Source organism: Podarcis liolepis, assembly GCF_965112155.1.
Source record: "Podarcis liolepis genome assembly, chromosome: 3".
NCBI classification, from domain to species: domain Eukaryota; kingdom Metazoa; phylum Chordata; class Lepidosauria; order Squamata; family Lacertidae; genus Podarcis; species Podarcis liolepis.
Genome location: NC_139557.1, coordinates 102,128,550 through 102,272,728, shown reverse-complemented (window position 1 = coordinate 102,272,728; position 144,179 = coordinate 102,128,550). Strand labels below are relative to the sequence as shown.

Genomic DNA, 144,179 nt, shown 5'->3' with positions numbered 1-144,179 from the left:
TTTTCTGATGAAAATCGGGGTGTCCTATTCTATAACAACAAAAATTTTATTATTTATAATCCACCCATCTGACTGGGTTGTCCCAGCCACTCTGGGCAGCTTCCAACATATATAAAAACATAATAAAACATTAAAAAGCTTCCCTATACATAGCTGCCTTAAGATGTCTTCTAAAGGTTGCATAGTTACTTAATTCCTTGGCTTGAGGGTGTGCGTCACATAACTCCTTATCTTCCAACTTTTCTCTGATGAAAATAGGGGTGTCCTAAGGAAAAGCAGGACATTCCAGGATCAAATCAGAAACCAGGAAGGCTTCTGTAAATCATAGAATCATAGAATCATAGAGTTGGAAGAGACCACAAGGGCCATCGAGTCCAACCCCCTGCCAAGCAGGAAACACCATCAGAGCACTCCTGACATATGATTGTCAAGCCTCTGCTTAAAGACCTCCAAAGTAGGAGACTCCACCACACTCCTTGGCAGCAAATTCCACTGTCGAACAGCCCTTACTGTCAGGAAGTTCTTCCTAATGTTTAGGTGGAATCTTCTTTCTTGTAGTTTGGATCCATTGCTCCGTGTCCGCTTCTCTGGAGCAGCAGAAAACAACCTTTCTCCCTCCTCTATGTGACATCCTTTTATATATTTGAACATGGCTATCATATCACCCCTTAACCTCCTCTTCTCCAGGCTAAACATGCCCAGCTCCCTTAGCCGTTCCTCATTAGGCATTGTTTCCAGGCCTTTGACCATTTTGGTTGCCCTCCTCCGGACACGTTCCAGTTTGTCAGTGTCCTTCTTGAATTGTGGTGCCCAGAACTGGACACAGTACTCCAGGTGAGGTCTGACCAGAGCAGAATACAGTGGCACTATTACTTCCCTTGATCTAGATGCTATACTCCTATTGATGCAGCCCAGAATTGCATTGGCTTTTTTAGCTGCCGCATCACACTGTTGGCTCATGTCAAGTTTGTGGTCAACCAAGACTCCTAGATCCGGGACTGTCCCTGGAAAATAGGAACACTTGGAAGGGTCTGCATCCTTTGGATAAGAGAGCACTGGAAACTTTGGACGTCTTTGCAATATTTGCTTTATGTGTGCAGAAAGAGTACCTCCCCCCAGCAAATAAATATCAGTTCCTGAGACTCGCAAGTGGGAGCAGGACCAATGCGCACATGTCCTGCTTTCAGGCTTCCCATAGGCTAGGGTTACCATATTTCAAAAAGTAAAAATCTAGCGGGGCTTTTACATTTTTATTTAGACTCTGCATTCCAAGGCAATTCACCTCTGGCCAATTTGCAGCTCCCTTATCCACTTGCACTAGATTACTATTTTCATAAGCTGCCCTACATTAAAAAAAAAAGTTCAGAAACAAAAGTCATAGGGGAAATTGTGTTAAAAACATGCAACCAACAAGAGTTAAAAGCTGCAAAAATAAGGAATGTTTGTATGGAGGTAATAAACGAAATAAAAACAACAACGGGTTATAGATTACCATTAGATCTCTAATTGCTTTTATTTGGTTTTGTAAGGGACTCAGTTTTGTGTATAGATATGGAAATGCTACTGCATCTCCGGATCTCCGCAAAACTGGAATAAAATAAAAGTTGCAACCACTGAGGAATGTGTTGTGAAACTCATTGTGTTATATACATGGTCAAATTAACCAACGTAATAAGAGTCAGAGAGGGCAGGAGGTAGGGGAGTTTGTTTAAAGAAAAGAAAAAGGAATGGAAGATGTTGAAGAATCAAAAACTTAAAAAAAGAGTGGGAACTATAGAGAGTCTGGTGGATCAGAATAAATATTTGGAAACATAATTTCCTGAAAGCTTCTCTTCATGCCAGAAATATTTTTCAAGCACACATTTGAGTCCCGCTCTAGTTTTCTCTTGTGTGGGTAGCTGACGGCATTGGTTCAGCCCAGGCTATTGTTTTAAATCTGCTTTTGACTTAGCCGAGCTGTCAGGGAGCCAGTCACTGTTTGCACGATGGAAAGTGTCAAAAGATTTTCCCTTGCTTCTAATTGACCACTAAGCTCTCAGAAAGTCGCAATTTATAGATTCGCTTATTCTTTCTGCTGCAAACTGAAAGGCATTTCAAATGAAAAGTCAGATATAAACTTACTAAGTTCTTTTTTTGGGGGGGGGGATCTCAGAGGCCCAAACTAAACACATGCAACAGTGCCACAATGGGCTAAGTTTTAAGACTAAAGCCATTTCAGGAAAAGGAGAACTGAGTACAGAGAAGTGGCAGTGTTTTTACTTGTGTTACATTGGAAGGAAATTGCAGTCTCTCCCAAAGCTTTGCTGACAGTCATCCCCGCCTGCTTTATAGGGTAACTTTGGGCAATGAAGCAGATATGGCCTACAGGCCATTTTAAATGAGTATGTCATAGCAGCAACTATGTCAAAGGCCGTTTCTGTGCCACCATTTTGTCTGTGCAATGTGACCCATGTGAAAACTGCTGTGGTATGGGGCTGCTTGCAATTTGTCCCTGTACAACCAAACCAGGATCAGATAGGCCCTCTTTGATGGATTTCTTCTTCTTTGGCGATCACTCGTAGCCGAGTAAGGTTGTCTTCCATAAACACAATTTTAACAGTGAGTCCGTAATGACTGTGGAGGCCAATTCCAGATCCACACATCCTTCCACAGTGGGGACATAGGTTTCCGGAAGGGAGTTGATCACGGCGAGGGTTTGCCAAGCGTCCCTTCCTCTTAGCAAGTTTCTCCCTTGCGTCCTGAGTTCGAGTGTCTTCAAAGCCCCTGACACCTTTGGTGAAGGCTGTTCTCCAGTTGGAGTGCTTGCAGGCCAGTGTTTCTCAGTTGTCGGTGTTTATACTACATTTTTAAAGATTTGCCTTGAGAAAGTCTCTGAACCTCTTTTGTTGACCACCAGCATTATGCTTTCCATTTTTAAGTTCGGAATAGAGTAGTTGCTTTGGAAGACAATCATGAGGCATCCAAACAACATGACCAGTCCATCGAAGTTGATGCTGAAGAATCATTGCTTCAGCACTGGTGATCTTTGCTTCTTGGATTTTATAAGAACATAAGAACAGTTGGATCCGACGAATGGCCCATCTTAGTCCAGCACCCAGTTCTTCTGGCGGCCAACCTGATACCTGTGGGAAACCAGTGAGCAGAACATGAGCACAAGACCACTCTCCCCTCCATTTTCTCAAAAACCATTCACTGATGGGTTTAGGACCTAGCCTTTTGTACCATGCCACAACAGCACAGACATTCGAGAAGCCTGTAAAGAAATCCAGCATACCCCCTGACTTGGTGCCAAAATTAGCTTGTCTGCCGGGTTTGGATGAGCAAAGAAATTGACCTTTTTACAGATGGTGGAGCAGAAGCCATGTAGGAAGTCAGATGTGCTGACACGGTTGAGATGGCAGAGATGCCTGAAGTGTCTACGGTGTGAGCTGAAAATATGCCGCATGAGAGAGCCCCTGTCTGTAGACCTCCTGGAGAAGCCAGTTGCCCAGCTGACTACAGGATGAGTCTGTTCTTGCAGTGACAGCTGCAGGAAACTGTGATGCGGTACTTGACCACTGCTGACTTGGGTGTCATGTTCCCCCTCCCCAGGGTGCCACGTGCAAAGGCAAAATGGATCTTTCCTTGCAGAGTCCTACCTCCTGGCAGTTTAAATTTGCGCAAGTGACGAAATGGCTGTTGCAAAACATGCTTTGGGAATCTGAATGAATTTCAAACTGAGGATCAGCTCTGCTTCCAGTTTTCATTCAACCCAGGTGAGGAAACAGAAGTCCTAAACCAGTGTCTTGCTGCAGCAATCAGCAGGATATTCCGGGCTCCTCTTTTAATGTCTTTTCAGCACTAAGCAAATACCTTTTGATTTCCCGAAGCCTTCTAAATAACATTTTAGATTGTAATGTTTTTCCCCTTCCTTGCTCTCTATTGTCTTTGATACGTTTTCAGTTGTTTTTGGTGTTTTAATGCTGTGTTTTATTGTGCTGTGCTCTATTTTTAATTTGCTTTCTCCCCCTCCCCAAGTCTATAAATAATGTAAAAAAAGAAACAAACAAAAACAGTGCTTTGTGTGTAAAAAGGTCCCATGCTCAATCCTTGGTATCTCCAGGTGGAAAGATGTATTTTTAATTGCCCGTATAATCCTGATGGAATAGAAGAGTCTTCAGCTGGCGTTTAAAAGATGAAACAGAAGGCACCTGCTGAATCTCTAGTGGCAGGGTGTTCCACAGGACTGGGCCAAAGACACTAGAGGCTCGGTTCCTTGTTGATGAGCCTTTCCTACTTGGGGAATGACCAGTGATGCTCCAGCAAATGGTCTCAGTATTCAAGATGCGATATAAAAGTTCAGGTACCCTGAGGTACCCTGAGCCTAAGATGTTCAGGGATTTGTAAATTAATATAATCAACTAGAACCTGGCTCAGGCAGCCAGTGCAGGTGTTTTAACAATGATGTCAGATGTTGTCAGTCAAACAACCCCGTCAGCAGGGCTACTGGATGGGGATGATATGAACTGCCATCCAAAAACATCTAGAGGGCACTACATTGGCTAGCTCTGCTATCAGGAATAATCTTAAAATAAAGAGGAATCTCAGAGGTCCATAAATATAGATTGTAGAAACTTACTCTGAGAGGAAGTGTCAATTCACACTATTTCCGAAGGACATAAATACAAAGACCTGGCAAGATGTGAATTCTAGAATAGAACAGAAGAAACACACACCCATAATACAAATATGACTACCAGCACTGAAAAAACTAAAAAGCAGAAATATAGTAAAGGGTCAAATCCACAACTTGGTGGAAAAAAAATATCCTGAACTGCATTGCTTATGGTTAAATTCACACTTCTGGGAAGGTAGGGAAGGAATAACTGAGATGCTATTGAATTATACTTTGAAAAACCTCGGCTACTCTTATGCCAGAATCCTACACGTAGATATTTTCCCCAAAAAACTTTAAAGACGAAAACTAAATCAGAAATTATAGGGCCAATATAAGTATTGGCAATTCCCAGAAATAATAAATCTAAAAATCTGCAATCCATAGGGCTGCACTGTCAGTGGTGAGAGATTTATTAGCAAGTAGCTTTATGACATTTTTCAGATGAGTCACACATTCTTAGTGATATATTTCAAGAGTAACAGCAACCAGCTTCCTGAAATGTCTGTGGGTTCCATACCATTTCATTCATAGCAAAATAATGCAAGTTAGGTACCTAAAACAATTTTTTTTAAATAAGCATTCTATAGTTATTATGTAACTATATCCACCAGGCCTTTGGTCAGGGCGCAGCCTGACCCCCTCCTCTGGCAATCTGCACAAAATTTTGCTTGATGGTTGCCATTAATTTGATTTTAATTTGATTTAATTAATTTTAGAATTAATGTTTTAGAATGTTGGACTATTTTGACTGTTGTTAGCCGCCCTGAGCCCAGCTTCGTCTGGGGAGGGCGGAATATAAATAAAATTTATTATTATTATTATTATTATTATTATTATTATTATTATTATTATAACTTCATCTGGAGCCTGTTACATATATCGGTGAAAGCAAACATGGGGAATATATTGCTCAACAAGTGTGTTCCCCCACCATGCCATTCATTACATTTTTCTGCCTGAGGCAAAGGACAAGATGGTGGCCTCTCTCCCAGGTACGGAAGCTGACTGCACTGTCAGTTAAGTCTTACTTCAACACTGGCCTTGGAATAGCATCCTCCGGTGCACCTGATGACAATCCAGTTTAGAGGGTGCATGACAGGCCTGTGCCATGCACAACTTTGATCTCCAACAGAGGCCTAAGGGCTCAGGAGGCACAGCTGCCGTTGCTGCTTCCCCAGCATCTGTTACCTGAGGCACTCTGCCTAATAGCAGGGCCGGCTAAGATGCTGTCAAACCTGCTTTACAGGTTATATCCATATTTTCGGGCCCCACCATACATTTGAAGCACTGTTATATCACTTTAAACAGTTGTGGCTTATCTCAAATAATCCTCGGCACTGTAATAATAATAATAATAATAATAATAATAATAATAATAATCCTTTACTATTTGTACTCTACCCATCTGACTGGGTTACCCCAGCCACTCTTGGCGACTTCAAACATATATAGTTTGTAATGAGTTCTAAGAGTTGTTGAAAGACCCTGTTCTCTTCACAGCTCTACAATTCCCAGACTTCCCTGGGAAGAGGCATTGATTGTTAAACCACTCTGAGAATTGTAACTCAGTTGGAGTTCAAATAATATTAGCTAATGCATAAAATATTATGTAAAGAAGCTTACAAATGTTACATTTGGTCACTATGTAATTCGCCTAATATATATATTTTTTGCAAAGCAGTTTCCTATACCATAGCACATTCCCGTATGTTAGCTACATGAATATTTGCATTTTAATGCATTTACCGCAGTATATGCACTTTTGTACACATTACGTGGCTTCAGACCTGCATTGCAAAAGTGTGAATTTCAAAGAATGGATGGGTTATGGTTTGCGTATTATCTAGGTAGGTTCGCCTTTAGATGCAAAAGGGATTGACTTTCTCCCTCCTCTGTAATGGGACTGACCTCATTCAAAACGCCTGTACCCAAACTGGGGCAGGGACCAGTCTCTTTCTTTAGCTTAGATTCCACTGCAAAGCATCCTGTGCTTCATTGGCGCTGTGTAAATAATAATCACCAGCAAATAAATATTGGGCCCATGAGCCTTGACGGCTTGCCTTGACACGTCTCACTGTTTCAAACATGCTGGAATTTGGTTCTGATAAGCTGTGGGGCGGGGAGAGAGGGAAATTTATTTGAGACAGAGGAAGCTTCTTCTTTTTTCATTTTTAAATGATGGACGTCCTTGAACGTAATAGGATAAAAAAAGAGATGGGGGTGGGGGGAGAAAGAGAAAACAAGAGGGAGAGGGATGTTGTTTCTGGACGCTTCATACCATAATAGCTGACAGCTGAGCCGGCAAGGTGGCTCCTAAACTGTAGCAGACAAGTCAGACAGTTTTAACAGGATCCCTGAGGAGCTCCTGAAGAAAGGAAAAGGTGAATTTTTAAATGTTGTCCCCCCCACCTCCCCCCCCACTGGTTTTCTGCCAGAGAAGTTATGTAGTTCTTGGCTCAGGGCCAGCAGAACCGAGGAAGGCAGAAGAGAGAGGGAGGAGAGAGAGCGCATGCATATTACAAAGGTCACGCCAAAGGCAACATTTACATTTATACCTTTGTACCATTTCTTGGACTTCTCGGTGAGTAAATCCCACCGTCTGAAACAAATTAAATAGGGGTTGTTGTTTTTTGGTCCTCCCTCTCTTCCCAAATAGGGAGGCTTGTTCACAACTGCCAAGATGTGTGCATGTGCATGTATGTATATGTTTATAAGGGCTGATGTACACATTATATGTACTTCAATGACCCTTCCTTCTGATAGGGTTTCCTATTCCTAAAGAAAATGACAAACTTGTAGCTGGAATGAGGATCTCTCTTGCTTAGCTATGATGGTATGGAGTTCCTAGGTTCAGGGCCCACCTAGTTTCAGGAGATGGACTCAGGCGGTGGAAGCCCAAGAGATGGTGTCCTTGCGTGCGCCTCACCCAGTCACCTCTGCCCCTGCTGGAGAAATGGCACTGGAATCAAGATCTCACCAAAATCTCACGAGATATTGTGCGCTCCATGATATCTTGCCTGAATCCCCCACTGCTTTGTTGCTAAGGGAAGCTTCGTTGGGGGTGGAGGCAGGGCAGAATGGCACCTTCTGGTTTCACCTCAGGTGCCAAATGGGATGTGCCTCCATTCAATTTCTGGCATCTCCTTTTGTCTCTATTTCTCCCACCCTCCTCTTTTCCTCTCTCTTTTCCCTTTTCCTTTCTGCCTTCCCTTCTCTCTCTCTCTCTCTTTCTCTCTCTCTCTCCATCTTCTCTTTCTTCCACACTCTTTCCCCCCGTCCAGTGGTTTGCCAGAGGCAGGACAGATCACTTGTACCAGAGGCCTCAAGTGAACTGCTGATGTTCAAAGCCCCTCCTCTCCTCCTTCTTGTGCTTCTTTATCTTTAATCCAGACTTGGCTCAGAGAGTCCTTCAAACAGAGGATTGTCCTCTGGAAGCCCTTCAGCCAGAGGATTGTCCTCTGTAAAATAGGGCACATGGCCATCCTAGTTCCCACCCCTGCTGGATTGGGGAATGTTTCTCTTCACATTCAAATAACTAAGCTGAGACACATATTTCTCCTTGGTTCCTTATGCAGAGTTGCCAGCGCAAGTTAGGAAAAAAACAAAAACCCTTCTCTCATAAGAAAACAATGGAGGAGTTGGGCGAAAGACAACCATTTCACCACACTTTAAATCACTCTGGTGGTGTGTCGAAAAATGTGGGAGAAATTTCAGGGACTTATTTGCATTCCGTGGTTTCTAAAACTGGCCTGTCAGAGCTGTGCTCCAACCCCCCACCGTTGGTTTATCAAGATGGAAAATGAAGCTTTAGGGGTCAATTAGCATGGAGCTAGCAAGAAGACATTTTCAGATACAGAACTATCCCCCGGCATCCCTTCATGTTCAGGCCTGTCCCTGGTAATTTAGGCTTCATTCACCGGACAGGTGATTGAAGATTCCTATGATGTTTCAAGCCCTCCTTTCAAGCAAGTGGGAGATCAGCCTGGTTAACACACCCCACAACATTCCTCATGTGAAAATTGGGACATATCTAACTCCCGGACATCTGACTCACCTCGACCCCCCATTTTTGTGTCCCACCCCTACGTATTTCCTGTCATAAGCAGGGAGAGTGCGTTCGCCCTTACACCAACAGGACCAAGCACACATGAACTCCACTGTCCTGAGAAAACCTGTTAATCCCCATTTTATTTTATTCTTTGGTAGATGTACAGTGGTGCCTCGCAAGGCGAAAAGAATCCGTTCTGTGATTCTCTTCGTCTAGCGTTTTTTTTCGTCTTGCGAAGCAAGCCCATTGAAGGATTAGCGGATTAGCGCTATTAGCGGCTTTTAGAGGCTTTTAGCGGCTTATCTGCTGATCGGATCAGCTGATAAGCGGCTTAGCGCTATTAGCGGCTTTTAGCGGCTTATCTGCTGATCGGATCAGCTGATAAGCGGCTTAGCGCTATTAGCGGCTTTTAGCTGCTTTTAGTGGCTTATCTGCTGATCGGATCAGCTGATAAGCGGCTTAGCGGCTTAGAAAAAGGGGGGGAGGGAAAAAAACCAGCAGGAACTCGCAAGACATTGTCGTCTTGCGAAGCAAGCCCATAGGAGATTCGTTTTGCGAAGCACCTCCAAAACGGAAAACTCTTTCGTCTAGCGAGTTTTCTGTCTTGCGAGGCATTCGTCTTGCGGAGCACCACTGTACAAAAAGAAGAACATGCACCAATAAATAAATTTGAGAAAGGGGCAAGATTAGATGCAGATGCACAAAGATCATTATTATTTAAACCAAGACTCCCTGTGCTCTGCTCCCTCTTTCTTCCTGCGGCCCTGCCTGCTCCTCAGACCTGAAACATCGCGTGGGGCTGGGCCATGGCAGCGGCAGCCTCTCTTTCCCCTCACCAGCTCTCCAGCAACCACTATGAGCTGCCCAAGGAGGAAGCCGGCAGCAGTGGCCATGGAGAGGCCATAGAAAGGCAATGGGATGCTCCCTCGCCACCATTGGAAAAGTGACTGTCCTCCTCCCTAAGCTCGGAAATAAGGGCATTCCGGGATCAAATCAGAAGCCAGGGTGGCTTTTGTAATTCTGGGACCGTCCCTGGAAAATTGGGACATTTGGAGAGTATGACTCAATCAACAGCCGAGGGGGATTTTGTCTTTCTTCCCTGCCTGGGGAGAACTGTGCTACAACCATTGGTCACTTGTGCTCTTGAGCCCCAGTCTAGGGCAGCTGCGAAGTGATGTCACCCATAGGCAGGCACAAGCCATTTCATTAGGGTTTTTCTTTTTATTTAAGGCAAACCTTCCTGGACAAGGCTATTGATGGCTGGACGCGGGTGGCGCTGTGGGTTAAACCACAGAGCCTAGGACTTGCTGATCAGAAGGTTGCGGTTCGAATCCCCGTGACGGGGTGAGCTCCCATTGCTCGGTCCCTGCTCCTGCCAACCTAGCAGTTCAAAAGCATGTCAAAGTGCAAGTAGATAAATAGGTACCACTCCGGTGGGAAGGTAAACGGCGTTTCCATGCGCTGCTCTGGTTCGCCAGAAGCGGCTCAGTCATGCTGGCCACATGACCCGGAAGCTGTACGCTGGCTCCCTCAGCCAATAAAGTGAGATGAGCGCCGCAACCCCAGAGTTGGTCACGACTGGCCCTAATGGTCAGGGGTCCCTTTACCTTTAACCATTATAGGCCATGTTATTCCTCCACTGCTGGAGGCAGCATGCTTCTGAAAACCAGTTGCTGGAAACTGCAGGATGGAAAAGAGCACTTGGATCCTCCTATCTGGTTGGCCCCCTGATCCAGCAAAAGGCTCCTTTTATGTTCCTGGTTAGTTGGATTGTTAGTTAGACTTAGGAAACGTAGCTAGGATTAAGTGACCTTATTTTTTTAATAGCTACTTACGAGAACCAATTAAGTGGACTTTTGAAGTATATAGGGATGGTCAGCAGAGAACACACAGCAGATCACATTCATCTCCATGTGCGCCCACTAATCTCATCAGACTAGTCCTCAGGAGATCAGTAGGAAGCATGGCCAGCAGACCCATAAGGCGAACTGAACTGTGTGTTTATTGGACACGTTACATATTTCCAAAGTCAGGTTTTTTTAAAATAAAGAACCAGCTCATTAAAGCACAAATGAACTCTTCCCAGTTGGGTTTCATTTCATCCTGGATGCTGTTTACATTTTCGTTTTATCTTATGATATTTGAACAGTGTGTTCAATCAAAGTCTGCTCTTGAACTAGGTTGAAAAACCTCTAGCCTGCCTGCCAAATTTCCTTCATTTTCTCAGAATGGGTGTTTATTCCAGCGAATAATCTTCCTATCCCCATTTTTTTTCAGTCCTGGAAAAAAATATTAGCTGTTCATCAGAACTTTTAGAAAAGTAAGCTCCTTGTTTTGTTTTACAAAAGCAACTAAAACCACTCCATATGTACCATAAATATTTATTTGGTGAACTGTCTCATTAACTTTGTGTTTCCAGTAAGGGAAGTACCCCCCATAGCCATTTGAAGCCAGAAAAAAAATTGCTCAAGTTAACAATTTTGCAGTTGCTTTGCAAAGAGACCTACATACTTTTATCAGTTCAGGGCTCACTTTCCATAGACTGTTATTTTGAGATGTCCTTAAAGCAAAGCTAGAATTTTATGAGGGAAAGGATATAGCTCATTGGCAGGGCAGCTGCTTTGCTTGCAGAACGCCCCAGTTTCAATCCCCAGCATCTCCTGTTAAAAAGGATCTGGTGATAGGAAAATGGTCTGCCTGAGACTCTGGAAAGCTCCCCAGGTCAGTATACACAATATCCAATATAAACAATATCTAGCAGGGGGAACATGCTGTTTGGGGAGGCTCTTGAGGGGCTGGTAGGCCACAGGTTGAGGGGTGAGGCCTCAACACCCCAAGAAGGAACAGTCAGATTGTATTCAGTAGGGAAATAGAGCGCAATGTCACATCCTGTCACTAATAAACAATGTGAACTGAGCATTCCCATACCCTCCAGCATTTCTCTGATGAAAATAGGATTGTCCTATTCAATAATAATAATAATAATAATAATAATAATAATAATAATACAATGGAACCTCAGTTTTCAAGCATCTCAGAAGCCAAACATTTCAGAATCCAAACCCCAAAAACCCGGAAATAATTGCTTCCGTTTTTGAACACGCCTCGGAATGAAGCCTTATTTACCTAGGGATCCATTAGCCACGCCATCCCCTGGACCTCGGAGGGAACAAAAGTACCAGGAAAGCAAAATCTTCTTTGGAGAAAAAGAGTTTATTGAAAATCTGTGCACAGAGACAAGGTCTGTACTCAGAGACAACCAGCTGGATAGTTCCTGAAAATACACTGGCTGTAAAGCAAGACACTTCAGCAGACTTTCTTATACTTTTCTGAACACTCTTTCCCCCTCCCACATCTTCCCCAATCGGCTAGCAAATATTGCTTGCTAAACACATTTTTATTGCTTGCTAAACATTCCTGTCTTTCTGCTTAGCCAAGCACTCCCTCCCCTCTCCTTCATACACGTGTCTTCTTTTGCTAGCTAAGCATTCCCTTCGTATCTTTTCTTATTCTTGCATTAGTTAAAGCAGAAGCAAAGCAGGAAACAGCTTGCTAGTGGTTTTTTAGTTAACAGCAGTTTCTGGCTAGCCAGGAAACGACCTCCTGACCTGTAGCTAACATCAGCAGTTTCAGATAGCTGGTTAGGCAGGAAACGGCCTCCTGACCTGTCTGATTTAGACTTTGCAAGCAACTGCATTTTTGGGCTGTTTAACCATCCTAGCAGAGTGCAGGAATTTACTATGTGTAGATAATATTAATGATTAACCGTTCCCCTCTCCCTTCACTCCCTCCTCTTCTTCTGAACAACCTAATACTTAGGTTCGTTCTGGGGTATGGGTCTATAATCTCTCATTACAGCAATCACGCGAGGTCCCATCATGCGAGACATCATCTTTCCCATCATATTCTGCAAGCATTGCATTAAGCAGGGGATACAGAAGCAGAAAAGCAATAGAAGCATTATTGGGCCTATTCTTCCCACAAATACGATACCGTTCATGCCAACAGAAATACGAGAGCATCCATATGACAAGGGCGGTACATATCACTCCTACCCACCAAACCCAATATCTCCATGGTTCCTCCCACCAATATTCAGGGGGTGTGCTCATTGTTGAAGAGCCGACTGATATTTGTGCCCGACTACTTGTTGAGCCTCAAGGATGAGAGCCCACCGGTGAGCTGATGCTCCCACTATGTGGGTCAATTTTTCTACTAACCCTGTTGGGTGGATTGAACTCTCGTGCTGCCTCCCTAGTGACCAGAGCATATGGAAGCTGAAATCCTGGGGTGGCAATTCTTACTGGCACTTGTTTAGCAATTCCAATGCACACCTGGCTAAGGCTCCCACCCCTGCAATACTTGCATTAAGATAGGTTCCGTCCCATCTATCACCTGGATTAAGAGTAGGACCTGGTCTATCAAATGAGGTTGGTACAGTGCTCTACTTCCCAGATAACAGTTGACTACCCTCCCACAACAGCAAGAGCGGTCCAGAACTTGATAGATTTCGATCGTCTCTGCAACTTTCCGTATGAGCACTATCCACGCGTGCTGGACAGTGGTGTGGGAGAGGAGCCACAACGGGGCAGTGGGGTGTCTCAATACGGCAATCTCATCAAACCCCAGTTTCCAATAGCCAAAGAGCACGCCATCTCTTACCACCGGCAAGACGAACCAGTCGTAGCAGAGGCCAGCAGGCCAATAGGGTTGGTATGGTTCGGTAGGGTCAGGGCAATAAGACATAGAGCAAGTCAATAAAGAAAATAAGAGAGAAAAGAGAAAGTCTTTGTAACTGTCCTTGTGATGATTAGTCGCAGGATCTCGTTGCCCGTGGCCTAACGCTTTTTCCCTGGTAGCGTCAGACACAAGGTGATGATCAACTTCAGAGGGTCAGCAGGATTTCTCTTGCAAGTCCAGACACCCTTCTTCAGATGCGTGTGATGTACCCAGGGGATCACCTCGACTACTTTCTCTGCAGTTGGGGATGAGGGGGTCGCCAGACGCTGTCACCCAGAGGAACTGGTGAACCGGCTCAGCGAGACTGCCGCGGGACTGCAGGTGTACGCTCGAGGGAATACCTGGAAAGGAAGCAAATACACACAACAAACACAGGGATTGCACTTGTTCTTGGGTGATGTGATCTCCCATCTGCCCCAAACTGGCGGGGATGCCTCGGACGAAAGGGGTTGGCCTGCCATATAGAAGTTCAAAGGGTGATAGTTCTCAGTTTCTTGGTTGGCGCACAGGGCACATTTTGGGATATAGCAGCAGTTAGTTATAGCAGCAGTTAGTTGAGGTAGAATATTCTCCCAAGGTGTGCTTTAGCAGCTGGGCCTCCCAAATGGGTGGACTCGTGGTGCTGGCCAGATGTTGGGGCACAAAAACACGGCTGTCTGGTCCTTCCTGGAGCGTTGCTCCTTCTTGGCTGGTCCACTGCTGTTCATCAAGGGTGTAACGTGGTTCCACATCGTCTGGAGTGAGTTCTGGTACCAATATCAAAAGTCCTGGTGGTGCCTCTAAATTGGCTGGAGAACAAATGTCTACGTTGGGGGCGCTGCCTGCGGGCGCCCCTCCCATTCAATTATTCAGCCGTGCGTAGAGATATCAGCAAGGCGGTCGTCACTGGAGGGGATCTTCAGGATGCTGAGACACAGTCCAATCTGAAGCAGCTTTCTTCCTTGAATGTGGTGGACCCAAGGTGTGACGCCAGCGACCTTCACAGCTGTGGGTGTGGAGAGCAGATGGGCCCTTCCAGCACGGTTGCAGTGGTGCCTGGGACCAGTCTTATCCACACCTCGTCACCTGGCTCAAACTGGTCACGCAAGGAGTTCGGGCCTGGGTTGAGAGAGAAAATCTCGAGAGAGACACTGTACATAATTGTTCAATTCCACATCTTGAGCAGGGATAGGTGAAAGCATGCATACATAAGGAATCGGTCTCCCAAACATCACTTCAAAGGGGTGACAAGTGAATACGTTTCAATGGGAGGCTACAAACTCTAAGCAAAGCCAAGGGCAACATGGACACCCAATTAGACCCTGTTTCTTGGGTCAATGGTTTTTCAAAGTCCTGTTCATCCTTTCCTCTTTTCCAGAACTTTGGGGCCTATATGCGGTACCCACCATCTTCCTTCTTCACTGGCAACAGTGGGGTGTTTCACTGTGATTGGCATTGTTTCAAGATTCCATGTTGAAGCAATCGCTTCAAATGCACCCACACTCCTTCAGCTGCCTGTCGTGGGATGGGGTATTGGTTTTTATCTTCCGCCCATAGTCCAGGGTCAACATCATGAAGCAGGCTAACAGGGAGGATTCCCTCCTCTTCTTTTACCATCATCAAGCACCAATGGTCTCTCAGGGGCATTTCTAAAGAAAACTCTCCTGCTGGTCCAGTTGTCATCATTACTTCCCCCATTGGTTGGAAGGAAATCTGGGCTTGTAATTTTGTTAACAAGTCTTGGCCCAATAAAGGAATGGGACACTCTGGTATATACAAAAATTTGTGCTGGACTACTTGGCCACCTAGGCAGCAGGTGACAGACTGCAAAAACGGGGCCTTTTGCGGTTTACCTGTGGCTCCAATTATATTAACATTGTTACAGGCACAGGTAAGACTGAGTGGGCAGCTCCCTTGTTCACCTTCTCCTACCTGTAATAAGGTAGCTGGGTTAAGGGCTGTGGTAACCTGAAACTTCAGGCGTGAATGTAATAACAGCATCTGGCACTTCCTCATTTTCGCTTGTGATAGGAAATAGGTGCCTTTCGTGTCAAGTAAGGCTGGGACTGCGTGTGGAGTCACACAGGTGGTGTCCTGTCCAAACGTGAATTTATCTGCCTTTGTGAGTAGGGTGGCCACTGCCACAATCGCTCTCATACAGGGGGGGGGGCAATCTCTGTTCTGTTGGGGTTAGCTTCTCTGACAAGTATGCGACGGGTTGCTGCCAATTTTTCAGTTTCTGGCATAAGACTCCCTTGGCTACCCCCCTGGTCTTCATCTGTGAACAGGGTAAAAGGCTTCTTGGGGTTTGGATGCCAAGCACTGGGGCTTGTTGTAATGCCACTTTGAGATCCTGAAAAGCCTGCTGCTGTTCCCTGCCCCATATAAAAGGATCCTTCTCTATTCCCCTAGTTGACTCATGCAGGGGCCAAGCAATGCTTCTGTAATTAGTAGTGAGTCCAGGAGATATTGTACATCATCATAAGTGGGATTATAGGTTTTAAAAATCCCTCCAAACAATTTTATGATCTTTGCTGGGTTCTCCTCAAAGGAAGGATTTTGATTTCTCCAATTACAAACATCTGCACTTGAAAAGGGTATATGCTGGACCGTGTAGGTCTATGGTGCCTTCGCTTGTCCAGCTGGGACAGGGGCTGGTGGATCATAAACCCTCCGAAGGGGCATTTCTCCAGCTGCCTGATCCTTCCTGGTTTTCTCATACTGTCTGTGAGACATAACTCTCTTCGCCGCCTGTCCCCACTTACGTTGCCATCTCTTCCTCTTTTCAGGGGTGCAGCATTCTGCTGCCTCAACTAACAAGGGGCTCACATCCAACTTCTCCCTCAAATGGCTTTGCAAACTCCTTTAGTCTCTCTTTCTGTTTTTCTGTCCACATTTTCTTTCCTTGATTCATATCATCTAGTGTCTTCCTAAACTCTTCATCATCTTCCTCTTCTTCTGTCTCACTATCCTCCTTCGCAGGTCCTCCTCCCCCTACACCAGCACCTCCCTGTGCTTCTTGATCTTGGCCTGGGGGGGGGGGTTGGAGGGGCTGTTGGTGGAGTGTAAGGTGGTGGCTTAATCACTCCCCTCTCCTCATCTTCTGGGACTTCTAACACCAGAGGCTTCACTGTACAAATCCTGTTCTGTGTGTTGCTGTCACAGCAAGACTTTAGCCATGGTAGATTCTTTTCTACATTGGTCTTCCATGTAGAGATATAGGGGATCTGGTCTGGGTGGACATTTAATATATTTTGCCACAGGGGGTTGATTAATTGCAAATCAAAGCCACGCAGTTCCCTGGGTTGGCAAGTCCACCTCACATAAAGTTCTGAGTCTCTGTTTTTCCAATTTGAATCATCACTCTTCGTGGCTGTTTTCCAGTTATTTAAAGAGCATTCCAGAGGAATACATTGGCTTGCTCCAGACCCTATTTTTCAGATACTCCCCTCCTAACCGGGTTTCAAAATTCTCTCACACTCCACATGCTACAGATTGTCAGAAAATGCACAGCCCTACAATCGCTCGGCCAAGGGGACACTAAGCCTTGGCCCTCATTCAACAATTCATCCACTGGAGTATCTGACACACAACATGCCAACAAAACACTCAATTCCCTCTGCCCCATTCCCTTTCCCAAACCTTACCAATTCCTTTCCTGGTGGCATTCTTACTGCCGGGCACTCTACTGCCAACTACCAGGTGAGGCTGATCAGGCCTCTGGCCCTTTCCCTCGGGCCCCTAGCCCTTTCCTTCGGGCTTACCTTTTTCCGCTGCGGACCTGTCCCCTCGGCGCCGTCCTGTCCTCTTGTTCTCCCTCAACTAGATGTCTCCACTCCAGAACAGTGTGGCTGGCTCCCCCCACGAAACAGCCGGGGTGCGCACGGGAGCCTGCAAACGCTGCTGAGCTGTTCACCTTGGTTGAGCCTGGCCCTCCGGTCCGTATTGGGGAGGGGGCTTATCCCGGACGAGCCCCCAGAGAGATGAAGCCTTATTTACCTAGGGATCCATTAGCCACGCCATCCCCTGGACCTCGGAGGGAACAAAAGTACCAGGAAAGCAAAATCTTCTTTGGAGAAAAAGAGTTTATTGAAAATCTGTGCACAGAGACAAGGTCTGTACTCAGAGACAACCAGCTGGATAGTTCCTGAAAATACACTGGCTGTAAAGCAAGACACTTCAGCAGACTTTCTTATACTTTTCTGAACACTCTTTCCCCCTCCCACATCTTCCCCAATCGGCTAGCAAATATTGCTTGCTAAACACATTTTTATTGCTTGCTAAACATTCCTGTCTTTCTGCTTAGCCAAGCACTCCCTCCCCTCTCCTTCATACACGTGTCTTCTTTTGCTAGCTAAGCATTCCCTTCGTATCTTTTCTTATTCTTGCATTAGTTAAAGCAGAAGCAAAGCAGGAAACAGCTTGCTAGTGGTTTTTTAGTTAACAGCAGTTTCTGGCTAGCCAGGAAACGACCTCCTGACCTGTAGCTAACATCAGCAGTTTCAGATAGCTGGTTAGGCAGGAAACGGCCTCCTGACCTGTCTGATTTAGACTTTGCAAGCAACTGCATTTTTGGGCTGTTTAACCATCCTAGCAGAGTGCAGGAATTTACTATGTGTAGATAATATTAATGATTAACCGTTCCCCTCTCCCTTCAGGAAGTCAAACGGCTTCCGAGGCGTGTTTTTCCATTTCCCTCATTGAAACTGCTGACAGCCCTTTGCGCCTCAGTTGTCGAATGTTTTGGAAGTCGAATGGTCTTCTGGAATGGATTACGTTTGACAACCAAGGTTCCACTGTTGTAGTAGTAGTAGTAGTAATAATAATAATAATAATAATAATAATAATAATAATAATAATATTTAAACCCACCCATCTGACTGGGTTGACTCAGACACTCTGGGTGGCTTCCAATATATAGAAAAACTTAACAAAACATTTAACGTGAAAAACTTCCCCATGCAGGGCTGCCTTCAGGTGTCTTCTAAAGGTTGTATAGTTACTTATCTCCTAGGCTCAGGGGTCACATAGCTCAATGCCCTCCAATATTTCTCCGATGAAAATACAGTGGTACCTCAGATTACAGACACTTAAGGTTACAGATGCTTCAGGTTACAGACTCCGCTAATCCAGAAATAGTACCTTGGGTTAAGAACTTTGCTTCAGGATGAGAACAGAAAGCGTGCGGCAGTGGCGTGGTGGCAGCAGGAGGCCCCATTAGCTAAAGTGGTGCTTCAGGTTAAGAACAGTTTCAGGTTAAGAATGGACCTCCAGAACGAATTAAGTTCTTAACCTGAGGTACCACTGTAGGGACCTCTTAAGGAAAAGCAGGACATTCCAGAATCAAATCAGAAACCGTGATGACTTCTGTAAACCTGGTACTGTCCCTGGAAAATAGGGACACTTGGAGGATCTGTATTCCAGTGGTGATGGTGTGAAGGAAGAGAGTGGCTGGGGTCTTTTGATACACTCATGGAAGTTTGGCTATGTTGCCTCATCAGGAAAATGGCAGCTACGCTATAGGCATCCAGGCTTGAGATTTTCTCCGTCTTGCTATGGTGCCACTTCAACAATGACAAAAGGCTGCTTTTATGCACATATTTCTTGAGGAGGAGGGAAAAAACAGTTTAAATATAAAAACCTATTAACATTCATAAATTGTTCGGGAGGGTGGGGGGTGGGGTGAAGGCTAATCCTATCCAAGAGGATTTGTATCCCCCTGGGTGGGTACATAACTTTGACTCACTGGATTCATTAATTCATACTCATGCAAGCGATCCAGGAATTCTTAACAATAGCTCAGGACTCCAGATGACATATTTGGAGTAGAAATGTGTATTTATTTACAACCAAGCTGCAATCCAGCCCTATCCTAAAGAGCTTGATTTGCCATCAATTACTGAGGCAGTTCCAAAGGCTGCTAATTTGAGTAGCTAAGTAAACAGAACTTGACACGCATTGTGCTGCTGTCTGAATTACTTCAACCTCTTGCTTATACACAAATGGATCACTGGAACTTGAGGAGCTGTACTGGGGGCAATCTTGATTTCATTGACTTGGGGCTTGTACACACAAATCAAACACACACACACACACACACACACACACACACACACACACGCTTTCCTGGTAATAAGATATTTTCCAGATCCCATCCCTTGTTTTCTAGTCTTTCAGTTCCCTACATTAGTGGAAACGTTATATTTTTCCAATCCTTTTCTCCCTATGTAGGAGGGGAAGGACTCTGTCTTAGCTGGAGGTCTGGAGATGAAGCAGGAGAGCAGGGTGTGTCACAATGGTAGGACCAGTGTTTGTTAGCTCTAGGGCTAGATCCCACTGAACCTCTTGGGCTTGCTGATCAGAAGGTCGGTGGTTCAAATCCCCGCAACGGGGTGAGCTCCCATTGCTCTGTCCCAGCTCCTGCCAACCTAGCAGTTCGAAAGCATGCCAGTGCAAGTAGATAAATAGGTACCGCTGCGATGGGAAGGTGAACGGCATTTCTGTGCGCTCTGGTTTCTGTCAAGGTGTCCCGTTGTGCCAGAAGCAGTTTAGTCAGGCTGGCCACATGACCTGGAAAGCTGTCTGTGGACAAAGGCCGGCTCCCTTGGCCTGAAAGCGAGATGAGTGCCGCGACCCCATAGTCGCCTTTGACTGCACTTAACCATCCAGGGGTCCTTTACCTTTTATCTTCAGTAAGCCCCTTTTCTGAGTGGGTTCCCCTCCTCTTTGCCACTGTTGCCACGGGCCTAATCCCCACTATGTGGCAAAATGTAACGACCATTCCCTGTTTTCCCTAATCCACCATCCAGTACATGGTAAGTTTTCTTTAGACTGAGTCTTTGAATGTTAACTTATATGAACCGGAGGCCTTCCTCTTGGGTATTGTCGGCCAAAAGGTGTTAAAGGAGGATAGAACGTTTTTTATGTATGCTACCACAGCAGCAAGAATCCTGATTGCCAAATATTGGAAGATTCAAGATTTGCCCACGCTGGAAGAGTGGCAAACGCAACTGATTGACTACATGGAGTTGGCCGAAATGACTGCCAGAATCCGAGACCTGGGAGAAGAAGCAATGGAGGAGGACTGGAAAAAATTTAAGAACTATTTGCAAAAATTTTATAAGTTATATGAACTATAAAATGACGCATAATTTGAAATGCTAGCCCCAGCAATGAGAGTGCAACATCTATGAAATTGGAAAACATTATTGAAAGAACCAAAGTTTAAATGTTAAAAATGATAATATGCTTTGCTTTCAGAGTAAATGGACAATAAGGGATTTAAACTTAAACTGCAATTGAAAGTACAAAAGAAACACATCAAACAAGGTTATAATTTGCTGATAAATTTATTGTTAAGAATGCATTGTGCGGGAGATGCGGGGAAGTTCGATAGAAAGTTGAAATAAGCTGTTGAAAGGTCATGATTCTTCTTATCTTCTTTTTGTTTTTTCTTTTCTTTTTTTTTCTTTCGTCTGTCTATGTCTGAAAAAATGCAATAAAAACTATTTTAAAAAAAATGAATGTTAACTTATATGTCTCACTGATCCTCATATTCATGTATTGATACCATTTCTTACTTGCCCTTCAGCACGAGGGGCCCCTATAGACATCCCTTTTCATTGCATGATTATTCATGATGACTTGCACTCATGATGCTATCAGGGTGGTCACACACAATCCTGCTTTCACTACTGTACATGCCTGCGAAAGTTTTGGAGTTGGTCACATTGCTTCATTTTTAAGCAGCACATATCCCATTAATGCTGAAATCCTGCAACTCTTTCTACCACAAATGTCTTGGTTCATTTTCATCTCGCTTACATTGTACTATAGCCTCTCTATAGACAGCAACAATGCATTAGGGAAGCACTGCAGAACAAACAAAAACGGAATTAACCCACCACTCTGTTTGAGATATTGCACCCCGCAAAATGTCAGGGGGTCCAATAATGATTCTCTCATGTCACATCTAGTTTGGCCCTCAATTCTACCGTTTTAGCAAAATAAACTGTACATTCTCTCTCAAGGATATGTTGCAGTATATGCCCAAAATAAAATAATAATAAAAAAAGCCAGTCTAGAAGGTCCTAGGGTGGATTGCAACGACACAATATATAATTATAAAAACAAATAAAATAATTACAATGATAAGATACAAAAAACTGTGCCAAATGGAACAGTACAAATTCAGCAAAAAAGCTGAAAAGAGGGTGTTGTGGCTGACCAATCGTATTCACCCACAACACAGGGTATCGGTTTCCAGGTCTCACTGCAATACGTGCCCTCTTTAAGGGAGGACCCTATATATAGTAATGTCTGACTTCACACCTGAAGATTTATATGTTCAACCTTTCTGCATTCCAGCCAGGTCAGACATTTATTATAACTCTGTTTACAAGCAAGTATCTAATCAGACAGTCCTTGCTGGCAATAAAATAAAATAAAAAATACAGTGTAGATACAGAGTTTGTTATTTTGCTAAAACTGTAGAATTGAGGGCCAAACTAGATGTGAAATGGGAGATTCATTATTGGACCCCCGGACATTTTTTGGGTGAAATATCTCAAATATCTAAAGGGCTGTCACCTGGCAGATGGAGCAAGCTTGTTTTCTCCTGTTCTGGAGGGCAGGGCTCAAACCACCGGCTTCAAGCTACAAGAAAGAGGATTCTGACTAAACATCAGGAAGAACTTTCTGAGGGGAAGAGCCATTTGACAGTGGAATGGGCTCTCTTCAAAGGTTGTGGACCCTCCTTCCTTGGAGGTTTTTAAGCAGAGGATGGGTGGCCATCTGTTGTTGTTGTTTGGAAGGGATTTGAGATTATCTAAATGGTAGATATTTGAGTTTAGTTTTTTAAAAAAAAAATGGGGATAATTCACTACAACTTTGGCAGAAAGAATATTTCAGTTCTTATGCAAACCAGTTTTGGGAAGCTGGTCACACAAGAGTGTGCATCAATAGGAGTATAGCATCAATAGGAGTATAGCATCTAGATCAAGGGAAGTAATAGTGCCACTGTATTCTGCTCTGGTCAGACCTCACCTGGAGTACTGTGTCCAGTTCTGGGCACCACAGTTCAAGAAGGACACTGACAAACTGGAACGTGTCCAGAGGAGGGCAACCAAAATGGTCAAAGGCCTGGAAACGATGCCTTATGAGGAACGGCTAAGGGAGCTGGGCATGTTTAGCCTGGAGAAGAGGAGGTTAAGGGGTGATATGATAGCCATGTTCAAATATATAAAAGGATGTCACATAGAGGAGGGAGAAAGGTTGTTTTCTGCTGCTCCAGAGAAGCTGACACGGAGCAATGGATCCAAACTACAAGAAAGAAGATTCCACCTAAACATTAGGAAGAACTTCCTGACAGTAAGAGCTGTTCAACAGTGGAATTTGCTGCCAAGGAGTGTGGTGGAGTCTCCTACTTTGGAGGTCTTTAAGCAGAGGCTTGACAACCATATGTCAGGAGTGCTCTGATGGTGTTTCCTGCTTGGCAGGGGGTTAGACTCGATGGCCCTTGTGGTCTCTTCCAATTCTATGATTCTATGATTCTATGAGTGTGCTCCCTAGGTTCTCTCTCTCTCTCTCTCTCTCTCTCTCTCTCTCTCATGGTCCCCCCCCCACCATTTTGTCTTAGAATTATTTACCTTGATAAATTGGTTTCTGATAAATTGGTTAGGAAATTTGAAGGCTTGTTTTATGATGCTCCAAACGAACACACATACACACGGAAGAGTGCCTGCCTTTACTTCTGTTATCTCGGCAGTTAATCCAGCTGTCAGGACATTTTCCAAGTTATGAAAATGTTGCAAGCTGCAAGCCTTCAAGTACAGCTTGGAAGCACGGCGTGTACCTCCAGTTTTACGATTGTGGGGATATTTTGGGGAGGATCTTTCCTCCCACACTTGCCAGCTGAGGCTGGAGGCTCCTTTCCCCTTTGGAGCAGAGGAGCCTGCCTCTTTGAGATCCGCTGGATGCTTGCCTAAGAAACAACGGCAGCGATACGGTTGCAGGACTTGGATTTAGGAATCTCGTCCGCCCTTGGCCTCCTGCCTCTCCACTGTGCTATTGTGCATGTCTTGACGGAGGGCCACTTTGTGGTGAGAATGTGAAGAATGTGCAAATATGTAGCCTCCAATACAACCAAGCAGCAAAATTAAGCCAAGAGCATGAGATGCTGCCTTGAAAACTGAACGAGACTCATCTTGTCCCTCTTAAGTCCAGTACTATCTACTCCAGGCTCCCCCAACCTAGTACAGTGGTACCTCGGGTTAAGAACTTAATTCATTCCGGAGGTCCGTTCTTAACCTGAAATGGTTCTTAACCTGAAGCACCACTTTAGCTAATGGGGCCTCCCGCTGCTGCTGCGCTGCCAGAGCACGATTTCTGGAGAATGAAAGGGTATGGATTGGTGGTGGTGGAAGAGACCCTCCTCCTGTGTGACTGACTTTAGCAAAAACAGCAGGTGTCTTATGCAGATGAGCTCCTCCCAAGAGAGCTTGGTGCTGCCGTTTCACCCTTTGAAGCCTGTATAGCTGTTTTTGGACCAGCTCACATAGCTGAACCTCATAACATTGGGTTACAATTTATTTCCCAGAATTCCATTTTGCTCTCAGATCGCAGCTGGAATGTCCCCAGTTACCAATCAGATTTTGACAACCTACTTTGAAGTACATATACGAAGTTCCCTTAAATCATGTCAGGCTTTTTACCTATGTATCTTTTCCAGCTGCAACATCTCTCAAGCAAGGATGCTTTCTCCAGTCAGATCTGCTACTTCAGCAATGAGAAAGCAGTGTGCCCTCCAGTTATTACTGGACTGCAATGCCCATCATCCCTGACTTGTTACCATGCTGGTTCAGGCTGATGGGAATTAGAGTACTTTTTTTAAAGAGGAAAGAAATGATCTAGATTTGCTTGCTTTCCTTTCCACTCCTCATTCCTCCCCCCTTTTTATTCTTGCTTATTTGATTGTGGACCTTTTAGAAACATGGTAAGCGTCATGCCCTTAGCTCAGTAGGTAGAGCATGAGATTCTTGAGAGGGTTGTGGGTTCGAGCCCCAGATTGGGCAAAAGATTCCTGCATTGCAGGGGGTTGGACTAGATGACCCTCGTGGTCCCTTCCAACTCTATGATTAATATTAACAATACACTGTTATTGCAATAAAAATGCACTAGTCAAAACTTTTACCACTGCTTTTTAAGCCGGCTGAAGTCTTCAAAGGCAGCCCCACATAGGACACATTGTAGTAGTCCAATTTAACAGCAAATAAATGCATGTGTGACCTGTAAGTTCATTGTATGTTGCATGAATAAGTTGTCCAGAACCTAATTGGGGACAGGGTGGGAGAGAGGGAAAAAGAAAGAAAGAGAGAGATAGATGAGAGAGAGAGAGAGAGAGAGAGAGAGAGAGTGATTGTTTCTTTCTAAAACTTAGGATAGCTCAAAATTTCTTACTTAGAGTGTTTCGAAATAGTTAATCTTTTTCCTCCATTTCCTCAAACTTTCTTTTTCCTTTTTTACAACTGCTTCTTGTCACCTTTGAATGGTTGGCGACACCCCATAATTTACCTCCAGGAATGCAGACATGAAGGAAGATGATGGGATGAAATATGGTGTCAAGTTTGTATCTGCTCACATTTCACACACTAAAGAGACAAGCCCCTTTGGCTAGTTGCCATGGAGAATTCTCTTTTGGAAGTAAATAACTCAGAGCACAGAGAGAGAGAGAAAGAGAGAGAGAACCCCCAAACAAACTCAGATTCATGCTGCCCCAGCTGCAGAATATCATTAGCTCTCAAAGGATATAGTATGCCATGTTGCGTGAAAAGAATTTTATTATGGGGTATGACCACCTCTGGAAAATTAGCTGAGCAAAACTTTTATGTTCAACTTTGAACATTGTTTCCTGTGTGCAATTTGAGGAATGTGCATTTAAATATTATTTGAGTCTTGATTAGCAGCAGCAGAAGAAGAGTTTGGATTTGATATCCCGCCTTTCACTCCCATTAAGGAGTCTCAAAGCGGCTCACATTCTCCTTTCCCTTCCTCCCCCACAACAAACACTCTGTGAGGTGAGTGGGGCTGAGAGACTTCAAAGAAGTGTGACTAGCCCAAGGTCACCCAGCAACTGCATGTGGAGGAGCGGGGACGCGAACCCGGTTCCCCAGATTACGAGACTACCACTCTTAACCACTACACCACACTAGCAGAGGTGATGGGACCACTAGGGGTGGCCAGCAGCACTCCAGATAAGTAGCTGATTCACCAAAACTCCCATCATGGATCCTTGTAGTTACTTGGCTGCCAGTTGGTTTCTGGGCCGAATATAAGGTGCTCACACCTCCAAACCATCCTAAATATCTTCACAGAAGCTTGCAAAGAAAGGGGACAGAGACATTTCTCTCTCTCTTCCATGACAGTAGAACTTGGGGTCATCCAATGAAGCTGTAAAAGTAAAAGCGATGGTTTTCCCAGTAGTGATGTATGGAAGTGAAAGCTGGACCATAAAGAAGGCTGATCGCCAAATAATTGATGCTTTTGAATTATGGTGCTGGAGGAGACTTTTGAGAGTCCCATGGACTGCAAGAAGATCAAAACTCTCCATTCTTAAGGAAATCAGCCCTGAGTACTCCCTGGAAGGACAGATCGTGAAGCTGAGGCTCCAATACTTTGGCCACCTCATGAGAAGAGAAGACTCCCTGGAAAAGACCCTGAAATATACTCAGAGTCGCAAAGTGATTTCATGCTCTTTATTCAGCTCATAGTGGTGAGGAGGAATGAATGAAAGTCCCCTCAAAGTATCTGCTTTATATACATTATTTACACAATGGGCTGCACATGATTGGCTAATTCCGGAATTCTACTGTAAGCCAATCAGGTTGTGGATTCACTTCTATCTGGAGCAGGATTGGGTGGTTCCTGCCAACCAAACATACTGCTGCATTGTTCTAGGACCAATCAGACTGCTGCATTCTGAATCCTATTGTTCTAGGACCAATCAGACTGCTGCATTTTGGATCCTATTCAACTCAGTACATAAGAGACCCTGATGTTGGGAAAGATGGAGGGCACAAGGAGAAGGGGACGACAGAGGATGAGATGGTTGGATAGTGTTCTCGAAGCTATGAATATGAGTTTGACCCAGCTGCGGGAGGCAGTGTAAGACAGAAGTGCCTGGTGTGCTCTGGTCCATGGGGTCACGAAGAGTCAGACACGACTAAACAACAACAACAACAACGAAGCTGAATGTTTGAAGATTCAAGAGTGACAAAGGGAAGTGCTTCACACAATGCTCCCACAAGAAGTAGTGAGGGCTACCAACTTGGACAATCTGAAAAGGGATTTAGGCAAATCCATGGACAATAAGACTTTTAATGACTAGACAATGGTGGACTCCAGTTCCCATCAGACCCAGCTATTTTGTCAAGGATGACTGACATTGTAGTCAACACCACTCAGGTTCCTCATACCTGATGTTGAGCAGTGTAAGTCTCCCTTGCTGTCAGGGTCTATTATTTTGTTTTCTCACACAGAGAACACTTAAGCTCAAACAGAATGAAATAAAATGAGATTTAATGGGATATTGCTGGGTTGAGGTATGCATTAACCCCCCCTCCCTGTTATGAACACTTGCTTATAATGTTGTCACCAGTCAGGCCTACTCAAGAAGTCAAAACTTGTACAAATAAACAAGTGCCTTTTTATTTTTTACAAATGCATCTGTCCCAAATCTGACTCAGTGGCACATGCAGGCTTCCAATTCATTTCTCCCCCTTATAGTTCTTTATGGCTGACTGAACTTCAGATTTTTCATATATAGACCACAGATTTCAGCATGATTAAAAGGGGCATTAAATCAAAACACTGAGCCCAGCATTTCTGAGTCCTGAAGTTATTCTGTATGCGCAATTAAACATTATAGCCAAGTGAGAGCCTTGTCTTAATTTTCCTATTTTATTAGGCAACATCGTGTGTTTTCGATGCCCAATTTAGATCCGCTCGAAAACACCACAGAACTTCCTTTCTTAGATTCAAACTTTGGTATGCTGTCCCCCTCTTTTTCTTCCAGAAGTTTTGATTAGAACCATATGGTCTATGGATGTGTGTGAGAGAGGGGAGGGATTCAGATTTTGAGGATCACAGCACTCTTTGCTTTGCAGCAAATGTGGCAATATGCTTTGCATTAGTGCTCTTGACAGGGTGGGTTTCTGAACCGTAGAAGTACTTCTTATGGAATATCTGGGTGTGCTTGCATTAAGTGCTGTGTCAGTCTCATAAAAATGAGCATTGAAAACTGGAGAGATGCCTGTATTTTGGAACGGTTCCATTTTTGAACACCCAAATTCTCTCTTCAGCTTTCATAAACGCAATGTTGCCAAAAGTCTGCATAGTTATAGCTCCAGTTCTCTGTAGTAAAGGTTGGCTCCGTCTCGTAGGAAGCGCTCCAGCAGTAATGGCGCTCATGCACTCTGGCACATGGACTGAGGTCATCAATTCAGGAGGAGCCAGAGGGATGAGTTTTCCAAGAGATTCTTTCATGAGGCAGATTGACGGCACTCCCCCCCCAACCTTTATTCTGCCTTTGCTAGATAACTAGCACAAAGAACATTGAGAAAACACTTCTGGCAGCAACAAGGGTTTGTTCCATGTCAAACACAGCAGCCCTCCCTGAAACATAAGAATGTGAAATGAAACAGTGGAAGTGTATTCCCCACTACAGAAGTTCACTAGGGCCTAAACCAGGGTTTCCTAAAGTTGGGTCTCCCACTGTTTTTGGTCTACAACTCCCATCATCCCTAGCTAGCAGGACCAGTCATCAGGGATGATGGGAACTGGCGTCCCAAAACAGCTGGAGATCCAAGTTTGGGAAACCCTGGCCTAAAATAATTTATTATTGCTTCTACTTACCGAGGACTCCTAAACTTGCATGGGTGGGAGGGCAGGAAAGCACTGCCTCACATAATCCATCGTATGACATAGCACACACCATTTGAATGGCAATGCCCATTAACCTTGTGGGGGCAGCCCCCTCAAATATTTTATTGGGGGGATGAAGGGACCTCGGATCCTAGGAGTTGGCTCCTATGCATGGGGCTGGGGGTTTGGGAGGAAGAAGGTGCAGCCATTCCATAAGTAATCCATGTGGGAAGCATGTTTGCAACCTGCAGCGCTCGCAACCCGCAGCGCTACATCTGCGCACGCGCATGACGTGATTCAGCAGTTTTGCACATGCGCAAAGCGTGATTTAGCGATTCTGCACATGTGGAGCGCAAGCGCCGAAACCCGGAAGTGACCCATTCCAGTACTTCCGGGTTCAGCGCGGTCCGTAATCAGAAAATGCGCAACCCACAACGTTCGCAACCTGAGGTATGACTGTATAGGGCACTTCCATCCACATCAGCAAATTTTGACTCCTCTGCAAATTTTTCCAATCCTGCTGTCCATGGCAAGATTTCCATATGTAATCTCTTGAGTTTGCTCTTTTTCAGACTCCTGCCCTGTTTCTTTTCCCTTTGTGTTGTGCCTCTTAGACTGTGAGGCTTAGGATAGGTATTCGTCTTCTCACTGATATCTGAAAGCCACTCTCAGAGCCATTTTTGGCAGAAGAACAAGGGTAAAAATGGTACTGGTGGTAATAAAGGTAACAAGTTGCAAATAGGGATGGGTGACTCTGTCAATTTCAATTACTCTCTGTTTCAGTGTTTTCCACATTTGTATATCAATGTCTGATTTTCCTTTTTAAAAATTCCTTGCGGAAATTCATCCTAGCGAATTTCACCCAATATGCACATTTAGGTATAAAATTTCACATAATGCTTATTTGCCCCCCCAAGAATTTACCCCCTAATATTTATATTTTACCCAATATATTATTATTAACACTTTAATAAACATTTTTATACACATGAGAACCGCACTACAAAATTCGAACCAGTGAGAATGCTGAGTTATTACTGCATTTCCCCTCATGTATAGTTTAGGGAAGTGAGAATTAGGTTAGGTTCGCCTTTAGATTTAAGCTCAATTGAATTTCTTCTGCATCCCTAGCCGTGACTCAATAGGACACACCACATGGTTAGTGAGTTGCATTGGGTGCACTGCATCACGTATTGCACAGGCCTGTTTATGATCGGCCTGTACAATCTCCTTGCTAGCAAGATCTGCTAAAAAGCCCAGAAACAGATGTGACAAACTCCTACCTGCTTCCCCCCTGCAAAATTGCTCCTCTGCTCTGCTCCATCCTGCCTTTAGGCAATTTATCATCTTACTCTGACTTAATAAAAATTCTTCTTGCCTTTCCAGAAACTTTTCACCATTTTGCAATAGTTTTAGGAGGCCTTCCTCTCTCCCCCCCCCAACCCGGTGAAGTTCTGTAGCCTTCGAAGCCGCCCTCTGTCTCTGCCTTCCCCTCTCTTCCATACTTTCTAATCCAATTTAGTCAGCTAGTTAGTCCAAATCCCTCAGAGGCCTACAGTTTGTTCATTCTCCCACAGTGCTGAAGTTTCCCTCCAGCCCAGCTGGCCGGAGTTTTTAGAAATAACAATATCTCGGGGGAAGGAGCTAAAGATTGAATGGGGCCTTTTGTCCAGATCTCTATGAAGCCAGATTAATTATGCATTGCAGAACACAGATTTAAAGCACTGAATTAGATCCCCGTTGCAATGAAAAGGGAGAGAGGGAGAGAGAGAACATGCCTGAAACTGAAAGCAGATTTACAATGACCAAGTAGCTGGAGAATTTCTCACAATGGCAACCGAACGCTAAGTTGCACGAAGCACTCAGGAGCAGTTATACTTTGCTTTTACAAAGATGATTCTTTGACATCTCCCACACCCCATCATTCCTATGGGTGGCTTCTTGTATTGTTTGCTGGTTTATTTATTTGAGGCCCTTCCAGCCCACTCTTCATTTAAATTTGATCCCAGAGCAGGGTACAATATAATATACGCAATCCATAAAACGTAATAAGACCACATTGTATATAAAACAAGCATAACTTTAAAACAACAACAGATCAGCAGGTCCAGCAATAACAATTTAGCCCAAGGCCCAAGTGGACAAATTTGGCTTTCACTGGCACCGAAAACTCATCAGGGCCAAGTGGTAGTTTCGTTTCATTTCATTTAAATTCACTTTTTAATTTGTATACCGCCTATTTACATTGCTATACACAAGGCAGTTTAGAAGCTGAAGAAACAACAAAATGGAGGTCACAAAGATCACACCCCCAATAACAAACCAAACAACAATCTGATCCAATACAAAAAGGCCACAATAAAAACATAATTTTAAAATAAACAACTTATAACAAATGAATCAACATTTAATAATCCGTTAGAATGTAATAGTAAACAGCAAAATTAAATATCAGCAAATAATAATTAAACAGTTTACACTTAACAATTACAATACAGAATTACCAAACTGTAATCAATAAACATTGATTAAAAATGGGACGCGGGTGTGGCTGTGGGTTAAACCACAGAGCCTAGGACTTGCAGTTCGAAAGCATTTCAAAGTTCAAGGAGATAAATAGGTATCGCTCCGGCGGGAAGGTAAACGGCATTTCCGTGCACTGCTCTGGTTCGCCAGAAGCGGCTTAGTCATGCTGGCCACATGACCCGGAAGCTGTACGCCGGCTCCCTCGGCCAATAAAGCGAGATGAGCGCCGCAACCCCAGAGTCGACCACAACTGGACCTAATGGTCAGGGGTCCCTTTACCTTTACCTTTAATCAATAAAAATAATGGCAAGTCACAATGCATAAAATACCATGAAACATACAAAATCATGCAAAAGGATGAAATTGAGAAACAAGGACACACAACTTAATCTAATCTATCTATCTATCTATCTATCTATCTATCTATCTATCTATCATCTATCTATCTATCCATCTCTCTCTCTCTCTCTCTCTCCCCCCCCCCCCCCAGCTGCTTCTGCTGTTCTCTAAGTCATGGTCTGGGAAAGGCTTCTAGGGCTGGAAGGCAGGGCAAGGCAGGTGGAAAAAGCCACTGCCTGATGGCCCACACAAAGTCTTTCTCCCTTCACAATTCTGGTAGTTCATAGTTTTTTTTCAGGTGACTAAGACAGAAATCACTATACATGTTTTCCTGGGGGTTATGTTCCACAGAACTCAACGGCTCTTACTTCTGAGTAGTAAGATTCCATGGAAGTACTTGAATGAATTAGGCTGTACAGATTTTCTTTGGCCAATTCTTAGAATGATGAATTTATTTTTTAATGATTCAGAGGTGCAATTAACAATTAGATCAACACCACTAGTGATGGCAGAATCAAGTCCAATGCTTGCTTTTCCTCTGCCCTACCCCTTTGGGTAATTTCCTGTGCAAAAGTATTTTACAGATGAAAACTGGTACACTCTCATCAATTTGTAATAGTCGTAGTCTCATGTCAAGAGCTTCTAAAGTCCTGAAGAATGGCAAGCCACACTAACAAAATGGGAAACAATAAGGGCAGTGATTGACCAGGGACAGGTATCTTTCAAGGATAATGAGCTTGTAACGCTATACAATTGAAAAGTTCTATATACTAATACTGATTAAATGGAATGTTGAGAGACTGAAACCCAGCCATTCCTTTCATGTGTTAATTAAACTTTTTTGGGGGGTGGGGGGGTGGGGGTGGAATGGCACAGGTGAGAGCTTTGGCCCCTTCCATCACCATTTCAGTTGCCTTCAAGCTCATGGAATGTAACTAGAACCCAGGGCCACTCAATGAAGCTGGGTGTCGAAAGATTCAAAGTTAGTACTACTTTGCCCGGCATCGAGTTATATTCTGCAATTTGTTCCTGTAAGAGGTAGCGATGGCCACCCAACAGCTATGAAAGAGGGTTTGACAAGTTTATGAAGGATAAAGGCCGTCAGTTGCTTACTAGCCATGATGGCTTTGTTCCATTGTCTCCACATACCAAATACTGGGAATCACAAGTAGGAGTGACAGTTGCACTCAGGTCCTACTTTTGGGATGGACTGTCAGCTGTGATGTGAAACGTGATGGACCGTTGGCCAGATTCAGCAGGGGTCTTCTTAATTTGCTTGCTCCTATCCAGCTCATGCTCTTGCTGCATCTAGGGTTTGGGTCAATTTTTTGCCATTCTGTTGGAAGGGAGGTCAGCACAAATTGTTTCCAGCTGCATCGTCCTGTACCAGAGGACCAAGAAATCAGCACATTACAGGGAATCGCAGGTGGGCCGAGTGCTGTTGAGCTCATGTCCAGCTTCCAGGCTTCCCATAGGCATTTGGTAAGCCACTGTGGAGGCAAGATCACAGAATCATAGAATAGTAGAGTTGGAAGGGACCCCGGCGGTCATCTACTCCAGCCCCCTGCAATGCAGGAATCTTTTGCCCAGCGTGAGACCCTGAGATTAAGTCTCATGTTCTACTGACTGAGCTATCCCAGCTTCATGCCGTTGGTCTGATCCAGCAGGCTCATCTGATGTTCCTATATATCAGCAAAGCATGTTCTGTACCACCGTATTGTGACTCCACAGCATTAGAGCTACAATGGTCTGGGAGAATTGTTTTTCTTTTCTAAATATAGCTCACACTAGTTTTGCCACAAGCAATAAGAAACAGTACACTTTCCCCCCTAGTAAGCATAGTTTGAATGAGGCAGACATTATGAATGAGTCATTCTGACTGCAATCATTAATTCTTTTGGAAGAAGAAAACACATGCATTCACATAAAGCTCGAAGCAGTAAATAGTTCCCTTTGCTGATACTATGATATCCAGTGACCTCGAGCCATAAAAATTTCCCAGAGATTGCAGTCAATATGTATCCAGCTGTTCTCCTTGCATATTTCATTCATAATGCTTGTGCATGTAGGAACAGGCTGATGCACACCAGGCACTTTTATTGTCCAATGGAACATGGTAGTTACAATATCCATCTTTCTAATCCAGGGGTAGCCGATGTGGGGTACCACAGGCGGCCTAGCCAATCCTTAGGGACAACGGGAGTTGTAGTCCAACAGCAAATGTACGGGACCACCTTGGCTATCCTTGAGTTAATCTATCTTATCCATATATCTGTATTGTTTTTAGAAACATCAAAGGAATTATATAATACCTCATTTTCTGGGTGGGAAACTTCAGGTCCAGGGGCCAAATGTTGCCCTCCACAGTCTCTCTGTCTCCGCCCAGGCTACATCTCCTGTTCAGCCACACCTCCTATACAAAGGTACAATTCACATCCATTTCATAAAGGTTAATTTCTTTTGCCTGTGGCCTCATCCACCATGCAGCTCCCGGAAGCTCGTCCGGAAGTGAAAGTGGCCCTCAGTCTGAAAAAGTCCCCCACTCCAGCAGTACATTATGGACTTGAATTTTCTCTGAATAATGTAAATGGTTGTTCTACCACTGGTTTGTTATTATTGAGGGGCAAACTTATTTATTTATGTTTACCTCACCACCCCATCTTAAAGTTATTCCGGCAGAGCAGGTCTACAACTGCCGGGCGCACCATCACCTTGGGGTCTTCTGCAAAGCAGAGTTGAAATGATGTCCACACATGTTGGGAAATATTGCAAAATGCCCACCTTCCCTGATAAATCGAACTCTCTATGAGGCTGCACCTGTGCTGGGATTGTATTTAGATGTACATTTGCTACCCTGGGCTCCTTTGGGGAGGAGGCAGGGTATAAATTTAATAAATAATAATAATACTTTTTTGTGTTTCCTACACTTTTGGGGTTTGTTTGTGTGTGTGTAGCTCACACCATTCCAGTCAAGAAAAGGGTAGCTGTAGAATTAGAAGCCAAATGGTCCATTCACTTGTAATTAAATAGTAGTATAAATGTGGGGAAGAGATGGAAAAGAAAACAAAGAAAAAATAAAACAATAGGCAGGTGAGTACTGCAAACAATGCTCAACTGGGGTAGGGGTTGTTTCAAAGAAACTAAGGGGAAGTGTAACCCACTGCTGAATATCACATTAACATGGCCACACATGCTCTTTAGGAAAGTTGAGGCAGGGCATGTTCCACCATTATGGGCCATGAGCTGCTTACCTCAGAACAGTTAGGATGATGCTCATGGTCTCCATTCTGCAAGACCCTGAACCCTTAAGAACAAGGCTGTAAACTTCAGTTCCCTGAGTGCCAACCCATTTGAGAGAAACAATGAGGTGGCCAAGAAGAGGCAATTTCCCCTCCAGCCAGCATCAAGATCAAATTTCAGGAAGACATCTCGTGATGTCACAACCTGGACGACAGAACTTGGAGATGATGGGGACTTTGTTTTATCAACTTTATGACCTGCCTGTAAATTATATAATTTATGTAAAATCCTTATTGATGTTTAGGAGCTTTATCCTATTTGCTTTTGAATAAGTCCTTTGCTGTGGGTCCCTTTGGAAACCCTTGAATAAAGATTTGAAAATAAAACAAAATAAAAGAACATTAAGAATCACCCAAGATAGAAACTCTCAGAGGAAGAGACACCTGGGTATGATCTTGGCCACCTTTCTCCTCAGAGGTCTTTTCAGGAGAAATCTTTCCCCTCCGGGAACGAAAGTTGCGATTGCAACCTGGAGACCTGGCCGAGGGGAGAACGAGGCCCTGCTCTTTCATGCCGAGAGTTTAGGCAGCTGAAAGGGGCTGATAAAGACTTTTCATTATCTGAAACAATTACTTCGGCAGGCACAGCATGAGACTCCACGAAATGTTTTTGAACTTGGATTCCTGATAGGAGTGCATTACATAACACACTCTTTGTGAGCACCGGCAACCAGGAACGTAGGCCAGGAGCAGGGTGCTCAGCTGCTTTCTTTCTCCTCGCTTTTAAATCCGAGCCAAGCATTAAACAGACCGGCCTATCTTTTCCTTGCCCTCCCCGCTGCACCAACAGGAGCCTGGTTTTCATCACAGATTAATAAACTGAACTGTCTGTCATTTTACTCCACTTCCCACAGCCCTCCTTTCCTTGCAATTCCACCCCCTTCTCTTTTTGGTGTGTCCATGTGTTTGTAGCTCGCTTCATCCCAACAGAGGGACTGGCAGCGATGGAATTAAAAGCAAAGCACCCCCATTAAATAAGAATGGCATTTCTGAGTTTATCGGTGTGGGTGTGTTTGCGTTTCGATTGTGTGTGTGTGGCTATGTAAACAACATCCATTTAAAACACATTAAATCATGTGGCTTCCCACAAAGCATCATGGGTACTGTAGTTTACCCGCACATAGCTACAGTTTCCAGCACTCTTAACAGAACCACAAGTCCCAGGATTATTTGGGGGAAGTCATATGCTTTAAATGCATGGTGTCTATGTAGCCTGGTGTGTATCTGTTATATACAGACATATAATACCTGTTTGCAGGCAACTCCCAATTTATGTGGGGGGTTACGTTTCAAGGCACCATGCGCACCAGTGAAATCGCATCGATTCGAAACACCATTGGAAAATAATAATAATAATAATAATAATAATAATAATAATAATAATAATAATAATTTATTATGTATACCCCACCCATCTGGCTGGGTTTCCCCAGCCACTCTGGCCTGGAAACCCTCCAAACCTCTGGAAACTTGAAAAACTCTTAAAAAACCACCAGCGCTTAACAGACAAATGGTGGCAAACTCCATCACAATTGCTTCCCCTCCAAAACAAACAAACAAACAAAAAAACCCCTTTCTCAGACTCCAACTCTCCACATGCCTCAACAGTCAGTGCAAGGGCTCCTGGGATTGTGGGATTGCTAGGTACTGTTTTCTTGTCCTTTCTGGGGTCTTCTAGGGCTGTTTTTGCAATTTCAAAAGTCACTTCTGGATTCGGTGCAATGTGTTGTGTGGTCCCGTGTCAGTTGGAGGCTATCAGTGGCTACTAGCCACAATGGCTATGTGCTGCCTCCAGCGTTGGAGGCAGTATGCGCCTGAAAACCAGAGGAATTGCAAGTGGGCAGAGTTCAGTTAGACTCATTGCAGGCTTCCCACAGGCGTCTGGTGGGCCACTGTGAGATCAGCATGGTGGGCCATTGGCCTCTTCTTATGTTATTAATAAGAGGAGCTGACTCCTTCCCACCTTACCCATTGCCTCAGACACTTTTTCTCCCAGCCTGTCTCAGAGTTACTGGAAATGCAACTCCCATTTTGAAGCTGTTTGGAATTTTCTTGGGGGACAAGAATTGCAAGCGAGATAGCGCACGTAGGTATCTGCAACTACAGTGGTACCTCGGGTTACATACACTTCCGCTAACCCAGAAATATTTCCTCGGGATAAGAACTTTGCTTCAGGATGAGAACAGAAATCGTGCAGCGGCTAAAGTGGTACCTCAGGTTAAGAACAGTTTCAGGTTAAGAACGGACCTCCAGAACGAATTAAGTTCTTAACCCAAGGTACCACTGTACGTAGAACAAACTTTATCCCAAAGGAATGCAGCGATATGGACACAAAAAAGAGCTGTGCCTCCACACACTGTTTGAAGGAGGCCACAATGAAAGTTTAGGCGTCTTCCTTTTGAGACCTTATGTTTTCATGGCAAACATTCATCTGTTTTGCTTCCCCAAGGTGCCTGCTTTCCCTGCCTCCTGGATCACCATGGTACCTTATCTCTGAGGCAACTTTAGAAATGTGGCATTTGAATGGCTGCATTTTTGGATTTGTTGGTGTGGGGTGGGAGGGGAAGGGATGTAAAATCTTTGTCCCCCTCTTTCTTCCTTGTTTATTTTTTGTTCCTTGGGTGGGTGGTGGGGAAAGAAGTAACCAGGAACTTGTGCTGTACTGAGAGGTTTTGCAGAGAAAAGTCTTCATCTGACTTGGGAAAACACAACGCTCTGTTTTCAGTCAGATGCCTGCTAGGAGAGTGTTTCAGGGATGTCGGCCACCCGCCAAGGAGGCCTGATTTCCCCCTCCACCCACTCCTCTGAGCTTCATTCTTGGCTCTGCACGTTGACGATTCCAGCTGTCATGCTGGGTCATGGTTAGCTGTCAGGCAAGATAGTACATGTGATAACCAGGGCCTGGCCTACAGAGAGCCCTGGAGAAAAAACACACCCAGGGTCTTAAAGTGGAACAGAAACGAGACAGCATCATAAATAGCATGTAGGCCTCAGTCCTAACTGTTTTGCTCTGAAGGTGGGTGACATTACCTTATAACCCCCAAAACTATTATAGTGTTTGGTTCCATGGGCCATATATTGTGAAGATGATCAAACACAGGGACACAAGGAGGAGTTTCAACTGAGCCATCGCTCTTCTCATTCTAGAAACAGAACATTGAACATAATGACTATGTGTTGAAAGCTGGTGCAGCACCTGAGTCCAGAAAGTCTTGGTAGGGATGGACAAATCTGTCAATCCCATTTTCTTGCTATTTCTCATTTTTCCAATCTTAAATTTGGTTCTCTGCATTTCCATGTCACTTTTCTTTTCTTTGCAACCCCCCCCCCCAAAAAAAAAACCCTTACAGAAATTTGCCAGCATTTTAGTGCGTATTTCTCCTGATAGTAAACATTTTTGTAGGCAACTTTGCCTAATATGCATAATTTACCAGCAACCGCACTGCATCAACTTGCCCATAAAAGCAAGCCTAGAATGAGAGACTAGGGTGATGCCAGCAGATTCTAGCAACCCTCTTTGTTGTGAGATTTGGGGTGAGGTGTGTGTGATCTGTGAGATTTTTGGAGAGCCAGCTGGATAGGTGGAGTCAGGTCTGGTAAAAGATATTTTGCTGCCTGAGGTGAAAGACAAGATGGTGACCTCCCCTTAGGCACATACTCTTGGGATTCACAGAATGCTGTGTAAGTCTGTCTGCAGGCTTGAGTTTGCTAGTTGATGCAACAGGCTGATGCAATACTTTCTATGGAGGTGCTGGGTCAGAATGACTCAGCAGTAATGTGCTGACAGCTGATTGGCTGTCATCGGTTTAAAAGGGAAACCTGTCCAGCAGTAATGCTGGTGGTGTAGAGGAGTGTGGTCAGAGAGAAAGAGTCTTCCTATTTGCCTCAAGGTGCAGCCAGGTACTCTGTCTGACTGTATGAACTGCTTCTGCGGATATTAGTATATAGAGCTCACAATAAATAATACTGCACTGAAGAACCTGGGACTCAGAGCATTTCTGCTAAAGCGGCGTGAGGAATTCGCGACACATGCAAAAGCTCATTGGACCAGTAGTTGAGTCTTACTCCAACGCTGGTGAAAGGACAGTAACCTCTGCAATTGAGGGCAGCAGGCTAGCTTCGATGTTACAGGGCAGGCCACGTGGCACTCATAGCTCTGTTTACTCCCCACACCTCAACATCTGCCGCTTGAGGCTGCTGCCTCACTCTGACTTTTTTAAAAGTACTTTTTAATTTTAAAGGGATACTTTAAATGCCCTCCCCCAAAGTCAGCTTTTTTCTTCTACATGCTTTTAACTACTCTGCCTGGGGCTTCCATTAAAGGCCTTGCAGTAGTTAATGCAACGTTTCCCTCATTTTCATGTAAGGATGTGAGAGCCCCTGCACCCAAGATATATGTATGAAAATGATAGCAACTGGTACTTAAAAAAACAAAAGAAAACCCCAAGAAGCCAGAGCACAACTGAATCAAATCAAGAATGTTTCCAACACCATGTATCTGACCTCTTGACAAGATCAGAAGAATGGAAAGTCAGCAACTATATAAATGGTTTCAGTGTGATCTGGAAAAGTGTAACTGATTCAATAACACATGGGATTCCATAGTTAGTAAAGGTCCCCTCCGCCCTCCCCAGTGATTCATAATATTGGAAGAGTTGTGGGTGAACGCCACAAGGCTCCATTTGGAATCAGCTCAGTGTGTGTGTGTGTGTGTGTGTGTGTGTGTGTGTGTGTGTGTGAAAATCCTTAAAGAGCTCCTCTGTTTTCAGAGTCTTTGCCCTCAAAGGGTAATAGGTAAAGGACCCCTTTCAGCCCGAGGGAGCCGGCGTTTGTCCACAGACAGATTTCCAGGTCATGTGGCCAGCATGACTAAGCTGCTTCTGGTGCAACGGGACACTGTGATGGAAACCAGAGCACATGGAAACGCCATTGTGTGACCCTTATCATGGTGCTATGGATGCGGAGGGGCGGGCAACACCCTACAAATTAATAAATGGTAGGATTTATATTATTTGGAATATTGAAGAGAAGATTGCAGGCCAGGGGAAAAATACAGCCAAAGCTTCCTTTCCAAGCCAAGGCCTCACCTGGGATGGAGGCATTAACAAGACCAAAGGTGTTGATGGTCCACCTGAGAGGAATTATTGGGCATGAGCAGACAGAAGGTTGCCAGGATAACTGGGTGGGAGGTGTCAGGAAAGGAGTGTCTTTAGCAAGGGAGAGAACAAAGACTGAGATACATCTTGGGCAGACTGGCTGGGAGAGATGCCGTGGTTTCTAGCGCTGCACTGGTGTGGGGAAAAAACCCTTCTTGAGATGACCCTGTTTTAAGATCTGGACTCCCTCCATGCAGACTCACAGTGTAAATATGTGTGGGTGAGTGCCTGGAATCCCCTGGAATCTTGCTACCGCTTCGCAAAGTGTGGAGATGGTGGCACCCGACTTTTGTAACACTGTTGTTTCCTGGGAGGCAAAAAGACTATCAATGGCTACTAGCCAGGATGGCTGTGCTCTGTTGGAGGCTTGCAGATTCCAGCTGCTGGAAGCAGCAGGAGGAGAGAGTGCTCTTGCGCTTGGATTCTGCTTGAGGATTTCCCATGGGCATCTGGCTGACCACTGTGAGAACAGGATGTGAGAACCAAAACCCACTTATTTATCGCAAAGTGCCCAGAGTGGTTGAGCTTTTTTGGGGGAGCTGCCGACCAAAGTTTTGGAGGGTTTTTTGGGGGAGGGGGGGTCGCAAAAGTTGCTTTTGGTGGTAATGCCCCAAAGCTGCTGAGCTTTTTTGGGGGGAGAGAAAACAGAAATAAATGACAAATAATACCTTCGCTGGAACTAACACGCAGCACTGACATGATCGTCTGCCAAAGCGCCAAAAAAATCAACACAGAAAGGGTTAAAAAACAAACGCTGTCACACCCAATCAGAAACAGCCACTAACACAGCAAATTGAAAAACAGTCTTGGGTACTGGGGGGAAAAAAAGGTTCTGGGTTTTAATAGCAGATGCAAGCTGTAGCATGAGGGGGAGTGGGAGAACAAATGGAAAAAAAACAAGAAGAGCTGATGGCGTGCGTGCCAGCAGTGACGGCTCTGTGTGCCAAGTTGGGCACGTGTACCATAGGTTCGCCACCATTGCCCTATCCCATCTGATTTTCAGTTCCCCCAGCCTCTTAAATGTCTGGGTATTCCATGAGTTCTCATTGGGCTGCTTTGCAAGGGGATTCCCTCCCCTTAGGGTTCCCTCTCGCCACAAAATATATTTTTATATATACTTTTGCAGACCTTGGGGTTAACCCTGAGTCTGCTGAGTGGGGGGAGTGATTGCCCTGGGTGCAAAATTGTTAGGGGCACAAAACTGCTGTGTGCTTCTGTCACTGTCTCTTTTGAAAATGGTCTCTCTATGCCAGGGGTCAGCAAACTTTTTCAGCAGGCGGCCGGTCCACTGTCCCTCAGACCTTGTGGGGGGCCGGACTACATTTTGAAAAAAATAATAATGAATGAATTCCTATGCCCCACAAATAACCCAGAGATGTATTTTAAGCTGATTCCCGGACTGTCCACGGACTGGATTTAGAAGGCAATTGGGCCAGATCCGGCCCCTGGGCCTTAGTTTGCCTACCCATGCTCTATGCGGACCAGGAAGCGACTTCTCTAGACAATGGAATGGCTCTTCTTATCTCTGCGGCTGCGATCTCCTGGTTTGATGTGAATGCCGTTAGGCAGCTGAATGCGCATGCGTACTCTGTCCATTTCCCTCCCTCCAACCCCCTCCCTCTGTACAGCGCTGGTCACTGGCAACCCACGCTACACCACTGCTCCTGAGTCTTCCTCTTATGTGTGGGAAATGCCATTTTAGCAACGTAAGTGTGGCAGTCGGAGAATTGAGCTGGAGTGACAGAACGATGGCAGAGAGAACTTAGGCCAAAGCACGAAAGCCTTCCTAGATCATAAACAACGCCTTGAATTTTGTCTGGAAGGCCTGCTAAGATGCCGGAGGGCTGGACGCAGAACGGCATGAGTATGGTATAGCAATTACTCAAGTGATGCAAACATGCTTAGGCCTGATTTACACTGGAGTTGACCCAGGAGAGAGTCATGGCACACGGAGATGAATAGAAAAGCAAACTGAACAGCTCTCGTGAATAAGAGCCAAGAACTGAGTTAATGGTTGGCACAGATTAGGTGAAGAGAATGGAAGGTGGATCTAAGCCATCTTGCTGTCTACCCCATGGACAGTGACGTTCCCAGAAGGGCTATCCACTTTGGCTTTCCCCCTTCTGTCATGACTATATTCTTGGCATCTTCTCCCCATTACAATATGCGCCATTATAATATACCGAGGCGGGAGGCATAGGTGACACAGATAAATGCGCACTCATGTCGCACCTCATATTCAACGAGCAGACATTCTGAAAAAAAAAGTTTGTAATTTTGCCAGGCGAGCACAAAGTGTCCCAGCAAAGTGTCAGTTTGAGCCGCGTTGGGTTTCACTTATTATGTATGAGAGGGATTAGCTAAATTCGGAAGACAAGGAAAAAGAAAGCTTGATGTAAATTATAAATAATTATTACGGGTCTTTTTTTTTAAAGAGTTGGGAGGGACCTCTAAGGTCAGCTGGTCCAACATTCTGCTATGAATTGGATCCGTGTTTTTGTGTGTCATTGTCGACCTCCCTGAAACTTCCAGTTTTCAAAACAATACATTGGTACCTCTGGTTGCGAATGGGATCCATTTCAGAGGCCCGTTCACAACATGAAAAGAGCGCAACTTGCGGCGGTGCATCTGCGTACTCATGAGTTGCAATTCGTCGCTTCTGCGCATGCGTGTACCGTCATTTTGCATGCGCAAGCAGCGAAACCCGGAAGTAACCCTTTCTGGTATTTCCGGGTCATCGTGGGACATAACATGAAAGAATGTAACATGAAGCAGACGTAGCATGAAGTATGACTGTAATGCCAATTAACAGTTGCTGAACCCATAGGAGGGTGGGTGCTGTTGTGCTTGGGAGCGGCTTGTGGTTTTCCCATGGTTGGCCACTGTGGGAACAGAATGTTTGTGCTAGTCCCGGGGGGAAGGTTACCGTTGTCGTAGTCAAAGTCCAGTCCTGAGTCACTAGCCTGGAAACAGTTCACAAGGAGCAAGGCGAGGTCCGAGGCAGGAAGCCGGGCGGGGACAGGAACACTGGAAGGTCAGAAGCAGGAAGCCGGGCGGGGAACAGGAACACTGGAAGGTCAGGTCTGGGTCCGGGTAGGAGCAGGTACTCAACGACGACGTTGCTTCCGCAACCTGGGACCGGGCTGACTGGCCTTTATCTTCTCTGAGGCCAGGGGCGGTCCCGGCCCCCAGGAGACCCGCCTCTCCTGGCCTTAAGGCAAGCACTCCTCCTGGGAGAAACCAGTTCCCTTCGCCTCTCTGCCCTGAGTCTCTGCAGTTCAGGAGAGGCTGAAGGGTTACTGGGCCCAGGGGGAGACTCACCTGTAGGCACTGAGTCCTCAACCACCTCTGGAGCCAGAATGGATTCACCTGGTGCCTGCTCCTGAGGATCCAGCACAGGTGTAGGCGCCTCAGAATCAAGGCCCTGCCCCAGTTCAGCCGGCCCTGGAGGCGGGGACTCCCGTGCAGGCTGGGATTCCTCCGGTTCATCCTCTGAATCGGATTCCCAGACCATCACAATGTTGGACTAGATGGGCCATTGGCCTGTTTCAGTAGGCTACTATGCATGATGCAGACTTAGGACACAATCTTTTATCAATTTATCTCTTTGTAAAGGTAAAGGGACCCCTGACCATTAGGTCCAGTCACAGACGACTCTGGGGTTGCGGCGCTCATCTCGCTTTACTGGCCGAGGGAGCTGGTGTACAGCTTCCGGGTCACGTGGCCAGCATGACTAAGCCACTTCTGGCGAACCAGAGCAGTGCACGTTTACCTTCCCACCAGAGTGGTACCTATTTATCTACTGGCACTGCATGCTTTCAAACTGCTAAATTGGCAGGAGCAGGGACCGAGCAACGGGAGCTCACCCCGTCGCAGGGATTCAAACCGCTGACCTTCCGATCGGCAAGCCCTAGGCTCTGTGGTTTAACCCACAGCGCTACCCGTGTCCCCTAAAGTCCCACTAAAATCAGTGGGGTTTCCTTACAAATAGAGCAGGGGTCGCTAATGTGGTACCAGCAGCATCTAAAGCTTTTGAGTTCCCACACTCACTGACCTCTTGGTGAGGAAGATTATATTTTTCTTCAGCTCTAAGTGGTAGTGTTGTTTTTTAAAGAGAGAAGAAAGCTGGAACAAGGACACGCTTTCTCACTTCCTCTTTCTGTGTTACGTGCTGTTCAAGGATCCGATTAATTCTACTGGACCTGCTTACACAGGTTCTCTGGAAACATGCTATGTAAGTGTGTGTAGCTTCTCTCTTTCTCTTACTGAGTGCATTTGCAAGTTTGGGGGGTGCGTGTGATCCTGTGGAGGTGGGGAGAATTGATCTGTGGGGGTGGCACCCACAACAGTCACTCATAAAATGAAGCTGGAAATAGAGTAAATTAGGACTGCACAGTGATCTGAGATTTTGGAACTGAGGTGTTAACCTTAAACACCTTGGAACAAGTCTACTCTTGGGGGCTGAGACTGGCAGAGGGAGCCCTCTTGTAGCAGTTTCTCCACCCTCAGAGGCTTGGGAGTGTGTGGCCTTGGGAGAGGGCATTCTCTGTGGTGGCTCCTAAATGGTGGAGCTCTATTCCCTTAGAGAATGTCGAAGATGCAGCTTTTGCTCTGGCTTTTGACGCTTGAGGTATATGTTTCTAGGACTCGCCTTATTTCTGGGACTGTAAGTTGTTTCAGATTGTTTTAAATATTGTGTTTTAATCCTGTAACCCACCCTTAGACTTACAATACAATACAGTGGTGCCTCGCAAGACGAAAAGAATTCATTCCGCGAGTCTTTTCGTCTTGCGATGTTTTTCGTCTTGCGGAGCACGGTCCGTCGCAACTGCGCCTCTTCAAGCGGCTTTTAAAAAAAAGCGCAAGACGTTTTCGAAGCAAGCCCATAGGGAAATTCGTCTAGCGAAGCAACGCGAAAACGGAAAACCCTTTTGTCTAGTGAGTTTTTCGTCTTGCAAGGCATTCGTCTTGCGAGGCACCACTGTACAGTGGTACCTCGGGTTAAGTACTTAATTCATTCCAGAGGTCTGTTCTTAACCTGAAACTGTTCTTAACCTGAAGCACCACTTTAGCTAATGGGGCCTCCTGCTGCTACCGCGCCGCCGGAGCACGATTTCTGTTCTCATCCTGAAAGTTCTTAACCTGAAGCACTATTTCTGGGTTAGCAGAGTCTGTAACCTGAAGCGTATGTAACCTGAGGTACCACTGTACAATACAATACAATACAATTCAAATTGTATCATATTTAGTGTTTTGTAGGTGAACACCAACCCCTTGAATTGCGCTTGAAAATACACTGGCAGCCAATTTATTTGTTTCAGAATAAGAGTAACAAGGGAGAGCTGCAAGAATATGTTGCAGTATATCATTACCCCCTAACTGGAATGTTACTGTTCAGGGTTTCAGCCAGCCAGCTTTCCATGCCTTCATCTTGTATACTATTAGCTGTCACAGGCTGCAGCAAGTGCAATTTCTTTTTTTTTTAAAGAAATAATTTTTATTGATTTTCTTTTCTCATAACAAATATCCAATATCATTACTAAACATTCATTTTTCAATTTCCCCCCTCCCTGTTGCCTTGCTTCATCTTCCCTCCCTGTTGACTTCCCTCATCAATTCCCCTCATTTCTGGTTTATTACATCAAATGATACATTCTGCTGTCTGTATATAATACTATGCTATCACATTGTTATACTTCTTATTTTCTGTAAGTAAAATTGTAAATGTTTATTTAACCAGTTCACTCTTCTCTCCTCCCACCCAGGCTGGGTTTTCCAACTGGCAATCAACTCCCCCTAATTTCTGAAGACAATTCATACACAGTCCTCAATCTTCACGTACGAGTACAGGGGTTTTCCTCCCTTGGGGTTCCTCCCCCCTTTTTTTGGTACTTCCACATAGCCTGAGATTTGCCCAGGCATGCTGATACCCCCCTCTTGTTTCTCTGTGGTCCATTTGTACCTCCAGTTACTACTGGAGGACTTCCCTATCTTCTCTGAGGACTTCTTTGAGTTCACTATCAGAAGGCGTGATAATGGCTCTGCTGACTTTCACATGTCACCAGTTAGGCAGCAGCATTTGGTACCAATGTGATGTTTCCAAGCTGCCTTCAAGGGCAGCCCCATGTGCAGTGCTTTACAATACTGTAACCTTGACTACACTTGTACCATGGGAAACGAGAACTTCACAACCTTGTCTCTGGGCTGTCGGAATGCTGTCATGCGCACAGCCTCAAGCACATATAGCAAGCTGAAATGAGCATCTGATTCACCCCCATCTTGGCAGGCCATGCGTATGTATCAGAACTTGAGGGAGTCACAAAAAAAGCTATTAAAATCGAAAGAGAGGAAAATCATGTCATCCACTGCCTTATGTTTGTTTGTGGAGGAAGAGTCCTAAAGAGCGCCTCTCTCCTCTCTCCTCCACTCCCAAACCTCTTATCTTCTCCGGTTTTATATATATTGTCCCGTCTAGACAGCAGAAAGTGACTAGCATACCTATATGTCAAGAATGTAGCGGTAAATCTTTCAGATAAATATAGCCGAGCAGTTAAAAGTAAAAATAAATGTCTAAAGCTCTCAACTTATTAGCAGCATCTGTCTCAGGCTTGATGTGCACTTCTCAGAAATATTCTAATACCTACTAGATCTATATTTAAGCAACCTTGTTGCTGCTCTGGTGATCACATGTCATAAACTATCTCTATATTGTTGATTTTGTTGCTAAGCCCCACTGTGAGTTCTGGTTTCCAGTGTTTCAGGTTACACATTTAAAAACAGGCCTTCCAACTGTTTCACACCCCACATTTAAAGATGATACGCAGGCAGCTCTTGCTATTGCTCAGCGGCCCACTCTGGCATTAGACAATTACAGCTGAGGGAGGAGCTAGGGTTACAAACTTGTCACACACTGGAGCTGCTAACTTTCCATCCCGGAAATCTCATTTGGAAGGAAGCTACAGACCAGGACGTGAGAGCAATGAATTATCACACGCCTGCCCCAGATTCCTGGAAGGCTGCACCAATCTTCACAAGCTCTCCAGAAACAAAGAAACAAATCCTAGAAATCACCCGTTCACATAATTTCTGAATTTATTTCAAAGAAAGTCACCATGATGTTCTCATTTTGTGTGTGGTTAAAGTGAGTCTTGTGAACGCACCCTAGTGAGGTAAGTTACTAGTGTCTGAAAAAAAGTGATAGATATCCAATGTTTCGTGCAGCAATAACTTATCACATCACAGTAGTTTGCAGTATAAGAGTAATATTTCAGGTTTAGGGGGTTGTGTGGATAGTGTCATTATGTGGTTTGGTCACTAGATGGCACTTTACTTTGTGGAATCTCAGTCAAGTCAGGAGTTTCCTGTTGCTGTTCTTGTTTGAGAAGACAATAAAGTTTTTGTCTAGCTTCCTGAAGAGTGTGTCTTCTAAGCCTTTCAGGACAGGTGTGGAAGAAGCAATCACAACAAGTTTAAAGTCTGCTGTTCCTGTGTATATAAATATTGCTCAAAAGGCAGGGTATAGTTTAAAAGCATTTGCTTACTTAAAGAAAAATACTTTGTGCTAAACCGAAGAATGTCCCTAAATAGTGGCTCTCTAGACTACTTTTCAACATGATAATTGAAGGAAACACTAATCTGGTGTTGATTGCTCTACCCTTCAAAAGTGGTGCACTTTAGCTCTAATATTTATTCATTTTAGGAATTTATACCCCACTCTTCACTAGAAGTCTCAAAAAAAATTACAGTGGTACCTCAGGTTACATACGCTTCAGGTTACAGACTCCACCAACCCAGAAATAGTGCTTCAGGTTAAGAACTTTGCTTCAGGATGAGAACAGAAATTGTGCAGCAGCAGCGCAGCACCAGTGGGAGGCCCCATTAGCTAAAGTGGTGCTTCAGGTTAAGAACAGTTTCAGGTTAAGAACGGACCTCCGGAACGAATTAAGTACTTAACCCGAGGTACCACTGTATACTATATGCAAATTTTAAAGCATACCATATACAAAATTGAAAACACAGATTAAAACATCAGAGATTCTGTTCAATTGCTTTATCCAGGATGCTAGATAGCTCAGCTGGTTAGAGCATGGCCTCAATAATGCCAAGGTTGCAGGGGACAGCTACATTGCAGGGGGTTGGACTAGATAATCCTCAGGGTCCCTTCAAACTCTACAATTCTATGACTCTATGAGAGCAGAACATTAGAACATGGTGCAAAGGCCTCCTGATATGAAGCCATTTTAACCTGATGCATAAAATGCTAACGATGTGGTTCCTAGTAAAGGCTGGCAGAACCTCAGTAGCATGGGGAACCACAATAAGTGCTCAATCATAGGATCTTTAGTCTTTCTGCCTGATTGGTATGTGTTCTTAAACTCCGATGACACTTCTCGCTCGTCTGGAACGGATGATAGAGAGGGGTGTGTGAGGGAGGCATTGATCTCTTGTCCTCCACCAGCAAGCAGGCACCACCTTCAAAGGCAGCCCCCACAAAGAGTGGGCTACAGTAGTCTAGTCTGGATGTAACTAAGGCATGGCTGCAGTTGGCAAATCTGATAAGGGCAAGCCTGCTCACCATGCAACATGCACTTCCATTAATAGAAGTGAGTCTATTACAGACGCCCAACTAGGCACCTAGTACTTTGGGGAAGTTCCTGCACCGCAGGGGGTTGGACTAGATGACGCTTGGGACAGTTCTATGATTCTATGATTCTGTGAAGTGCAGCCCCAAACAACACCAGTCATACCTTTCCTCCCAGATCAGCAGATTCCATCCCTGTAGCATTTCCATCTTACCTGGATTACATCTAAATATTAACGTTTAAACGATTACCATATTTTTCACTCTATAAGATGCACCAGACCACAAGACGCACCTAGTTTTTGGAGGAGGAAAACAAGAAAAAAATATATTCTGAATCTCAGAAGCCAGAACAGCAGGAGGGATCGCTGCACAGTGAAAGCAGCAATCCCTCTTGCTGATCTGGCTTCTGTGATAGCTGCACAGCCTGCATTCGCTCCATAAGACGCACACACATTTCCCCTTACTTTTTAGGAGGGAAAAAGTGAGTCTTATAGAGCAAAAAATACGGTAATTAACTTTATCTGCTTACAGGTTTTATGTCCCGCCTGTCATCAATGACAGAGTGTTCAAAGCAGCTAACATGTTTGAATAATTGGACTATATAATACAGTCGTACTTTGTAAGTTGAACGCCTTGCGAGTCGAACGTTTTGGCTCTCGAACGCCGCAAACCTGGAAGTGAGTGTTCCGGTTTGTGAACGTTCTTTGGAACCCGAATGTCTGATGGGGCTTCCACGGCTTCTGATTGGCTGCAGGAGCTTCCTGCAGCCAATCGGAAGCTGCACCTTGGTTTCCGAACATTCTGGAAGTTGAATGGACTTTTGGAATGGATTCCGTTCGACTTCCGAGGTACAACTGTATCAATTTTGAATTTTGAGGTGTGACTATTCAGTGGAAAATTCACAATTTCCCAAGCAGCTGCAGCTGGGCATGGGCTTGTTGTGTTTTGTTCGTTTGTTGTTGAGACACAAGAGGCAGTAATCCAGCAAGAATTTCGCAAACCTGCAATTCAAATAAGTAGATGCAACTGGAAGGAAAACATGCTCAATTTACATAATTTTGGTATATGGTGATAGGCGCTGGGATTGTTTAGAACAGCATGTGAAGCACATTGTCTGCACAGCAGAAGTGAAGAATGATGGAAGAAAATAGGTACATTTGTTTTACATTAAGTGAACAAGGGGTTTATCACACGGCACTGAAAAACCATATGGACAAACCATTTCCACAGGGTATAGAGCTATGTCCTGCCAAGGAATTATTGCAAGATGGTCTTAAAACTATATGCTTTCCTTATTCTCTAGAAACGACATTTTCACATTTAGCGGTCTTAACTCTGCACAGTTTTATGCTACCCAATATTTCACTCTGAATATGCTAACATTTCTAGAATTTCAAAATGCAATGTACATTAGCAAAAGTGTGTGATCTTGTTCCAAGACACCCAGGCAGACAATATTATACTAACTAGCAAGGTATGATTGTAGGCAAGCTCTTATATTTGGCTTCGTACATACTTCCAGCTGGGAGACCTGCGATGCCATGAAGAGATCTGTGCGCATTCTGGTGACAGGTTTGGTTTGATACTGAGGCATAACACACACGGAAAGCAGGCAGTCAGCTCCATCTAGAACTGCATGGAGCTGGCCGGTGACTCCTAAAATTGGATGCTGGGCAATTATTGCCTAGTTCTGATGGTATTTGGCCTTACCATCAGCCTGACGAAGACCAATAGCTTGGGTCAGGATGTCGCCAGCACTCCATGCATCAGTACTGGTGACCACATGCTAGAGGTGGTAGACATTTTTGTCCACGTGGGTTCCACCATCGCCAGAATCTCTCCATTGATGCTGAGCTGGACAAGTGTATTGACAAGGCAGCTGTGGCAATAGCTCACCTCTCCAAAAGGGTATGGGAGAATGTGATGCTAACGTCCAAGACCAAAATGAAGGTCTAGCAGGCTGCTTTATGGAAGTGAGCCTTGGGCAACTTACAACCGCCAAGAGCGACGCCGCAGTGCTTTCCACATTCATTCATTTCAGCTCAGCTAAAAACAACTGCTTGCTTTTTAATGTGCTTTTCTCCAAATGAGATGAAGCAGAGATTTCCCATCTGACAAATGCTGTTCAACAGCATTTGTAAAATAGGCCTTTAGTGTAGTAGTCCCTAATCAAATCTTAAATTTCAGCATGTGAATGGTACACAAAAGGAGTGTTGGCTGGAAGTCTGAAATTAGAAGCCTTTTACAGTGTATATGTGGAAAGCACAGTTGTCTTCAGTCCCAAACAAATCTCTTATAAATGGATGTGATACGTGAGGGAAAGACAATCCTTTCTCTTTTTTACCTGTACTATAATAACAACATTGATACATGTTAAGGTCAGTGCTGCTGGCTAGGTTTTATTGTGCACCAATGCTGGATCTGTCTTTTTTTAGGGGACAGGAGGGGGAATTACTCTGAAATGGCACTTGATATGCTATATGGCATTGCAGATTTAGACAGTCTAATTGTAGAGCTGAAATCCAAAAAGGTCTTATCAAAGCGCTAAATCCCAAAGGACCCCTTTTCTCCCTACAGACAATAGCTGCAATTTTGCAAGCAGTAGAGTTGCTGAAACTTCTTAGGCCCTCAGTCCAGAAAAACACAACTGAAATCATCAAGACATCAGGAGATCACAGCTAATTTGTTCCCGTGACTCCAGTGGGACTTAAAAGCACAACTTCCTTGCTCGGGTTTGGGAATGCAGACTTGCGGCACTTCCAGATCACCAGGTTTCTTTCAGGTGGGACTCAGTGGCATACTGGTCAATGCAAGTTGTGGGATTAGAGTTAATTGGGAGGTCTTGTGCAACCAACTCCTTTCCTGGAAGAGGCTGCAATTAAAATTCTTGAGCATTTTGATAAGATTCAGCAGGAGATCAAGGGAAGGCACACCTGAACACCTGAATTCCCTGCCAGCTACAAGAGGTTTTATCATGGGAAAGCTGCTCAAAAGCCATGAAACCCATGAAAAATGAAACTAGATATCTCATATCCTGCATTCAAAGATAATGGAATGCAACCAAGAAAGAACAGAGATTTAATGGGGAAGACTCATCCCACAATGGACAAATTAAGAAACGCTCATTTCCATTCTGGTCATTTTCATTGACAGTGTAGAACTGAATTTGGATTGGGGAGACCTGGGAGAATGTTAGCACCAGACTACCCAGCAAGCTCCCAGTGGGGAGCTGAGTTCAGCTCTCTCTCCTTATCCCCATTTATGGGCAGATTTATGCTGGTTTAACAATCATTCCATCTCCCCATGATACCTCTAGGGGTGGGTAATGTTTTTCAAACTGGGGGAACATTCCATTCTGGGCAACTTTTTGGGGGTCATGTGCTAGTGGCAGACAGGATGAAGCCCGAATGGTTCAGATCAGGTCAGTTTGTCTTGGAATCTGCAAAGACTGACTTCCTCAAGCATCCATAGTTTAAAGCATGTTCTTATTGCTCATGGCCACAGCCAGTAGAAGATACACCGAACATAAGTCCCCAGCATTCAGTTTGTTATACAGACAAGATGATCTTCACACACATACCCAGCAGCATGGGAGCTGCTTCAGCAGGGTGTGATCCCATGGCGTGGGGCTAACATTTGGTTGTCTCCGTGAGATGGCCACACACAAGCATGAAGCTCTCAGTAGCTCAGTGGTGCTGGCTTTGATCCTTGACGTTTCCAGCTAGGTCTGGGAAAGACCATTGCTTGAAATCCTGGAGAGCTCATAGAATCATAGAATTGTAGATTTGGAAAGGACCCCGAGATTCATCTAGTCCAAGCCCTGCAATGCAGGAATCTCAACTAAAGCATCCATGGCAGATGGCTATCCAACCTCTGCTTAAAAACCTCCAAGGAAGGAGAGTTCACCACCTCTTGTGGGAGTCTGTTCCACTGTCAAACAGCTCTTCCTGTTAGAAGGTTCTTCCTGATGTTTAGTTGGAATCTCCTTTTTGTAACTGTGATCCTTTTGTTTGAATCCTACCCTCCAGAGCAGGAGAAAAGAAGCTTGCTCCATCTTCCATGTGACAGCCCTTCAGATATATTGAAGATGGCTGTCATATCTCCTCTCAGTCTCCTCTTTTCCAGGCTAAACATACCCAGTTCCTTCAACCGTTCCTCATAAGGCTTAGTTTCCAGACCCTTGATTGTCTGGGTCACCCTCCTCTGCATACATTCCAGCTTGTCAGCATCTTTCTTAAATTGTGGTGCCCAGAATTGGACACAGTAGTCGAGGTATGGTCTGACCAAGGCAGAATAGAGTGGTACTGCTAGTTCCCTTGATCGGGACACTATACAGTGGTACCTCGGGTTACATACGCTTCAGGTTACAGACTCCACTAACCCAGAAATAGTACCTCGGGTTAAGGACTTTGCTTCAGGATGAGAACAGAAATCGTGCTCTGGTGGCACGGCAGCAGCGGGAGGCCCCATTAGCTAAAGTGGTGCTTCAGGTTAAGAATGGACCTCCGGAACGAATTAAGTACTTATCACGAGGTACTACTGTACTTCTGTTGATGCATCCTAGAATAGCATTAGGTTGGGTTTTTTTAATGCTGCATCACACTGTTGACTCGTGCTAAGTTTGTGGTCTACTGAGACCCCTAGATCCTTTTCACATGTACGCAAGGTTTTCCCCATCTTATATTTGTGCAGCTGGTTGTTCCTGCCTAAATGTTCCTGTGATTTTGTTCCCTGCCTCCTTCGAAGCTCAGGTCAGTTACTAAGTGTTGTTTAAAGGCTGTTTGTTTTCCACCCTCTTCAGCCAAAGGAGCTGTTTTTCAGCTGCACTTCTTCCTTTTCTATGGTTGTTTTTGGGTTCTGCCTGCTTTGGTTACTGCTGAGACCGAGTAATTAGCTGTCATCTTGTCAAGGAGCATGTTCATTTCAGCTTGCCATTCTTCATTTCACTCTGGGTTTGTTAATTTCACTCCTGTTGGCTTCAGCCTTTGCAGCCCCTGCCAGTTTGACAGCGGGACAGCTGCTTAAGGAAGGCACCAAGCAAAACTTGAAAGCTAGAAAGTGGTGTTTATACAAAGATGGTCTAAGACGGCATTTAGGCAAAGATGGCATGGAGTGCCACCTATGTGCGTTTGTAAGCCAGAACTGGAACTCAAGCAAAGCCATAAGTTGCCCTTCAAGTTGGAACATGTATCAAAAAGTGGCCCAGGTAAAGAACCACAAGGAAGTATTGCATCCCCCCAAAATCAATATTGACTTGTTAGCACTATGGACTATGAGAACTAGCCTTTGTTTGGTGTTGCTACTTTTGGCTTATGGAGATTTTTTTTCATTGTTTGTTCCAATTGTCTGAAATACTTTGCATTTATGTACTGTGTACATGCCAAACTGTGTGCATTAGTGATCACGAAGAAAGACCATAAGGTCAAAATGCAGCTGGGTTTATTTTATTGAGTGATTTCGGGTTATGTTTGCTTGTAATTGTTTATGTTTGCAATATAAAATAATTTTAAATTACAGTTCTCCACATTTTCACACCAGTTTGCTTTCATGTTCCCATGAAAATCCATCAGCATTTTCACATGAATTTCTCCTAATGCACACATTTTTGTATGCAAGCTTGTCCAACATACACATTTTAATGGGTATTAGCTGTCAGTCCTGCATTTCTGGGGGTTGGACTAGATGAATCTTGTGGTCTCTACAATTCTATGACTCTGCTTCATTTTTGCAGAGCATTTCCTCCTAATATACTACGTACATGTTCACTAATAAATGTATTTTTCTGCAACTTCAAAATATGTTGTAAGCCACTTTGAATCCCAATTTGGAAAAAAGGTAGAATATGAATATATTAAGTCGATTTAAAAAAAAATAGTGTTGTTTTTTAAAAAGCATAACAACTTTCAGGGTGTCCTGGTTGTTTATTTATGAAATATAGCAACCCTAGCATATACAGTACATTTTTGTACATATGATTGGCTATAGAACTGCATTGCAATATTCAGAGAACTGTGAATTTTCAAGGTTGGTTTTGTTCTGCATTGCAATATTCAGAGAACTGTGAATTTTCAAGGTTGGTTGTGTTCTGGTTCACATATTATTTCAGAAAGTGTGAATGAATTGAAGTGTGATTTTTGTTCTGTATTTCAAATGTACTTCAACTCTGAAAATGCCGAGATACCTACGTTTATCATAAACATTTAAGTCAGCTGTCTCTCTTTCTGTGTGTGACAATGGCCTCATTTATACAAAATGCTGTTATGGTTTAGCATTTCGAGGATGAGCTGAAGTGAGCCTTCGACTCCTGTCCTTCTCCCTCTCCAGCCCCCTCCTGCATGGGAATCTGAGAGTTTGGAAGATTTCCCTTCAGTTTTAAATTAACCACAATTTGTTGTTATGTCTGAGCCTGGCCAGTTTTTGGTTATTGTTAACCATGGTTTATTGAAGCAAGCCCGCTTACAAACCTGGCTTGTTTCAACAGACCATAGTTAAGGTTAACAAAAAATATATATCAAAAAATAAATAAATATGGGTAAGTGAAGCTTCCAAACTCTTTCTTGTGACCTTGTGACCTTGTGCTGGAAAAGGAGAAGGGAGCGTGTTAGCTGCAGTAACTGTAGTAATGCTAAACCATGGTTTAGCAGTACAGTGGTACCTCGGGATAAGTACTTAATTCATTCCGGAGGTCCGTTCTTAATCTGAAACGGTTCTCAACCTGAAGCACCACTTTAGCTAATGGGGCCTCCTGCTGCCACCGTGCCATCAGAGCATGATTTTTGTTCTCATCCTGAAGCAAAGTTCTTAACCCGAGGTACTATTTCTGGGTTAGCGGAGTCTGTAACCTGAAACGTATGTAACCTGAAGCGTATGTAACCTGAGGTACCACTGTACATGTGAACACAGCTAATGTGTCTGATTGCTGCTACCTACAAAAAATGGTCCAGTTGCCAGGGCTAGCATGGCAACAGTATTCTAAAACACAGACTGAGCATGGAAAGACAGGTGAAATAATTTTGTACCAGATACTGGCTTCATTTTCCTGGGAGACGTTTTGGAAACAGGCCGTTTGCCTCTACAGCTCTCTAGACTTAACAGCTCAAGCACAACTGCCCAGTGTCACCGTCAGGAAAAGTTGTTAACTGCGCTTTGCCTGTTTTCTTACTGAGATAAAACCTTAAGTGTGGTTGCAGGTGTTGAAAGGTGTGATACCATGCAGGGAGCTTGCTTGGAATACAATGGGGTTGGTATAGTCTCGTATTTCTGGCAGCTGTCACTTGCCGGGCTTTCTAAGAATGACTGCAAACACAGAGAACAATTCATTAATATAAATGTAAATGCAATCTTGGCAGCCCTGTTTGATCACGGCTATAAAAGGAAAAAAGCAAACCTTCAGATTTCAAGATAACGGGTTCATTTGCATGACCAGTTTTAGGCAACAAGTGGTGGCAAAGACACCACAAGATTCATTGTTTTTAAAATATAGGCCTTGTTGGCAGCCAATTGCCCACTGCCAGTATCATGGCCTTCTTAGTTACTATTTATTGGTTCAGTCCAGATTTCATGTATTTCGCCCCCCTTTGGTGAGGCTTGCATGTAGTTACGTTTCCTACTCCCCCCCCCTTTTTAATGGCTCCTTAGCCAGTTATTTACCCCCAAACAAGGAAAAGCTTCTAATTCTGGAATCCTGAAACTTCTCTGTAATCCGTTTTCATTTTTTAAAAAAGCAATTTCATGAGATAGTTAAATGACCCCCTTCATATATTCAGTGAGTTGGGTGGTTGGTGGTGGGTATATAATGAGTAATGGATCTAAGTGGGATGATTTAGAAAGGGAACAGTATGTTGTATGGATTCAGCTCCCAGAATCCATGACTATAGCCCATGCTAGCTGGGACGGATGGGAGCTGCATTAAAAAAACACTACATGGAAGGCCCCATATTAGTTATCCCTGCAGTAGTGGCAAGCAGGGATTTTTCCTCCCTCTGGTCCTTGGAGGAAAGCAAACCTTGGCAGCCCATTCTGTTGTCCAGTTTTCTGAACTGTTAATTTAATACCTCAGTTAACCAGCTTCTGGGTTTATTATACCCTCCCCCCAAAAAGAAAAACACACATGACCCATTTGAAAGCCAGCTCTATGGTTTATAACATTGAAAGAGTGAAGTCGCTGTCAAGGGGCTAATAAAGCTCCCACTAAACTTATGACAGACCGGGACGTGACATTGGGGCCTCGTGACACACTTTTGGGTTGTGATGGAGTGGGGTGGAGAGCGAATTTTTCAGAAACATTTTGGAAATATTGTTTGGTTGTGTATCTGAGTGCTGACACAGCATCAGATAGGAAATCAAAGAGCAAACAATTCAGACGAGGGAAAGCTCGGTGTTTCTCTACAGGCGGGGTGAGGCAAAGTTCCTCAGGAGAGTGAGTGGCAGTTTGCCAGGGCGGGGAGCCTCTGGGCAATACAAACACAGCCATCCGGACCGGCCAGTTCCTGGGTTTAGACTGGTTGTCCAAAAGGAAGGAAAGCAGTTTATAGGAACTCCACAGAATGCGAGTGAGAGAGGAAACTTTGAATATGCCACAGCGCCTGAAATCTCGACATATCAGTCCATAGGACGAAAGCAATCTGGTGTTTTCTTAATGTGTATATTATTTAGGTGTGCAGTTTCACTACTCTATGGAGAGCTACCAGGCCTACCACTAAGCAGGACTAGAAATGATTTTTATCACCATGAGGGAGGAGGCGCTTGTGAGAAGTCATTCTCTTAGCGTGGCAGAATTAATTCTCTTGTACTGTTTATGACTCCTGCTAAAGTTGGAGTTTAGGTAAGCCTGCCTTGACCTTTAATTTTATTCTGAACCTGGGTCACTAGTCCAACACTCAAATCACTGAGCTACACTGCTTGCCGATATTCAAATAGTGCAGGATATGCATGACTACAGATGTTCATTCTTGTAAGACGCATAAGCAACTTTTCAAACTTATTTTCTGGGTATACGTTCTGTCATTTTCATACGGGGGTCGATTCAGATGCCTCCCCACGTGAAACTGATTTGCTGCGCTCACCACAGGAGGACTGGGCCACATTAAAGACACCACATCAAAATGTACGTGCACGAATAGTCCAAAGACAGCAGAAAAATGTCTCCTAAGCTTGTTATTCCTTGCTTTCACTTGCATTAAGAACCTTTCCAGATGATTTTCTTCCAGAAAAACCCAGAACACCTAGATTTTATCCTTAGCACTATGTTTACATAACCTTAGTGCTATCCAGTACCAGTAATGCAATACTTTGCTGGTGTGATTAAATGTGTCTCGGTCACATGGAAACTTGGAGAAGAACCCACACTTAATTGTTTTGGTGGCAATCGCTTTTCTGCTGTAATAAGAAATGGGCCTGTGAGAAATATTATGAGGTCGAGGAGTCAGGAAATGCCTTTATTCCTGTTTTCTTATGTGAATACGATAAGACTAGTGTCTAGCCTTTCCACTCCCAGAGTGTTCCAGAATATTGGTGACAGACTCTCCAAGTGCCCCTATTTTCCAGGGACAGTCCTGGATTTATGGAAGCCATCCTGGTTTTTTTATTTGCTCCATGAATGTTCTGATTTTCCTTAGGAGGTCTCTATTTTCATTGGAGAAATGTTGGAGGGTATGGAGTTATGTGACTCCCCAAGCCAAGGAGATAAGTAACTACAGTGGTGCCCTGCAAGACGAATGCCTCGCAAGACGGAAAACCCGCTAGACGAAAGGGTTTTCCGTTTTTGAGCTGCTTCGCAAGACGATTTTCCCTATGGGCTTGCTTTGCAAGACGAAAACGTCTTGCAAGTGTTCCGATTTTTTTCGCTTTCCCCTCCCTTTTTCTAAGCCGCTAAGCCGCTAATAGCCTTTTAGCCGCTAATCCGCTAAGCCTTTAATAGCCGCTAAGCCTTTAATAGCCGCTAAACCGCTAATAGCGCTAATCTGCTAAGCCGCTAATAGGGTTGCTTCGCAAGACGAAAAAACCGCTAGACGAAGAGACTCGCGGAACGGATGAATTGCGAGGCACCACTGTATACAACCTCTAGAAGACATCTGAAGGCAGACGTGTATAGGGAAGTTTTTTAACGTTTAATATTTTATTATGTTTTTATATATGTTGGAAGCCAAGATGGGTGGAAACAACAACAACAACAACAACAACAACAACAACAACAACAACAACAACAACAACAACAACAACAATAGTAGTTATTATTATCATTATTGAATAAAAAGGTAAAGGGACCCCTGACCATTAGGTCCAGTCGTGGCCAACTCTGGGGTTGCGGCGCTCATCTCACTTTATTGGCCGAGGGAGCCGGCGTACAGCTTCTGGGTCATGTGGCCAGCATGACTAAGCCGCTTCTGGTGAACCAGAACAGCACACGGAAACGCCGTTTACCTTCCCACCGGAGTGGTACCTATTTATCTACTTGCACTTTGACATGCTTTTGAACTGCTAGGTTGGCAGGAGCAGGGATCGAGCAATGGGAGCTCACCCCGTTTCAGGGATTCGAACCACCTACCTACTGATCAGCAAGTCCTAGGCTCTGTGGTTTAACCCACAGCGCCACCCACGTCATTATTGAATAGGACATCCCTATTTTCATCGGATAAATGTTGAATGGTATGTAGTGGTCATCATTACAAGTCTTGTTCATTTAAACATCATGCATATGGTGAATGCATATAGAGATGTGAATGCTGTTCACTCAGTCAACTGTACCGTCTCCTGTATATATGATTTGTAGAGTCTGTGTGCATTTAGAGATTGTATAGGCCAAGGGTGGAGGAACACACAGAGAAGGACCTCATTTGATGATCTGAGAGTCTCGGCCAGGGTTTCCCAAACTTGGGTGTCCAACTGTTTTTGGACTACAACTCCCATCACCCCTAGCTAGCAAGACTAGTGGTCAGTGATGATGGGAATTGTAGTCCAGAACAGCTGGAGGCCCAAGCTTGGGAAACCCTGATCTAGGCCAAATCCTGCCAGTGCAGGAAATAAGGTTAATGCATGTAGAGATAGCAGGAAATTCACGAGCACTGCATCATAATAGTGCACCATCTTCCAAGACAACATTTGCTGCTGCTCTGTGGAACAGCTTGTACCATTAGGAAATTCTTCTTCAAGTTTACTCCAAATATATAATATTTTGCTTTATGTTCCAGATTCCTTGTGGTGAACCATTCTGTGCTCCTATCCTGGAGGAATGGTGCAGTCTAGAAATGACATAATAAACAAGCATAACAGAGAAATTTTAGAAACAGCTCCCTTGGTTGCATCTGTCTCCCACCACCTCTCACAATTCTTCTAATAAATTTGTAGGTTTGGGCAAAAGTTATAAAGGGATGGAGAAAGGAAACTGATACTCTAGAAGGCTAGTCCAGAATTCACTCAGGAGTGGCTAAGGGAATTCTGAGGCATTAGTTCCTGAGCCATTTCTGATGGGTTTCGCTATCACTAGTGGGAAGACTTTTCAGAGGGCAGCACGGTTCAGAACGATTTGTTGAAAGTTCCACTTTCTACCCTACAGATGTGCCCTTCAGGATAGCAAATGAATCCTAAAGTGCTGCTGTGCGGTCAATGATACAGGGCCTCTGTTAATCATTCGGGGTTTCCTTCCAAAAATGTTGAAACCAAGCAAGGGAAACTTTTCTTCCCAACAGTTTGTTCAGATTTGGAATTACAATCAGTTTTCTTGTGAAAATGAAAGCACTTTTTACATTCACCCTATATATTATATAACCAAATCAGTCCGTCATACCAAGGACTTTTGAAGACAAGCTCCCCTGCCCAGTCCCTCAACAACAAGAGCTAATTCCTTGATATGAAAACAATCAAAGGATGAGCTCATTTCCGATTTCACATATGACGCCAAACATTTCTCTCTCTCTCTCTCTCTCTCTCTCTCTCTCTCTCTCTCTCTCTCTTGTAAACAAGATACGCTGGCAGAACCTCCTCCTCTCTGCATGCTGTTTATTAACTGAGAAACAGGCCATTGATTCTTATCAACTCTATCTGGCCAAATGAACTGCATATTTCAGAATGGAAGACCTGTATAAACTAGCTGGCTGCTTCCATCCGAGCAGCCAAGAGCATTCGCCAACTTCATCTGGAAATGGGTCCCTCGCATACGGCCCTGATAATGACAGGAAGAAGGGCATGGAATCCCAGACTGAAAATTGCCACTGCCAGAGCCAGAACTGAAAGAAACTTTTCAGCCGGGAGCTCATATTTCTAGAGGATGAAGCATAGATTGTGGCAGCACACAGTTATGCCACCGGGACTTTTCCAATTAGAATGGATGGCTGTGTTGTCTGATAAATTACATTGCTTCTAATTATAACCCCTTCCCTTAAGAGTGTTGAAAATCTAAACTGGAAGAAGACAGCACAAGTTCCTTATAGGATTAAGCGATTTAAAGAGGGATAAATAGGGATAAACCGCTGAATGCCCATAGACTTGTCAGCCTTGGTCCCATTTTTTCCCCCCAGGGAGCAGGAGAGAGGGGAGGTCAGACGGGCACCATAATGCTTGCTGGTTTGATTTTGGACATTGCCACTTTTAATTTTATCTCTAATTTGACATCGGCAGAAGAACCCAGTGGATTAGCCGCTGTCTTGCTTCTTAAATCAGCTCCTTAAATCTCACATTGCCTGCGCTGATTATTCTCATGCTGGGAGTACTGTATTTTTCGCTCTATAAGACGTACTTTTTCCCTCCTAAAAAGTAAGGGAAAATGTGTGTGCGTCTTAGGGAGTAAATGCAGGCGGGAGGCTCTGTCAGCCCTCCCTTTAAAGAGCCACGTGGAGCATGTGTGCAGCTCTTGGGGGCTTTTCCCGAGGAGGAATAATCAATAAAGCAATAATCAATAAAGCAATAATCAATGTACTGCACTATAAAATAAATAAGACAGCATTGTAGATGAGTAAAATTATTATTTTTTTTTTACCTGCACTGATAGTCATTATTTGGGTGGGGGGCTTTTATCCATTTCCGCAATCACACAATCAATCAATCAATCAATCAGTAGCTGAACTGGGTTCCACGCAGTCACAAAAACCAACTAACCGAAAAAGCCTCAAAAACAAAAAAGCAAAATAAATAGCAAAAACAAAAGCGCCAAACTTAATCCGTTCCAGAAGTCCATTTGACTTCCAAAATGTTCAGAAACCAAGACACAGCTTCTGATTGGTGCAGGCGCCCCAGAAACAATAGCCGACAGCCATATCAGATGTTCGGCTTCTGAAAAACGTTTGAAAACTGGAGCACTTCCGGGTTTTTGGCGTTTGGGAACCAAGGTACTGTACCGCTGTAGAGATTATTCCAAAGGGTTAGATGCCATCACAATAAGGGTTTGATTCCTATACTTATTGTATGGACCCGAGTGAAGAGAAATGAAGTTTGCAGCTCAGTCACCAGGTCTGACCTGGGACATTTTCCAAGGGCTGACCCCTTCTGGTCTTTTGGTATAAGGAGCCTTCCTTGGTTAGAATCTCGGCAGTTCTCTTCTTTGGTTGGAGCTGGGTAGCAGAATGTTGACTAGGTCCCTACTTGACATCTACTGTGGTTTTGAGTCTGGCAGCCATCTTAAAATCTCTCCTCCCTTTCCATTGCACACTTTAACTTCTTTTAGATTTCTTTTTGTGTGTGTGTCCAAGCTTTATGAGAATGCCATCTGTTAAATAACATAGTATGTTATATAAAACCTTGGCTTCAATACCTCAGTGTTACACATCACTATGTGAAGCTCTATAATACAGGACAATACTTGATACAAATTCCTCAGCTTTTGCTTTTCGTGAAACTCCCTAACCCAGATCTATGGCCCCTCCAGACTGCACGGTTTATTTTTTGAGGGGGTGGGGGAGCAGGTGGGTGTATTCTGCAACATGTCATTGATACAATAACAGTGCATTCACGATGGATTTACACTGGATGGTCCACACATTATTCTACTTTATTAGTTGCTCCACAACGCTCCCTCAATGTTACCGCTTTATTGTTTGCTGCCTGAACGACCACTCTTGTGCTATAGCACAACAAAAGCAGGAACCCCCCTACCCCGCCCTTGAATGCTTTGTGGTATGAAAAATTTCAGCCGGAAGCTACAGGGCATGCACCAGTCGGAAACAAAACAGTATGTCTGCCTGAAATCTTTGGCTACCACAAACAGTATGGAAAACGGGATCTCATATAAACACCCTGATACCAACAGGAGCACAAATAATCATCAATGCTAATTAAAAAGGCCATTTGAAAAACACACATGCACACTTAATTCTGTCCTGAATGTAACTTAAACCCTTCCACCTTACAGCATGTTCTTGTTGCTGTTGAAATTATAGCACAGAATGACAGCCTAAAGTTCCATATTTCTAAATGGTTTTCCCCATCAGCAGGGAAGGAGACAAACCAGCCTTCCAGGGGAAATAATTGGACACTCGCATGTGGTCACCAGCACCATCTCAGAGGCAGCCTGAATGCGCAACAGTTGTGCGTTTGCATGTGTGAAAGCATTTCAAATGTGCACACATTTCTGGTGACGATCTGAGTTATCTGACAGTCTCATATTGGAGGAAATGCATGTCCATGATTCTGCCTTGCAAATTGTGTCCTGTTGCATACTGTGAAAAGGAAAGAAAAAGTGATGAGAATATATTATAACCTTCCTCAGCCTCAAGGGGAGCCAAACACGGGGGGGGGGGGAGTCAAATAAGCAAATTGCCTTAAAACCCTCCTGTTCTTAGCTGTGAATAGCACTGTGTTGATGGGATTTTATTTTAAAGGCCTTGGAGAAAATAATAAAAATGTATAATGAGACAGATGCTGGAGAGTGTCACTGACAAACTCCATCTTCTCTTAGAAATTTCCTCATCGTTAAGCCAAAGTTAACAAGAGTTGCTAGTGATACGTTGAAATCAGTGGAACTCAGAATGCAGTTCTTTGCTTTGTTTTAACTGTGCAGAGGACTGCGGTAAAAAAGAAGTCAGATTTTGTGTACGGTTGGGGGCCTCATTTTTTAAAGAAACTTTTTGTGTTTCCATTGTTTTGTTCAGATCTCATCCCTGCATATCTTGCCCCAAACAAGGAAGGGAGCCAGTACTGCACTTTTTAAAAATTATAAAGTCACCTTCCTTTGTAAAACAACCTGAATTGTAGAGTTGGACCCTAGTCCAGCTCCCTGCTTTTGCAGACACTCCAAGTGTCCCTATTTTCCAGGGACATCCCTGATTTAGAGAAGCCATCCTGTTTTCTGATTTGAACCCGCTTTCTTTAGGGTGTCCCTATTTTCTTTGGAGCAATGTTGCAGGGTATGGTAGGATGTCCCTATTTTCACCGAATAACTGTTGGAGGTATGGAGCAGGGGTCAGCAACTAGGGCCCATGGGCCACAAGTGTCCCATGGGGGTTGTTTAACTGGCTCACGAGCTGCCCCTGAACCAAGCCGTCTGCTTGGCGAGTCCCTGCGTGCTGCGCTAAACCGGCACAGCGACTCGTTTCCGCTGTGCCAGAAATTGTGTCTGCACAGATGCAGATGCCAGAAATTGTGTCTGCGCAGATGCAGACGCCAGAAATCGTAGGTGCGCGGGATCCGGCCCACGGAGGGATCTCCGCTGGAGTGATCTGGCCCAGGTGGGATAAACTTTGCCAACCCCTGGTCTGGAGTTATGCAATCCTGAGCCGTCTGAAGGTAATCCTGTATAGGGAAGTTTTTTATGTTTAATGTTTTATTATGCTTTTATATATGTTTATTATGCTTTTTATATATGTTATATATGGGTGGCGCTGTGGGTTAAACCACAGAGCCTAGGACTTGCTGATCAGAAGGTCGGCGGTTTGAATCCCCGCAATGGGGTGAGCTCCTGTTGGTCTGTCCCTGCTCCTGCCAACCTAGCAGTTCGAAAGCACGTCAAAGTGCAAGTAGATAAATAGGTACAGCTCTGGCGGGAAGGTAAACGGTGTTTCCGTGCGCTGCCCTGGTTCGCCAGAAGCGGCTTAGTCATACTGGCCACATGACCCAGAAGCTGTACGCTGGCTCCTTCGGCCAATAAAGCGAGATGAGCGCCGCAACCTCAGAGTCGGTCATGAGTGGACCTAATGGTCAGGGGTTGTTGTTGTTTAGTCGTGTCCGACTCTTTGTGACCCCATGGACCAGAGCACGCCAAGCACTCCTGTCTTCCACTGTCTCCTGTAGTTTGGTCAGACTCATGTTTATAGCTTCGAAAACATGGTCCAACCATCTCGTCCTTTGTCGTCCCCTTCTCCTTGTGCCCTCCATCTTTCCCAACATCAGGGTCTTTTCCAGGGAGTCTTCTCTTCTCATGAGGTGGCCAAAGTATTGGAGCCTACCTTTACCTATATGTTGGAAGCTGCCCAGAGTGCTGGGGCAACCCAATATGATGTGTGGGGTATAAATAGAAAAATTATCATTATGGAATGGGACGTCTCTATTTTCATCGGAGAAATGTTGGAAGGTATGCTTTTGATGTCCGAAACTCACTGATGTGTTTAGATGCGTTAAAGTGTGTGTTTGTAAATCCCTAAGCAGAGTTTGGGGTTTGTAGGGTGCTAGGAGAGGGGTAGTACCTTAAGTCTCAAGCCCTCAGTGAATTAGGTACTTCTCCTGCATGCAAAGATAGCTTCCGGTGGAATGAGCAGAGAAGACTAATAATGGGTCAATGGTCAAAAAGGCAGTTTCTGCATGTGTTATAGAAGGAAGTGAGGGTCAGATGGGGCTCATCAACCTTGGAAGGTAGCCCATCTAGGAGAATGAAACCGATAATAAACCTCCACTGCCTTGCCCGATATCTTTGGGAGAATAAAAGGCTAAGGAGTAAAATCTACACAAATCCAGAGTGGAGTCCTTATGACGGTTGGATGCCTCCTTCTGGCAACTCCTGCAACCAAGCTGGTGCCAAACACATTGCTCTGTTTTCCTTTGGATCACATCAGGGAGACTTAGAGGAGAGTCTTGTCATCTGGGCAGCTCAGGGTCTCCATACACACCAAAATGCCACCCCCCACTGCAACTCCCCCCTCTAATCTTCCAAGTTGCTTTAACCTGCAGTAGGAAAAGAGATGGGGGATTTATTTTTTATTTCTTTTATACCAGAGTCAGGGTGTATCCACAGCCTTTCTCAACCTTTGGGTCTCCAGATGTTGTTGAACTACAACTTCCATCGCCCCTAGCTAGCAAGGCCAGAGCTCAGGGATGATGGGAGTTGTAGTCCAACAACATCTGGGGACCCACAGGTTGAGAACTGCTGGAAGGAATTTGGTGATGTATAGTTCTACCCTGAGACATATGTTTTATATATATATATGTTGGCGGTGGCGGGGGACAGGGAGAAAGAGAGAGAGGTTTGCATGAGAATATTTTTTTTAATGCTTCCATATGTAGTAAAGGATGAATTTCCGGTGTTTGAGAAAACAAATATTTGCAATTTCTTTGTTTTGGTTCATTATATCTGTTTAAATTCTTCCTGCAGCATCCTATGGAGCAGAAAACATCCCAGACGTAGGTCACTGAACGCAAAGGAGTTTTTGTTGTTGGCTTTGGTGATAAATGTGAAGTACTGAGCACTGAAAGTTTGTAAAGAATATTTTCCACTGCCCACCCCTGGCCTCCAGCTGTCTGTAGAAACTGGAGTTCCTCCATGTGTTCAACATTTCCCTCCCCCCAACCCCTGCTGGCTGAGTGGAGATGTCCTACCGACAAGAAGGGAGCTGTGTTTTGTTTTCTCATCACCTCATAAACCATGGGGTGTGAGGACGGAGTTTGGATGTTAGGTAATACTTGTCACAGAACAAACTCCAAAGGGGTGATAATTTCATTCTCTGGTCCACAAAGGACAGTTGCAAGGCGTAGATAGATAGATAGATAGATAGATAGAGAGAGAGAGAGATAGAGATAGATAGATAGATAGATAGATAGATAGATAGATAGATAGATAGATAGATGATAGATAGAGATAGATGATAGACAGATAGATAGATTAGATATACAAACTCTCAAAAAGGCTCATAGAACTCACTGCACCTCAAGACGGAGATTGCAGTGCAGGGAAAGGTGCAGAAAAGGGCAAGCAAAACGATGAAGAAGCTGGAGCAACTCCCCCATGAGGAAAGATCCTCAAATTTGGGGCTAATGAGAGAAAATTATTGAGGTTTCTAAAATTATGCATGGTGCAGATAAAGTGGATAAAGTGTTTGTGGGAGTGCGCGTGAGCGCACGATCTCCATAATCATAACCAGGAGGAACTAGCTGACCTTCCATGGTATATGGTTGCCAGAGGTGGTTGTTTCTCTAAATTTGTGTTATGCCACACTTCCCATGGCAGCCATTTTGTGTTATGCCACTCCCCCTCCATGGTAGCCATTTTGTGAATTTTGTGACATTGCCCGAGCCCGTGCTCTAAATTTGAAATGTGCCTACTGGTCCAAAAAGCTTAGCGACCTCAGCGGTATTTAGTATCAGTTGATAAATTGTGCCATCTAAGCTATTTTGCTTTTCACTCTGTCCATAAGGTTAAAGGTAAAGGAGCCCTGGATGGTTAAGCCCAATCAAAGGCGACTATGGGGTTGCAGTGCTCATCTCGCTTCACGCCGAGGGAGCCAACTTTCCGGGTCATACGGCCAGCATGACTAAACCACTTCTGGCACAATGGGACACAGTGACGAGTGCCAGAGAGCATGGAAACACCATTTACCTTCCCACTGCAGTGGTACCTAGTTATCTACTTGCACTGGTGTGCTTTCAAACTGCTAGGTTGGCTGAAACCAGGGCAGAGCAAGGGGAGCTCCCCACTGTTGAGCGGATTCAAACAGTTGATCTTACGATCAGCAAGCCCAAGAGGCTCAGTGGTTTCGACCACAGCGCCACCCATGTCCAACTCTGTCCATCTCTCTCTCTCTCTCTCTCATCTATCTATCTATCTATCTATCTATCTATCTATCTATCTATCATCTATCTACCTATCTATCTATCTATCTACCTACCTATCTATCTATCTATCTATCTATCTATCTATCTATCTGAAGAATTGTAAAAGATAATTTTTAATGCTCTAAAAACAGTAATTTCAGGACTCTAGTCCACAAATCATTTAAGGCAATTAATTTCTACTTAATTGGCTTTATCCCTGTGGATTCTAATGGAGCAAGACACCTTAGCCGCACGTTTCTTGGCTTAAGAAGCTTGTGGATCTTTGCCATAATCTGTAAAACCATTAAAAAATTGAATGGATTTATTCATAGTATAGGGATCATTTTTCACCCTCTCCCCTCATAAAGCTCCATATGCCTGAACCATTTTGTTGCTTTTAATTTTAGCAGAAGTTTTTACGTGTAACTTATAATTTATTGTAACGTCTTTCTTTTTTAAAAAATTGGTTTTAAAAAGGAAGGATCAAGGGGGATTGGGGGGGGGAGCCCCAAGTGTATTGCAGACTCCAGAAAATGTCTCATTGTTTCTTAAATATAAAGTACCCATCTTCTGCCCCCTTGATGATAACTGGCATGTTTGAATCGGGCTACACTATAGGTCACAACACTGTGCTGAATGATTAATAATAATAAAAAATCTTTGCTAGGAGCTTTAAATCATTAATTCATCATTTGGGCCAATAACAAACCAGCAAAAAAGACATTAATATTCCCAATTAATAAAAGGCTAATTGAAGATGAATTATAATGATGCGCTCAATGCCACCTAATAAATTTAGTTTCTTGGGAGAAATGATCATCAGGCTTGGGTGAAAAGGCAATAAATGATGATTAAGTCATTGTGGGACAGCCAGCAAGGACTCAGCTGTCTAAGTTTATTACGGCAGGGATCCTCAACCTGGGAATTGTAGCTCCATTGTGGGAGTAGGGGGTTTCCTAACATTTTCCAGCTGCAGCTCCCAGAATCCTTTTGGGGAAGCCGCGACTCTGTTAAGTGAAATAATAGTGCTTTAAATGTATGGTGTGACTGAGTTTTAGATCAGGGTTCCCCAAAGTTAGGTCTCCAGCTGTTTTCAGACTCCAACTCCCATCATCCCTAGCTAGCAGGACCCAGTGGCCAGGTCTGATGGGAATTGTAGTCCAAAAGCAGCTGGAGACCTAAGTTTGGGAAAGCCTGATTTAGATGATCTCTTGGCTCAATCCAGCAGAGCTGGATGTAATCCTATGTTCACTATTTTACACAACCTGTTTATTGCCACTTTTTTTTTTTAATCTACCCTGAGCCTTTGAGATGTGACAAGCCCCACCTTTAAAGAAATAAATCTACCTCTCTTTGTTCGTCAGCACTGAAACAGTGGTAAGCAGTAAACCTAATAGCCTATTCAGCCATATATATATATATATATATATATATATATATATATATATATATCCCAAGAGTTCCCTCCTCTTGCTACTCCCAGCTTTTCTTTTGCTCGGTGCTTTCCAGCTTCTCGGATAGCTGGGGGGGGGGGCTGGGGCAGGCGAGCTGGGAAATTGTTTACAATATTTTCACATGATGGCGATGGCAGAGTTCTCGCACTCTCTGAAAGGCTTTCTGTTTTCGGATGGCATTGAAAGTTTACCGTCTTCCCAGACAAAAGGAAGGGAGGCCGTTGCCAGCGGATGAGTAATGGGCATGGCCTCAGCACAATGCCCTCCTATCCAGGCCTAAATCTACATGGTGTTCGAAGGCTTCCCTCCTTCTCCAAAGCAACCATTGTCTGGCCTCCGGGAGACCGAGGCCACTCATTGGATGCGGGGAAGCAGCCAAAAAAATGTTGTGTGGGGAGGAGGAGGAGGAGGGGGAAATCTCTCTGACAACAACAGTTGCTCAGTGCCCCCACTATCTGCCTCTTTGCTCTTCTGCTACGGTCCTTGGAAAACTTTCCGTCCTGGGCATGGTTTTTATATACCGATAAGTTGCAGACCATCTGTGGTACACCTAGTTCCCAAAGATTATAGAAACTAAGTTTAAGTGTTTTGTTTCTTTTCTTTTCCTTCCTTTATCTGCTTATGCTGATGAAGTGTTCTGGGAGGAGTGATAAAAGCAAAAAGAGAGAGCTTTATTTAGTGTATTGAACAGCGGGAAATGAAAGTCCTTGTCTTTATTTCCCCATTTGCAGAAAGGGAGGGCTGCTTTTAAACCTTCATTATTATTACAGTCATACCTCGGGTTGAAGTAGCTTTGGGATAACTATTTTCGGGTTGCGCGCTGTGGCGACCCGGAAGTAACAGAGCGCATTACTTCTGGGTTTCGCCGCTTGCGCATATGCAAACGGTCAAAATGACGTCACGCGCATGCTTGGAAGTGGCAAATCATGACCCGCGCATGCACAGACGTGCATACGCGGGTTGCGTTCGCTTCTGGATGTGGACAGGGCTCCGGAACGGACCCTGTTCGCATCCAGAGGTACCACTATACTTTTTTTTTTTTTAAAAAAAGGATCCTCTATTTGAATGCATGTTTACATCCGCATAGTTTAGACAACTCAGATCTTTCTTACTCCCCTTCCTCTGTGTCATTCTAAGCTCTGAGTTACTGAGACTGGCAAATAATTATAATAATCATCATAGTATCAGTTCAGCTTTCGGTCTTTCTTTTTCAACTGAAACTATTTGGAAAACCATCCAAATATATTTCTTGCCCTACTCACTTGCCACAACTCAGGATCGTGCAACTGAGGAGCAATTCTGAGGCTTTCACAATGCATTTGCCAAGTGTGGCAAAATAAAAATAATATTGAATGCCCTTGAATGTTCGAGCTAATGAATGCCAGCATCAAGTCCTGATTCTTTCCCAATAATTTAATTTGCTCAAACATTGTGTTATTGTGCATCAGCAGAACAAAAAGCTGGGAGATATTTTTCCCCCAATAGAAGCTGCTTGCTGCCTGTTATCAGTAGATAAAACCACTTTTAACTTAGAGTTCTGGCCATCTTCGGTACAACCAATATGTTAAAAACTATTTTTGAAAACTTTTTGCCAGATGCATCTAGTTAAGTTTAAATCATCCGTTTCAATCTCAAAACTTCTCTTCCTTCCATTCCTTCGAAGGAGGGGGAAAAAGGGAGTTAAATGTTTAAAACTCCATTAGAATAGTTTGGCATTGTTCCCTGTCCTGAATAGCATGTCAGCTGAAACACATTGCTAAAGCAAACGAAAAGACAGTTTGAAAGAGCATGACCATACAGAATTTTCCTGTGGTTGCTCTTAAAGAAGCCTTGTTCCCTCCCCACCCCCTTTTCTTTTTAAACGTTTGAGATACTTTGCATAAGTCATTGCAACTGAAGCATTGGCCAGTACATGTCCCATTGAGCACATGGGACAATTGCACAAAACTACAATTGTGCAGTCATTTTGTACCATTCCCATCTGCGCAACACTATTTATTTATTTATCTTGAAAATGAATAACCTGCTTGATGAGGGGAAAAAAATGTAGATAGAATCCAACTGCATTCCATAAACCTATTAAAAACAAATATACATAACACCGTCGTTGTTAAAAGCAAAGATAAAATCAATAAAACTTTGAAACAAATACAGGTAACTAAATAATAAGAAAAATGTTTAGCAGGTATCTAAAACAATATAGTAAGGGCACCAGCCTAATGTCAATAGCCAGGGAGTTCCAAAGTACAATTAGAGATGGGGGAGAAATTCTCTTCAGTTTGCATTTAATGCTGATTTTATTAATTTTGTACTTTCTGAATCAAATAATCAATCAACATGAGAACCCAAACACAGCCATCCATTGAAATTTGCGCTTATCCCAAAACAGCTGCACAGTTCTCCAACCAAGCAGTGTTTCCAAAAATGTATATATTTGGGGGAAATGTGTGTAAAAATCAATATATTAGGGGAAACAATGTACCGACATATATTGTATTCGGATAAATTGCTTGCAAAAATCTGTGCATTAATCAAAACTGCCTACAGAAAAATGTGTCTGTTAGGAGGAATTTGCACTCAAAGGTTGAAGAATTTTCATGAGGATTTTTTTTTTAAATCACAAATGTGGGGAACCAAATTTAAGACTGGAAAAATGAGAAACTGAGAGAACCAACTTTGATAGGTCCTTCTATCCCTGTCCCAACACACAAAGATCCGAGAGAAGCCCATGCATGCACAGGGATATTGGAAGCAGGGTGTGTCCTTTTCCTCTGCACACTTTTAAGCCTCATGTGCACAGGCAGATATCCGAAGAGGGCCAGAGTTGGAAGAACCTCAAAGGACATGTAGTCCAACCCCCTTGCAGCTTCAGGGAATGTGCTCCTACAGAGTCCCTAATCAGTGGCCGTCCAGCCTCTGCTTAAAAACCTCTAATGATTGTGAGGCAGGTAGCTTGGGTGTCAGAAGCCCTGTTTAGGGAAGCTTTTAATGTTTAATAGACTATTGTATTTTAATATTCTGTTGGAAGCCGTCCAGAGTGGCTGGGGAAACCCAGCCAGATAGGCGGGGTATAAATAATAAATCATCATCATCATCATCATCATCATCATCATCATCATCATCATTAACCACGATGGCTATGCCCTCCACAGTTGGAGGCAGCAATGCTTCTGAATTTTGGGGAAACCACAGGAAGGGTGAGCCACTGAACTGACCTGAACCAGCAGGCTGTTCCGATGTTCTAGCCACCAGGAATTCAGATGATGCCTTCAGACGTCTTCAAAAAGTCTGGTAGATGTTTTTCTCCTTGACATCTGGTGGGAGGGCGTTCCACAGGGCGGGTGCCACTACCGAGAAGGCCCTCTGCCTGCTTCCCTGTAACTTCCCTGGACTGAGGCCATTTAGTATGTGTCTGAGCACAATCCAAACTGTTGGTGTTGACCTTGAAAGGCCTACACAGCTTGGCCCTGTGTACCTGAGAGAGTGTCTCCACCCCCGTCGTTCAGCCCGGACACTGAGGTCCAGCTCCGAGGGCCTTTTGGCAGTTCCTTCACTGTGAGAAGTGAGGTTACTGGGAACCAGGCAGAGGGCCTTCTCAGTAGTCACACCCACTCTGGGGAATGCCCTCCTGGCAGATGTCAAAGAGTTAAACAACTATATAAATTTCCGTAGGCATCTGAAGGCAGCCCTGTTTCAGGAAGCTTTTAATGTTTGATGCTATATTTTTGTTGGAAGCTACCCAACGAAAATAATTTATTTATAAATTATGATGATAATATTATTATTATAAATAAATAAATATCCTTTTTAAACTGTGCTGCCCAGACCAGGACCAGGTGAATACTGACCAAAGAAGGATTGATGCTGACCAAACCTCTACCTTTCATTCCTGAAGCCAGACAAGATTCCATAACTCCATTTATATCCCCAAATTGACTGGACTTTAAAGGTTTCCCTGAGATGCAGCCTATGGCACGCACCCAGGACACTCCACGCAAATGCCTGAACCAACTTTGAAGCTGGGAAGCAGTGCCCTTTGTTGGTTGACATTCCAGTGGTTGCAGGAGCAGCATGCCTCAAGGGCCGGCCTCTTATGTATTCTGTTGAAACAGGTGAGAAGGAGTGTGGAATTTGCAATTTGAAAGCATTTGCAGCCAAAGACAAGGGCTGTGGAATGGTAGTGGGGCGGCAGAGGGGTGGGTGGGGGTGGGAATGGCCCACAGCCAGTGGAGAGGGATTGAGATTGCTTGACAGGGATATTTTGGCTTGCAGAATGAGGGAGGAGCAGCTGCTTTGTCATGAGAGAGTTTTGGACATCAATGAGGGGTATTTGGGAAGTGAGCTTAAAAGATTGGGATATGGAACTCACCTCGGCCTAAAAGGAGAGAATTAAAGGCAGCATTAGACAGTGCTGAGAACGGTGTTCACAAGCGAGGCATTGGTGAGGGAGAAGTTAAAAAACAACCACTGGTCCTACTGCTGGCTCCCTTCCTTATCAAAAACTGTAATTTTTCAAAATAAAAAAATTCCTTCCAGTAGCACCTTAAAGACCAACTAAGTTAGTTCTCGGTATGAGCTTTCGTGTGCATGCACACTTCTTCAGATACACTGAAACAGAAGTTGCCAGATCCTTCTATATAGTGAGAAGGAATTTCTTTATTTTGACTATGGCAGACCAACACGGCTACCTATCTGTAACTGTAATTTTTCAGTGATGAATTATACATCTTGTCCTGGACTAGGAATGCTTGAGGGATTTGATCTTTGTGGATTCCTGTATTAGGTGTAGGGAACCTTAAACTCTCCAGATGTTGTTGAACTACAACTCCCATCAGCACCAGCAGGCATGGCCAATGCCCAAGGATGATAGGAGCTGTAGTCCTGTAACATCTGGAAGGTCAAAGGTTCCCTGCATCTGCCCTACATGAATTGACCTGATCTACACATTTTGGGCTAGTGTATAGATTTTCAGAGGCAGTTTTTTGCACTTGCATGAATTTTTCGATGCAAGTTCTCAGCTTAAAAAGCATATCCAAATGCGTATACTTTGGCCATGTCTACACGGTACATTTACAAAAGCTACAATTCCCAGAGTGCTTTAACAGTCAGTCGCTCTTCACAAGGAACCCTGGGAACTGTAGCTCTGTGAGGGGAATAGGGGCTCTCCAAACAATTCCCAGCACCCTTAACATACACTTTGGGGGAAGCCATGACTGTTTAACTCTTGAGAGTCCCATGGACTGCAAGAAGATCAAGCCTATCCATTCTTAAGGAAATCAGCCCTGAATGCTCACTAGAAGGACAGATCGTGAAGCTGAGGCTCCAATACTTTGGCCATCTCATGAGAAGCGAAGACTCCCTGGAAAAGACCCCGATGTTGGGAAAGATGGAGGGCACAAGGAGGAGGGGACGACAGAGGACGAGATGGTTGGACAGTGTTCTCGAAGCTACCAGCATGAGTTTGACCAAACTGCGGGAGGCAGTGGAAGACAGGAGTGCCTGGCGTGCTCTGGTCCATGGGGTCACGAAGAGTCGGACACGACTAAACAACAACAGCAATGACTGTTTAAAGTGGTATCATAGGACTTTAAATGTATGGTGTGAATATGGCCTTTGATGGCTCTTGTGACATGTCTGGTGGGGCAGAACTGTGGAACTGCCCGGATACTGGTCACAACTGCTTACCTGGACAGGGCTGGTTGTCTCTGTGGCAGCATCACCCCCAACCCAGCAGCCCTGCTGCCATCATATTGTGGTCCCAGATTTTTACAGATTAATGCAGAGAAGTGAAGAAGCAGGCTTTCTTATGAGTGACCTGGATCAGAAAAAGACAAAACTCGAAAAGTAACATGGAAGAGTAGACTCATCATCTTGCCATTTGCTGAGCGGAGAATTCGATTTTGACACTCTTGGGAAATCTTTTAGCTCTGGGGTGGCAGAAGTGTCTGAATTCCACTCGGAGTCTTTACCCTAATTTTAACTGCAACTGCTACTCTTTTCAGAGCCTTGTATTGATAGTGGTGGTAATGGAGACTCCACTCTCCAAGCACCTTGATTCTTTGGAAGTGACAAGGCTTGCCTTGGGTTACTTCAGCTTTACAAAGGGACCAATGTCCTCTACATCACTATTCCTGAACCTTGGGTCCCCAGGTACAGGTGGACTACAACTCCCATCAGCCTTGGCCATTACACTAAGCTGGCTGTGGATGATGGGAGTTGTAGTCCACCTAGATCTGGGTTCCCAAGTACATGATATAAACTAAACAGGTCAACCATGCAGCTTCATGCACTTTTGGTTGCAGTTTTAGACTTGTGACACACTTCAGTCTGTATTTCCTTGCTCAGTTGCCCACTGGGCCATGACATTAGCCAGCTAGGCTCTACCCCACCTACTCATAGTAGACAAGAGTATTCCTATTTTCATCTGTAAAATATTGGGGTATTACAGTACAAGTGTTGATGGATTTCAGCTGTTACCCACATCCAGCAGCTTCTCTGTTTCACCTTCTGTTATATCAGTTCAACAGGTGGAAACCAATACAGTGAAACTATGAAGCGGCTATCTACAGCTCAGAAGCCTTCATAAAGGGGAAGGTTTTGACTAGCTTGGCTTTCTTGCTTGAGATGTCTGGAGATTGCTTGGAGTTCACATGTGCTTGGTCTCTAGCTTACATTTATGACTTGCGAGTAGCATGATAGTCCTCTCTTGTGATTTGGGTGTGTCTCTGTGTGTGAACTGAATGATTTTTAGGTAGTGTGGAATTCCATAGCTGGAATCCAAAGTGTTCTTTTGGAGTTAGAATCATAGAATTGTTGAGTTGGGAGGAACCACGTGGAACCAACCCTCGGCAATGCAGGAATCCTTTTGTCCAACGTGGGGCTTGAACTCACGACTCCGATATTAAGAGTCTCATGCTCTACTGACTGAGCTAGGCCTTTTAGATTCCCAAGCGGTTTAGTCATTCTGGCCACATGACCCAGAAAGCTTTGTCTCTGGACAAATGCCTGCTCCCTCAGCCTGAAAAGCAAGATGAGTGCTGTACCCCATAGTCACCTGTGACTGGACTTTACCTCACCTTTAGATCCCCCCCATGCTAAAATACTCCATTTGTAACAGTTTCAAAACTCATTTGCTATGGACACTTGTGTGTGTCTGGCTGTGTATACACCATACCTTTAAAGCACATTCAAAACACAATGATTTCCTGCAAAGAATTCTGGGCACTGTAGTTTACGTCTCACACAGTTACATCTCCCAGCAACCCTTGGCAAACTACAGGGCCCAGAATTCTTTGAGGGAAAGAATGTGTTTTGAACGTGCTTTAAAGTTATAGCGTGTACACAGCTTGTGCATTGTTTGAGAAACACAAACACAGCCTCCCTTGGGGGTTTGTGCAGAACTAGTTACATGGTTCTTTGGATTCTGGAGGATGATTGTAATTAGCAGTGAAAGAAAAGGCTTGAATTGCAGGGTATTCTTAACTAGCATGTTTTCCCTCAGATCTGATCTTCTTTCCCCAGTTGTTTTCCTGAGAAGGCAGGCCTTTCAGACTCAATGAAGATGAGGATGAAACGTATCAGGTTTCTTTAACTTCTCATTGAGGAGGTTTAAGTCACATCTCATATTTCATAAACTTTTGCAGCATCACTTCAAGCCAAAAAGCTCTAGCTATGTTTTGAGAAACTAAAACTCCCCAACCCCTTTTGAACCCGGGTCATCATAAGTGGACTGTGCACTGGCAATCTTGAGTAAGTAGACCCATGTTGTTGTTATTCTTTTTCTTTTCTTTTCTTTTTTAAAAAGAAATCACACAGAAATGCCTTGTAAAGTGGCCTGGTTCACACGAGAAATGAAGTATGAGATCATAAAGACATTATACCATGAATGCTCTCTTTCTGCTGCTCTAAGAATAGGTGGCTTGGAGGGTGAAAGGGTAGCATTTACATTTAAATACACCTATTGGGAACACACAAACAGAAGGCTAAAACTGTGGCACCCTCATTGAAACCTTTGGGAGTTTCTGCAGCCTCTTTGGTTCTTTACATAACAGTCCCTTTGCTCTTTCTCAAGCGAGCAAATATAGGAAGCCAAAGGACTCATTGGATGAAAAGAAACCCAGCCCTCAAAAGTGTTTGCATGGTTGGACCGACTGACTAATTATTTTAAAACAGAATCAGTGTAATTTTCCTGCACGTTCAGCACCCTGGTTGTTCATCATCATCATCGCAGTACGTTAATTAATTGCAATAATATTTATGTACTAATATTATCATTGTTATCATTTTAAATTTCAGCCGCTGAGAACCCGTTTTCTAGGTGACTTGCAGAACGAAACTATTTCATGGTTTTTAAAAACCCAATAACTTAAACCAGTGTTTCCCAAACGTTTTTGGGCAACGGCACACCTGTGTACTAAAAAAAAATCTCGCGGCACACCACCATTAAAGCCCCGCCCCGTGACGTCAGCGCGCAGCGTCACGACGGGAGGGACGCACAAAAGTGAACGTTTTTTCCCTCGGCAGCTCCTCTCAGCTGCGCTCAATCCGCCTCCGCGCAGGCTGAGGGAGGGAGGGAGGGGCGCGTGTGACCCGTCTCTGCTGGGAGACCAAACCCAGCGAGACAGAGTCGCGCGGAGGCGCCCAGGCAGCGCTGCCGGCTGCGAGGAGGAGCGCCAGGCAGCAGCAGGAGGCGCGGCCTCTCCTCGCCGCCCCCGCCCCGCCTCTCGCCGCCCGACTCGCCCGCCTCCCTCCAGGCATCTCGCGGCACACCAGCCGGTGTCTCACGGCACACTCGTGTGCCGGGGAACACCGGTTGGGAAACACTGACTTAAACAACAAAAATTGATGAAAAATTAATAACACAAAGCTTTCCCTTGTGGAGAGAGACGAGCAGAACATTTCTACCCTCTGGATATGTTGGCTGGAGGGAGATAGGACTGAGCAGAGTTGAGTTTGGGGAGGAAAGCTCAGCAGGCATTCATAGAACTATAGAACCATAGAATTGTAGAGTTGGGAGGGACCGCAAGGGCCATTATTTATTATTTAAAAACATAAAGGTAAAGGACCCCTGACAGTTAAGTTCAGTCGCATACGACTCTGGGGTTGCAGCACTCATCATGCTTTACAAGCCGAGGGAGCCAGCGTTAGTCCACAGACAGTTTTTCTGGGTCATGTGGCCAGCATGACTAAGCCAAAGCATTGCACGGAAACAACATTTACCTTCCCGCCGGAGTGGTACCTATTTATCTACTTGCATTTTTGGCGTGCTTTCGAACTGCTAGGTTGGCAGGAGCCGGGACAGAGCAATGGGAGCTCACCCCAACACGGGGATTCGAACCGCTGACCTTCTGACCGGCAAGCCCAAGAGCAGGGGTAGGCAACCTAAGGCCCAGGGGCCAGATGCCTGCAGATGGTCTGGGAATCAGTGTGTTTTGACATGAGTAGAATGTGTCCTTTTATTTAAAATGCATCTCTGGGTTAGTCCAGCCCACCACATGGTCTGAGGGACGGTGGACCGGCCCGCGGCTGAAAAAGGTTGCTGACCCCTGCCCAAGAGGCTCAGTGGTTTAGACCACAGCGCCACCTGTATCCCGTTTATTATTAGTAACATTATTAATTAATTAATTAAATTTACCTATACCCACAGGTCTCAGGGCGATTCATCAAGTACAACTCCCTGTAATGCAGGAATCCTTTGCCCAACATGGGACTCAAACCCATTGATAAGTTTGCAGCCAGCAGAAGCTGGGCTTAGGCCTCCAAACAGGGCATTTTGGTGTCAGGGTAGAGGTGTGACAAAGGAGGCTTTGGATCCAGATGTGCAGGCACACTTGCCCACTCTTAACCCACTCCAGATAGCAGATCTTGGGGGGTAGGATTTATCTTTCTGTCTCTGTTAGGAAAGCTTTTATGTTGCTGTTTGCTCCGCCCACTTTTGACTCTGGCCCCGCCCACCCCCGGCACGTGGTCCTCCAAGAGTTTTTTCAGAAAGGAATGTGGTGCTCAGGACAGAAAAGGCCCCTCAACTCTCCCTTTCCCCTTGCCCTCATTCGCTGGGCATTTTTACTCGCTTCTGATCTAATGATGCAAGCGTTCCAACAAGCCTCATGGGCCAAGTACAATGTTGCTTCATTTTCCCAGAGAAAGTGAACAAACATCTCCAGCGTATGCCAAGGAATGACTTATGGGTGGCAGAACACTTGCCACCTGGAGCAAATAGAAACCGAAGCCGTGTGGAATGAGGTCCTCTTGCCAGCGTGATCTGGCAGCCTCCTCTGAGGAGGCTCGGCAAGAGCCTCAAAATGCAGCACTGTTTGCAATCCAGTCACGTTCCCCCTTCCCTGGTTTGCTTTTCATTGCCTTTTGCAAATATTGCATTATAACACCAATGTGACAGAAATCAAATGCCATCCTTGTTTTTTGTTGCGAAAACTGCCTGCACATCCAATCAACTTACAGCCTTTGATAGTAGGAAAGTCTCTGTAGGCCCTGAGCCTGAATGCAGGTGGATACAGGAATCAAAATATGTATTGCCCCATACAGAACAACGAAATTGAAAAAATCTACACCAGACATTCAAAAACCAACAAACTTCCTATCCCAGCTATCCCAGCCTGGTTAACCCCCTAAAAACTCTGATACCCCATAATTAAATTCAATATACTCCTACAGAGACTACCTTACACTGCATTTAAAACCAAAATCGCATTTGGATAAAAACTGTTTCTCAGGTGGCTAGTCCTAGTCTTTATAACCCTGTACCTTCTTCCAGAAGTCAGAAGGTGAAAGAGATCGTTTCTGGGGTGCGCACTATCCTGCACTATCTCTGCAGCTTTCTTATGACACCTGGAAGCATAGATTTGATCCAAGGTCTGAAGAGTACACCCAATTATTCTCTCCACAGTCTTTACAGCCCTGGTCAGCATTGTTTTTTCTCTGGCCGTGCAGCTCCCAAACCACACACACAGACCATAAGTTAGTACGCTCTCAACAGTACAATGGTAAAATGCCATCAACAGGTCCTTTGAGAGATTATTTTTCTGGAGGATTCTCAGAAAATATGACCTCTGCTGTGCTCTCTTCATCAAGTATTTACTGTTTTCTCCCCAGGTTAGGTCATTTCTCAACTCCGTTCCCAGAAATTGAAACACCGAGACCTGCTCCACACACTTCCCCTCAATAATGTCTGTGTTAATCATATAACTCCAAAAAAAGAGAGATAACCCAGCTTCTGTCTAGTTCAGGAGTAGGGGATCCTCAGGGACAGGGCACACGTTGCTCTCTATCTGGCACTCGGTACTCTCACCAAACCACACCCCTTACAGTCTCCGTTCACACCCTCCTTGACTCTTTTGCCTGACTGGAATGTTCATAGACCCTCGTACCTATGGGACCGCCTCTTAGCTGGGGAGGGCGGGGTATAAATAAAATTTATTATTTATTATTATTATTATATTAACCACTACACCAGTGTGGTGTAGTGGTTAAGAGCGGTAGACTCGTAATCTGGTGAACCGGGTTCGCGTCTCCGCTCCTCCACATGCAGCTGCTGGGTGACCTTGGGCCAGTCACACTTCTCTGAAGTCTCTCAGCCCCACTCACCTCACAGAGTGTTTGTTGTGGGGGAGGAAGGGAAAAGAGATTGTTAGCTCACAGGGGCTCACAGGGTCTTCTAGTCCAACCCCCTGAAATCTAGGAATCTCAGCTAAAGCATCCATGACAGATGACCATACAACCTTATTATTATTAATTATTATTTATTCAATTTTTATACCACCCTTTACCTGTAGGCGGTTCACAACACGAAAACTCAAGATAACAAAACAAAACAAAACACATGATAAAAACAAGAACAAAAACAAACCAATAATGCCCCTCCCCAATGTGTCCTGGAAGTCTGCTTATGCCTCTCACTTGCTTGGATGGAGACTAGAGAAGGGGTTTGTGAGTGTGGGAAAACTAACCTGCTGCCCAAAGGTAAAATGGACCTTCATTGCTCTACCCAGTTATGCCTCTGGCCCACTCCTACCTCTGGCAAGTGGCCCCTGGAAGATTGCCCGGGAAGGAATGCAGCCCCTGGTACAGAAAAGGTTCCCCATCCCTGGTCATGTTATACCGCTGGTTTCCTTTTTATTACTCCTGTTCACCATTTGTAACTTACACAGTTTCACCAGCAAACAGAGCTTCATACTGATTAAGAAAAAAAAGAGGCCACTCCCTCCAATTTTAGAAGAAGAGGAAGTGGCAAAAGTTGTAAATGATTCATTTGGTGACCTAATGTGAGGGGAGATGCACGATGTGCCATACAGTAAGGGATGAGAATAATGGTGTTAAGCCTCAGTCTACATGGCAATGGGAGATAGGGAGCTTGTTGGTTTTTGAATGTCTGATGTAGATTTTTTCAATTTCGTTGTTCTGTATGGGACAATACATATTTTTAATTCCCTGTATCCACCTGCATTCAGGCTCAAGGCCTACAGAGACTTTTCTACTATCAAAGGCTGTAAGTTGGTTGGTTGGCAATGGGGGTGTGTGTGTGCACTAATTGGTAACTTCAGAGTTAAATACTGACCACATGCACATCAGACCTTTAAAGCACTAGGACACAATTTTCAACAGCCATGGCTTCCCCCAAAATATTCTGGGAACGGTAGTTTGTTAAGGGTGCTGAGAGTTGTTAAGGGACCCCTACTCCCATCACAGGGCTACAGTTCCCAGATTGGCACAATAATCCCTCTTCCCAGGGAACTCTGGGAATTGTTGCTCTGGGAGGAGAATAGTGGTTGGAAAACATCACAAAATTTGTCTGAGTGCAAATTTCAAAGGATGGCTATGTTTTTGTTTGCATATTGTTTTGGAGAGTGAGAATTCGATAGATTTAGTTTTAAATACGAACGGAATCAAATTTCCCCCGTATCACTAGAGCCAAGTATATGTGTCATTGGAGGAGATAACCCACAGCAGGGGTGGGGGGGAATGCATTGGCTTCTCTTTGTATGAATTTCTGTGGGCACTCCAAAATTCTAAGCCTGAGCCTGAATAAAGCCAGCTAAAGATTGCAGCATCAATAGAAAACAAACTTTCTGGTGAGTTGAACTAATCAGGCTTACCAATGTCATTTGCAAATAGCTAAATGTAGTAACATCCCCCCGCACACACATACTCACACACATGCAAAGCTGAGCAACCAACAATTCACTCAGAACAAGTCTTGGCATCGCACTGCAACAAACAGAAAAAGCTTGATTTGGTTCTAGCCAAGTTGGAATTCAGAGACTGATTTAGAGCAGTGCTTCTCAGGCTATAGCAAATTATCTGCGAGGCCCTTGGTGAAATGTCAGAGTGGAATTTTTAACCTTGGTTCACTTGTTTGCCAGCTGGGAATACCAGCTTCTCCTTTAGCCCGTGAAGCCCATTACAACTCCTGGCTTGCACAGTGCATAAAATTGGCAGGCTCCTCTGTTTTAGAAACGCTATACAGATTATACACTTGATTAACAGACCACCATCTCCACCTAAACTGACTCAAGCCTGTTTTGTAACACCTCCGCTTGACTGAGGACCATTTACCAACACTGGTCCCCCCCTTTTTTATTTTTAAATCTATATGAATCTGGAAGGTGTCAAATACAATAAATAAAAAGAAGGGGGAACAGTGCAACCCCCTCCCACCAGGGTTCACTGCCTCACAAAATAATGTGCATTTACAAGAGACTACCCAGTGACTTAGATGTTATAAAAAAAAAATGGACCTGATACAGAAAGAATACAAAACAAATGATATTAATGCCAAATAAAGCCATATTTCTATGGGACTTGTTATCCTCCTGATTCACCTATCGTATAAGTAACAAATGGCCATCAAATCAGGGCAAAATTCATAGGTTTATCTGCACTCTGAGATACCCTTTAATTATGTCAATTTCTCAGAGATGGGAATAAATGATACTTTACTGAACCAAATATTTAGAGAAAAAACCAATTACTCCTTCCAGCAGCTACTAATAGAAAAATTGTAGGCGCTTTGCATATTGTAGTCTGTATTCAACTCCTCAAAAATTGATAAAATACACAATTTGGTTTCATTTCGGAAATTTCCTTTATTGCCTCTTCCCAAATTTTGTTCACTTATTTTGCAAGGCCATCATATGTGCCAATAAGTTCCTCTTTCATTATATCCCCTCCAACACATGGGGGACCCAATGCTAGTTATATGCGCAAGACAGACTAGAGTCAAGAACAATTGATGGGTTATTTTAAAGGAGATTTCTCAGATATTTGTAGAGACAGATCTGAAAGGGGTAGCAGGCCACAGTTTCCCCCACTGCACATTGTCCAATAGACATCCAAGATCCATTCCCTGAACAGATTGCAAAAAAGGGTTCTGTTTTGTGTTGTGATGCAGCTAGACTGGTGACTGGGAGCGGCCACCGAGACCATATAACACCGGTCTTGAAAGACTTACACTGGCTCCCAGTACGTTTCCGAGCACAATTCAAAGTGTTGGTGCTGACCTTTAAAGCCCTAAACGGTCCAACATACTTGAAGGAGCGTCTCCACCCCCATCGTTCTACCCGGACACTGAGGTCCAGCGTTGAGGGCCTTCTGGCAGTTCCCTTGCTATGAGAAGCCAAGTTACAGGGAACCAGGCAGAGGGCCTTCTTGGTAGTGTCACCCGCCCTGTGGAACGCCTTCCCACCAGATGTCAAAGAGAAAAATAACTACCAAACTTTTAGAAGACATCTGAAGGCAGCCCTGTTTAGGGAAGCTTTTAATGTTTAATAGATTATTGTATTTTAGTGTTCTGTTGGAAGCCGCCCAGAGTGGCTGGGGAAACCCAGCCAGATGGGCAGGGTATAATAAATTATTATTATTGTTGTTGTTGTTGTGTGATGGAACTGAAGAAACAACTTTTTTATATTCCTTGAATATAATGTGTTCCATTGAAAAGCGTGCATCTGCAGCAAAGATGGAGAACTTGTAGCCCTCCAGATGTTGTTGGATTCCAAGTCCCATTGGTCAGTTTGGTGGTCAAGGCTGGTGGGAGTTGGGACACTGCCAGACAGTCACTATTTGGGGGTTGAATTCAGTCCCATACTGGAAAATCAGGCTGAAAGATGGGTAATTAACAACAACAACATCAACCACAGAGTTCAACCTGCTAGCTAATAATTGTCAAACTAGCAACCACCACATGTATTTACTCGTTTCCTTATTCCCCAGACAACTGCTGAAGAGACAGAGCGTCTCTTTATCACTGTGATAAACATGATGTTCCCCTCACACAAAGTTCCTATCATGAATGACCTTTAATATCAATCTGCTGCAATCTTTTTTTCTTTTTTCTTTAAAGTAATGCCTTCTTTTACAGCTTGCAGAAGCCAGTGGCCTGTGTAGGGGAGCGTGGAGAGGCTGTGGAGAGTCAGGGAAAATTCATGATACAGCTCTTGTTTTTAACCCAGCTAATTAAAATCTGCATGCGCGGAGTGTAACTGAGAATGTAGCCTTCGCCCACCACTTTCCCACAGGCAGGGAATAAAGGTCTTCAGTGTACCAGAAGCTCGCCGGTCTTTGGAAAACAGAGAACAGAGCTCACAATTCATCCCGGCATCCCTTATCAAGTCTTTGGAGTTCCAACCCCCCCCTTTCCCTTCAGTCCCCGCCCCCATCACTACAACAGAACCCCTTACTGTCAGGGTCTACGTTGTTGCTCAGTGCATCCCACTAAAATGTAACAAAGCTAAAAATATGTTGATTCTCATTTGTTATGCTCCAAATAGAATCCCTTTCCAGTGACTTATTTTGTAGTAAATACATTTACTCACAAAGACTGTTTATTCTGCCAAGAAGCGATTTGAGTGGCAGGCTTTTCACAGTGCCATACAGTGACAGTCTGAGGCAGTTTATTCCGTTTCCTTGTCTTTTCCCTAACTTGTTAAATTTCCACATTATATTTGAGCTTTCGCAGAATGTAAAAGCCGCTTCTGGGAAACTAATGGCCTATGGGGCATGTTTAGCATTCGTTTCTGTGTTATTTGATTCCAGAAAAATTCATTTGCAGCCTGCCTTAACCTGGAAAATTGTGGGAGTAAAGTGAATTAATTTTGGGCTGTGTACTTGTATATAGTTATTTCTTGCTGTTTTCGCGGGGGAATCAGGGAAAACAGAAGCACACATTTGTGGAAAGAGTATGTCAGGGAACAGGGGGGAATAGCAACAAAACGTTGTCCAATGATGTTTGTTGTGTCACACCACACCCACTGGTGTGAATGAAGTTTATCATGCCTATGCCATAGAATTGTAGAATTGTAGAGTTGGAAATGACCCCGAAGGGCATCTAGTCCAACTCATTGAAATGCATGAATCATAGCTAAAGCATCCATGACAGATAGCTGTCTAACCTCTGCTTAAAAACCTCTGAGGAAGGAGAGTCCACCACCTTCTGAGGGAGTCCATTCCATTGTCAAACAGCTCTTGCCATCAGAAAGTTCTTCCTGATGTTTAGTCAGAATCTCCTTTCTTGTAACTTGAATCCATTGTTACGGGTCCTATGCTCCAGAGCAGGAGAAAACAAGCTTGCTCCACCCTCTACATAACAGCCCTTCAGATATTTGAACATGGCTATTATTTTTCCTTTCATTCTCCTCCTATCCATACCCAATTCCCTCAACCATTCCCCATAAGGCTTAGTTTCCAGACCCTTGACCATCTTGGCCGCTCTCCTCTGAACACGTTCCATCTTGTCAATATCTTCCTTATACAGTCATACCTCGGGTTGAAGTAGCTTCGGGATAAACATTTTTGGGTTGCGCTCCATGGTGACCAAGAAGTAATGGAGCGCGTTACTTCCGGGTTTCGCCACTCGCACATGAGCAGACGCTCAAAATGACGTCTCGCGCATGTGCGGAAGTGGCGAACTGTGACCTGTGGACGCAGGTTGCATTCACTTCAGGATGCGAATGGGGCTCTGGAACGGATCGCATTCGCATCCAGAGGTACTACTGTATTGTGGACACTGGGCACAGTATTCCAGGTGTGTTCTGATGAGGGCAGAATATGGTGGTACTATTACTTCCCTTGATCTGGACACTATACTTCTGTTGATGTAGCCTAGAATAGCATTATCTATTCCCCCCCCCCCCGCTGCATCACACTGTTGACTCATGTTAAGTTTGTGGTCTACCAAGACCCCTAGATCCTTTTTTTCACATACTGCTGAAATCAAGCTACACTACATCCAAAGCCTTCCCCTGAGCCACCAAGCTTGTAACTCAATCAGAAAAAGAATTGAGATTCATCTGGTGTCACGTTTTTGAGAAACTCATGCTAGGTCTTAGTAATAACTGTATCCCTTTCTAAGTGCTGACAGACCAACTGTTTCATCATCTGTTCTAGGACCTAGTATCAATGTTAAGCTGACTGGTTGGTAGTTACCTGTGTCTTCTTAATTTAGGTTGAATATGTCTTGTTGTTTATTTGCATTTTTTATAAAAGATTTTGTCCAAATGCATTTCTAAAATTCATTTGGAAATGCATACGTTGGGACATTGGCAACAACTAAGTGATTAATAGTTTTTATCAGGTAATATACATAGTAAAACAATTGTCTTCTATTTTCCATGTTCTTTGGGTTGAGGCACCTGGCAGCACAAGCATGCTCTAAGGCAGGGGTCAGCAAACTTTTTCAGCAGGGGGCTGGTCCACTGTCCCTCAGACCTTGTAGGGGGGGCGGACTATATTTTTTGGGAAAAAATGAATGGATTCCTATGCCCCACAAATAACCCAGAGATGCATTTTAAATGAAAGCACACATTCTACTCATGTAAAAACACCAGGCAGGCCCTACATATAACCCAGAGGTGCACTTTAAATAAAAGGATACATTCTACTCATGTATAAACACACTGAATCCTGGACTGTCTGCGGGCCGGATTTAGAAGGTGATTGGGCCGGATCCGGCCCCTGGGCCTTTGCCTACCCATGCTCTAAGGCTAAAGTCTGGTGAGTCCTTACTCAAATTAGCATCCTTTGATTCTCTCTTTCTCCCATTAGAGAATGACACATTCTGCCACAATTTCCTGCCAGGATTCAACACTTGGAAGGTGACTGGGCCGCGTGATTTGAAATTACAGTCCAAAGAAAGCCTATTTTCACAGTTCCCATGAGTAAAGTGCCTGCATGTGAGCATTTCTGAGCGATGACCACAAAGAATTGCTCAGGCAGCTGTGGGCTCACTCTGCTATGATGATATCCCATTCGCAAGCATCTGCACATCTCTGCAACATCACACACAGACTTTTCTCTGGGAACTGGATGCAGCCTTGCTGGGTCAGACACAATGAGCAAGGATCTTCCCTCCCAAAATATAAATAAAATAAAAGGAAAGGAAATAATAATGATTTCTCCCGCAATCATGAAAGTTTTTCTAGGATCCCTAGAGCCACTGGGATAATCAATAAAGGGTCTTGTGACACCTTAACAACTTAACAAATTTATTATGGTGTAAGGTTTTGTTTTGTTTTTGCAACAACAGACTAACATGGAACTTCCTTCCAGAAATTCAGGTTGGTGGGGGGTCCCACAGGAGAGGTGCTTCCCCCACTTCCAGAAAGTTACATTCCCTTGTGCAAAATGTCACCAGAAGATTAATTACCTGGAGCGTGTCAGCACTACAAACATTGATCATTGTTGCCAATTTAACTTTCACATATTAGCGCGAAGAATCCTGGGTCATATAATTTTTTTGATAGCATGGAGAAGCACCTGTTTGCGACTAATGGTACACATCTATTCATATCTACTTGGAAATAAGTCTCATTGCGTTCCATGGGGCTGACATCCAGGCACATGTCTAGAGAATTGCAGGTGGGCAGAGTAATCTGATCGGGGTGGGGAGAGGAAATGTCTGATGTGGGTTTTCTGGAAATTTTCCTATGCAAATCACAATTGGACTACTGCAATGCATTCTGCATAGGGCTATCCTTGAAAATGGCCTGGATGCTGTATCTAATAGAGAATGCTTCTGCCAGGCTATTATGTGGGACAGTGAGAAGTGATCGTAGAACATCAATCATTAAGGCCCTGTACTGGATGCCTGGATGCAACAGGGTCCAATTCAAGATGTTGGTACTGGTATAGAAAACTCTAAAGAAGGACCTATCACACTTTTTGTCTTGGCATGGAGATGCGCCTTTCACTCCTTGAATGGATCTACACACTGTCTTAAGTCAAGGTGAGGGCATAGGGAGAAGACTATGCCAAAGACAGTTGGAGGGAGAACACAGCCCTGTTTCACCCCACTCTTTATAGGGAAGGCATCCGAGGATGAGCTGTCATATTGGATGGGGCCACGCATGTTCTTGAGGAAGGACACAATCTTCTTGTGGAGCTTAGGTGGGCATCCTATCTTGGAGAGCAGTCCTTTTCGGCGGATGAGGTCAAAGGCCTTCATCAGGTCTCAGCAATTCTCCTGCAGCTGGCGCAGCGGGAAAATCATGTTGACTGTTGAGGTCTGAGTTACAAAGCTGCATTTCGACTTGGGATAGACCCTGCCTGCGAGCGACTGCAATCTTTTGAGAACTAAATGAGTGGAGGTTTTCCCCACAGTACTCAGCAGAGAGATTCCACAATAGTTGTTACAGTCACCTTCTTTTTTCTTCTTTTTTGCAGAGGGTCACAATGCTGGAGTCACACAGGCCTTGTGACACGAATCCAGTCACAAGAGAAGGCCGCGGAGGTGTCCCATGAGGAAGGAGTTGAGGCTGGCTTTCAGTACTTCTGTTGGGGTTCCATCTTATCCTGAGGTTTTACCATATGCTTGGGAGTTGATGGTGTTCTTCATTTCATCCAGGGAGGGAGGAACATCCAGCTCTTCCATGACAGGCAGAATCTGGATACTGTCAACTGCTGTGTCAGTGACCATATTTAATAATAATAATAATAATAATAATAATAATAATAATAATAATAATAATAATTATACCCCACCCCAGCCACTCTGGGCAGCTCCCAACAGAGGACTAAAAACAGAGTAAAACTTCAAACATTAAAAACTTCCCTAAACAGGGCTGCCTTCAGATGTCTTCTAAAAGTCAGATAGTTGTTTATTTCCTTGACATCTGATGGGAGGGTGTTCTACAGGGCAGGCGCCACCACCGAGAAGGCCCTCTGCCTGGTTCCCTGTAACCTCACTTCTCACAGTGAGGGAACTGCTAGAAGGCCCTCAGAACTGGACCTCAGTGTCTGGGCTGAACGATGGGGGTGGAGATGCTCCTTCAGGTATACTGGGCCATGAGTACAGTTCCCCATAGTTCTCTACCCATCACTTCATCTACTTGCAGTGGTCTGTGATGATCTCTCCAGGCAAGGTTTTCAGAGGTGTATTTTTCCCGACTGTTGGTCCAAAGGCTTTCTTCATGCCTTCATATATTTTGTGAGAGTTGAATGCTCTGACACAGCTTTAGCCCAAATGTAAACATTTTTTTTCCAAAACAAAAATTTAAAAGAGGGTTATAGTTTCAAATTCATGGAAAAATCTGCTTAGATAAATTATTTTAGTGAGTAATACCCTTTGGACAATAGGCCAATTTAACAATTCATTTCATAAACAATTGCTAAATTAAAAAAACCTGTCTCTGAATTTTTTAAAAGTTTGGTTAGAAACAGATAGGTAGTGGGCATCATAAATCACATGGGAGTAGGAAAATGTTGCGGGAAAAGTGTCCAAACAATTACTTTTTACTCAACCCACGGTTTGGCATTGTCCCTGAGCCATGATGGATTGCGTGTATTAGAGGCAGTATTCTTTCCTTCACAATGTTATCCCATTATGCACGCAAAGCCATGTTGGCCACGTTATCATTAACAGAACATTTTTCTTTTTTCTTTTTAAAAAGGAGCTGTCTCCCTGGACACAATGTGTTTTTCATTCTCAGGAGCATGTTACGCAGCACATACTACAATATGCCAACGTGCAGATAAAGATGCTTCTTCCTGCACCATGTCTGAAAATTAAGAGAGATCTGGGAAACTTGAAAGCGTGCAGGAGGAACCTTTCCCCCCCGCTGATGGATGCATTCCTTCGGGAGCAATGTGTTGGGGGTGGAGCTGGAACTGGCCGTGGATGGTGCCAGTTTTAGAAGGGCCATTGGTTTGCAACATTACAAGTCTCTTTCTCTCTCTCCTCCTCTCTCTCTGCCACCCCATCACTCTCTGTGCTACCATATCTCACATAGTTAGGCTGAGGGAAGCAGTTCCGCACTCCTCACGTCAATGGAATAACTTCTCCAGAATTTGCAAATGTCTTCAGAAGCATTGTAAGTCCTTTCCTTTTCAGAATGCATCTTATATTGATCCTAAATAGATGGTTAAGATTTAATATTGCAAATGGGCCATTGACAAGCAATTGACAACAGGCTTCTAACTTTCTAAATTTATTTTTTAAATGTGCAGGATTTCCCCCGGAAAGGGTAAAAAGGTAAGAGCTCATGGACCATCTTGCTCAGGATTGTCTACACACTGACGGGCAGCAGCTCTCCAGTAATAATAATAATAATAATAATAATAATAATAATAATAATAATTTATTATTTATACCCCACCCATCTGGCTGGGCTTCCCCAGGAACTCTGGGCGGCTTCCCAAAAAAAATAAAAATAAAATACTGTAATACATCAAACATTAAAAGCTTCCCTAAAGAGGGCTGCCTTCAGATGTCTTCTAAAAGTCTGGTAGTTGTTGTTTTCTTTGACATCTGGTGGGAGGGCATTCCACAGGGAAGGCGCCACTACCGAGAAGGCCCTCTGCCTGGTTCCCTGTAACTTGGCTTCTCGCAGTGAGGGAACCGCCAGAAGGCCCTCGGTGCTGGACCTCAGTGTCCGGGTAGAACGATGGGGGTGGAGACGTTCCTTCAGATATACAGGACTGAGGCAGTTTAGGGCTTTAAAGGTCAGCACCAACACTTTGAATTGTGCTTGGAAACATACTGGGAGCCAATGTAGGTCTTTCAAGACCGGTGTTATGTGGTCTCGGCGGCCGCTCCCAGTCACCAGTCTAGCTGCCGCATTCTGGATTAGTTGTAGTTTCCGGGTCACCTTCAAAGGTAGCCCCACGTAGAGCGCTCCAGCACTTCAGACAGCAGTCTTTCCCAGCAGTGGCAAAGCATGGGGCGCGCGCATGCATAGGGGCAGTTGCAAAATTGTTAGGGGGTGCAAAATTTCAGCACCTGGTACTGCTTCAATGCAGCTGTGTGCTTCCGTCACTGGACTCCAATGAAAACAGCTTTTCCATGTGAACCAGGAAGTGAGCTTTCCAGACAATGGAACAACTCTTCTTATCTCTGCAGCTGCGATCTCTGGGATGCCGTGGATGCCGTAAGGCAGTTGAATGCACATGCGTAGTCTGCCCATTTCTCTTCCACCCCCTCCGCCCAGCCCTGGGAGCCAGCAACACACGCTACACCACTGTTTTCCAGCTTTGCTTGGAGACAGAGGGAACTGAACCTGGAATCTTTTTCACGCAAAGAATGTGCTCTACCACTGAGCTTAAGGCCTTTCCAAAAGAAATAAGCATTTTGAAGTTAGATTGAGGTCGAGGGATCCTGATCCATTCTCAGCCTCTGGGCAGGGTGCAATCATTAACTGTCATAATCAGCTGTCTTCTTAGCAATGGCCCAGTTCTGACAAGTCACCTTGTGAATCTCACATCTCAGATAAACCAATGTGCTCAAGAATACATCTTAGAGATGTGGGTTTGGATCCTACGTTAACTCAATGAAGTTCATAGAATGAAAATACAGTCATACCTCGGGTTAAAGTCGCTTCAGGTTGAGCATTTTCAGATTGCGCTCCGCAGCAACCCAGAAGTAACGGAACGGGTTACTTCTGGGTTTTGCCGCTCATGCATGCGCAGACGCTCAAAATGAAGTCATGCACATGCGCAGAAGCGACGAATTGCGACCCGCGCACTCACAGACGTGGGTTGTGTTCTGCTCAGGATGCGAACTGGGCTCTGGAATGGATCCCATTCGCATCCAGAGGTACCACTGTATCCTATCTCCTCCTTCATCAGTCCTGGCTGAGACTGATGAGAGTTGAAGTCCAAAAACATCTGGAGGACAAGTGCCCTGAACTCTGCCACAATCCCAGGTTATTCAGCAGTGAGGTAGCTACCTTTTGTATGTGCCGAGTGATACTTTCAATTACTGCTTCACATGTGCTTGACATTCCAATTAAGTCTGGGCCCTGGAAAAGCCCCATGGTTGCATATCACCCCATCGCATTGTGTCTTGACAGTAATTCTCAAGTCATCGCCAAGCATCATCTGACAGAGGAAGTGACTAGAAAAACATGCAAAATAAATACAGCGCAAGATTGCATCAAATAAGAGATTCGCAAATCTTCATGCAGGGCAGCAAAGGTCTTTTGAGGATGTTATTGGCATGGCAGTGCACTTTAGGCATATTCATCATTTCAACGAAGCCTGGGATTTTCTCCCTGTTAATATGAAATATTCACGGCCGTAACTGTCTTGGTGAGGCACCGGGCTGTTTCTCATTAGCGGCGGTTGTCAAGGGGAAAAAAATGAATATGCTGCTGAGTGTTCAGTTTCTGGGAAAACGTGGTTGAAACCTGAGGAGCTTTGCCGATTCTGAGCTTGGAGTCAGATGTTTGCAGATGGGATGTTCCCCATTAAGTAATGACTGAGGGCCATATGGAACACATTACAAATCAAAATACTGATTGATGAAGTGCCTGTGGTCAACTTTCTACAGAAATGAGAAATTTGAATTTATTATCACATCAGCATGGGGCTGCTCTCACGTACAATCACATTCTGTTTGCCTCTACACTCCCCACAAGCCTCCTACTTTTGCCCAACCCCTCACCCACCCCACACACTGAATCCCACCCCCCAATGCCTCAGATCCACTACTCTATGATAAACAAAACCTAAGTAGAAGCTTAGTTTCTGCTTTGGTCATTACGGTGATTTAACAGATCTGGGCCGAGTCAGGATATATGCCATCAGCTAGCAACACAGTAAAACTTTAATTTTTGTCTTGCTTTAGGATGCTTCCCCCCCCCCCCCTGTTTTATTCATCAACACATCACAAGACCCTTTACTTCAGGTATGTATGACTGAGCAAAGCTTAGTATTTGTTGTCAGGGATGGAAATCAATTGAGAGAAAAGGCATCCCTTTCACTCACCTTTCTGTTTCTGGGTGAGTGGGGTTCAATCTATGGCACCTCCAGTTAAAAGGATTCCAGGCACAGAGCTAGGAACAACTCTTGCCTGAGACCCCAGAGAGCTGGGGTCAGGTGGACTAGACCAGTGGCGCAGAGCCTGCAACTCTACCGGAGTTGCTGGACTCCAGCTCCCATCAGCCCTAGCCTGCACTGGCCAAGGATCAGGGAAGGTGGTAGTTATAGTCCAACAACATCTGCAGGTTCCTCACCTCTGGACTAGGCAACAGATCAGTGGTCTGTTCATACTGCTACAATCCTTATATTTCTCTGCCTTTCAGGGTCACAAGGCTCAGAGAGATTTGCTGTCTAGAAGAAAGCTTCGGATGTGCCTTCATCATCTCAACAGCTGCATTTTTTAATCATGCATTTTGGACATATTGGTAAGTGGAGTTATGGAAGCCATGCCACTCTAAAGCAACCCAATATGGTATTTATGCATGTTCTAGAGATATCTGTCACAGTTCCAGTTGCCTTCCAGCTCATGGAGGGCAAACTTGGGGGCGGTCTCCTCTCCTTTCATACCCTGGTTTTCTAGGGTTCTAAAACATGTGAGGAGCTTGGATGCTTGCTGCTCCACAAGGTTGCTCTTCATGAGCTGGGACGCAACCTGAAGATTTATGAAAACTTACTCTACACTATTCTGAATATCTGAGGTCCATTAGACACATTTAGATGCATGCAATTCATGTAATGCTCACTCAGTGGCTGCTTCTCTGCTCCAGAGTGTCCTTGGAAGGGAAAAGATGGCAGCCATATATAGGAAAATCTAAGAATTATAAAAGTGCAGACGTAGTACAGAAATAGAGCAATGCAAGGGGTCCCTTGATCCAAACTTGGGGGGGGGGTTATTGACACGATTCAGCTTGTGGTGGTGGGGAGACTCCCAAATCTCCCTGATGTACCTCATTATTCAACCCCCTTCACAGAGCTGATGCGCAGCCATAGTATTCTTTCACCAATTCAGGCCAAAAGTTATTCTCAGGGCTGGTTTACCCACTCCACGCGCAGTCTGTGGGAAAGTCCCGACTTGTGCTGATTCTGCAGGCTTAGAGGCAGCCCCTCCAATCTCTTTATCTATAGCACAATCCCAGGACAGGTAGCATCTCCCTTGCAGTGCTTCAGGAAAAACCTGTAGCTCAGCTCTTTAATGCCATGCCAATCAAGCACAGCACGTTTTCTAATCCGACAAATCCTTTAGTCTAGAAAGGTCCATCAGCAGGCTCCCCCCCTCCCTCCCTCCCTCCCTTCCTTCCTTCCTTCTTTTTGAGGAAGAGGTTTGGGGATACTAGGTTTTGGGCTTGGTGTGAATCTGGGGACACTAGCCCCATGCACATTGTCTATAGCAAAGGTGGAGGAGAGAATGAGAAGATTGTATACCTCAAAATGCAACAGTAAGATCCTCCATTACTGCTGGGGGTGGGGCAATGCCTAGGAGGATGCGGATCCTGCAGCTTTAACAGTTGTGTAGAAGAGGGAATTTCAGCGGGTGGAGCCAGTGTCGGACTAGTACATTTTCCCGCCTGAGGCTAAGGCCAACGTGGTGTCCCCATTCCATGTCCAAAAGCCAACCAAGGTGGCAGTTGGCTCTTAGTTCTATCAGAGACGTAGCTAGGTGATCATGCGCCCTTGGCAGAACTGTCCAGATTGCACCCCCTAGCCACAGACAAATGAGCTCTTCTTTCCGCCTCTCCTCTATCCCCCCCTCCACCCATTCAATTCACCCTCTATTTAAAACCATTTCTTATGAGACAATAATCAATATTTATATTTATGGACATATTTTTAGGCGATTTTGTGCCCCCCAATCGCCTGCACCCCTGGCAGGGGGCCCACCTCACCACCCCCTAGCTATGGCCCTGAGTTCAATATTGGTGATGGGTTAGGATCCTCCACTACATCTGAGGGCCGTAGCTTAGGGGGTTTCTACCCCCCCTCTAGCACCAGAATCTGCTGCTGCCCGAGGCAACTATCTAACTCTGTCTTGGCTGCAGCTTGCATGAAGAGCTGCTCTATACCTCCTGAAATTCCCTCTTCTTCAAGAGTAAAAGTGCAGCATCCCCATCCTCTTCTGAAACCCATCTCAACTTCCTTATGATGGTATCTTCCAAATTCCCATCATCAGATGGATATGGTGGGCAGATCTGCAAGGAACAAATTGCAGTCCATTCCTTTCCATGCTGACTTCGCTGATTTGGAACGTCACCCACCATCTGATCACATATACAGTGGTACCCTGGGTTACAGACGCTTAAGGTTACAGACGCTTCAGGTTACAGACTCCACTAACCCAGAAATAGTATCTTGGGTTAAGAACTTTGCTTCAGGATAAGAACAGAAATTGTGCGGTGGCAGCGGGAGGCCCCATTAGCTAAAGTGGTACCTCAGGTTAAGAACAGTTTCCGGTTAAGAATGGACCTCCAGAACGAATTAAGTTCTTAACCCGAGGTACCACTGTAAAAGGTTTTACTTTGTGTTTTTGACAACCTTCATGGCTCTCCAAGTGTCCTGATCGTCAGTCATGGGAGCTGAGGCTCTAGAGCAGGTATAGGGAACCGTGACCTTCTAGATCCTGCTGGAGTTCATCTCTCCCATCATCCCTGACCACTGGCCATACTGGCTGCACTGGGTGCAGAACTTCTGGGGCGCTGCTGCAGGCACTGCAACTATGACACCCAACGGAAGGCAGAAGGTGAGGGGCAGAGTGGGGTAGATACTGGATTTTGGCGTTCCACAGGGCACCGCTGAAATTTGAGACTCCAAGACCTGCCAATGTTTATATTGCCTGAACCACCCTTGGATGCCTTTTTGACCCGTCCACATTCTGCACAGGTATGCAAAGCAATGGGGAACTGGGCCCACCTGCTGCCCCAGCACTGGAATGAACGAGGATATTCTTGTATACCAGTAGAAGCTAATGCTAGTCCTTGGCTGAAAGGTTAACATCACTGATGGTGTCACTTTCTTAGAAGCAAAACAAAACAGAGAGACTGATTAAAATGAAACACTTGCCTGCATCTCTTGACACAGCAGTGGTGAGTCATATGTGATCAAAACCAGACGCTTAGCAAAACCAGACTGCTGGTGCGTAACATCAGAAAGGTGGCAGAGCAGCTTTCAAACTGATGGCTGGGGGAGAAAAACCAATGGGAGCCGATGAGCATCCGGTTCAAGTTAAATGATCTCTACGGGTTGAGGGTCAAAATGTTTCATAGAATCTTTGAGTTGGAAGGGACCCTGTGGGTCATCTAGTCCAACCCCCTGCAATGCAGGAATTTCAGCTAAAGCATCCATGGCACATGGCCATCCAAACCTCTGCTTAAAAACTCCCAAGGAAGGTTTGAGGAAGGCCCTCAGTCAAGAAAAATGCAATTGAAATCATCAAGGCTTCAGATCACAGTTAATTTGTTCCCGTGACTCCAGTGGGACTTAAAAGCACAACTTCCTTGCTCGTGATTGGGAATGCAGACTTGCAGCACTTCCAGATCACCAGGTTTTTTTTCAGGTGGGACTCAGTGGCATACTGGTCAATGCAAGTTGTGGGATTAGAGTTAATTGGGAGGTCTTGTGCAACCAACTCCTTTCCTGGAAGAGGCTGCAATTAAAATTCTTGAGCATTTCGATAAGATTCAGCAGGAGATCAAGGGAAGGCACACCTGAACACCTGGATTCCCTGCCAGCTACAAGGGGTTTTATCATAGGAAAGCTACTTGAAAGCCATGAAAAATGAAACTAGATATCTCATATCCTGCATTCAAAGATAATGGAATGCAACCAAGAAGGAACAGAGATTTAATGGGCAAGACTCATCCTACCCTGGCATGATGGAAAACTTAAGAAACGGTCATTTCTATTCTGGATATTTTCATTGACAGTGTAGAATTGGATTTGGATTGGGGAGACCTGGGAGAATGTTAGCACCAGACTACCCAGCGAGCTCCCAGTGGGGAACTGAGTTCAGCTCTCCCTTCTTATCCCCATTTATGGGCAGATTTGTGCTGGTTTAACAATCATTTCATCTCCCCATGATACCTCTAGGTGGGCAATGTTTTTCAAACCAGGGGGAACATTCCATTCTGGGCAACTTTTTGGGGGTCATGTGCTAGTGACAGACAGGGTGAAGCCCGAAGGGTTTAAATCAGTTGCTACAATATCTACATGGCAGAATGACACAAAGTTAATAAATAATAATATTGTGTGTTATTGTTTTCGTTTGTTATTGTATTATGTCTTTTTGTGTTTTTATATTGTAAACCGCCCTGTGATCCTCGGATGAAGGCAGGTGTAGAAATTTTAATAATAATAAGAGTAATGATGATGATGATAGTAATAAATTAGTCTACAGGAGCTTTATCCTCACCTGTTACTGAATGGTGTGAAATGGTGATGGATGGGAGACAGGGATGGGACAAATTAGGAATGTTGTAATTGTTGTCGGTCTGAAATGAAAGTCCCATAAAGAACATAACACTTGGGTAATTCTTGGCCTACTCATTTCCATTGTCATCATCAATGCCACTACCAAGGAGTTTAGGTGGCTTAAGAAAGGGAGAGAACCCTAAGGCCCAAAGGCCAAATGTGGCCCTCCACTTCTTTCTATCTGGCCCTCAGGACTCTCCTCAGGCCACACAGATTCCTAAGCTACACTCCTTGGCTGCCCTGCTTTGCACACACTATTGGAGTGTTTCTGCCTAGCTGGAGAATATCCCGGAATTCTGCTAGTGCCACTTGGTTGCCTAGATGCAGGACGGAGAAAGGAGTGTAAGTGTTTGTAGAAACCAGACTGTTCTAGAAATGCAAAACTTACATTTGTTGGTCTGACCACTTCTGCCCCTGGCCCTGCCTGTGACTGGCCCTTGGAAGGTTGCAGAATGCGGCCTTCGGTCTGCAAAAAAGCTCCCCACCACTAGCCTGAGAAATTGCAGTGAAGGTTTCAATCTGCATGGACCTTGTTCAGAGGACTAAGATGACTTAATGAATATGGAGGCTGTTGCATGTAGTTACCATATGAATAAATACCGTATGAATAAGTGGGGCTTCTCTGAGGTGCAGAGAAAGAAAGAAGAGAGGATATCTGAGGTCAGGCTTGTCTGAATAAAGAAACTTTGAACAACGGAGACGTTGGTTTAAGATTTGAGGAAAGTTTTTAAAAAGTGAGAGAATGAGAGTAAATGAAGCATAGTGGAATATTAGCGCAGCTTAGCAAAGGAGCCCAGAACAGCCTGCCAATTGCTTCCAAAACACATGCAAGTTTAACTTTGTTGCTGAGGGGGAATTAGGGCCGACACCGCTGGAGTCTGACTGGAAAAAGAAAGAAAAGAAAGAGGTCCTCTTGAAGAACATGAAAGCTTTCCCCCTCTCCTGCCTTTTATTGACTTCGGATGTCAAATGTGGCCCTCGCCAGCAAGTTTCCACTGAGGTAACAAAGGTATGCAGGACTTCAATGGGGATTTGGTTCTCCCAATTAGAGTCGGAGGGTCACTTGCTGGCAGGGCGTGGGCCTGCTGGAAAAGAAAGCAGCCCCAAGCAGGCTGCATGAAAGCAAACATTTATTATTATTTTTTTAAGGAGGAGGGAATGAACTTTTTTTTTAAGGAAGTGGGAATGAACAAATGTCACCAATGATTTTACTGATAATTACACCTAACAGTGAAGTCAAGAAAGCAGATTTGAACTGATATTAAAAAGGACCAACAACAACTTTCTTTCCTCTATATAAAAAAAGAAAGAAAACTTTTCATCTTTATACCAGTGACCTCTTGGAAAATATATGAGAGTGGCCAGTGGATGTCTAGAAGTTACCATAAAGAAGTTGTTTTTTTGCTAAGTGTGTGGAAAAAAGGAAGCTATTGTATTTGGGTGGGTACTCTTTCAGCATCAGCAATATTCATTTCCATGCTCAAGAGTCGAAAGTTCCCAGTTGCCTTGAGGACATTAAATCTGATGAAGTTGTAAGAATGCCTTATACAGTGTTGGTGTATTTGTCCGTCTGGTCCGTGATGACTGGTGCTCATTGGAACTGATAGGGCAGAAGGCAGGGAGACAGACCATGGCTACAGAGCCAATGATTGGCAGAGCCAACCAAGGCTGAATCTACACATATATTAAAAACACTGTGAAAATGCTTTTTTTAAAAAGAAGTTTTAAAATATATATGGAATTTGCCATTAGCTCACCAGCGCCATCGACTGTCACATTTGTATTGTGGTTGTTTAGTTGTTTAGTCGTGTCCGACTCTTTGTGACCCCATGGACCAGAGCATGCAAGGCACTTCTGTCTTCCACTGCCTCCCACAGTTTAGTCAAACTCATGCTGGTAGCTTCGAGAACACTGTCCAACCATCTTGTCCTCTGTCGTCCCCTTCTCCTTGTGCCCTCCATCTACACCAGTGTGGTGTAGTGGTTAAGAGCGGTAGTCTCGTAATCTGGGGAACCGGGTTCGCGTCTCCGCTCCTCCCCATGCAGCTGCTGGGTGACCTTGGGCCAGTCACACTTCTTTGAAGTCTCTCAGCCCCACTCACCTCACAGAGTGTTTGTTGTGGGGGAGGAAGGGAAAGAGAATGTTAGCCGCTTTGAGACTCCTGAAGGGGAGTGAAAGTTTGGATATCAAATCCAAACTCTTCTTCTTCTTCTTCTTTCCCAACATCAGGGTCTTTTCCAGGGAGTCTTCTCTTCTCATGAGGTGGCCAAAGTATTGGAGTCTCAGCTTCAGGATTTGTCTTTCCAGTGAGCACTCAGGGCTGATTTCCTTAAGAATGGATAGGTTTGATCTTCTTGCAGTCCATGGGACTCTCAAGAGTCTCCTCCACCATAGTTCAAAAGCATCAATTCTTCGGCGATCAGCCTTCTTTATGGTCCAGCTCTCACCTCCATACATCACTACTGGGAAAACCATAGCGTTAACTATACGGAACTTTGTTGGCATGTCACATTTGTATAATACACTACACTTAAAACGTTATTTTTGCAGCTGTATAGCTGAGTCCCAATTCTAGTTTCCTCCCCATCCTCCTCTCTGCTGTGCTCTACAAGGACCAAGGAAGAGGGGGAAGCTGACTTGAACTGGTTATAAGATGGTGGGAATGGTGGTGGGAGGGGGCTCACTATGAGCAGACTGAGCTTGCATACCCTCCAACATGTTTGGATGCCCCAAAATGTGTGTTTTTGCTTGGCCTTCTATGGCTGATGACCTACTCCCTGATTTGAAAAAAACAAAGTTTGGCTGTGCTTTAAAATTTGGGCAAATAAAAAAGAAGCTGTCATTCCAAACCTTGCAGTTTGCTTTTCATGTTAATCAGAACCACATCAGAAATGTATGTTCTCTGAATTAAAGAAAATGGAGGGGGAATGACTGGGTCAGCTGTCGATGTAATTTGCTAAGAGCGTGGAAAACAAACAAACCCCGAAACAAATAGTTCTAAATTTAAATAAATTTAAGAAGGCTTGTGACTGATCCACTATTAAAAATCCATTTTAATAGTTATAGCTTATTTTCTTTAATGAAACTACTTAGGGAAGTATTGAAATGCAATAATTAGCCTAAAAGGCCTCATTGTTTATGTCTTTTGATCACTGTAGCTTTTTGGCAGAGCAGTGCAGCATTTCAGTATCCTTGAGAGGGATGAGTAGGTTTTTGACTGCCATCCAGGGCTTTGTCAGTAACAATATATGCCTATGATCCTCAAGATGTAGATAGATATCATCTTATTTCCTCTCATCAAATGCTTTCATAATAAATGCACTTTTTGTTATGTTATGTTATACACTGTCCAGTGAGTTCCTGGAGAAGCAAATGACTGAGAGGAGGAAAGAAAGAACACATTCTTTCCTTTTCCCTTTTCCTGGCGAGTGCTGTTCGCCGTAGACTTTTCGTATTTGTAAAAGAAATGATGCAGAGAGGAGGGAGGGAGGGAGGGAGGGAATTCATGACTGAAATGGTGAGCATCTAAACCACAAACTATGGCAGGAGGAGCCTAGGGGCCAAGAAGCCGCTTCGTCTGGTTCTTGGAGGATTCTGCCATATGTGTGTGTTTGTGTGGTTAAAATAAAGGGCTGCTCAGTTTTACTTGAGAGGAAAATAGCATTGAGGACTTTTCCACATGCTAATATTCTTTCCTTCTTTGGTTCTTCAATGCAAAATGTGCTGGCTCATAACTATTTTGAGAACCTATGAGATGCCATGGGCATTTCATATACATTGCTATCTCACAGCTCAGTGGCTTCATAAAACATACAAAAGTGTCTTCCATAACTGCAAGGCCCTCAAAATGAAGCAACAATTTATTATTGAGTTCATAAGTAGAGTCTTGCCGTACCATTTTTGTGGGCGATATTTAAAATGCAGTCAAACCAGCAATTCAAGTTTTGCTAGATAGGCACATGCTAGGAGCGGAAGCTCACAGAGTCTTCCTGTAAGTTTGCTAGAGAGGTCTCTGTGCTCTGACAGTGGGAGGATGTAGCAGCCTGCGTACACACTTTTCTATCACTTTCACTTTCTCTTTCCACTCTGCCAGCAATGTGAGAACACTTGCTAGTTTGAGCGCCAAGCCAAGACTCCATTTAAGCTAGACTTAAGTACAGTGGTACCTCGGTTTAAGAACAGTCCTGTTTATGAACTATTTAGTATATGAACTCCGCAAAACTGGAAGTAGTGTTCGGGTTAGCAAACTTTACCTCAGTCTACAAATGGAAGCTGAATGGTGGAAGGGCACCGGTGGCGGAAGGCCTCATTAGGGAAAGTTCACCTCGGTTTAAGAACAGCTTTGGTTTAAGAATGGACTTCCAGAATGGATTAAGTTCGTAAACCGAGGTACCACTGTACAGTCCATCTTTGTAACCAAATGACCATTTTAAGTCTGCTTGAACAAAGCTGCTGCATCTGTTGCAAGTATTCTGAGTGAGTAAATGTTTTTTTTTTTTTACCTTTTACAAGACTGTGTGATTGTGGGGAGAAAAGGGGGAAATAACAGGAAAATCTAGTTTGCCTTAAAGCATCCTGGATTATTGAAACTAAAAGGCTAAAACTAGCCTAAGCTTCCCTTTTGAACTGCAAAGGGAACCACAAAGGGATCTCACAAATGTGAGGAAGGAAGGATAATATCTAATAAATATATATAATCTCCTAGCATCTATTCACATCCCAACATTTTGAAGAAGTCAGATTGTGCAACAAAATACAATTCCAATCCCCAGACTGTTTTCTGGAGAACTGCATATCCCATGACAATACAGGAGTTCGCCATCCTTGGTTTATGGATGAAGTGTTGAGTTTGGAGCTGAATAGACAGTTTCCAACACAAGCTCCATCATGGAGCAACCACTGCTGCCTTGTAAAGAGGTCATAGAAATGATAGCCTAGCTAATTCTTAAAATGTGAATGACTCCACTACTGGAATGAATGAGGAAGCCATTCCAGACATCAGAGCTCCATGTTCAGACTGGAATTATGGAAGTCCATAATTATCCCATTCTGCTAGAGCTTTGCTGAGGAACTGGTAGCAATGAGATTGTAGCTTCTTGAAGTCAAGGTGAGGTGAGGCAAATCAAAATAGCCAACCCCCCTAATTGTTCCTCAACTTCACCATGAAGTCCCAGGACACACTACATCTAAGAAAGGAAATGTAATACTATACAACAAAACAAAACAAAACAAAAACCCCACCCTAAAATACAAATCAGGTCTCTGGCCAGTTCCCAGTAGACTCTGTCAGTTGCTCTTTGAAAGATGTTGTCTCAGCAAAGGACCAGAGTAATCTGAAGGTTGAAGAAGGTTGGCAAGGTCTTTACTTCCAGTGCCTCCATCCCCTGGTGTCATGCCTGCAATCCCTAAAGGACCTGTAACGTATTCTGCAATTGCCTGCTCCTGCATGGCTGTGGAGCAGAAGGCATAACCCCCAGAGTCTGAGGAAGGTGGGAGTGTTGTTTCATCCTGCTGGGATGATGTACAAGGGGGTGTTCCCTTCCTAAGGGGGATTGATCTGTGAATAATCTGAATAGGAGTCCTCTTTTTGGCAACACTCAGACCTGGGTGTAAGGGCCAGGACAACAACAGGATCTCTAAGTCAGGACAACACTGTTTTGTTTTCTGCATGCTTTTGTTGTCACAGAACACACCATTAACTCATGGGATTCATAAGATGGCATCCACAGGAAGGGCCACTGTGGTTTTAAGAAAGGAAAATAACGGAGGGTAGGTCTACCAGCTGCTTGGTAACAATGAAGGAAAAGGACTATTGGCTCCTTATGGGCTTCCCACAGGCATCTGCTTGGCTACTTAAGAAAAACACGATGAATGCCCAGATGGACCTTTGGTCTGATCCAGCAGGTCTCTTCTTATGTTGACTGTCTTCTGGATGAATCCACCTAGCGAGAAAGTTGTCTTCACAGTGCATTTGTGAGAGAAAATGTAGGAGTTGACCATAGATCCATGAAGGAGTGGGATCTAGTCATGACCGTGGGTGGTCCTTCCTATGTGGCCTATGGTGCAGCCAAGACTTAAATAGCATCCAGCAATCATGGACTATCTCTGCCAATAGTAGCTGCGATTCATGAACAGCCTGAGAGTACTGAACTCTCGTCTTTGTGCTGCAGTTATTCTGATAAATCATATAGAAGCACTGGTTGCCAGCTGGAGGAGGACAAGCTAAACTCTTGGCAGAACGTGTGGATTCCATGAACGCTGCTTTGGATTCTCCGATCAAAACACAACAGTAAAACATTGATCATGAGAATAATGAATAAGAGCATGGTTTATAGCGCTGAAGTGGGGGAAGGGCAGGACTTTCCTTATGCAAAATATGTAGATCCGTTTTTAGAATGGAAGAGTTGGAAGGCCTTGTCTAGTACGCTTGCATTGGTACATCCAGCCTCTTCAAGCTGTATAATATTAATATTTGCAATATGGCTTCGGGAGGGATGAGGCCTGGGGGAGAGAGGACCACATTCATTCGCCAGGCAGGCTTCAGTTTCACAACCTCTGGCTTATATGGCCAAACAAATGTTGAGAAGGAAAATTCTGAAGTAATTGCTTGTTTATCATGTACTGGAATGACAAATTACAAGGAACAGCACAACTATATGCTCAATTAGGAATGCAGTACAATATTAAGAAGTCTTAAGTGCCTAACAGTTTTCTTGCAAATTGTTATTGATTTCCCCCCTCCTTGTAATGACAGCTGAAGAAAACAATGCAAACAAAACTTGTGGAGTATAATTATGTTCATGTTTAATAAAATAGCAAGGAATATAGGAAGTTGCCATTCACCAAGCAACCAATGTTCCACCTAGCTCTTAATGCAAACGTTCTTTCCAAGAAATTTCCTCTGTTGTAAGGCTTTTTTAAAAATGTTACTTTCCCCATGTTTTCCTTGTGCACACTTCCACCTCATATTGGTTTTTTGAAGCACATTTCTTGGGTTGAAATTACAAAATTTGGAAAAGTTTCAAAGGATACCAGTGCTTCACTTCATGCATTGTTTCAGGAAGTGCAGATTAGGTAGGTTTGTGTTAAAATGTGAACCGAAGCAGATTTCTTCATTGTTCCTATTGGTGCAGACATAATTCTCCTTTCTCCTGTCTTGGGGAGCGAATTGTTTCCACAGAAATCAAGCTCACGGCTAATGAAACTTGATATAGGTCCTTTCCCCCTTGGGATCTCCCTGATCTGTGTTTTACTCTCTATCCAAACTGTTCTTTGTATTTCCTTTACTTATTCCAAACAGGCAGATACATTCCTTGGCAACGCTCTTTTGTTTACAACAGGCGAGATCTCCCTAACAAGGTAGTCATGGGATGGGAGGAGGAGAAACTAAACAGTCTCTGACTGCTCCCACCCATCATTCTTTAGAAGAACCATATCACCAGAGAACAAATCTGGATCCCATATAAAAACTGAAGCATTTGAGGAAATAGCAGAGGATCTGCAAAATCTTTATCAGTGTTATTGAAGAGCTGGGTGACTCTGAGCAGGAAAAAGGAAGGAAGGCAGCCGTAACAGGGTCACAAATCATTGATTAGGTGTCCCCTAATTTTGGACCACCACGGTTGTGTCTTGCACATGCAGAGGGTAGGAAAAGTTGGAAGATTCCCAGAGTCTTTCAATGCCTCTCTTTCAGGACTGGTTCACACATGCATGTGCAACAATTGATTATCGCTGTATGCTGTGGAGATGGCCTTTCCATTCTCCCTAAACAGATTCATGAGGCATCTATAGCACCATTGATTTGGTTCAGGGCCCAATCTGGTGATCCCGATTATTCTCCAAACTGAACCGGACAGATCCACCCGCAATTTGAATTGGGGTGCTTGCACAGTCCTAATCCCTAATTAAATATGTGGTTGGCGGCAAGGGGGGGGGGAGAGAGGAGACATTCAAGCATAGTCTCCCTCTCCAAGCTCTCCTTGCTGCCCCCCATTTTTCACAGGCCTGGTGGACCTGATCCAGGGCAAATTGTGGCTGCCTTGAGTTGCTCTGGAGAAATCCCATATCAGCCGAATTCATTTTGGAATCTGGGATGCACAACTTGGTGCACAACGCTAGCATCTACATTGTTATTGTTTAGATGCCAATTGAAGACCCTGTGACTACTCAAGGCTTCTCATCAGCGTGTTCCTGCTATGCAACTTACCCCTTCCCTCTCACCCACTGCTTCTGCCCTCTAAACGTCCCTTCAGAACTCATGAAGATTGGCAGGCACATATTAGCGAAACATGGAGAAGGCATAATCCTACCCTGAGAGAGTTGATTTGCATGACATACTCCGGTGCGAGTGCTAGACTGGAATGACATTAACAAAGCCTGGCATCCCAGTGAGTTGTCTTTTGAAGGGCCAGTTCCCAGTTGGTGTTTATTGTGTCCAATGCCAAAAGAAACAGAAAATGTATTTCACAATTTTGTCCCGTGCTGAATAATGACCTGGCTCCCAGTTGCATTCCTTTGCTCAGAGCCTATCCTTCCTTTCTTTACATAGAGACGTTTGGTCAAGTCTTCTCAGCTTGGGTTCTTAATATCCGGCCACCGATGAATACGTATTCCTTTAAGTGAGGTTAAAATGATAGAAAGCAATCCTCTCTCCCTCCCTTATCCCAAGGGGGTGGCTTTGGCAAGAAGAAAAGGGAGGGGGTGACAAGGAGTAAAGGGAGGGGTTGGTGAGAGCAGGGGCACAGTTCCTAGTTCAATCTCAAAAGAACAGAAGTATTTAGGAACTCAAGCTGTTAAGGGCTGCATAGACCTAAACCTGGACATTGAATTGTGCCCGGAAGACAACTGAATAGCGTTCCCCAGCAGGTGCAATAGAGATCGGTGAAACTGTGGGTGTCAGTTTCTACTTTTCCCATTTTAGATTCAGTTCACATGACCACAACTTGTGAAAATTCATCAGCACTTTACTGCAAATTTCTCCTACCATACACATTTTCTTCCTGTGCAATTCTGCCTAATATTCACATTTTTGCAAAGCATATTTTTTCTCTTTAGAGTCACACTTTCCATAATATCATGCATTTTGGATGTTATTCCCACTGATATATGCTAATTTGGATGATCACTTTAGTATATGCATTTTTCTTATGCATGATTTGCCTGGAGGACTGCAAGGCAAAACACCCAGAGATGTGTGGATATCAGAGAATGGGTTCATTTCATTTCACATATTGTTTCAGAAGGTGCAGATCAAGTACATTCATCTTTAAATATAAACTAAATTGAATCCCTCCCCCATACTCCAAGAAGTACATCCACTGCAAGAGACATCCACATACAGAAACAGGTCGTCATGAGCAGAGTCCTTTCCACTTAGGAATCAATATCAGGTTATCAAAATAATGGGGAGGTCTAAGTGAGTATCATGGAATTCATTTTTATTCTCATTTCTCCTTGTCTATTCCCCCCCATAAAGATTTCTTTTATGGTCTTGTCACAAATGAAAAAGGGTGGGTTGGGGTTTGATAGTTTATTGGAACCCCTGCCATTTGTTTCCACGAATGTTTACATGCAAAAAAAGCAGGCGTTCTGCAGGAGATTTAGACTCCCTAGCAAAACCCTTTTCACCCCTGTAAAAACTTTAGATTTGGTCTGAATCTGGCTTCGGTCCCAGAACTTGTCATAACTTAACTTTATTATAAATCTGGAGTTCTGCTAGAATGCAGTTCACTCTACAACAACCGGTCTATGCCCTTAAAATAAGATCAAGAGCACATTTCTTTGGTTCATATTTTGGACACTGTTGGGATTTTGAGAGAATTTTTATTAGAAAACAGAATTATCTTGGTTTGGGAAGAGATAGCCATCAGTGACCGCAAGAAAACAAATGGTGCGCATCTGAAATATGTAAAATGATACGTCCTACTATTTAGAAGAGACCAAGGATGACTAATCATGTAAACAATGGTTTTCATACCACCCCACAAGAATTCTTTGGGTTAAGGAGAAAGTGCAAGCATACTTTGGCACAGAAGAAGCTGGGGATCAATCGTAAAGGGGTCATATATCTGAAAGGGGAACAAGGAGGATCTTCAGCAGCTCCTTTTTAAAAAAAGAATCAGTTTAACACATCTTCTGCATGTTGGAATGTAAGATAAAAACATAAGAACTTGCTGGATAGGGCTAATAGCCCATCTAATCCAGCATCGTGTTAGGGATGGGAGGGACAGACATGACACTGGGATGCTATATTTGGCAGGAACACTGTGGTTTTTGTAACATCAGAGCTCATCTTGAATTGCTGTCCTGATCCTAGATGTAGCCGTTCATGAGAATTGGCATCAAAACAGGCATGGGAAACCCTGTGGTTGTCCAAAGGTTACTAGACTACAGCTCCCATCATCAATGTGCATTTGCTATGCTGGCTAGGGCTGATAGGAGTTGGAGTCCAATAGGTCCCCGCCCCCTGCACCAAAGGGAACGTTACTCAAGAGCTAGCAATGGTAAGTGTTATTCTAGTAGTTTCTCTTTTGATTTAGCTGGGGAGGAACCTTACTGCAGTAAGCAGTAAGCTACTCCAGTAAGAACAACTTGGACTTCAGTTGGGGAAACCCTCTCTCTCTCTCTCTCTCTCTCTCTCTCTCTCTCTGTGTGTGTGTGTGTGTGAGAGAGAGAGAGAGAGAGAGAGATGGACTGGCTGGATGCAATGGTAGGAGGCACCAGCTGGGGAACCCCCAAGGGAGGAAGGTTCAGAGCCAGGGGATTGGTGGTGGGATGACAATGCATGGTCAGAAGCAGAGAGCAGACTGTGGGGAGAAGGACTGTGGGGACTGAAGAAGCAACAGGGTTCAGTGAGCGGGAAGAGGCTGTGTCAGAGGACAGTCCAGGCTCAGAGGCAGAAGAGGGGGGCCAGGAGACAGAGATGAGGCAGGCTGCTGAAGTATCCAGGGAGTCTCCCCTCCCTCCTGATCTCCTAGACATGCAGAATAACTGGTAGACCTTTTCATTGGGGCAATATCTACTGGGAGGTGTTGTTGTGATCACTAGGCCTGCATTCTTTTGGTTTCTTTGAATAAAGAGTTAACTTCATTGTCATTGGTGCTTTTATTGCTGACTCCGGCTCCTGACAAGATCTCCCTCCACACATAGCACAGCAAATGGACTTCAGAAGGGCTCACTGATTGGTGGTTACAACAAGACCTTTCAGAAACACACTCCCAGCACCAATCAGCTGACTGGTCCTGACAGCAGCCCGTTTGAACTTTAACAGGTGGGTGGGGCTGCCTGGCTGCCAATCAGCTTTTTGCTATTATGACATGTGATCGACATGTGTGGCCCTCTCTACCTGTCAACCTGGCCATGGAATGGACAGGGATTAAGACTCCTCCAAGTGCATGCATATTGAGAAAAGTATTGTTTTATACCTCAATAAACTCATAGCAGCCCATTTGACTAATATCCGAAAGAAAAATACCCATCTCAGTTTGTGAAAATAACTTCATGCATCTCTTAGAAAGGGCTTCGACAGTTCTTTAGAAGTGGAAATCCAACGAGGGTGACTGGATTTCAGTCCAGATCTTCTGCTGGGATTTTTGATCATATTTCACTTCAAATCACCCTTCCCTTCAGCTTCTGTTCCACAAACCAGATTTCTTTTTGTAGCCTTATGAACTTACATCTGACGTGTGTCTTTCTGCTGACGCCCTCAATATTAAGCAGGGAGCTGGGATATTAAACGCACCCCACGATGATATAAGCCATGCTTTTTGGATTGGTTAATTAATGCGCCACACACATCCCCTGAAGGAAAATTTACAGGGTCATGTTTTTGCTGCCTCAGCAACCCGGGATGTTTCAGCTACTAACCAGTTTCAGATGCTCTGTGCCTTTCAAGAAAGAATAGCCATCTTGCTCTCGGGGCAAGGGAAGGGGGGGAAAGAAAGTAATGTCTCTGCGAAGGGTTTGTGTTTTTTACCAGCTGCTTTGTGTTGGGTTAATGGATGGCTGGAGTGAAGGATTATATCCTCCGAATTCTTCTAAAGTGGCAAAATATTTATTCTGAAGCTGAGATAGCTGACTTGAATGTGACTTTGGGGCTCCATCATTTTTATTGAACTGTTGATTGACTCGACTTGATTTAACCTCAAAATAGCTGTTCTGGCTTAGAACCACCGAGTTAGAGGTTTGTATGTATGTACACAACCTGCCGGGCCTCCCAGGAGTTGACATAAGTCATATTTTAAATATTTGTAAATGGGACGACTTAGCTGGAGGGATGAAATCCGAGTCTCCAGCCAAACAGAAGGTCTGCTTAATGCAACAAAGAGCAAATGCCACAAAACAGGGAAGAGTTTGTAAAAAGGGAGGCGTATATATGTGAATGAAACTGCTTAATGTTTAAGTAGTGTGGGGTTTTTTTTAAATAAAGCCACATTCCTTTCCTAAGGCAAGAAAGCACTAAACCTTTACATTTTCTGAGGATGGAAAAAAAGAAAAGAATAACTAAGATAGAAAGATAAAGCAGTAGAAACTACTTTAGATCTTATTTACCCAAGAGATGGAAATGAAATTCCTTCAGACAACTTACTTACACTCCAGAATGAACAATGGCATCTTTCGTAATATGGTTGCCTTGCATGGCTGCTTCTCATTTTTGAATTAATCATGTGAAATTCTAATGGTGGTAGAGGTCTTCTATTAGACTCGACGTAGAATGCCCCCCTTTAACAGCATATTATCTAATAGAATTTCAAATTTAGCAGAGGACACTGATTTATTCAACGTATGAGTTTCTTGGCTCCAAGTCACTTGCAACATTTGCAAACCTAAATCATAGCGTGAAACTAGAGAGAAAAAAGAAATAAAGCCATACAGTAATCTATGAAACAAATAACAGCAATAATTTCAGCAGCAAAACACACTGCTGTCTTCTGTCTGCCTTGAGAGACAATGGAGTGCACCTCTGAGGGTGAAGGCAAACCACTATGTTAGCAGCACTGAAGTGACCTTCCCAGGGCACAAGCCTGGGCAGTGTGTATGGAGATCCTAGGCTGCGTAGACAACAGTACCCCCCTCTCAGCCTCACTGATGTGGTCCAATGGAAAGCAGTAAAAGTAAAAGGTAAAGGATCCCTGGATGATTAAGTCCAGTCAAAGGCGACTATGGGGTTGTAGCGCTCATCTCACTTTCAGGCTGAGGGAGCCGGTGTTTGTCCGCAGACAGCTTTCCTGTTCATGCAGCCAGCATGACTAAACCACTTCTGGCATAACGGAACACTGTGAGAGAAGCCAGAGCACACGGAAATGCCATTTACCTTCCCATCGCAGTGGTGCCTATTTATCTACTCGCACTGGCATGCTTTCCAACTGCTAGGTTGGCAGGAGCTGGGACAGAGCAACGGGAGCTCACCCCATTGTGGAGATTCGAACCGCCAACCTTCCGATCGGCAAGCCCAAGAGACTCAGTGGATTAGACCACAGTGCCACCTGTGTAGTAGACACCAAAATCACCATAACTTGTCAAATGTGTGGGAGAAGAGAAAAGCTTTTCCCTGGTGTTACAAGGATGTTAATGATGGAGACAGATGGGCCTCCCTACAAAGAGAATCCCATAAGCAAGGAGGCAGAACTGAAAAAGTTGAGAAAGTTTGTAAGTCTCGAAACCTCCCTCACGGGGGCACCCAGAAAAGGACTTCAAATGAAGACTGAATGGTTTGAGTAGGTTCATATTGATGTTCCGACAGACCTAGGCCACTACACAGTTGTGACTTCCACCAAAGAATTCTGGCAGCTGTAGCCCATTAAGGGTGTCAAGAGTTAGGAGAGCCCAATCCCCCTCATAGAACTACAATACCCAGAGTAGTTTAACAATGAATCCCTCTTGCCTAGGGAACCTTGGGAATTGTAGTTGAATGAGGGGAATAGGGCTCTCATGACAACTCTCAGCACCTGTAAGAAACTGCAGTTCCCTGGATTACTTGAAGGAAGCCATGGCTGTGGTATCATAATGCTTTAAATATATAGCGCAGATGTGGCCCTAATGAAAGCGAGCTGTATACTAGCATGCTTGAGAAAACATAAATGAAGGCTGAGACACACGGCAAGCTAATCTTTATCCTGATCTTTGCTTCGCCAGGCAAATGTGTCTTGAATTTAGCATGCTGTGAAATGTCTAGAGAGCACAGTTGGATAGGCAGTATAAAAACATGACTAATAAATAACAAGAAATAAATTTACTTTGGAACTTGGGGTGTGACCCGGTAATAGTTCCTCGATAATTTTATTTGGTTTATTTCATTTTTCAACACTTCTGTGTTGCTTCTCATGAGAAAGCACACAGCAACTCTTGAAACATTGCATACAGAAAGTTTATGATGCATAAGGCCAATTAAAACAACGGAAAAAGGTATTGACTTGTATTTGAGGGTAGGAGGAAACAATAGGAAGAAGCTATGGTTGTTCCATCCAACCAACTGAACTTGCTTCTAGTCCATGCTTCCATGTAAATCTTCCCGGTTATTGATATATTGAACACAACCTGGACAACGATGATGAAGGACGAATCATGAATGGTTGAATCCTATTGAAGAGAAGGTATGGGAAAAGTGCAAAAGAAAATGAAAGCCACCACAGGGAATCCAGGAGAAATGGCAGGAACGTTCTCCATGCCATGACCCTGATCCTTACAGAAGAGTGCATTTTCACCCATAGTTGAAATTTCCCCCATGTAATTGGTCCACTGAGTACCCCACTATTACCAGTTCTGTTTTATCTGGATTTAGGGCCAGTTTCTTCCCATGCTAACAACCAATATATATTGCCTTATACTGGATCAGAACATTTGTCAATTTATTTCAGTGCTATCTGTCCACAGCAACTCCACACACATCTTTGGCTATGGGCTTTCCCAACTTTTCTGCTGGGGATGATTTGAACACGGGCTGAAGCCGAGACCTTTGGAGAAGTATAGAGAGAGCCAGTGGGGTGGAGTGGTTAGAGTGTTGGACTACGATATGGACAATCAGGGTTCAAATCCCCTCTCAGGCATGAGGCTCACAAGGTGACCTTGGGCCTATACTGCTTCTTAGCCTAACCTACTTCAGGGGGTTATTGTGGGGATTAAATGAGGGGGGGAACCATGTACACCTCTTGGAGCGCCTTGGAGAAAAGGTGGATAAAAATGCAGTAAATCAATAAAATTATATACTTACTACAGGGATATGGAGACTTTGTCCAACTTTGCATTAGTACACCACCCACTAAATACTTACTGCAGAGATAGCTCTGTTCAGGATTTTTCTTCCTTGATTTCAAGGACGTTTCAAATGTATTAATGGCTTGATTTTGCTAACTGGTGAAAAATCTCACCCAGCAATAATGTGCGTCAGCAGTTTTCGAAGCACAGATGGCCATTTATGTAACTCTGTTTGCAGTTGTGGCTGTGTTCCACGGCAACAGGGAAATGGAATACATCTGCACGCTACGAAGAAAATAGATGTACACGAACTGGATGCTTAAATGATGGCGAAGCAGGATTGTGATCAGCCATGAACTCTATGAACAGGAAGACTGGCCTGGCCTCAGCCATGAGCTGAAAAAAGGAGAGGTCCAATTATGACCCACACGGCTTCATTGAATGGAAGTTTGTTTGTGTATAACCTTCCTTCCTCAAGAGTTTCCTCTGAGAGGAAATGGCGTCACTATGGGGGTCAATTGTTGTACATTCCTCTCTGAAAATAAAATGCCACCCACAAATACAGCTTAATTGAAAGCGAGCAAAGGGAACTCAGGTTGCCAAGAGCCCTGTGCTTTAATGAGGGGTCTCCTTCATGGGGAGGCATCAAAGGTCAGGGGCAGAGCATGCGCTTTGCTCTAGAAGGTTCCAGCTGCGATCCCTAATGTCTCCATTTGAAAGCAGCAGCCAAGAGATGGGAATTCCCTCTCCCTGAGACCCTGGAGTGCTGCTGCCAGAGAAGACAGTACTGGACTGGGATCTGCTCTTGGTTTTGTTGGCTGCCATTTCTTTCACCTCCAAAATGGGCAAATCTGTACATTTTGGTTTCTCTCAGTTTCTCATTATTCCAGTCTTAACTTTAGTCCTCCATATATGCTTATGATTTATTTTTTTCTTGGTGTGTGTTTTTAAAAGTCCTCATGAAAATTCATCCAGATTTCAGTGCGAATTTCTCATAGTGTACATATTTTCTTATGCCACATCAGACCCATTTCTGCAAAACCATTTCCCTGAATGTAATTTTTTGGATGCACGACTTGGCCAGAGAACAGCATCACAACATTAAGAAAAGTGCACATTTTGAAGGGTTGCTGTGTTTCCTCTGCTCAATTATTGTTTAAAAAGGGTGAATTTTGTAGGTTTGCTTTTCGATGAAAACTGAACCAAATCCTTGCCCTACCCCCAAAGGACCCAACCACAGTCAACCAGATTGGGGGTGAGGTGGGTGATGACAGTATAGCCACTATGGCTGTGTACCAGCTCCAGCCAAATCCCAAACTGAAATGGGTCAATTTGAGTAAACCTGGGATTTAGTCATAGTAGGTTGAGGCAGCCCTGGGCCAGATAGGGTCAACCCAGAGTGAACTGGGACTGCCCAAAGTGGGAGAGGGAGGTCTGGGGACAAGGAGAGGGAGGCCACAGTGCATCTCCTCCAACATTCTCCTGCCTGGCTGCATGTTTAATCAAACACTGTTCAAGGCCCCAAAGTTGGTTTGGACCGCATATCCAAGTCATTCACGAATCGTCCTTGGTTAAAAAAGGGTTATCCCAATTGGATTGTGTATATGTGTACAGTCCTGGTAGTCACTATGCTTTTGGGCTGGCCACCATGTTTCCTCCCAAAATCGCCCAGAATGACACTGCGTCTGGGTCATTTGGAGGAGGCAAAGGCAACACCTTTTGTTTTTGTTTTTTATGGCTTATATACCACAGTCAAAGTTATGAGTCTTTGAGATGCCACAAGACTCTCTATTGAGTTTGCTTGACTTGGCTGCTACCCCTCTGGAAAGTATCAATAGTTTGCTGTCAAACAATTCAAAAACCTCTCCCATGTCATATTTGATTGCACTTGACAGTTGGCATAAAGTATTTCTCTAAAAACCTTACAGCATTTGGTATATTTGCAGTTTCAGTTAGAATTTGCGTGTTAACATTTTATGGGAATTCTTATCTGATGCTTGCCAAAAATAAATTTAATTTAAAAAATAAAACACTTAAGAAATGTCAACAGGTCTCAAGTGTCCAAACTCGGAATTAAGCATTGCATATTCAAAATGTGAATTCAAAAATGGAAGGACAAAATTAGGAGACTTTCAGAATAATTGGTTTCAGATCTAGACCTGTCCCTACCATGTAGCCCGCAGAACTATGGATTTGTGGATTATTATCTTGCTGAGCTAAGCATTAAAGACCGGGCAGCCTGCTGCATGAGTTTTCTTTCTCCAATATTTCCCATTGTGATTACTCAATTCAGCATTTCTTTTGGCTAGGAAATGAGTGCAGCATTTTCCTTTTGTTATCCGCCGTGTGTGTGTGTGTGTGTGTGTGTGTGTGTAAAAGACAGAGAAGGGGAGAAGGATAAAGATGGTTCTTTAAGGGGAAAATTTCCACCTCTCGTTTTCTTGCTATGTACCCGGGTCATTAGGCAAACTGCACCACATCTGAAAGATCACCGCTTTTGAGCCTGGAATTCCCACTATCAGAATAGTTCCTCTGTGTTAAGCAACAAAAGCCATGGCATTGTCTCAGTGTTAAGCGGGTGTTAAAATGTGCATATCTTACTGGGCTCATTGTATAGGAGGTCCCATTCAGGGCAGGCCATTTCTGATCCACTGGCTGCTGTGAGCTCTCGCATCTAAGACACACACAGTTGCTTCTGATCATATTAGCTACAGTTGTCCTCGATTAATTTGCTTCGTGAAAGAGCAACCACCAAAGGACCCTCTGACTACAAAATTTAAAAGAGCCACCGTTGAGTTATCAGGGTTTTAATATGAATTCAATGGAACATTATCTCCCACCCACCCACTTGCAAGATAGCTGGGAATGAAAAATAAAAGATATATAATACAGGAGTCCCCCCACTTATGCAGGGGTTATGTTCTGGGCCCCCATGAGCATAAGTGAAATTGCATAAAGCCGGAAGCACCCTCTAAACACCCTTTAAAGGCCCTGCCTGCCATTCTCTCATCAATCCATACCAAAAATACTGTATCCAAAGATATCCGCAACCAGATTGAAGCTCTGGACTACCCCGTGTGTCAGCTGTAAGGCAGGGAGGCTGAGCAGCGTAAACAAAGCTCCACTCTCTTTGGAGCTTCCTCTACCCTCACTGATGTCCTTTTTGGGCTCTGGGGAGGGTCTGCCCTCCTCCACTTCCCTCTTCCATTGAACATCTCCAGGGCCTGCCCCTGTGACATCACCTGTTGCCTCCACCTGTGACATCACCAGGGGCCTCCTCTAGGTCTCAGGTTTGGGCCTTGAAACCTCAGGGTCTAGGATGTTTCTGACCTGGCAAACCTAGTCCATTGTGTGGGCAGCTTGCAACTCTCCATGCACAAAAAGAGGCTCCACGTAAGGAGGATGTTGAGACCTTTACCCCAGTGCCATCTTTCCTTGCAGGCTCTCAGTTTGGCACACATTGTGCCAGCTGTACTACGACACAGCTATCTATTATGCAAAGCAAATGCTTGCACAGTGGGGACTTTACAGCGTTTTACCTCTTTGTGGTCCTGTTCCAGATCGCTTGCTCAAACCTTGCATACTGATTTCCCACAGGCATCTGATCGGCAACTGTGAGAACAGGATGCTGGACTACGTGGGCCATTGGCCTGACCCAGCAGGCTCTACACCCCTCTCATAAAATATCAAAAGCATAAAACCGGTATATATCAAATATCTCAATTGCTTTTCAAATTCATGATCGTCATTTCCTTATCCAACATGAATTTTTAAGCTTAGTGATGTGGGCTACAACTTACAACCACAGTTACCACTGAAATTCTTGGCCTGAAAGATCATGCCTACAGTTGTGCTTGGTGACTGGAACGGAAGCTTCCAGATCCATTTTAAAATATGTTAGGCCTGGTCTATGGCACCAGCCAAGAAAGTTTTCCCTTCTCCCTCTAGACCCGTCTACACTTGATCATTGAGCAGCACAGGGTCACTGAGCAGCTCAGATGAGGTAAATTTGGCTTCTTCTATCAACCTCCCTGCCCCACAAAAGCAGTTCCTCATCATCAAGATAATAGCTCTTCCTGCCTGTCATGATTGAGATCCAGAAAGTCTGCATCTTAGGCTTATCTTTTAATGTGGGTTGTTCCCCATGAGCCCTGAGCCAATCCGTCTCTATTTCAACAAAATCAACCCGCTACTCTTCCACATGACTTCATAGTTTTTATAATATTTTTAATGTGGGGGTTACGCTTGCCAGCGACGTGCCAAATTTGGATGGAAATGAGATGGTTCTCGATTTGGGCAGCTCTGTTTTGACAGGTAAAGATCAAGGATTTTCGCTGCTATAATAACCAATCACCCCTTTCATTTTTCTTCTGGTTTTCCTTTCCTGACATCTGAGATCCGCAGCTGACTTCAGGGTAATCTTACTCCTCACTTTCAGCTGAGCAATTTTAGAGAGAAGTGCTGTAAGGCTCACAGATTTACTCAATCTACTTATGTTCCCAAGCCAGGAGGCCTGTGGTAAAAATCTCTCACTTGAAGATGGCACCAATTTGAAATCTGCAACTTTAGGGTTGAAAGCTGGCTCATGGGTCCGATTTGGTGTCTCCATTCTCCAAACCACAGACACTTTCCCTACACCTGATATCATATAGGGGGTAAAGATGTGGCTGCTCATGAAGCCCATTCCTCCGGAAAGCACGACTGAAACACGCACACACACACACACTCACACTGCCCATCATCTGATGTGCAAGGAGTTCAATCCTGCTTGGTCTCTATCTTCCCCAGTGCTGACCACCCCCCTGCCAACCCCCCTGCTGTGCCAGAAAGGTCATGCTGAATCTCTCCAGAGCCTCACGCCTAACAGTGGCTCCCTCGTACAATGCCTATGTTCCCAGTCCTTCCAGACTGAGTGAAGGATTGTGGGTGTGGTGGCTGTTCTTCCTACTATTAAACTGCAAGCAGCCTTTGTCGACAAAGTGGCAGCAGTGAAGGCACTCTTTGAGGCGACCTCTCCCAGGATTCCTTGCAATGTGAGTGATCAGTCATCACTGGAGAGCCTTGTGGCAGTGCTGCTGCCTGCTCTGCTACCGTGACAAAGTGGCGGTGGCACTCCTAGTCCTAAATGACACGTGGTTGGTGGACAGGTGGGCCAGGGGGAGGGTGTGCCAATCCCAGTCTCACTGTGGCTAATGGGTGGGCTGGCCCTGACTCCCCCCCCCACATTTCTTCATCCTCCAACCAGGCAAGCAAGAGGCATTTGCAGAGTGCTAGAACCACATTCCAACCAGTCCTTGAGGAAGGGGTGTAGCTGTCATGGAATTCTACTCAATATTGTTCCAGAGTAGATTTCAATGTATAGTTAACAGAGTAAAAACTTAAACATGTTGCAGGATCCCCCCAAAGTAGACCAGAGGCATTTAATATTTTATCCAGCAGAACTTTACTGCTACTGAAGGCAAATGAGCATAATTTTCACAAATCCAATACATTCAGGATTGGCACTGTCCATAAGAAATCCATTTGCAGCAGACTTAACTTAAACTTACAATAACTTATAATAAGTCTAAACCCCCAGTCAGATGGGTAGGGTATAAATAAATTATTATCATTATTATTATTATTATTATTATTATTATTATTATTATTACAACACTATATACAGAACACCACACCAGAAGGACAGAAGACAGAAAGAAACTGAAACTCAATCTCCTTCTGGCCTTACTTTTATAGTCAGCATGAACTTGACAGAAAGAGATAACAGAACTAGTTTAAGCCAGCTGTACTCAGATTCTCTGAAGGAATAACTCAAACAGCGTGAACATTCTGCTTGTTTCTTTCACGCAGAGAAGCTTCCAGAACCCTCTTGAATTAATTAGAATAGGAAAGATCTCTACATATCAGATCAATACTCTCTGTACTAAGAAATGCAAACTGACAGGAGAAGGGCTGGTGAGGGGTGTGGCCTGGAGCGAGGGGGTGTGGCTTAGGGAGAAGCCTCCGGAGTGGACAGTGAGATCTGGAGGATTGTGTTTGGTCTCCTTGCCTGAGGTGCCCCACCTGTACCTCAGGAAATGTCCACAAATTATCCATTTTTAAGACATTGTTGACTAGTGTCCCTAGTAGGGGAATGTCTCTATAAACAAGGGAAGGGAAAGCTGTAATTCCCGTGTCAGCGTTTGAGAGCCAGTGTGGTATAGTGGTTAGAGTGTCAGACTAGGACCTAGGAGACCAGGGTTTAAATCTCGCTGGGTGATCTTGAGCCAGTCTTTGCCTTTTAGTCTAACCTACTTCACAGGGTTGTTGTGGGAGTAAAATGGAGAGTCGGGGGAAGCCATGTATGGCTCCTTGGAGGAAAGGCGGGACAAATCAAACAAACAAATAATATAATAGAAGAGCAAAGTCTTTTACATCAGTACTGTGATCCTGTGAGCTTTGACCCACATGTGGGATGTTGAAATTATAATGGTCGGTGAAAGAAAAATGTTTTCCACCTTTGGTCCTTTCTCTCTCTCTCTCTCTCTCTCTCTCTCTCTCTCTCTCTCCCTCTCCCATCAGCTAAGAAGATACTTGGGTTGCGCTCTCTCTCTCTCTCTCTCTCTCTCTCTCTCTTTGTGCGTGTGTGTGAATTTTCTGCTCCACTCGGAAGAGGAAACCTTCCAGGAAGAAAAGCAAGAACAACAACAACCCCACTTGCTCCTTAGCAAATGGTAGAATTGAAGGAGAGAAGGTGGTAGGAAGAATAATGGGCTGTGGCGCTTCTTAAATCGCAAAGCGTCATGAGAAGAAAGGGCTGGGTGGGAGAGGGTTGCTATAGTGAGCGCAACCAGAGGGCCTTAATGTGTGTGCTCACTGAAAGACTGGCTGTTCCAGCTCAGTGAAGCAAGATGGACCCATGCGGCTCTCTGGGAACGGCTCACAGAAACGCCGGCCTCCAGTAGCGAAGCAGAAGTCTGAGGCTGTGCTGTTGTGAGGGATGGGTGGATCGGCCCGTTTTGGCTCCTCTCCATTTCTCGTTTCCCCTGTTTTCATTCTGTACTTCACATCAGTTTGCAAATATGTACACATCTTTTAATATGTGATGTTGCCTACTATATTTTCACAAACCACGGAGGATAAGGCTACTAGCCGTGACTGCTCTGCTCTGCCGCCATAGTTGGAGGCAGTAATGCTTTTAAATACCAATTGTTGTAAATCTCAGGAGGGGAGGGTGTGTTTGAGCTCTGGTCCTGGTTGGCAACTGTGGGAGCAGGATGCTGCACTCAATGGGCTATTGGCCTGATCCAGTAGGCTCTTCTTATGGCTTTTACGCAATTAAGTTTGAGTCAGAATAGACCTATTAAAATTAATGGACTGAAGTTAGCCATGGCTATTAATTTAAATGGGTCTACTCTGAGTAGGACCAGCATTGAGTTCAACCCCAATTCTCTCTAATATAATGCATCATGTATGCTATTTTTTCCAAATATATGCATTTTAATGCACATTCCCCCCCCCAATTTTTTTATTCATTTTATAACACAAATGAACAACACAAACATGAAAACAAACAATACAAACAGATTCTTGTCTTATCCTTATTTTTTCTAAACATTGTTAGGTGGGCTTCCGCAAGTCCCCCCTATCTGATTTTCATTTTACCTCCTCTTTAGCAGTTTACATATATCATAATTTCTAAGCATTTTTTAAATCATAGTTACTTTAACCATAAGAATTTTCACATTTTATCACTTGCAAATAATACTATTTTAAAATACACTATCTTCTACCCTACAGCCTAAATCCACTTCCAAAGCTATTCTAAGATTTAAATATTAACATATTTTTTCAAATATTCCTTAAACTTCTTCCAATCTTCTTCCACCATCTCTTCTTTCTGGTCTCGGAGTCACCCAGTCAGTTTGGCAAGTTCCATATAGTCCATCATTTTTAATGCACATTTTAACCCAGAATATGCATTTTTGTATGCGGCAATTGGCTGGAGAACTGCGCTGCAAATTTCGGAGGTGTGCAAATTTCAAAGTACGGATGTGTTTCAGTTGACAAATTGATTCAGAAATTGATTGCATAAGTTTGCCTTTAAGTGCAGAATGGGCCATGTTTCTTGCCCCAACCCTAGTTATTCTTCATGTACCCACTCCAACCCACCCACCCCCTGATTAAATTGAACAATCTTTCATGGTACAGAAGACATTACAGTCATACAAATGAGGTTTAAATAAAACTGGAGAGAAAGATTTCAGGGTATACTTTTCAATTTCTACCTTCTTTCTGGAAGATGACCTGACTCTGAAATCAGAAGTGAAGCTGGACCGCTGAAAAGGAGATGGGTATTCCCCCTCTTGAGAAGCTTGGCCTGGGGAAGGGAGGAAAACATGCATCAATATGCTACCAGTCCCTGAATCAAAAGTGCATCTGCTGATTTGTCAAAGCAAGCTGACACAAAACCGCACCGAATTGCAGAGCTGGGAGAGAAAAGCCTGATGAAAAATTCTGTCCTTCATAGTGCCACCAAACATTAACGCCGCCCTTCTTCACCATGTCTTTTGATGGTTAAGGTATTTTTGTGTGTGTGGGACCTGCCTCTTCTGTATTGTTCTGGGCTGCTTTTCTTCGCAATTGTTTGACTTGTTTTCCTAACTGTATGAACTCCTCATGCACTCTTAACTTATATACCTGTGGACAGCTGGACAATGAAAGTGGATTCTGTGAGAGCTTATGGTGGCAAAGGGACTCAAGCCACATCCACCCCATGCATTTAAACACTATGTAGCTAAATCCAAGTAGCCTATAGTCTAGAAGATTGTATTAGAAAGGTCCTGTTCTCTTCCGGCATTGATGAATTGCTTTGCCAAAACCTAGGCCAGCGAGGGAGGAAGAGTATTCCCCCCATGCAACCTTCCTTCACTGCCTTTCCTTCTTTTTTTTTAAAAAAATGATATTTATTAAAGTTTCAAAGAAGAAATTACATAAATAAAAAGAGGGGGGGAAAGGGAAAAAATAAAAAGGAAAAAAATACAGAATACAGAAAAAAAGATAAAAAACACTTTAAAAACGCATCAATCTTTCTATGCCTTACATTTCATTTCCTTACTTCCCTGACCTCCTCACACTTCCCTTTTTTGTATTCCAGTTCTGTTAGTTAATTCAGCAATTCCTTTCCCTCTTTGTTTTTGTCTTAATCCTTTAACTTAATATATTATAACTTTGAATTTTCACCTGTTAACAATCCATTTTTACATACACCTTTATAACATTACTGCTAAAACCACTTAACTTCATTCTGACATCATTCTAACATTCATTAATTTTGCAATATTTCTGTAAATAGTTGTTAAATTTCTTCCAATCTTCTTCCACCGACTCTTCTCCCTGGTCTCGGATTCTGCCAGTCATTTCCGCCAGTTCCATATAGTCCATCACCTTCATCTGCCATTCTTCCAGAGTGGGTAAATCTTGTGTCTTCCAATACTTTGCAATAAGTATTCTTGCTGCTGTTGCCTTCACTGCCTTTCCTTCTAAAAAGTGGGTGGCATGCAACTCAGTTTTACTCAAAGTAGTCCTATCAAAAATAATGGGTCTGACGTAGGGCTGGATCCAACTAAGTTGTTGCCCAAGCTGAACAAAATCTGCTTGTACAATGGAACTCCCCCCCCCCCCGTGCTCCTCCTATATCTGCCCCGGAGGGTTGGGGGAACCACTGGAATAGGTTTGGGGGGCACATGGGGGCGGGGAGAATAGGGGGAGAAGTCCTGTTGTGCGAAAGGACCTTATTTTGCTCAACACACCCTGCTTAACATGATGCTGAATTCCACCCTCGGTCATGTTCATTTTAATTGGTTTACTCTTGAGTAAAACTTGGTTGACAACCATCCAGAGATTTCCAATAGCCCACTGGGAAGGAGATGGAGAGAGATGGTTGCTTACGGAAAAGCCAAATGGAAACCTCCAGGGGCTTGGCTTGGGACTTCCACTTCTCATATAGAACGAGCATTGATTTTGAAGTTGAAGGAGAGGTTCAATTTCACACACCAGGCACTGCATTAAAAAAAGAGAGTAAAGACCCTGCTAATATGTTTTTCTCATTCTGGTTCTGTAGGCTAATTCCGTTCTTTCACTTATCCCAAGAGAGCCCCATGAAATGGCTGCAGAATCTGCAAATGGCCAAAAGGCTTTTTATACAAGCTTTTCTTTTCCCTCTGAAGTTGGGATAACTTCCTTTTTTTGCTATTGTTAAATGATAATGAGCAATAAAAGGGGTCCCCCCCACCTCCCCCAACAGACAGGCCCCAAGGCTGCGGCACATTACATGCGCATTTTTATTGGCCTGACGCTGCTAAATGGAGTCATTCTTCCAATGTAAACTGAAGTCTGCTGCCTTTGATGTAGGCAATGGCATATCTCCCTCAGATGTTTAGACTTGGATTAGAGCTGCATACAATATTCAGGAATGAGTTCTGGCAAAGCAGACAGGACGGCATATTAGGGATCTGATGAAAGGTTCCATCTGATCATTGCATCACCCGCAGAGCCTGCGAGTAATATCCTCGACAGACGCCAGTATTCTTCACTGGAAATGCCTGCACGACATACCTTCTGTATTGGGATTAGAAAGGCATTACGCGCCTTTCATGGGAGGCAATGAAAACCAGGTTCCATGGACACGATCCAGGCCAAGTTCCCAATGTTTAAACCCCATTGATTGCAATGTGAGAGACTTCGAAGGTTTGCTTTGCTTTCAGGCTGTAACTCAACAGAACTTGTAAATGCTTGATTTTCGCTGAATCATATTCATTCAATTTTCTATGTCTGCATGAAAATCTTAGGTAAAGGTAAAGGGACCCCTGACCATTAGGTCCAGTCATGACCGACTGTGGGGTTGCGGCGCTCGTCTCGCTTTATTGGCCGAGGAAGCCGGCGTACAGCTTCTGGGTCATGTGGCCAGCATGACTAAGCTGCTTCTGGCAAACCAGAGCAGCGCATGGAAATGCCATTTACCTTCCCACCGGAGTGGTACCTATTTATCTACTTGCACATTGATGTGCTTTCGAATCTTACCTCAGACAATTCCTGCTCAGGTGGTAAATTAAGGCTACAGTTCTATTCACATTTACTGGGGGGTAAATCCAGTCAAACTCAATGAGACCTAAGTTTGAGTCAGCAAACACTGGTAAACATCCTTACAAATACTTCATTCTTTCGCTGCACCCTATTCCAAGAGCAGCAGAGGCTACATCCTCAGGAAGTTGAACCCAGAAGCTATGACCCACTTTGCTGTTGGTGGAGATGTCATCTAGTGTCTGAAAAGGCATGCCATATTTACAGTGCTTTTTCTGGGGGGACGCATACTCCTAAAACATTTTGTGAATCTTAGTTTGGCCTCATTGAGGGGCAGGATTTCAATATGAGTAGGAAAATGAGAGTACCCCTAAACATTTTTTAAGAAAAAAAAAGTACTGCATATTTAAGATCATGCCGGTTAACAGGAGGCAAAATTTGCAACCATCTAACTTTACCTTTACCTTTAATCATCGCAACTAAATAGCCAGACTTCTAGGAAGTACCGTTCACATTAAAAATGGCTGTTCTTCACATTAAATTGACAATTAAACATGCACACATGATTTTAAAGAGTGCTTTGGAAAAACTTTTTTTATTGTTAGCATCTTTCACAAAAGTGTCCTGTTATGAACAGCTGAGCGTGAACACAGATGTAACAATTCAAATTGTTGCACAATATGAAAGTGTTGCTGCTGTTCTAGGGTAAGCTGTTAAAAAAATGTTCTACAGATTTGCATTTTTAAACAACAACAACACAGTTGTTCAGTATTGATCCAGGGATTAATTAGATATTTCTTGGGACCCATGATAGAATCTTCCAAAATAATGCTCTTATTCGAAAAGCAGGTTTGGATCAGGGTATCTATATATATGGAGAGGGTAGCCTTCTACATGCTGAAGCACCCTCTATTCCAAATCGCTCCTCTTGGGGCTGTAAGAGGCATAGGGGGAAAGCAGAGACACTCACATTCATTCATTCATTCATTCATTCGTTTGTTTGTTTCTTATATAAAACATTTAGGGCCCCTTCTTCATCCCTGAGCAACATGCATATCAGTTTTTTTTAAAAAAAGAGGAAGACAGTTATCTGCCCCCAGGCTTACATTCTAAAAGACGTGACACGAAAGGAAAAAGGGAGGAGGAGAACAACAAACAAACTCAGGCACTAGTTCTGAAAGTTACATTTACCTCACAGCAACCATCTCTGATGGAAACAGTCCAGGTAGCCTGATGGGAATGGCTGCCATAAGGTGACACTTTAGAGATGGCCAAAGGCAACTGCCTTCTCAGCAGAAACAGTGAAGTAGTCCTGCTTCCATTTTCTCTCCCTCTGCTTTGTAGCTGCTCCTAGGTTGTCATTGGCATTCTTTTTATTTAACATTCTGCCACAGATAGATAGATAGATGATAGATAGATGATATATATCTGTTTACATAAATATGTTAACATATATGGGCAGGTCCTCATCCACCTTTGGTCACAATCCAAATTGGTGGCTGATTTGAGAGGAAGAAAAGTATATTGGGAAATTCAGTCATTGTCCGCCCATATATGACATGCAGTTTAGATCTGTTTGGACTGAGGGGAAATGACCATAGTTGGTGTCCACTGACTACAGTTGCCTTCCAGGAGATGGTGGACTACAGCTTCCATCAGCCCCTTCTTGGATGGTCAATGGTTAACAAGGACTGATGGGAGCTGTAGTCCAACAACTTGTGCAGAGCACCAGGTTGGGAAAGGCTGGATTTAAGCCTATGACATCAGTGACTCGCCTCACTCTCTGATCCCTCAGCACTGTTTCTTTTGCAAACTTTTTTATTTTTGGTGGGGGGGGGGAATAATGCTTGTGAATTATGTTGCACGACAAGCAAACTGCCATATTACAAACAAAAATGTGATGCTTTAATAAAAGAAAGGTTTTATTCCAATGTCAAATGAAGAAATCAGGCAGAAGGCCCACTATTTGTTAGAAAACCAGATTTCATAATGTGCAGGTTACATAATGTACGGTGAGGATCGCCGAATTTCGTTTTAATTTTTGAAAGGCATTTAATACGTATGAAACATCTCATTCTGCTCACAGATAGGACAGCAGCAGCAGGAAGCAAGGGCAAAGTTGCCGGATGAAGCGTTTATTTCTCAGAGTTTTTCATAATATGCAAAGGGCAACTTTATGAGGAGCATGTAGTAATAACCAAAAATGGAGATGGCAGGGAGACCAAACAATCTTTCTCTCTCTTCCTCTCCTCCCCTTGCCAATAATCTCTTTTCTGTTCCTTAGCTCTGAGAGCTTTTGACTCGAATATTAAAGATTCCAGCTTTAAGGCTCCTGGAGTGAAACTCTGGCAAAATGCCAGCCCCTCTGACTGAGCCCCAGAAACTCTCCAAGAAACTTCACAAAGAATAAGAAAGAAACTGAATACAGGCTGGAATGAGAAATCAGATATTCTCTCCCTCCTTCCCTCCCCCCCCCACACTCTCTTTTTTAAATTGATGCTCAGATCTGTGAAAACTGGCCCAGCCTTTGAATGGTAAAGCAATTCACAAACACTAGGAGAGGTTGTTTTGCTCCCCAGAACTGAACTGACAAGAAGTTCTTTGAGTGAGACCAAGGTTAACCCAAGCTTTTCAACAATGCAAAACATGGATTCCTCAAGTCAGCTTCATGGGAAGGTATTATTCAGCTGTCAAAACCTGTTTTGAGCTTAGAAAGAATGGTAAGGCAAGATTTTTTGTTGGGGGGGGGGAAGGAGGGATAAAGACATTAAGTAGACCTGGCAGATCTTTCCACCCTCCCAAATAACTATTTGATACAACAGCATTCGTACAAAAAAGATTTCTTAATATATGATGAATTTCCCTGACAGGAGAAGAAAAGGCACATCATATGATAAGCACTAGCCTTGGAAAGAGCGTTAGGCTGTCAATAAGTGATATATACGTTCTTTTTTTAAATACTCGAGTGAAACTCCTAGCTCACATTCTGTTCCTTGCCCATGTGTATCAAGCACATCAAAGAAACAATGCAAATATTTGCCATGTCATGTCTATTCACGGGGCATCACAGTCATCCCTATTAATGGCATTCTCAGTATCTTTCAGTTAAAAGTAGTGCAGCCATCTTGTATTCGGCCATGACATTTTTTTTTACTTCATCCTTATCCTGCCCTTTCTCAGAGGACCTCAAGACTCTATACAGTCATACCTCATGTTACGCCCGCTTCATGTTACGTTCTTTCAGGTTATGTCCCTCTGTGACCCAGAAGTACTGGAAAGGGTTACTTCCGGGTTTTGCCACTCGCGCATGCGCAGGCACGCAAAATGATATCACGCGCATGCGCAGAAACGGTGAATTGCAACCCGTGCATGAGCATGTGAGGTAGGTTGGCTGAGAACCAGTGACTGGAGCAAGGTCACTTGGTGAGCTTCACAGGTGAACAGGCTTCCCTGGTCCTAGAGTGCTTCGAGATAGGGGCTTGATTTTTAACAAATGGATCACTGGCAAGAAGGTTTGTTGTTGTTGTTGTTTTTAAACTTACTGGATTTTCCTTAAAAAGGGGGTAAATGCCCTGTTTAAATTGTAAAAATCTTGGAGCAAATTACACGGCCAGATTTAGGTTTGACGAGGCCCTAAGCTACTGAAGGTAATGGGACCCTTTATATGTCCAGCTGTCCTTTGTCAACAACGAATTGTCGCTGTTTTTAGTGTTGAATACATGCTATATGGTAATTTATGGACCTAATAGGCATATAAAGCCATTTGCACATAACAAAATATGTATTTTATCAAAGTAATTGTTGAACTGAGATACAATTAAGAAGAAATATATTAGTACAGTGGTACCTCAGGTTAAGAACTTAATTCGTTCTGGAGGTCTGTTCTTAACCTGAAACTGTTCTTAACCTGAACCACCACTTTAGCTAATGGGGCCTCCTGCTGCTGCCGTGCCGCCGGAGCACGATTTCTGTTCTCATCCTGAAGCAAAGTTCTTAACCCGAGGTAATATTTCTGGGTTAGCGGAGTCTGTAATCTGAAGCGTATGTAACCTGAAGCGTATGTAACCTGAAGCGTATGTAACCCGAGGTACCACTGTAGTGAAATGCAATTAAGAAGAAGTATATTTTTTGGAGGCCCCCAAGAGAGTAGAGCCCTAAGCTATAGCTTGTTTAGCTTATACGTAAATCTGGCACTGAGCATATAACACAAAACACTGATTTAACAATAAGCACCTATCTGGAAGTTCTCATCATCCAATAATAAATTATTCTTAAAAATAAAATTTAAAAATGAACCCAGACATTCAGGCTCTTCCAATCAGCTGTGAAAGCTGGTTCTTTGTGAGCAGATCATCACATCATATTTCTGCTGAAGCAGAATCTTTTGCTTGCTGCAATCCAGACTTGGCTCCAGACTCTGGTTCCAGCTCAAGTCTCCCACTTCAATTCTTGCAAGAGACATCTAAGTCCCTGGAATGACAAGTCTTGCTACAATTATGTCTGCTGGTAGCTGGTAGCCCTAGCATGGCCATAGGTGAACTGCAACAGCTGAATCAATTGAAGGAAAGGCATTGACAGACCAAATACAGCCCATATTCTGCTTGGTTCTTAAGAAGTTGCTTGACACTTGTAGACTCTTCTAATATGAACTGACATACCCATTCCTTTTTTACACAGCAAAGTACAGACTAGGCTGAGTCAAAGCAAAGGATTCCATAATATATCACCTAACAGATCCAATCAAGTATATCTCCCTTGGTCAGGTGTGGACTCCATTCTTCTGATTTAGCCAAACACGAAAGAATAAAAAGGAATATTCACATAAAATGTCAGCTTCCGATTTGTCTGTCCTTTTCCAGTTTGTAACCGAAAATACATGGCTGAAAAAAATGAATGCAGATATCCACTGTTTGTTTTGTGTAGTCAGATTTTGCTGTAAAGCTATGAATAATGACCTCGGAGTCAAATGTCAACTTTTGGCAGGGAAATGTAAGCCTCATTTAGATCTGGCGTGGATTACAAATGTTAGATTTGTTTCAGTCAGAGTTTTATTGAAAATTTCAGGAATCTCTCTCTATGTGCACGTAGGCGTCTTTTGATTTAGGCTCCTTTTGAAATCTCCATAACCATTGCAGGTTTACGAGACTACGGAGTTAAACAGAAGAATTAAGGAAATACGGGTTTCTTGGCATACCATTTCGGTACTGCTTACCTTTATTGTTAGCTTGTAATTCTACCAGCTAATTACTCCAGATTAAGTCCACTGAAAGTGATGAAAGTATTATGAAATGAGAATTTTGAAAGTAGCAGTGAGCATTCTTAAGGCAAAATAAAAAAATTCCTTCCAGTAGCACCTTAAAGACCAACTAAGTTAGTTCTTGGTATGAGCTTTCGTGTGCATGCACACTTCTTCAGATACCATTCTTAAGGCAGTGGGCCAAGTGAAGCTGGAGGAGACTCCAAAGTTGACTGTAGCAACTGCACTGGGGAAATTGGTGCTTAATACTCCTGCTGCTCAATGAGCCCCATCCAAGTTCCTTCCAAGTTATTGTTGCCCCAGAGGGGACTCCACCCCCCCATCTTTTATAGAAATCAATGAAGATGCACTTCTTCTGGCAGGCTTTTCACAGAGCAGTAGAGTTGGAAGAGACCCTAAAGATCATTTAGTCCAACGGCTTGCAATGCAGGAATCTGTGATGGCCTGGGACTCGGGCTCGGACTCAGAGCCAGAGGAGTCTCAGTCCGCACTGGATCCTCTGCCTCAGGCGGCATCTGAACCATGTCTGGGGCCTGATTCTGAAGAGCCCCAGTCTGCACAGGTTCCCCTGCAACAAGCACCAGCTGGGCCAGGTCAGGGGCCTGAGCCTGCCCTGGCTCCAAATATGGGGATTACCTTGTTGCCTTCAGCTGGGCCATCACTTGCAGCTGCTCTACTATCAGTTGGGTCAGGAGAGGCTGAGGTGGCCCCTGGGTCTAGTTACCCACCAACATCTCCCGAGCTGCAGAGACTGAGGTCGGAGAGAAGGAGAGACCTGAGTACTTGCAGGAGGAGTGCTCACCTTCGGACGAGACAGGGAGGTGAGTCACCGGGGGATCAGGACCGGCTGTTACCCTGATAGATATAAAAGGATGCTGGACCCTGCCCCAGGTTGTGGGAGCAACGTTGCTGTTTGCCAGAACCTGCCTGTGATCCTGTGTATGACCTTGCCTGGTTTCCTGCCTTGTGTCCTGCCTTGGCCCTGTCGGACAGACTGCCCACCTCATGGAAACTCTCCAGAGTGCCTTGACTATTTGGGGGAGACCCAAGAGATTCAGTTTCTGCCCATGTGGACAGTTATCCTGAACAATCTATCTGATTTATTTCTCATCAAGACTTGATGCAGCAGCTTGGATTCAAATTTGTATCCTGCTTGGGCAGGAATCTGGTGAAATTTCTTGATAGGCATGGATCAGATCGAGAAGAAGCCTCCGGGTGACTGTAATAGCTCCCATTTCTGCCAGCTGCTACAGCCACCCATGGCTGCCTGTTCACCTCTTTGCTCATCCTCATTGTGGCAGCAACTGGCTTCCTCTCCCTGGAGAGGGACAAGCTTTCTAGCTACCAACCAAAGCTGGCTAGGTGAAAAGGTTAATGGATAGGTGCCCATGGGGATGTATGTGTGCTCCTTACCCTTTCAAGGTTTTGAGAAGCCAGCTGGGATCAAGTTACAGCTCAGCAATGTTGACAAACATGCAGCCCTCAGAAGCCTCCCCTGCATGAGAGGCAATGCTGATTTGAATAACAGAAAGAGGGGAAGAAAATCGGCACAAGGCAAACATGAAATTCAACCCAACAGCCCCACTCCTCTCCTGCCCCCCACTTTTGTTAAGCCCTCTTCCCCGCAGAGGGAATCAGCCATGGTTGGGGTTAAATGGGCAACTGTTGTGTCCCTCACAATGGCCCGGAGTGACGGGTGAGATCAATGATTTACTGGTGGAGATAGTTTGAAGGACAGAGGCATGTAGCCTTGGGAACACACACACACACACACACACACACACACACGGCCATACAGAGGATGGGACAAGCGACACAGCCATCCACTTTCTCTCCTCCCAACCCACTGCAGCAATTCAGATGAAAGATCGCAGGACAAAAAATAAAAAAATAAATAAAATGACAGGCAACAAGACACACACTGGGCTGTTTGTGGTTTCTGCAGCTGTGAAGACATATGAGCTTAATTATTACTTACATTTGATGCAGTTCTTAAAACTGAACTTTTTTTTTTTAAAAAAAGGTAAACCATACAAGATTGCAGTTTCTTAACTGGCCCAGTTTGGGCCAGGAACCACTTCCGTACATGATTCTGATGTAAACAGGCCTGAGAAAGAGGTGATGGTGTAAAAAGAATCCTTTTTTATAGCCCAACAGAGCCACTTCACTATGGCCACTTTCAGACCATACATTTAAGGCACTATGATTCCACTTTAAGCAGGCACGGCATCCCCAAAGAATTCTGGGAGTTGTCGTAGTTAAGGGTGCTGAATGTTAGGAGACCCCCTATTCCTCTCTGAAACCTACAATTCCTAGAGCTCCCTGTGAAGAGGGATTGTTAAAACCAGGGTTTTTTTCCAGCCGGAATTCACCAGAACGCAGTTCCGGCCCCTCTCAGGTGGGTGCCATTGCCATAATAACAGGAGGCATTCTTTTTCTAGAAAAATAGCCCTGGTTAAAACACTCTGGGTGTTGTAGCTTTGTGGGGGGGGGGGGGAACAGGAGTCTTGACAACTCACAACAGCAAACTGGCTAAATGTATGAACCGGGTCTGTGCCTCCTGGTATTGTTTCAGTTTAACCACGTGATCAGTTGATTTAAACATGGCCACTCATTTTGCCTCCTCCCCACCTCACGGAGACTTTTGTGGCAATATTCGGAACGTCTTGCAGCTGTGGTTAATGCTTTTTTTTTACACTGTGGAAGGACGTTGGTGCTTCAGAAAATTGTAGCTTGAAGATTACACACATACCAGCGCAAAACCTGATTGCTCCTTGTTCTCTGGAAACGCTCCCGACATCTTAATTTTGCAGTGGGGATGGCAAAAAAAAATGAGGTTTCTTCCAACCCGACATTTTCCAGAATGTGTAAGACTGGCAGATATGCTGGCAATGGGTTCCCACTCTGATTGGGCAACATACGTGTGTGTGTGCGTGTGTGCGTGCACCCCCCCTAGTGCTGAAATACCACTCTGCAAGTTGAAAACCTGGCAACGTAATGGCTTTGTGGCCTCAAGCACAGATACTAAGTGGGCAGGATGCTATTTATTAAAAAACAGAAGGCTTCTTTGTCTGGAACTCGCAAGAGAGAGAAGAGGCAGAGTATCACAAGACTGACTCACTCCCCAGTTCCTGCCCCCACTGCCACCCCTCATGCGCAGCAACAATAGTTTGCTTCCAGGCAAACTTTTTCAAGCTGCCTTTCTTTACATTGAAAGCCCTTCCATTCCTCCGCAGCCCCCTTACGTCATGTCACAAGACCTCTGGCACATTACAGTGCTGTGTAACTTGACCCAGTTCTGGCATTGCTCTGTGATGTGTCACGGTAGAAATGTAAAGACTTTTATTTTTAGAGAGGGCCTCTGGGCTGCAATTTGCTGGTTGGCAAGAGAGAGATGCTCTGTGAGATGGTGGTGAGGCAATGAAGCCGGCAGGATTTTCAAAGTAGAAAACAAAGAAGACACCCTGCGTTAAATGCACTGCTTTTCTGATCAAAACCATATATGAGTTCATTGCCAACATTCAGTTATTCGTCCCATGTGCACAATGGAAATTGATCCAGCAAATACAGTTGGTATTTGCCATTGTTTTTCTTGCTTGCAGTATGCAAACAATGCATACATTTATTCCCATTTGCATTGAGTTGTTGTTGTTGTTTTTTGCATTGAAGTGAATAGGGTGGAATAACATAATGACATCATTAGGTAACTTGTGCAATTAATTATTACAGTGGTACCTCGGGTTAAGTAATTAATTCGTTCCGGAGGTCCATACTTAACCTGAAACTGTTCTTAACCTGAAGCACCACTTTAGCTAATGGGGCCTCCTCCTGCTGCTGCGCCACCAAAGCACGATTTCTGTTCTCATCCTGAAGCAAAGTTCTTAACCTGAAGCACTATTTCTGGGTTAGCGGAGTCTGTAACCTGAAGCGTATGGAACCTGAAGCGTATGGAACCCGAGATACCACTGAATTATTATGCAATTATTATTAGTGTCGTTATTGTTATTTATAAGAGAGAGAAAATCTCAATGTGGTTTACAACCTCGGACCTTAGGAGTTGTCTCCTATGGTTACAGGGGGGAGGAAGGCCCTGGGAGATGTAGTTCTTCTAGGGGTTGCTGCAGAAGCCTTTAAAACTACAATCTCAGGGTTTCCCACAGCCCAGCATGTTGTGCTTCAGTGTGTCAGATGGGAAAGAAGAAGAGGGGAAATTGCCTCTTTCTCTCTCTTTGCAGACCTCTGCTGTTGCTCATGCCACTGGTTAAGGGAAAGGGAATGCATGGGGTTTTTTTTTGCAGGGTGCAGACGGGTGGGGATGATTTTTCAGAGCAGTGTCAGGTGGTTGAGATGAATAGGGTGGAGCTGTGAATTCTTCCGTGGCTCAGATTTGGATATCGCTTCTTTTCTATCTTTCTTTTAGGCAGGGTTTTACAGACCCCTGAAAGTTGCTTTCTGAGCCTTGCTCAGTGGAACTGTGCTAACATATCTATTGTTTAGCCAATTTAGGGAGCCATTGCTAGAGTCTCCTCTCTCTCCACTGACTGCATCTCTCTCTCTTAGCCTCCCTGGGCTTGTTTCTGCTGATCTTCACATCCATTTACAATCAAAGCTCCCCAAGTCTAACTTGCTGAAAACATAGCTCCTGCTGAGTCACTTTCATGTATACTGGGATCCCCCATCTGGTGACTTCAAAGTTCACCACACCATAGGGGAGAAATATTTTCATCTGAATTCCTGTTCAACAAGAAGGTATTCAGATTCCCACTCCTGTTCCTTGTTGCAATTTCTTTCTTGAAAAGCATTGCTAAAAAGAAAGTGGTTTTGGAACCAGAGTGTCAAACGGGTTAACAAACTGAGAACTGCAATTATATTTAGGGCAGATTACACATTTCTTTTATGATCAAATGTAGTTAAGCATCATTGTGGAAGGTTCATTGTCAAACATGCAGGATTGCTATACTCCGGCACTGAAACATGAGCCAAAAGGATATTGTCTAAATGACGATCTAATTATAGAGAACAGCATATTAATTTAGGCCTTTCATATTTCTCTAATCATGAAATTGCCCCATCGTTTGTGAAGGGTGGCTGTGAGTTGCCCCCTCAAAATACAAAGAAGCAGGGACTAGATTCTTTGTGCTTGAATTGAGGTTAAAGGGACAAAGAGAGAACGTATACAAGAACTGACACCTGAATGTTTCAAATGTACATTTTATTTGCAAGTTTAGGAATCATAGAATTGTAGTTAGAAGGAACTCCAAGGGTCATCTAGTCCAACCTCCTGGATTCTCTACAGTGGTACCTCGGGTTAAGTACTTAATTCGTTCCGGAGGTCCATTCTTAACCTGAAACTGTTCTTAACCTGAAGCACCACTTTAGCTAATGGAGCCTCCTGCTGCCGCCACTCCGCCAGAGCACAATTTCTGTTCTCATCCTGAAGCAAAGTTCTTAACCCGAGGTACTATTTCTGGGTTAGCGGAGTCTGTAACCTGAAGTGTATGTAACCTGAAGCATATGTAACCTGAGGTACCACTGTATTAATAATCTATGACAGATGACCATCCAACCTCTGCTTAAAGACCTCCAAGGAAGAAGAGTCCACCACCTCCAGAGGAAGACAGATCCACTGTTGAACAACTCTTATTAGAAATTTCTTCCTGATATTTTGTCAGAATCTCATTTCTTGTAACTTGGAGCAATTGGTTTGCTCCATCTTCCACATGATAGCCCTTGAGATATTTGAATATAGCTATCACATCTCCTCTCGGTCTCCTCTTTTCCAGGCTAAACACAAGTGTTCCTCATAAGGCTTGGTTTCCAGACCCTTGATCATCTTGGTTGCCCTCCTCTGCACACATTCCAGCTTGTCCATATCCTTCTTAAATTGTGGCGCCCAGAACTGGACACAGTATTCCAGGTGTGGTCTGACCAAGGCAGAATAGAGTGACACTCCCAGTGTTTCCATCACCCTGACTGCTAACAGTGGTGTTCACAGTCCATCAACTGGAGGAAGGAAACTAGCTTAGGGGTCCCAGCATATTCCAAGAGTAGTATATGTCAAACTCAGGGGCTAAATGTGTCCCCTAGGCCTCTCCCTTTGGGCTCTCTCTAGGTCACACCCACTTCCCAGCCACACCCCCTCCCCTGGCCACACCTCCATCTGTCTCGCTTTGCATCCTCCTTGAGTGTTTTGGTCTGTCTAGAATGTGGAACTCTTGATGATGCCTCTTGCTTGTCTGGATGGAGACTGGAAAAGGGAAACTAGCCTGTTATACAAAGGTAAGATTTACACCTGTTGCTCCACCCACCTTTGCCTCCAGCCTCACAAGCTGGTGGTGCATGGTCTCAGAAGAGGATGCATCCCTCTGGCCGAAAAAGGTTCCCTGCCTTGGGAATAATAATAATAATAATAATAATAATAATAATAATAATAATAATAATTGTATTTATACCCCGCCCTCCCCGGCCAGAGCCGGGCTCAGGGTGGCTAGCATCAATAAAATTTCAGCAAAAACATAATAAGAAAAAAAAGAAAAAACAATTTAAATGCAGGTTAAAATGCAATTTAAAATGCAGCCTCATTTTAAAAGTCAAAACCATAGGGGGAGGGAAACATAAGGGTCAGACTGAGTCCAAACCAAAGGCCAGGTGGAACAGCTCTGTCTTGCAGGCCCTGCGGAAAGATGTCAAGTCCTGCAGGTTCTGGTCTCTTGTGACAGAGAGTTCCATCAAGTTGGGGCCAGTACTGAAAAGGCCCTGACCCTAGTTGAGACCAATCTAACCACCTTGTGACCTCCAGAATGTTGTCATTTGTGGACCTTAAGGTCCTCCGTGGGGCATACCAGGAGAGGCGGTCCTGTAGGTACGTGGGTCCTTGGCCGCATAGAGCTTTAAAGGTACCCATGCTTCTCACTTCCATGAAGAAGAGAGGGTGGCAAGAGCACCAGCCCACAAAGTCGGCTGGCCCCAGAGCCCTTACCTTCAAGAAGCTCCCCTGAAGGAATGCATTTTTCTGGTTTTCCACAGCCCCAGCACCTAATCAATAGCCAGTTGTGACCCGTGGGTTGAGAGCAAGACCCATCCAAGGAAAAGAAGCATAACTGTGTCTCCATACACACCACACATTTAAAGCACCCCCCCAAAAATCTAGGAACTGTTGTTTATCCCCAAAGAGCTACAATGCCCAGCACACTTAACAAACTATAGCTCACATAATTATTTAAGGGTGTGTGTGCACTTTAAATGTAAAGCGAGTGAGCAGTCTGGATTTGCTATAAAATAAGGCAAAAAACAAAACAAAAACCCAAAGCAAATCTAGCTTTGTGAGGAATGTGGGTAAAATCAAGAATGCAAGCTAAATTCCTTCCCAGCCCCATCAATCAGCAACTGACAAGTAAACTATGACAAGCACCTGCTTTTACATACGAAATTGTCTTTAATATATGGAATTACTTTTGTTTGCATGGACTTGCCTGTCTATCTGGAATTGTCTTTCATTGTTTTTACATAAGGAATTGTCCATTATTATTATTATTATTATTATTATTATTATTATTATTATTATTAGTGCCTAGACCATGGAATCACTTTGAGATGCTTTATTGGAAGCAATTCATAAATGGAATCAAATAAATAAGAATCAGAAATCAAGTTAACAAACTTTTTATAAAAGAATGGAAATGGTTAATTGAATATTTACAGATAAATTGTAAACAGATAAGAACATTGGCAGGATTACTGTCATAACCTGCAGTTTGATAAGAATATATATTTAAAGTAGATGAATAAATGAGCAAATTAAGTTAATTTGGATATGCAGAAGATATTAAAAACAAATTTAAGGAACTGCAGAAAGAGGGGGAAGGAAATCAAGTTTTGAAATGTTAAAATGACTGTAAAATTAGTGAAATGTATAAACCTGAAAAGCATAATAATAATAATAATAATAATAATAATAATAATAATAATAATAATTTATTTATACCCCGGTCATCTGGCTGGGTTTCCCCAGCTACTCTGGGTGGCTTACAACAAAGATTAAAAATACATTAAAATGTCACACATTAAAAACTTCGCTGAACAATATGAATCAAATAAAAATAATGTAGCATTGGATAAGTTCACCAGAAAGGCAGGGCAGGCTGGCCAGAAATCTACTGGCTGGTGTCTTAGTGAACCAGACATGGAAGTTCCCTTTTGGGTCCACTCCTAGCCTATTCTGAGTCAAGTGGTATGGGGTGCGTGGTACAGCCTAGCCAGACCACAGAGGCCCATGCTGAGCACACCAGCATCTGTTCACCAGCCTGCAGACAGGCTGCCGCAAGAGGCAGAACTGTTGCTACTGTGTAGGGATGGTGAAAAATGCAATTCAGTTCGTGCTTGGAGCCAAACCTACCTAATCTGGGAAACAACACTGAAACTGAAACAACAGATACCCTTTGAAATTCACACTTCCTTTTTGGGAATTACAGTGGTACCTCGGGTTACATACGCTTCAGGTTACATATGCTTCAGGTTACAGACTCTGCTAACCCAGAAATAGTGCTTCAGGTTAAGAACTTTGCTTCAGGATGAGAACAGAAATCATGTTCCGGCGGCAGCAGGAGGCCCCATTAGCTAAATTGGTGCTTCAGGTTAAGAACAGTTTCAGGTTAAGAACGGACCTCCGGAACGAATTAAGTACTTAACCCGAGGTACCACTGTATAGGGACAGAATGACCCAAACTGCACTGAAACTTATTCATGTGTGCTACTACAGCAGCAAGAATGTTACTTGCCCAAAAATGGAAAGAGGAAGAAGCCCCAGCAAAAGAAGAATGGATGCAAAAACTTAGGGAATATGCAGAAATGGCAAAATTTACCGGGAAAAGAAATCAAGATAACAAACCTTCTTATAAAAGAATGGAAATGGGTTTATTGCATATTTACAAACAAATTGTAAACAGATAAGAACACTGGCAGGATTATTGTAATAACCCGCAGTTTCGTAAGAGTATATATTTAAAGTAGATGAATAAACAAACAAATTAAGTTAATTTGGATGTGCAGAAAATATTAAAAATAAATTAAGGAACCACAGAAAGAGGGGGAAGGAAGTCAAGTTTTGAAATGTTAAAATGACTGTAAAATCATTGAAATGCGTAAACCTGAAAAAATACATATATAATGAAATTTGCGCTTCTGGAAATTTTGCAATGCAGCTCGGCGTTTTGTGCAAAAATGCATATACTGTACTAAGGTTATGCATTATATGAAGGTTATCCATTTTAAAAGGGCATTTTATTGCTTTGTCATTTTGGTTGAATAAGCTTGAGCTGTGTTTTCTCCCTCTTTCTACTGCAGCCATAATTCACAGATCTGCACAACAGGCTTTCGGGTGGTACAATCTGCCTTGTCTTATTCTCACCTCCTAGTTTATAAATGAAGTATAGCTTGGCGGGGCACACCAGAAGGTCTTTAGGCTAACCACTCCCCATGTCGTAAAACTGCTCCTTAGCTATACCACATCAAAGAGAGTGTGTGTAGTGATTCTAGTGCAATTTTCTTTTTAACCCAAAGTCGCTGGGATATTGGTTTTCACACAAACCATCAGCAGCATGTTCACATTGCTGCAACTTCATAGAATTGTACTTCCAGTTTGTTTCCCCCATTATGTTACTGATGCATGCATCTGTGCACAATATTATTTTTAAAAAATGTATATACACACACCTTTTGTACTTTTGTACCTTGGTAAATGCCACACACATGAAAGAGTTGATACAGCCATGTGTACAATCACATCTGCATTGCCTTTTATGTGATGTTTTATTCGGGGATATTTTTTTCAGCTGGATCACACTGGAACTTAGTTTCAGCACCTCTCAGCTAGGTGCTATTGCCATTATAAGAGATCAAGGGAGGCATTCATACTGAGTTCCGGCACCTTTTTCTCTAGAAAAATGGCACTGGTTTTCTCAATACACACACGGTTGCATTAAGATTGCGTTTATTATAGTATTATAGTATTTTATAAATGTGGGCATGCGTGCATGGGAGAAAGTATAAAAGAAGGAACAGAACGCTGTGTCAAACTGTGTACAAAATGCAGAAATGAAAAGTTGGAATAATGGGGAATTGCTAATGCAAACGTTTTACTTTGGAAACATGGCAGATAATTTAGAACTTAAAATCCCAGCAGTAAAACTCACAATGAGAAGAATCTGAAATCTTAATCTTGCTGCACAGACCCTGTGATTTTCACTAGACTTCCATGAATTCTTTCTGGGGGCTTTTCATTCCTGATGCTGTGAACTAGGCAGAAGTTTTTTAAAATCTGAAAGAGATTTCTACCCTTCCCTTTCCTTTCGCTCTGCTTACATGAGTAATATATCACTACGCGAGACAGCAGTGTGGCATGCTAATCTTAAAAGTCAGCTGCTCATATAAACAAATCCATTAGCTGTTGAAGCCAATTATATGAGCCATCAGAAAGAATTGGGCATTGCAGTTAAATGATGGACTTGTAAAGATTAAATGCACAGAACACTAAATCTCATCGAGTGGTGGTTTGAAGTAGTCAAAACAGTTCACATTTCTTGTATTTCTGGAGAAAAGAAAAAGGAGCAAAAACAGCTAAAATCTCAGACCAATGGATGAAAATGACAGCAGTTTCAGCTTCCTTATGTTTGAAATGTTTCACAAAGACTGACGGCATCACAGAATGAAAAAAGGCTGGAAAAACAATCACACCCCCAAACCTAAAATGGCCTGACCTTTCATTCATCAGGCTTAAAGTCCAGGTGGTGAAATTCTGCAGTGATTACGGTAAAGGTTGAAAAAAATGGATGAACGGGTGTAAAGATCAAGGTTCATGGTATATAGGCTTCTCTTACTGGAATTACAAGTAGCCTCTGCCTTGAGGGCAAGAGGAAGAGCAGAGCTGTTTCCCAGTTGTCGGTGTTTATATTACATTTTTAAGGATTTGCCTTGAGAGAGTCTTTAAACCTCTTTTGTTGACCACCAGCATTAAGCTTTCCATTTTTATGTTCAGAATAGAGTAGTTGTTTTGGAAGACGATAATCAGGCATCCACACAACATGACCAGTCCAACGAAGTTGATGTTGAAGAATCATTGTTTCGACACTGGTGATCTTTGCTTCCTCCAGCACACTGGTATTAGTTTGCTTGTCTTCCCAAGTGATGTGCAAAATTTTTCGGAGACACCGTTGATGGAATCTTTCAAGGAGCTGGAGATGGCCTTTATAAGTGGTCCATGTTTCACAAGCATACAGCATACAGTACAATAGCCTTGTAAACAAGCATTTTGGTTTCCCTGTGAATGTCCCGGTCCTCAAACACTCTGCACCTCAATCATGAGAAATCTGCACTCACAGAGCTCAGGTGATGCTGGATTTCAGCATCAATGCATTACAAAGATGCCCCCCATATTTTATTCAAGTTCGCACCCCTGTCCCTGTCCCTTATTGCAACCTGACCAGGACCAGCCCAAGACATTTTGCTGGGCAGCAAATACCCCAACCAAGACACACAGAGACCAAAGCCAAATGGATTATTTTGGCACCTGAGGCACAAAATTCCACAAGCCCTTCTCCCTGACGGAATTATTATTCTGTTTTCAAACGAAATAACTAACACTTTGTTGCCATTTCCTGACTCCAAAAAATCAGCTGCCTGAGGGAGCTGCTTCAGTTTGTCTAATGGTAAGATCAACCCTGAATGAAACAGGTCACATCTCCCTGCTGTTTGGCCTGGTCAGGCCGGCTTCCCGTACTGTTCCAACATCCTGAGGTGATAATGCAGCCAGATTGTTGTTGCAATTAAAGTTTGCTGGTGAAGAAAAATGTGAAGGCCTGTGCTAAGCTGAATACTTTCTCTTAGGATTCAGAAAGGGGACATAGGCAGATTTTTCTGTCTCAGTCTCATATTCCTCACCAGCAATGTATTTTCATTGATCTGTTACCATTTCCTCCCTAGTATGTAAGGGTATTTTGTTCATATAACCTGTTGTTGTTAATAATAATATTTTATACCCTGCCCATCTGGCTGGGTTTCCCCAGCCACTCTGGGTGGCTCCCAGCAGAATTAACAACAACAACAAAACATCAAAAATTAAAAACTTCCCTAAAGAGGGCTGTCTTCAGATGTCTTCTAAAAGTCAGATAGTTTTTTATTTCCTTAACATCTGATGGGAGGGCATTCCACAGGGCGGGCACCACCACTGAGAAGGCCCTCTGCCTGGTTCCCTGCAACCTCACCTCTTGCAGTGAGGGAACCGCCAGAAGGCCCTCGGAGCTGGACCTCAGTGTCTGTTGGGTTCTTTTTGAGAAAATAAAATTTCTGTGACTACTACTACTACGACAACGACGACTACTACTAATAAAAATAATGGCATCTGCTTTGAAGGACATTCTATCCCGGGCACTTTTTGTGTTGGATTTTGTATGACTAGTGTATGGTTTGGTCATTAGGGACTTGAGCTCCATCTGCACTATACATAAAAGGAGGGATTCCACATTGTGCTACGGCAATCATTCCATCATGGCAAGCATTTTGGCTTGACGGGCAGAATGATAATCTGTCCCATCCCCTGGTGCCCTGTTCCAGTACTTCTCCCAGCCCCTCTAAGCCAGTTTCGGGGGGGTGTGTGTGTAGGGGACAGACAGGAGGAAGAGGATGGAAAGCCCATTACAGAAGCAGAAGTCCCTGCACAGAGCTTCTGCTGATGGGACTCGTTTGTTGAATCCTGTCTTCAAAGCAGTGTCATGCCACTTTAAACAGTCATGGCTTCCCCCAAAGGACTCTAGGAACTATAGTTTATTAAGAATGTTGAGAGCTGTTCCCCTCACAGAGCTACAATTCACTGAATTCCCTTGGAAGAGGAACTGTCTGTGAGGGTAATCAGGGTCTTCCAATAACTCTCAGCACACTTAACAAACTGCAGTTCCCATTATTCTTTGTATATGGAGTTTCCTGTTGCTGTGTAATTGTGTGTGTACTTTGCTTCATTTTCCTCCTCTATAGTCACTAAAACTACACAAAATAAGCATGCAAGTACCAGAGCAAGTGGAAATGGACCATTTCCGTGGAATATTGTGTTACACTGTCAGGATGACAAAGCTGATAAGAGTCGAATACAGAATACAAGTTCATACATTCCTCCTCCACCCTGCCTTCTCCTTTTCCTTTTCAACCATATTCTTGGGTGAAACTTTCTTGTTTCTGAGACAGCTCAGAGGAAAAAGCAATATTCTCTCACCCCCTCACATGTGGCAATTAGCTCTGGGATTTAACTAACAATCCCACAGAAGTGATTGCATGTTTGATGGGTATCTTGGTTGCCAGCAGCAAACTCAGAATCCATTTTGGTCAGACTTGCATGGCTTTTGGTGTCGCTTGGCAGCAGAACGTCTTTTGCACATCAAAGAAGCAGCAGTGCATAAATTCCAGCGGCTGTTTATGTAACTGTAGGCTGTTATTCTGCGAAAAGTGCCAGTGTCCCTGTGCAGCAGTGAGGATTAGTTCATGGGAACAAATCGGCCTCTGCACATGGGATGGCTCATTTGCATGTGGTCCTGCATGGGCAAAAGGGTGCTCTGTGGAGGTGGGGGAGATGTCCAGCATGATGTTTTTGATCCCAAAAACCCGCTTTTCTTCATATTTCTTCTTCCCAGCCAGAGTCAGCACAGCCAAACTTGACATTAGCTTGGGACTAAAATACTTAAAATATGTCTTCTAGAGAGGCTTCTTACCTGTTGCCCTGACATTTATATTTGCTTGCTGCTAAAATCTAGTGTCGATTTTAGGGTGTTTGGAAAAATAAGCCATGGCTTACTATTTTTTAAAAAAGGGGACGTGGGTGGTGCTTTGGTCTAAACCACTGAGCCTAGGGCTTGCCGATCGGAAGGTCGGCAGTTTGAATCCCTGTGACGGGGTGAGCTCCCGTTGCTGGGTACCAGTTCCTGCCAACCTAGCAGTTCAAAAGCACAAAGTGCAAGTAGATAAATAGGGACTCATTGTTAAAACCGTGTTAATGGAAGACAATCTTACTCAGCTACGAGTGATCACCAAAGAAGAAGAAACGGTGTTTCCGTGCGCTGCTCTGGTTCGCCAGAAGTGGCTTAGTCATGCTGGCCACATGACCCAGAAAAACTTTCTGCAGACAAACGTCAGCTCCCTTGGCCAGTAAACCAAGATGAGTGCCATAACCCCAGAGTCATTCGGGACTGGACTTAACCATCAGGGGTCCTTTTTCACTATTTAGTACTGCCATTACAGTATTGTTGGTTGGCCTAGTATATGCTGATGAACTCCATCTCCCATCATCCCTGACCATGGGCTATGCTAGCGAAGGGGTGATAGGATTTTGAGTCTAAGAACATTTGGAGGGCCATACATTCCTTAGAATCGTAGAGTTTGAAGGGACCGGAGGATCATCTTGTCCAACGCCCTGCAATGCAGGAATATGCAGGAACATCATACAGGGACTGAACCTGCAACCTCAGTTTTTTCAGCACCATGCTCTAAGCAACTGAGCTATCCATACTGTATGTTTCATTGCAGTTTATTTCAATGCGACTTTTTAGCCATAAAGTTAGATGACTAACAGTGCTGTCCTATGCAAGTTTGCTCAGAAATTCTCATTGAGGTTTAGTCTCGGGTACTGAGCTGTAGAACCTCATTTTAACTTAAGTCCATGAGTTTGACTAACCCTGGATCCAAGCTTATCTAAAATGTGACTGTAAGAGAATAAGGAACAACAAAGGCTTTGAGTTCTTGCTTTCATAATTTTATGTTTTGAACCGCCCTGAGATCTGCAGATGAAGGGTGGTATTATATCATCATCATCATCTCACTTATCCAGCAAGACCCCTCTGCACACTGGGACAAGCTGCCCTGTGTAGATTCTCCTTCTGGATGAGACCCTGCATGCACCCAAGAATGCTGAATAGGGATATAAAGTCCACATTCAGCTGTGCTTGAGAGTACCTGGATGAAGCCCATTGACTAGCAACACATCTATGTATGCGCAGTGTTCTCCTGCTGAGTTTGGAGAGTGCTATGGTAAATTTCATTTGCAGCTTTAAAAAAAGCTTGACTTAAAATACTCCAAGCAGAAGCGACAGGAACAAGAGAGCTCGGTGCAGACAATAAACCAAAAGGATCTTTGGTGTAACTGCACTTTATTCACAGGGATTTGTTTTGCCCTAATGACTCCCAAAATGATGCTAATGAGAATCCTTAACACCATGGCTACGGAGCTCTCTATTTAACCCATGCTGTGGCAGTTCATGTGAAAAAGCAAATGAAACATTCACATGAACTGACACAGTATAAAGCAAGTGGCTATAATAAATTG

The 144,179-nt window shown here is 44.0% G+C and overlaps 1 long non-coding RNA gene across 2 annotated transcripts; it reads left to right on the top strand.

Moving 5' to 3' along the window:
- The first annotated feature begins 46,478 nt into the window (after positions 1–46,478).
- LOC310702933 lies at positions 46,479–121,411 on the top strand. Of its 2 annotated transcripts, none has more exons than XR_014523809.1 (3): positions 46,479–46,832; positions 52,940–52,998; positions 88,318–88,588. It is a non-coding gene; the product is annotated as an uncharacterized lncRNA (long non-coding RNA). The 2 variants fall into 2 exon arrangements; XR_014523808.1 differs by lacking the exon at positions 88,318–88,588 and adding an exon at positions 120,785–121,411 and having other exon boundaries at positions 46,493–46,832.
- Positions 121,412–144,179: the final 22,768 nt, after the last annotated feature.